Source organism: Ptychodera flava, chromosome 4 (assembly GCF_041260155.1).
Source record: "Ptychodera flava strain L36383 chromosome 4, AS_Pfla_20210202, whole genome shotgun sequence".
Taxonomy (NCBI): Eukaryota; Metazoa; Hemichordata; class Enteropneusta; family Ptychoderidae; genus Ptychodera; species Ptychodera flava.
Genome location: NC_091931.1, coordinates 33,409,432 through 33,553,610, shown reverse-complemented (window position 1 = coordinate 33,553,610; position 144,179 = coordinate 33,409,432). Strand labels below are relative to the sequence as shown.

Sequence of the window (144,179 nt, the reverse complement as noted above, 5' to 3'; positions counted from 1 at the left end):
ACTGCTGTAGTATCCTTCCAGTCTTATATCCCTAATTCAGAAAGTTACTTCTATATGAAAATTAGTAACTAGCTGGTGTAAAAATGCCGAGTGACTTTCAGTAATATATTTTCACAGTACTTTCGATGTATATAGCATGTTTTGACAGCTTTGATCAAGTCTTTTCAGATATATCCCTAAGTATGAAAGTTCATGAGATATGTCAGTTATTTTATCTAAAATGCTAACATAACTTTTATGAATGTTATGTAATAGTATCTCAAATGTAATTAGCATGTTTCATCACTTTTGATCATCAATGCAGATATATAGCCCTCATTAGAAAAAGTTCATTAAATATGCAAATTAATAATAGCTAAAATAAAAATGCTTCATAACTTTCAATAATGTTATATCCTGGTATCTTCATTGTACGTAGCATGTTTTGTAAACTTTGATTAAGTCTATTCAGTTGTATATCCCTGATTAGGAAAGTTTGTTAAATATGCAAATTAGTAATTACCTTATCTCAACATGTTGAACAACTTTATTATTGTTATATCATAGTATCTTCATAGCAAGTTTTGTCAACATTGAGTCATATATCCCTAATTATGAAATTTTGTTAAATATGCAAATAAGTAATAAGTTGATCTCAACATACTGACAAACGTTAATGAATGCTATGTCATAAAGTATATTTTATGTACATAGCAAGTTATGTGAACTTTGATTGTGTCATTTCTGATATATCCCTAATTAACATAGTCAGTCGAATATGCAAATTAGTAATAGGCTGAAGTCAAAATGCTAAATGAATTTAAATAATATTATATTATAGTATCTTAAATGTACACAGCAAGTTTTATCAACTTTTGTAAAGTCAATCCAGATAAATATCTCTAATTAGGAAAGTTCATTAAATTTGCCAATTAGTAATTAACTTTTATAAAATGTCTTTAAAGTGTGTTATATCACAGTATCTCTAATGTACATAGCACATTTCATCAATTCAATGAATTCAGATACATATCGATAATTAGGAAAATTCATCAAATATGCAGTTAACAATTAACTTACTTGTGACCCCTTCCTTAGTATCTTTCACCACTTGTATAGCAAAGTGTGATCAACATTTGTAGTGATTCTCATTATAGTGTGAAGCCATTGTCAATGTATACCCATTTTTCTTTAATTGGGCATTATGGAAATAAGCATAAATTATGTAAGGCATACCCTCAAAATACTAATCAGTTCTTGCCCATATGCAAACTGCATCTATGTACCAGATTTGATTCTGATCCGATAAACCATTCTTGAGATATCATGCCAACAGACAGACAGACAGACACACAGACACACACACACACACACACACACAACACAAATATCACTGTGACATTAGCTCACGTGTGTGAACATGTGAGCTAAAAAAGCATACAGAAATGTCTGCCAGACTTACTTGAGTTATGGCATTTGTAAGACTTACAATAAGACATTTTTACTTTACCTACTGTACTTTATTCAAATTTCACCACCTATTTGAAAAAGTTTTATTGAAAGAAAAAAGCACTCACAATTTGAACTCTGTCCAGTGTCAGCAAGATTACAATAACACATTTATAAAAAGGTAACAATAGGCAAGAAATAACTATGAACATTACACAAAAGCTACTGATATATCTAAAATTTTGATGTTTTGTCTTTTGTCACAAATACTAGTCAGTGCTAAATAAATCATTTCTATTATACAATAACATTCTATATATTGGAAAGGAATACAACATTTTTGATATGCAAATGTCCTTTTGTAAAAATGTCAAGACAAACAAATTAAAAAAAATTAAAAGAAACTTTGTAATGTCTGAAAATGAAAGTAGCAAAAACTGGTATTTTGAGTCCTCATTTTAAGGGAAGAGTGAAATAGCCATGTGATCAACCAATAAAACAATAGATTTTTAGTCGTCATGACTCATCGTTCTAAATCAACCTGTAACAAATATAATTCTACAGAAAATGGTTCAATACTTATTTTGATTGGCCTTCCCTGCACGAAAAAGTTTAGAACATTAAGTATGTAACCATGCTCATCTCATTGAAGTTAAAAAATATTGTTCACAGCCACATGTTTTCTCGTAACACTTGACTTGGTAAAGCTTTTAGCATCTTCCTGGGATTGTAATGGTCTTTGAGCCATATTGATTAATGTGTGTTATAAATTGTACCTAAATCTGATACCGATTCTAAAGGAGAATCTTAAGGTAGTATGTGCCGTGAAAGTGAAAGGGCTAATCGTTTGCTCAAACTTTCATCAAGGAATCTTTCAACGATTCTCTTTCAAAATCATGAACACAAATCAGGGATCATCATGCAAATTTTGGAACTACAGAAACAAATAACCATGGATTTACCGATATTTGGAATTCAAAATGGCTGCCATCTCTGTGTTAACTCTACTGGGTAAATACCGAATGTGAACTTAAAATTAAATTTTGGATTTTCGAAAAACTATGACGGTGAAAGTTTTTCTTTCTCCAACAGCTCTAAAATGAGCACCCACAAGTGGTAGATCAGAAACTTTTTTTAGAAATTTGAGTCCCAATATCTGTCCCCGAGGTGCATTCTACCTTAAGATATGTCTAACACCTCCTTTGCATTAAAGCAGTATTTGATAGTAACCAATTCTCATCACTGTTCTGATTGACAAATATGGATTAGAAACAAAATGTTAATGTTGGATTCAAATGGTCTTTAACCCAAATGGATTCTTTTGTGATTCCCCAAGTGTGACTTGATGACTCAATGTTGTACCAAATTCTTTGCGTCGAAATGGTTTTCCCACAGTTATCCCTTTTCAACAAGGTTTGATTCTTTAATGTTAAAGACCCATGCTGCTAATGGTGTCAGATTGTCTGGCACTGAAAGCTACTTATTAGATTACATTTTCAATGGCTCTGACACTCCAAAATCCTCTTGTAGACTAAAACACACTTGATCTCAGGGATCAAGTCCCTGGCCTTTAACCACTTTCTTTGCATACATAATTTCGTCACCTGTGTGGATACTTTTGTTACACTTCAGCTTGGTGTGACCGCTACAAGTTTCATAATTCTTTGAATTGAAATGGTTTTTCAGAAGTGGATTGAGATTTGGCTATTACAAAGGCTTTTCTGTACAAAAACTTGGTCACGTTATTTAACTTCAAACGACCTTTCACATGTGTAAATTCCCAATTTTGTTAATTTTTACCTACACATTTAACCACTCTCTTTGCAGTGAAATGCTTTTAGATCAGTGTGGATTACAAAGAGGCCATGAATGGCTTTTCAGTTCAAATGTTTTACAACATCCTCTGCAATGGCCTTTCATCAGTGTGGATTCTTGTGTGAGTATTTAGTGTTGATTTGTACATACCACTCTCTTTGCAGTGAAATGTTTTTTTCATCTGTGGATATTCAAATGGCTTTTCAGTGCATTGATATTCAAATGGCCTCATACATGTGTAGATTCTTCTGTGAGTATTTAGTGTTGATTATTGCGTAAACGTTTTACCATATTTTTTGCAGGTTTTTCACCAGTATGGATTAGAATATGGCCATTCAAATGGCCTTTCCGTACAAATGTTTTACCACATTCTTTGCATTCAAATGGCTTTTCTCTGGTATGAAATATTTTGTGTGTATTCAATGCACTTTGATATTTGAAGCTTTTACCACATTCTTTGCATTCAAGTAATTTTTCACTTTTGTGGATAAGAGAGTGTCTGTTCAAATTGCTTTTCCATGCAAACGTTTTACCACATTCTTTGCATTCAAATAATTTTTCATTTTGTGGATAAGAGAGTGTCTGTTCAAATTGCTTTTCCATGCAAACGTTTTACCACATTCTTTGCATTCATATGGCCTTTCACCAGTATGGACTATTATGTGTGTATTGAGTGTGCTTTGATCTCTAAACTTTTCGCCACATTCTTTGCATTCAAATGGTTTTTCACCTGTGTGGATTTGAAAGTGTCTTTTCAAATCCCTTTTCAGTACATATGTTTTATCACATTCTTTGCATTCATATGGCCTTTCACCAGTATGATGTCTTTTGTGCACATTCAGAGTTTGGTGATGTCGAAATTTTTTACCACATTCTTTGCATTGAAAGGGCTTTTCACCTGTGTGGAATCTTTTGTGTATATCTAGTTCTGATTTTCGTTTGAACATTTTACCACATTCTTTGCAGTGAAATGGTTTTTCACCTGTGTGGCTAAGAAAGTGCACATTCAAATCGATTTTCTGTAAAAATGTTTTACCACATTCTTTGCATTCAAATGGTCTTTCACATCTGTGGATTCTTGTGTGCATATGTAGTGATGATTTTTGTTTGAACATTTTACCACATTGTTTGCAGGGAAATGATTTTTCACCTGTGTGAATATTAGAGTGCAAGCTCAAATGGCTTTTCTGTCAAATGTTTTACCACATCGTTTGCATTCAAATGGCTTTTCTCTGGTATGAACTATTTTGTGTGTATTCAATACACTTTGATATTTGAAGCTTTTACCACATTCTTTGCATTCAAATAATTTTTCACTTTTGTGGATAAGAGAGTGCCTGTTCAAATTGCTTTTCCATGCAAACGTTTTACCACATTCTTTGCATTCATATGGCCTTTCACCAGTATGGACTATTTTGTGTCTATTGAGTGTGCTTTGATCTCTAAACTTTTCGCCACATTCTTTGCATTCAAATGGTTTTTCACCTGTGTGGATTTGAAAGTGTCTTTTCAAATCCCTTTTCAGTACATATGTTTTATCACATTCTTTGCATTCATATGGCCTTTCACCAGTATGATGTCTTTTGTGCACATTCAGTGTTTGGTGATGTCGAAATTTTTTACCACATTCTTTGCATTGAAAGGGCTTTTCACCTGTGTGGAATCTTTTGTGTATATCTAGTTCTGATTTTCGTTTGAACATTTTACCACATTGTTTGCAGTGAAATGGTTTTTCACCTGTGTGGCTAAGAAAGTGCACATTCAAATCGATTTTCTGTATAAATGTTTTACCACATTCTTTGCATTCAAATGGTCTTTCACATCTGTGGATTCTTGTGTGCATATGTAGTGATGATTTTTGTTTGAACATTTTACCACATTGTTTGCAGGGAAATGATTTTTCACCTGTAAGGATATTAGAGTGCAAGCTCAAATGGCTTTTCTGTTCAAATGTTTTACCACATTGTTTGCATTCAAACGGTCTTTCATCTGTATTGATTCTTTTGTGCCTATCTGCTGATGATTTTTGCCTAAACATTTTCGCACACTGTTTGCAGTGAAATGATTTTTCACCTGTGTGGTGTGGAATATGGCCATTCAAATAGCTTTTGCGTACAAATGTTTTACCACATTCTTTGCATTCAAATGGCTTTTCTCTGGTATGAACTATTTTGTGTGTATTCAATACACTTTGATATTTGAAGCTTTTACCACATTCTTTGCATTCAAATAATTTTTCACTTTTGTGGATAAGAGAGTGCCTGTTCAAATTGCTTTTCCATGCAAACGTTTTACCACATTCTTTGCATTCAAATAATTTTTCACTTTTGTGGATAAGAGAGTGTCTGTTCAAATTGCTTTTCCATGCAAATGTTTTACCACATTCTTTGCATTCATATGGCCTTTCACCAGTATGGACTATTTTGTGTCTATTGAGTGTGCTTTGATCTCTAAACTTTTCGCCACATTCTTTGCATTCAAATGGTTTTTCACCTGTGTGGATTTGAAAGTGTCTTTTCAAATCCCTTTTCAGTACATATGTTTTATCACATTCTTTGCATTCATATGGCCTTTCATCAGTATGATGTCTTTTGTGCGCATTCAGAGTTTGGTGATGTCGAAATTTTTTACCACATTCTTTGCATTGAAAGGGCTTTTCACCTGTGTGGAATCTTTTGTGTGTATCTAGTTCTGATTTTCGTTTGAACATTTTACCACATTGTTTGCAGTGAAATGGTTTTTCACCTGTGTGGCTAAGAAAGTGCACATTCAAATCGATTTTCTGTATAAATGTTTTACCACATTCTTTGCATTCAAATGGTTTTTCACCTGTGTGGATTTGAAAGTGTCTTTTCAAATCCCTTTTCAGTACATATGTTTTATCACATTCTTTGCATTCATATGGCCTTTCATCAGTATGATGTCTTTTGTGCGCATTCAGAGTTTGGTGATGTCGAAATTTTTTACCACATTCTTTGCATTGAAAGGGCTTTTCACCTGTGTGGAATCTTTTGTGTGTATCTAGTTCTGATTTTCGTTTGAACATTTTACCACATTGTTTGCAGTGAAATGGTTTTTCACCTGTGTGGCTAAGAAAGTGCACATTCAAATCGATTTTCTGTATAAATGTTTTACCACATTCTTTGCATTCAAATGGTCTTTCACATCTGTGGATTCTTGTGTGCATATGTAGTGATGATTTTTGTTTGAACATTTTACCACATTGTTTGCAGGGAAATGATTTTTCACCTGTGTGAATATTAGAGTGCAAGCTCAAATAGCTTTTCTGTCTAAATGTTTTACCACATTGTTTGCATTCAAACGGTCTTTTATCCGTATGGATTCTTTTGTGCCTATCTAATGATGATTTTTGCCTAAACATTTTCCCACACTGTTTGCAGTGAAATGATTTTTCACCTGTGTGGGTAAGAAAGTGGCGATTCAAAGTGTCGTTCTGCAGAAATGTTTTACCACATTCTTTGCATTCAAATGGCCTTTCACCAGTATGAATTCTTTTGTGTTTATTCAGTGTGAATTGATCTCTGAACTTTCCTCCGCATTCTTTGCATTCAAAATTTTCCCCTTTGTTGACTAGAAAGTGGAAACTCACATCCCTTTTGCTGTACAAATGTTTTTTACCACATTCTTTGCATTCATATGGCGTTTCACCAGTATGCATTGTGTATCCACTGTGCTCTGACATCTGAATGTTTCACAATTAACTCTTTGCATCCAAAAGTTTTTTAATCCATGTGGCTCTCCAAATTGCTGTGCTTTACAAAAGTTTTGCCACAATCTATGCATCCAGAGGATCTTTCACCTGTGTGAATTCTGATGTGATTTTCAATACTGCCTTGACTTGTTATTGTTAAAGTTCCAGAACATTCTTTGCATCCACTCTGATGTAATTCCTCAGATCTTAATCTTGCAATGTTTTTCCCATATTCTCAGCATAAATGTCTTGCCTTTGGATATAGTTGTATTCTCAATTAGTCACGTCCAATGTCATCACAAGGGTTGTTTTTATACAATGATCACTGAAGTCTAATATAGCCCTCTTGAATCTGGGTGTGAGAGGGATAAGGGACACATCTGAAGATATAAAAAACAGTAATGTACATTAAAATATGAAAATATCTTGTATCCCATTCAATGAACTAGAGATAAATAACAAAGTTCATAACTCCTGAAGAAGTCATACAATTTGCATATGACAGTTTTCAGTTAGTTAACAAAATAGTTTGTGCCTACAAAGAAATGCAGTTTAGCTACAAAATATTTCGTACCTATTAACATCAACGTATTACATAAATGACCACTGTGCAATAATGAATCTTTAAAACATGGTTTAGAATAAAAAATAACCAAAATATAGGTGTTTATATTAATTTGTTTCTGCTTACATATGGTTGATACTTCTTGTTATGATAATTCATACTTATGTTTGATGTAAACACAGGACATTTAAAGCTGTTTGTAAATACGCAAATAAGTGTTCATGTTACCGTTCACCACACAGCAAAATGGCGAAATGATTCACTCACTGGCAACTCAGACAGTCAAAATAATCGCAACACTAGCAACTTGATATTTGTAACATTCATTCACTTTGTTCTACAATGTTCTGTTGCACTGCGGTAAATTGTTTTACTTCTGGGGAGTGTGTTGCCAAAGTACTACCGTACTCATCCAAGTATAACCTCTCCCCCCCCCCACTGATTTTAGAGTATATTGTGTCTTTACAGTTGGTAAAATTACTTCTCAGATCAAAGAAACTATTGAAAGATGTTCAAATAATGGGGCATTAAAGTTCCTGTGACAGCATCATTCAAAGGAAAATATCATATTTTCCAATACTTTTATGATTCTGTCCCTCCAGCCCCCTTTACCTAAATAGAATAGTCGAACTCCACAGTCATGTCAGCCACTTGTTCATTTACATTCACACTGTAGGTTGTCATCTTCTAAACATGCAATTCAGATGTTTCAGCGATTATCCTTTCATTTGTGAAGAGTTTTTTACAGATGACTATTACAATTTTCACTGCTATGTTGTTGTTTTCACAAGATATGGACCATTTGATCTTGGAAAGTTAAGTTGCTTTTACATGCAGCCAATGCACATGCCAGTTCACTGTTGAGTCTTTCCACAGTAAAGCGCAACATTTGACATTCCCAATTTTGGAGCTCTAGCTTTTTCAATGATAACAGCATTCACACAGAATGATATTATTTTTAGTAAGTACTACATATGAGCATATATAAAAAATAATATTAAAGCTGTATGTCCAGCTCAACAAAAATTATAGATTTTTATCTTTGTAAATATGGCCTCTATTTGCTCACCATTTTGTGACATTTTGTACCCCTGTTACATTAGGAAGGGATATTTACAATATTGATACTATTTGAATTGATTTCAAATGCAAAGTAGTAATGTATTATAAGCAATTACGAACTAAATTTATTCTTGGAAAAAAAAACACTAGGGAAAGGGCCAAATATTATGCCAAAAAATATTGGCAACGTACGTAACTATGTCTGTCCAACTCTATGCGAATTGATAATATGACAACAATAAATATAGTGAAGGCTGTAAGCTGCAATAAACCACTCATACATTTGACTCAGACTAACAATGAAATCTTCCACTATGTATCATTCTTTATTCTGTCTTTATTGAAGCTTGGGTTCTCTTGCAGTTAAAAATATTTCTGGAAGGCGTCTGTCCACATGTTACGCGCGTTACCTCATTTCCAAAATCAAGATTTAAAAAAAATTCTTTTGGTATACATTGCTGAAATGTTGTCATTTGAGGGTGCCCTAAGTTTCATGTATTATGGCGCAATTGAATATAAACCAATGGCCACCATTACTGAGAGCACCTGAATGGCAGGATGTCTGTCCTCCTTGTTACACGCGTTACCGGTGTTACGCGCGTGGAAGTAATTGTAGTTTAATTAAATACTGGATAGAATAATGTTAATTTGTTTTTAGTGTGACAATTCTATCTGTATCAGAAAGTTACTGAAAGCTTTCTTTACAACTATTGATGCACCTCAGATGCCCATATCGTTTATGAAAATATTGGACAGAACTGATGATGTCTGTCCAATGTTACATACGTTATCCCATAGACAATACAGGGGTCTTCCCTCTGTTGTCTATATGATTATCCACAGAGCCAATTTATGACAATTCACTTCATAATTCTGAGGTATTTCACTTTGTCATGACATATACAGATACAAATCAATCAAGTACATTCATTCAGATTGGAAAACACACAATTTGTGTATAAAGCCAATCCAGTGTCTGTCCATGTTACGTACGTTGATAGTTGCCATAACACTGCATCAGATATCCTCCTCTTCTGATAATATTTCAGATTGAAATATCTTCTGAAGTGTGTTTCTAGTTCTTGTAGACTACTGTGTTTCTTTCAAACTTGGCACAGGGATCATAATGGCATACATGTGATCAAATACAATACAATGTCATGTCTGTCCATGTTACACGCGTTACTGTTGCCGCGACAATTTGCTCTCTTCCTTAAACAAAGAAATTATTTATCTTAAAAAAAATATTTTTAGATGACACACCTGTAGTACTGTCCACCCACTCAACTTTTAGATTCAGATTAATGAATTTAATTTTTGACCTTATTGTCACAAAGTGGTTGCACTTTACTGTGGAATGACCCTGTTCACACCATCCAAAAAGGGATCAAAATTGTCCTACCAAGCATGTTAGTCGTTGCCATTCTGGCCTGGCAGATTATCCTTGCTGTCAACACTGAAAATGATGCCATGGCATGTACAGTCCGGGTTATGTCCATAGAGAGGATATTACGATTGACCAATCAGCGAACCTGCCGCCACCAACGTCACGAATAATTAACCATGCAAACCTGGGCTCGTACATTGCAACGATTTTGGAACTTTTCGGCTTGATTTCGCCCTTTACTTTTAGCACTTGGTAGTTTTTAGATGTAGACGTTACTCACAATGTTTAGTACGGTCGAGATGGTGACCGATACAAGTGATTAGTACATTGAAAATTACTTATTTGGATGAATTTCCTGGCGGGTACGACTCCTAGAAATCAGTATTTGACCCTTGTAAATCTACAGTAAGTTATTTGTCGCCAAATATCGCCTATTTTTGGTCAAATTTCAATTTAACCTTGTAATCTGCAGTATGGAGAATGTTTCAAGCTTTGCAAAGATGGGTCAACTGTTTTAGTCGGTCATCGGAGCACGATGGAGCACGATTTTTTCGATCACCATGCATTTCCCGGTACGATTGACCCTTTGCTCAGAAAAACGCGCGCCGGAACAATCGCCGAGAAGTTAACCAAAAGCTGGAAAAGAGAACGAAAAACGTCCAATAACTCTTTGTCGAATATGGTCAAGGGTAAAGAAACTTAGAAAACTATTCCTGAAGAAATCTTACAATTTTTAACACGGTAGAACGTCGCCAATCGACTGGAGCTAAGATACTTCCGGGTAGCCAACAGTCTCACTCGATCGGTGGATCTGTCCGGTCACATCGCTATCTGAACAAAGTGAACCAACGTAACCTTTGACCCTTATTACATATACAGTACGTGATTGGTTCTTGCCTTAATTTCATTACATATACGGTACGCCATTGGCTCTTCCCTACTATCCTCTATATGGACATAACCCGGACTGATGTATTGAGATTCGTGTGACTAGGTTGCAGCAAATCAGATACTTTCTTGCTATTGTGAAAACTTTCAGCTGAGAGTCATGGAAAACATGTATAGTACAACGCTTGAGATTCAAGCTTTTAAAAAGTGCACAACCATGGTATTAAACATGGATTGTTCATATGGCACTGACCTGGGTGAATCTATCTGTAGCTATTTCATGTATCATAAACACAAGTTAGCTCAGAACAGGAACGTTTTTCCATTCTGTGATAGTGTGCTGTGTTGTTGACTGTCAAAATGGTTCAGAGCAAAGAAAAGAGTCGGTAGGTTTAATCATAGACCCTCGAGGGTCTATGGTTTAATGTAAAATATATGCAAATTAGCCATCTGCTTATTTTTGTCATCCATAGAGAAAGCTGTATTATCTAACAACTTACTTTTAACACAATATGCAACCATAAAAATCTCTGGCCAACAAAATTCAAACATGAAAGAAGCTAACTGCTTTTATGAACTGTGGCCCTAACGCTGTTTTGTTCAACTTGCCATTCATCAATCACTTTAACAGTCGCGTCGCATTCGTGTGGTATCAGGCTAATTAAGGTCTATGCATGACAAACATGACCAAAAATAAAGATAAAGCAAACACGTACAACTTACAAATGATTACATCGTATTACTTACCAACTCTACACCAGCAGTCTGCTCAAAATCAACCATTATAACTTCCACAAAACTGCGCATGTATACATAAAAGATGGTGGACAAGCTGGCAAAGAACTATAAGGAACTTCAGATATGTCGCTGACGCAATGGTTCTTGGGTAAACCCTATAAGGTAGATTTCAATAGGTTTAGCTGTATAGGGGGTGTCAATAAATTTAAAGTGTCAGAAACATTGTCTCAGTGTTTACATTCCTAACTATTAAAAAATGAAATTTTTAGGAAGTTCTGTCCATTATGAGACTCATTTAGTTTCAAATACACAATCATAGAGACAAAATAAACATGCATTTATATCTCAAGAACACTCTTAAAAGTTAAGTGAGCAAGGTTAAAAACAAAGATACAATTTTTTTTTTCACTGATGTACTGCAAAATCGTTGTTATGCTGTATGAAGACAACTATCGTCTTACTTGTTACTTGTATGCAATGGCATCAGATTCTCTACTTGACATAACAACCATTCCAGGTCATCTTTATTGTACTGAACACGGACCCCTAAAAACAGCAAAAAAAAGACTGAAAGTACAGTATAAATGCAGATTTAGCCCAGAATAGAGCACATTTGACCAAAGTCGATCTAGTGGACCTGCGTACCAATTTCAAAACAATTGCACAAGCTGATTCTCAAAGAAATCATTGAAAGTTTCTTGACCAAAATATGGCAAAATTGCTGAAAGAAAACACTATTGCAGATTTCATCACAATTTAAACAACTCTGACTCAGATCAACCCTGAGGACCTGCATACCAAATTGCAAAGCAATCAAATGATGATGATATTTTGACCCCCCCCCAAAAAAAAAACAAACAACAAACCTTAATATAATATTGCTGATTTTGTTACAATTTGAATAAATCTAAGGGACGATTCAGAATTTACTTCCAGGGGGGGGTGGAGGATTTTCAGGGGGGGGCCACCCATTTTTCCCACGAAAATTTAGGGGGGCCAGACAAAAATACCACAATCTTTTAGGGGGGGCCAAGGAAAAAAAACATCAATATTTGCCCAGAATTTCTGATCTCTACAAAAGAGAACCATAGGCGCTACCTGGGTGACAGATAAACTCAACATGTTTAGTTAAACTCCTTTAGCTGCCAAATTCGGTAATATTCACAGTGGTTTTGTTTTATGCATCTACTGCAGTATCTTGTTCTCCTCCCTGAAGCGTCATGAAATGTCCAGTATTTAGCATGTCAACACAAACCATACAGTGAACAGTCAGGGTTGTTTTTGTTGAAAAGAGATCTCGGATCAAGTCCAGACTAGAATTCATTTATCAACAATAACAATGGTCATTTATGTTCACACTGGTATGTTGCTAAATACAGCATTGGGTGTTCTATGTAGTGATAGAATAACAAACAAATGCTTATACACAGAGATGAACATTGAACAAATGCTAAAAATTACAGCAAATGTCTTTTTAAGGTTGGGTTTACCTTGTAGCTTGTAAAGCAGTTGAAAGTTGTATGATAAAGAAGTGTTAATTTATGCAAATGTATGCAAATCACCCGATTTCTTGGCTTCTTTTGCCTCCCAATTTCAAAATTTCCAAAGAATTTAACTCCACTCCGGCTGGGTCAAATTTTCTGAAATTTCACATTATGTTTTTTACATGCTATATAACACAACGACTATCAATTGGTTTTGTTTGGCAATAAAGCTCTTACATTTTTAATAAGAGGCATTTTAATTTTGCTGATCATGATTTTAATCAATTATTAGTGTGTCAGTCTTTAACCCCTACAATTTTAAAATGAGGATGGATAATGCCAAATAAAATAGTTGTTTTTTTCTACATATACTCTCCTTTCAAGTGAAATATTACATTTCAGAAAATACTGTCTAGTTTTTGATTTAAATTAATTTTTATCATTAATACCAAAATTGAGGTTTTTTACCCCAAATATACACCCACTTCATCCTTTGAGTAAACTACTGCTACCATACTTAACTTTAGAGTCTCTGCTTTTTGAAAATATATGGTATGAGGGGGTTTCCTTGTCATCTTTGATGAGAAATATTGCTTTGAAAAAAACTGTGTTGGCAACATACAGCTCCACCTTAATTCAAAACAAAACGACTTGCTACTCTGCCACTTCTTAAAGTAACATGGTCACGTTGGTTCTCTGGGATTTCGTCAGTTCAGTGTCTGTGTCACTATCATATTCAGAACCAACACCATCATCATCACTCTCAATGACTCCATTGACAGAGGTTTCCAATTCAGAGTCACTGCTATCTGACTCTGACTCATCTGTGACATAAGTTGTTACAATATCTTTCCCTGACAGCTTTCTTAAATTGAATGAAGGTTGTGCATGTATATGTGCGGTTATAATTTGAACTTTTCAGCTTTCAATTTTGTTTTGTTTTGGTAATTTATGTTTATCAAGGTATTTTTTTAATTCTTTTACGTTTAAATTTTGAAGGTTCCCACTCAAGAGCAACTTTAACCAGTCATAGTCCTCGTATTTTTTATCCTCTCTTCTTTTCTGCTCCTTTTTTCTATGTTTCATTCTCATCAATTTCTTTCTAAATTTTTTAAATGTTCTACATAACTTTTTACAGTGCTTACATCTACTGTAAACTTTTTTGAAAATAAATTTATGGCCGTCTCATCTTCAAGTTGCTTTTCGCGAATAGTTTTTTAATGTTTAAAATAAAAATATTATGTATTACTGTCAAAAAAATATGGTGATAAATTTACAAAAGGTTGATTTTCCAATTATCCTGTATGGGCATCCAGAAGATCATGTGGCACTGCATCAATGCTATGGTGTCGGATTGTTGAAATATTGTGTACACAAGAAATTTGCTGTAGTCCAAGAAGTGATCTCAGTGTGTATGAGGCTAGGAGAAATGTGGATAGGCTTACACATTGTGTATTGATGCTAATACTTTTGTGTCCCATTCATTCTGATATGTATAATCAAAGATTTCACAGTGGCGGCTGGCAGAAAAGGCAAAAAAACAAATTAACATGTATTGTTTCGTGTCATCTGAAAACATGTGCATCATGACTATTTTAAATTAAAGATTGTTAAAAAAATTTGAAATATGAATGCTCTGTCAATTTTGAAAAATACTGCTGACAAAATGTGAACTTTGACTTACACAGGGTAATCTGCATTTTAATATGAACATTGGATTGTGAATGGAATGAGCAGAATAACATGTGAATTCATGTTTTGGATAAGTGTTTTTGTTCAAGAAATGTTCTAAAATATTCCTCAGCAATTGTTGCTTTCAGTGGCAGCTACTTGGTCTTATGACAACCAAATTAGAAAAAAAGAGAAAATATAAAATAAGTTGGCTTTCACCAATTTTAATTCCTAATGTTTAAAACTTTCACCGTGAGTCTGCAAATATTCAGCATCATCAAATGAAAATGTATGCTGAACGTGTGCATGTACATGTACATCTCACTTTCCAGAAATATCTGGATATCTGCAAATGATGTACCATTAAACTTCAAGATATATATCACTCTGCCAATTATCTGCTCCTCTGATTTTCTGTTCACTATCTCTAACTGACATCTTTGCTTGTCTTTGTGTGCATCATATTTATCAGTGAGACATAATGAAAAAAGTATTCATATTTAGTAATTAACTTTTCTTCAGAAATTTACAACCAGATATGTTTATTGCTACCCTTTCCAAAAGTGTGCCACTTGCAGTCCCTGCAAATCATTCTTTTTATAGTCACATAACCCTGAAATGATTTGTTATATCATCGATTATATGTCCACTGCAGTTCCTGCAACTTGTTAGATTGGATATGTCTATAATGTATAAGCATGCATGTATATATTAGGGGGGGCCATGGAAAAAAAACATGAAAGATGAGGGGGGGGGCCATAGATTTTTCTATAATTTACTAGGGGGGGGCCATGGAAAAAAATCACCCAGAAAATAGAAAATCCTCCACCCTCCCCCTGGAAGTAAATTCTGAATTGTCCCTAACTATCATCGTCACTGGCTAGGCTACGGACCCGCAGCAAAAAACCCTAACTCTAGGGCCACAGGCATTTGACTCAATGCAGGCGAACCGCTAGCCGTCAATGCACAGTCACTCGTGAGCTATACTCAGCTCTGGGACTATTCGTCCCAAAGCGAGAAAAAAACCTTTATGTACACACGTCTATGGGGCGAATAGTCCCAGAGCTGAATAGCTCACGAGTGACTGTGGTCACTGATGCAATAAAGGCCTGTGTGTCTAGGGCCTAACCGCACCACGCGTGTAACCGTACGTTACTAATAATTCAAAACAAAATTTCTTTGACGCTAAGTTTGTGTCAACACATCTTCAGTCTTGCCGAATCAACTCACTATGAGTTCAAGTGTGTCGAACGCAGGGGGGTCCAGACACTTCGCACCAAAACCAGTTCGCCCCACACAACTTCGTCCCAAAACCATTTCGTACCAAAACCACCTCGTCCCAAGCACAGGCGTGCTGTTTTCTGGGTAGTTTCTATAAGTGTAGTTTATTCTACGTTTCGACGTTCTCTTCCGTAGCCTAATCACCAAGGTAAGAAACAGAATTATCCGGCCTGCCAAGAAAACTGCACGTTCTAGTCGAAAAATAAACACAAATCCTTCATTGAGTTACCTAGTTAGATGCGGAAGGATCTCGGCTGTCCAAAAAACACACTCATGTCACGATAAAATGAAAACTTTCGAAGAAATCTGCCGCGTTTTGACAACATCGGCGTTTCTGATAGCCACCGTTGTAATAACGCAACTCATTAACATAATGGACGGTGTCTGCACATAGAAAGTGGTGCATCTCAGTCTGATGCCGTTGATGGCGTTGCTCACGGACCAATCAGCGATGCGGACGGCGTACAATTATGATAATGAGTTGCGTTATTACAACGTTGGACGCCAGAAATGCCTAGTTTGTCAAAACACGGCAGATTTCTCCTGAAGTTGTCATTTTATCGTGACATGAGTGTGTTTTTTGGACAGCCGAGATCCTTCCGCATCTAACTAGGTAACTCAATGAAGGATTTGTGCTTATTTTTCGACTAGAACGTGCAGTTTTCTTGGCAGGCCGGATAATTCTGTTTCTTACCTTGGTGATTAGGCTACGGAAGAGAACGTCGAAACGTAGAATAAACTACACTTATAGAAACTACCCAGAAAACAGCACGCCTGTGAGAACGTCGAAACGTAGAATAAACTACACTTATAGAAACTACCCAGAAAACAGCACGCCTGTGGTCCCAAGTACTACTTCGCCCACCCCCACTTCGCCCCAAGTACCACATCGCACTAAAACCACTTCGACCAAAGTATAGTACCGTCAACTCGTCCTGAAACAACGATGTTACGACGTATAATAAGGTTGTTTTTACCTACAACTTGGAAGCATTAATGTGTTAGGACATTTTGGCTACCACAAACCATTTATTGTTGCATCAAGCATGGAGGTCCATGCATCAAGGTTGCATGAAACCATAAGCGATAGAATAAGAAACTTAGAAACACGCAAATGCTACAACTCCAGGTGCCTTGCGCGGAATTGCACGATGTCAATTTCGCGAAATGCGTACACTTTCAAGATTTCAGTCCCAGGATGACAGAAGGTGGTTATTTTCAGCTTTACCAGTTAGCGATAAGTTTTGGGCAAAGTGGTTTGGGGACATGACTTTTGGGGCGAAGTGGTTTTGGTACGAGGTTGTTTTGGTGCGAAGTGGTTTTGGTGCGAAATGGTATGGGACGAGATGGTATGGTGCGAAGTGGTTTTGGTGCGAAGTGTCTGGGAACCGAACGCAGGCAGGCGAACTCGTACTCGCAACAACACACAGCACCAGGCGACCTATCGAAGACGGTGTGGCAAATGACCCAATGACCCAACCATTTGTTAGACTTAGCGTCAGAAGCAGACTGTGGCTCAGATCCAGAAATACATCGCTTCTTAACTCGTCTCCTCGGTATAGTTTAAACACATATGTCTAATTTCTTTGTGAAGACATCAAATTTATAATTTCTTACTCAATTAGCCAGGTAAATAGATTGTGGCAGCAATAGATATCAACCTTTGAGTTGATTTATCTCGACCGGTTTTTTATCAAATAGTCTATCAAGTAGTCAGATTCTGAATACGTTTTCAATGTGGTGGGGATGAGATGTCCTGATCGACACGCTATATGTTTTAAAATCGCGCGGTTTTGTGATTAGAGATGTCATTTTCATTTGGAACTGCGTCATTCGGGACACCAGCGACCGGAACAGCTTCTGCAACTCCAGCATTTGGCTTTGGGGCAACAACTACAACTACAGGTAAAGTTTGCGCACTTATCTTCATACTACTGTACTATTCAGAACAGCCCTGTCACAGTATCGGTTTACAATCACAGGCATTCGACTCCATGCAAGCAAACCGTAACTGATTACAGTGATAATATTATTACTGGTTGCATCAGTGACGGTTTGCTTGCATTGTGTCGAATGTCTGTGTGTCAGTAGCCTAATCCTTAGACGAAGTATATTTTTGCCCAAGGAGATTTTTGGAGACTCTTTTCATGGCGAAGGCCGAAAGCGAAGTGTACAGTCTTGGCTTGTGTGTCAGTATTTCCATGGTTATAGCTACTTCAACATGTATGTGCTATCCCTTAAAGGGAGCCGTCATTATTTACGGCCTGGGGGTCGTCCATCGGAAACTCTGAAATTTCGATTAAGTCCCCCATCTGAGAGGTGTTTCAATCGAAACTGAAATTTAAAATAACTCCACCCCATCTTAGAGGTGTTTCAATTTATTTTGCACCAAAAATTGAGTAATTCCCCCTTCTTTCTCTCCACATTTTGAGCACACCCTTGTAGCTTTTTTGAGTGATTCCCCCCTCAGATTCCTCCCACCCCTCAGGCCGTAAATAATGACGGCTCCATAAGGAAGGATGCGAGTAAACAAGCCTTTGTCCCAAAGATGCCATTGTATTAGCATCCCTCTCCAGTTTCCTTGTACACGGTACATATGTTGAAAGGGGTGTACCCCACGGTGTACTGAACTACAGACAAGGTTCTCCTTGTCCGTGACCGAACCATGGAGGTACCACAACCTCCATGACCGAACTTAAATCTCCTTTTGGCTACTGTTGAACTTGCAGTCTACTATTCGTAAAGTTTTTCTCTAAAGGGTCTTTAGTGGAGGTCCATTTGATTTCAGGGGGTGCTGTAGAGGAAATAGGTATGGCAGCAATTTTTCCCCTGCCACTATGGCAACATTTCTTTTTCTATTGTCTCACTCTTTTTTTTTCTAAATGTGGAAGCAATGGAATTTTTTTTTTTTTTTTTTTTTTTTTTGTGATTACCAGTATTTTAATGCATCAACATTGTATACATCTGTTTATATGCTTTATACCAACCAAGCTATTAGTTGTAAAGTCCAAAGCTTAAAACAGCCCAAATGTTAAAATAAATATGTTGTTTCTTTCATACACACAGGGACCACTGGCTTTGGTGGTTTTGGTGCCACCAAGACAACTGCTCCATCATTGTTTGGTGGTTTAGGCACTTCAACTACCACTACTTCAGCAGCATTTCCATTTGGTGGCACTGCAAGTACAGCTCCAACCACCTCAACGTTCACATTCCCTTCATCTAGTACTGGTAGGTATCGTCAGGATTGACAGTGTCCTCTAGGAAGGGTAGTTGTTTTTTATCTCATATTTGATTTGTATATAAATACCAAAAAGAGCTCATATGGTGAGTCGGTGGTGTCTGTCTGTATGTATGTATGTATGTGCGGATGTATGTCCATCACGCGCAAAAACTCCCAAACCGCCACACCTACCATCTTAGTATTTGTTGTACAGGTAGACCCAGGGGTTGAGATGTGATGTTGTTCAAATGAACATATCAGTGTCAAAAATATGCAAATGAGGTAAGAAAAAGGGGAAATCCTGCAAATGTGCAGGAGTGGTGGTATGCCAGTGACTGAAACAGGCAACTCCTCTGACCTTGAGTCTTTTTCTGTGTTGTTTATGAACTGATACATATTGGCAGACCTGCTAAAACCATGAAGGACTGTGTTGAATCATTCCTCTGCAAATCCTGTTCCCAAAGATGACGTACAGTACCTAAAGTTTCAGACCTTATTTACTTTTGTTATTCTTGTTTTTCTGGTTTAAATATTTCTTGATGGACCAATTCAAACCAAATATGAGCACAATGTCCTTGAAGGTATTTTTTTTTTAAGGAGAAGAAAAGGGAGAGGGAAGCAAAGAGGAAATGAGGGTGGGGTGGGGATGCGTTTGTGAATTACCTTTGGTTTGAGCTGAGTGTGAAAGAATATCAATAAATAACCCCATAACTGTCTCATGGGTGTGTGAGACGCTGTTTTAGATACCTCAGCCAAGCCACAGTCATTTCACATCGTGTGCAAATGTACACTAACTTAGATGTTAACATCAATATGTCTTTTGGAAGTGAAATTCTTGTCAGTAATGTCTCAATTGTTTGCAATCATATGAAGAAAACAGTCCCTACTTCTGTACAATTAATATCTGATAATTTTGCAATAATCTCAATAATGATTCATTCAAAATTTTTATCCTGTGTAGGATTTGGCACTGGCCTGGGAGGTGGTTTAACAGGTGGCTTAGGGGGCCTTGGCACTGGAGGCTTGACTGGTACTGGTGGACTAGGAACCACTGGCCTTGGTACTGGCTTAGGTACAGCTGGCACTGGTCTTGGTACAGGTTTAGGCGCTGCTACTGGCCTCGGCACTGGTTTAGGCGTCGGCGGCACTGGTTTCGGTACAGGCTTCGGCACTGGACTTGCAGGTGACTGAGTAGTTTCTACATTTTAACAGGTAGATATCTTTGCTTAGCAAGTGTGAACATTGCTGATTCAGAATCTGCTGGTCGGAAGACCATTGTCAAAGTAAAATCCAGTGATCCTGCAGTCTGCTGTGCTGGTCTTGTGTCTTTGTTTTACAAATCCATTGATATTCATTGACCATTTGAGCCATTAGGATGAAAAAATCACCATTCCAAGTCTGAAAATTGGTAGTTCTAGACCATACATAACCAAGTATGCTCACCTTTGCTCAGCGATATTTACCAAACCATCGACAGTCTAGCCTCCCGCTGTGCTGTCTTGAATTGAATAATGTATGCAAAGTATGAACATTGGATGTGGAATATTAGTTTTCCTAGCCTAGCCAGCTCAACAACCCAATGTCTCTAATACCTCATGAGAATATAAGATAGTTGCCATAGATACCATTTCATGTCAGTCCTAATTAGTGCCTTTGTCAGCAAACATTCTTTTACGTATTCAAAATCAAGAACATTAACTTTGTGTAACATCACCAATGTTTATGTTCAGTTGTAACCCAAATTTTGCATTCTATCTGTCCATTATATGTTCCTGAGGTCAATTTCCATATTTCAATTTGCCACAAATGTTTTCTGTATTTTTCTATATTCTCGAGAATTTCTGAAACACAGTTTCTTTCATATGTTGTGGAATGCTTAAATTCCACAGACGAAAACACACATACTCACTTTTACTTCCCGTTCATGCTTCAGGAAACAACCAAGCCAATGTACTGGTGAATACAGCCAGCGCTCTCCACCTACCTGTGATTTACGGAGATGAGAGAGACGTACTCATTGCCAAATGGAATCAAATACAGGCTTTCTGGGGAACTGGTAAAGGATATTACACCCAGAATGCATCAGTAAACTTCACACCCGATAATCCATTCTGCAGGTTCAAGGTACATGCAGACCTAATTATCCAGTGCATCATTTTTTGCAGAAATTCACTTTTTTAAATGTCTCATGTACACATACATGTATCTCTACTGGCTTTGAACTTTGGCTGTATGAGGAGAAACTAAACCTGTAGTTGTCTAAAAATTACATACTTATCTAATCTAACCTGGTGACTTGTTCTCTCTATATTTTAGACTGTGGGTTACAGCTGTAAACCAACATCGAAGAATGAAGACGGCCTGGTGGCGCTAGTGATCAAAAGGAAAGCAAGTGAAATCAAACAGCAACAGCAGCAGCTGGTGGATAGCCTGTTCAGAATACTGGGCAGCAAACCCACTCTGTCTGTTTGTGTTGAAGGTGTGAGGGCACTGCCTGATGACAAGTAAGAAAAGACCAGATCATCATTGACAGTCATTGTAAAGCCATGTATACAATGTGACTTCTGATGTTGATTACTAGCTGTCTGTGATCAGTAATTCTTTTTGTACGTGGATTTTATTTGGGAAGAAAACGTTTGCATGGTTGACATGCGTGATAAAAGTCATGCTGATGTGTGATTATGGTGAGGGGCCAGAGGGACCGTGGACCAGTATTTTAGAACAGTTGAGCCTGCTATGATTTCAGTATTTATGTACTTACTCATTTATGTACTTATTTGTTCATTTACTTATTCGACTATCAAGTATGAACATGCTAATATTTATTGAAGGTCAATTGGTCATTCTTGTACCTAATCAAGAAAAAAAATCAGGGGTCACTTCGCAAAGTTTTGAACTAGAGAAACAAATTACTTAACATTTACAGATATTTAAAATTCAAAATGGCTGCTGTCCCTGTGTTATCTCTGTGGGGAAAAATAACATTTTTTTTGACAGTCAAAAAAACTAAGATTGAAATATTTACTTACTCCAAGAGCTTCAAAATGAGCCCAACAAGCAGTAGACTAGAAAAGTATGGAAAAAATTTTAATCTGAATGATCGGCTTGCTTATGTTATACAAAATTTCTTGCCATATTGTACCAATACCTACTTTACCTTCTTAGGTACCTTTCATACACACTGTTCTGTAAAAGCCTTGTGCTGTTTGCCATTACCAAGCTAGTTTTGTTGATTATTTCCATCAAAATAGGACTGAGGTACTCATCTATGTACAAGAGAGATTGCCGACAGGAGCAACCAAACGAGTCACTGCCACAGACTTGAATAACTTTCTGAATCAGGCCACAAGCAAAACTCAACTCACATCCCTGGGAGTGGAGAACACGGTTGCCAAGACAGAGCTAACAGATGCACAGCTGAAACAGTATCTAGACAATCCACCCTCCGGTGAGTGGTCTCTTCCAATCTACTTTGATTTGTTACAAAGTGTTATTTCAGGGAGATTTACATATGCTGTGTTGGGGAAGAAGTTACCCCTCTCTCAATGTGTGATACAGACAAGTGAACCCTGTCGACAATCCATGGTATCACGACAAGAAGAGTTCTTACTTGACAGAACTGAAATAAAACTTATGAGAGTATGAGAGTAGGGCAGAATAAACAGAATACATGTTTACCGGGAGATATTATAGCCACAATGTTGTTTTCTTTTTTGTTTGACGCTTGCACAAGTGGTAAAAATATTTATGGATACAAATAACATGTTCGCCGACCAGTTGGGGAAAGTATACAGAATGCTATGGAATGTGATTTACATCATTGAGTGATCAATTCAGAAGACTTTCATGATGTCATCTGATTTCTTCAACAGGTTATGATCCAAGGCTATGGAGACAAGCCAAACTTGACAATCCAAATCCTGAAAGGTGAGAGTCCTGCTCCACACACTTTGTTATAAAACATTTTCCCAGTTAAATATATGCTCATGAATTTAAAAATATATTGCCTACTGCGGTATATATACATGAAGGTTTTTTGAGGTGCATCACCTCAAAAATGGATATTTTTTCCACATGCTCTCACTGTAAAAAAATTCTTTGAGCAATCTTATCAGATAATCATTGCTAGGTACATGATGGCCTTTGACCCTTTGTTGCCATGGTTGCACTTCCTTTCATTTTCACTGCAAAATATCTTTGTGGTTCATTTCTACAAGCATCTGTCTTCCAATGTTTTGTTTGACTTCCATAGCCAGAGTGGGATATTAGCCTGCAATACATCTACTGGATGTACAGTTGATTCTTGTATGTTCATTTCAGCATGATACCAGTTCCAATGGTTGGCTTCAGTGAATTGAACAGCAGATTCAAACACCAGGAACACCAAAACAAGCAACATCAAGGCAGACTCAATGTAAGTCTCTCTTCAGATATCTTCATGTATACTGCCTGATGAGGTGGTCAACACCGACAGTGATGTACTATGTGCCCTTCTTTTGGACTTGATCAAGGATATTGACTTAACAGTAATCTGTTATCATTATTTTGTTGTTGAGTATTTGTCACTGGCTGAAGGTCACAGTTCTAGCATCATCAATTTCCCATGATTGTTGTACCTACAGCTGTAAATCTTTCATCTACTAAGCCATGTGAATGTGTGGACTTTTAGATCTTAAACAATTTTGACACTGTGATTGATATATGAAAAACGAATGCAAGTCCACAATACAGATAATATACTGCTGTGTACTAAGGTAGCATAAGGACTGTGTGTTTTGTGTCAAGTTTGTAAGATTCAATAATATTGAGACTAGCCAGGTTTATTTCAATTCATCAATGGAAAATGTGTTTTCCCAGATAATTTCAGATGACATCGCCACCCTGCAGAGGAACCAGGCAACCATCCAAGCCAAGCTTACTGAGTACAAGAGGAAGCATGCTGAATTATCACATAAAATCTTACAGGTAAGGTTAACTTTGTTAGAACACCAATCGGGTTTTGTCACAAGTTTGTTCAGAAACCACAATAAAGAGATCACCCTGGCTCCCTTATAACTTCCCAACTCGCTTACAGTTCCTGGTTCACTATGTATCTTCTGATCTCTTACCTACACCCATGTGCCCACAATGGTCTGGCTAAGCCAGTCCCAACGCCAAGGCATAGCTACACCAGCTCACTAGGCAAGGCCACCTAAACTTAAAATCAGAGCTGGCGAGGGTCATATGGAGCAGCCAACAAGGGTCTGTGATAGTCTGCTGTATCACACTCATACATACAGCAGCAACTGCCCTACTTTTCATACTTGCAAATCCATGAACTGTATACCCTCCCCCCACCCCGGAACAATACATGCAAATGTACGACCACTGATGTCTTAGGTATTGATTTCACACTGCATCTTAGAATGTGTTCCTAATCCGTTGACCAATGGTTTTCACACAGATCATGCTGGCACAGGAAGTATACAGGAAGAGTGGCCTGGCCATTCAAGTTGAAGAGGAACAGTTGAGAGTACAGCTTGAATCCATCCAGGCAGAACTCAATGCTCCAACACAGTTCAAGGTAAGCAGAGATGTATCATTCATGGTGCTTGTACTGTAGAGTGTGGGTGAATCATGTTTTAATCCTTTCACGTACAGGTCCCTACATATATGTTCTATTTAATAATAGTGCTTCCATTTTATCATTGTTGGAAAATTCATCAGTAATTACATGTCAACATTTTTCATGTTCTTCATGAATCAAAGACCAAGCCTCAGCAGTGTGCGCTCTAAGAAACATGTCTTTCTGAAAATTTTGTGTCAATTTTTGGATTTTGTGGAAAATTCTTTGCATCACCCCTATATCTTTACATGTAAACCAACACATTTGTTTGCGTCACCAGCAATTTGTTTGCATCCTGGCATGTCATATTGGCTTGGAGGGTACACTGAGCCTCAGTGTACTGACCGTAATAGAGCAGATTCACAGTGTGGCCAAGACATCAAGAATGTACAATCCATGAATCTTTATCATAATTAATGTATTTCAAATGTGGCTTTAACCATATTTGTTATTATATTATAGCTTTGTCAATGCAGTTAATTTTGTGACATTTCCCAGATGATTACTGATAATGTATCTTATCCAGCATTGTGGCCCCATATGTTTCTTACATCTGTAAATTCACCATATTGGCATCACCAAAATTATAAAATGATATCAATAATTTACCCCTCCTGGCCCATAATGTACGAAACGAAACTTTGCATAACATAATGTACGAGGCAAAAACCAAGTACATTATGGAGTGCAAAGTTTGCTTTCATCCATTATGGGCCAGGAGGGGGTACATTATTGCTGAAATACAGTATGCACAAACGTTGTAATACTTTTCCTTCCTTATTTTTCCAAGGGACGTCTCAATGAGATGATGTCACAGATTAGAATGCAAAGTCAGGCGTCTGCTGCCAGGAATGAAGCACGGTATTCAATAGATCTGGCACTTCAAGAGGAAATTAAACAGGTAGACTGTCGGATTCACTTTGAGCACCATCCCAGCAAGTACTGTATGTAAATCATTAAAGGGACAATCACTGTAACATCAGATGTCTTATTAATATTTTTTATGGAAAACAAGCTCATTTTACCTATCCTTTTCCCTAAATTATGTTGAAATATTTATAAGCCTTGCAAACACTGTTCCTAAGTCTCTTGTTATATTTGGCACAGGATCAGAAAATCTGAAAGTCCATGTTTAAAAATTAACATGCACTTTTTATCTCTCAATTTCAGCATCTGAAACAGCAGCAAGAAGGTATTCGACATCTTATAAATGTAATCAAGGATGATGTGGAGGATCTTCAACTTGTTGAAAATGGACTGTCTGATATTATTCATCAAAGGAGATGATTAGAAGTGTACATTACTGCTTCAAACTTCATCATTTGTTTCCTTTCTGTGTAGAGTGTAAAGAATCGTCTTGCTTACCAGAATGTAAATACCTACATGAAACTGACAGAATATTCGGCAAATAAAATTTTGACAGCATTGATGATTCCTGGATGAAATACGCTGAAAACATCCATAAAAACCTCTTGCTGGAGCATTGCCTGTGTTTTTGTACAAGTTTTCATTCTACAGAAAATGTTTTCTTAGTCTGTCATTTTAAGTATGCACACAGTCTTAGTTGACCCAAAATATAGGTCCATCTGTATATCCAAACATGTGTCTATTTAATAACCTTTGAGCAGCCATATTTATCACATTTGAACCACAAATCTTTCAAATCAGGTAGACAGAACTTGTCTGCTATTAAACTTCACTTCAGTTTTGTTGTGATACAAAATGGCTCAGAGTATGTGGTTTTGCAACACAAGCCAATATGGCTGCATGTCAGTACCGGTAATAAGCATCATGTGGGCAATTCAACCATTCAGGATAGTTTGCTTTCAGAGTTCATGCCTGAATAGAACATTTGAATTTCATCCACTATCATGTACATTCTCTCTTTCTACATCAAACCATAAACCCTGATAGGCACTTACCGCACCACGGATGTGTTACAATGCGTATCATAGTGTATTACATCAGCCACTGCCAACAGTAGAGTAACAGAGGATTTTTGTCTGTTTCACACCTGTGATTGGTCGCTGCAGCTTGTCATTTGAGCTCTTGACATGTTATCTTATGGGTTCCTTCATAACATTGATCATAACTACTTCCAAGAACCATGTTTGTTATATTTGGTGTACTCATAATTTTCAGACATAATGTATTTTTACATATTAATGACAGAACTCTTCAATCACTTGAAATCAGCCATATTACCAAGAGGGGCTGCTTCATCAGCAGTAACTTTGTGTGTGCGGTGTGTGTTTGTGAGAGAGAGAGAGAGCGCAAACATTCAAGTTTTTAGCTCCGCTGTCAGCGACGCGGAGCTTATCAAATAGGTTGATTTTCCGTCGTCGTCCGTCGTCCGTCAACAATTGCCTTCTCCTCTGAAACCGCAAGTCCAATTGCTTTGAAATTTTATATGCAGTTCACTTGGGGTGACCTCACTTAAGTTTGTTCAAATTGTGGTGATATTTGCATATTTGTATTTTTGGGGCATTTTCTGCTGTTTTTGGTAAAAAAATCTTCTTCTCTGAAACCGCTAGTCCGATTGCTTTTAAATTTAATATGCAGTTTACTTAGGGTGACTACAGTCAGATTTGTTCAAATCGTGGTGAAATTTGCATATTTGTATTTTTAAGGCAATTTTTGTCATTTTTGGTAAAAAAATCTTTAAAAATCTTCTTCAAAACTGCAAGTCAGATAGCTTTGATATTTGGTACATATGTCCCTAGGGATGATCTATTTCAGATTTGTTCAAATTGTGCAGAAATATGCAAATTTGCATTTTTAAGACAATTTTTGCCATTTTTGGTCAAAAATGTTTTTTTTCAAAAAGTACTGGTCTGATAGTTTTGAAATTTGGTATACAGGTTTCTATAGATGAACTTAGTAATATATATTGAATTTCTGATGAAATCTGTAATTTGTATTTTTGGGGCAATTTTTGCCATTTTTGGTCAAAAAATGTGTATTTCCAAAACTGCTCATCTGATAGATTTGAAATTTGATGTATTTATTGAAATAATGACGAAATCTGCAATTTTGTAATTTTGGGTTAATTTTTTCCATTTTTGGTCAAAAAATGTGTATTTCCAAAACTACTCATCTGATAGCTTTGCAATTTGGTATACAGGTTTCTACAGATCACCTTAATGATATTTAGTGAAATTATGATGAAATCAGTAATTTTGTAATTTTGGGGCAATTTTTGCCATTTTTGGTCAAAAAGTGTGTTTCTCAAAAAGTACTGTTCTGATAGCTTTGAAATTTGGTATACAGGTTTCTACAGATGAGCTAAGTAATATATATTGAATTTCTGATGAAATCTGTAATTTTGTATTTTTGGGGCAATGTTGCCATTTTTGGTCAGAAAATTTCATTCTCAAAAAACTACTCATCGGATAGCTTTGGTTGACATGTTCTTAGGGATGATCCGATGTGATATATTCAAAGTATGATGAAATTGTGTATTTTTGCAGCTTATTTTAGCCACTTTTTTCTGGCCATTGCATTGAGCTATCAAAGATTTCCACCTTCTTCATCAACATGTGCCAAAAATAGTTACTCTCTACATAAACACAGCAGAGCTATATCAGCCGCTAGGTCTCTTTTCTTTTATATCCTGTTTTACATCTACTGTCAATGAAGAAGTGTGGAATGCTGTGAGGATTTGTCTTGCAAGTGGAGAGTAATTCCATACAGATATCAGTTTGGTATATTGGACATATGAATAAAATTTACTGACTTATCATCCTAGTTTCTGAATTTCTGTTTTTATTGAATTCTGATTTGGAACTTCCCTTCAGTCTCACATTTACATATTGCCAAATAATGAGTTCTCCGGTTTGTGTTCATTATCCTGACGTGCCTAGAGACCAGTCCATTTGTGTCTGGGTCCCTCTGTTTTTAAAAAGTGTATGGCAGTTTGGGCACACAAAGTCCGCTTCTTTGACTGATGTTGGAGATACCCGTACTTCACAACAGTTCTCATTCTCCATGCTGCAAATGAAAAGAGAAATTCCATTTTAACACAAAATTAGTAAAATCGGCACTCAACACAAAATTAATGAAATCATAAACACTTTAATTGGTTAATATCATTAAATGTTATCACTTGAAAATTCCAAACAAATAAAGGCACTGACAATTTGTCATTCAAGATAAAAAAACTGCGAAGACATACTGTGTATCACAATGAGGACTATCGTACCTACAAAGCCATTTTAACCTTTTGATACATCCTTGCCCTACGATATGGACAAATAGACCAAAGCAATATAGATATTGTTCTGAAGAGCACAAACCTATCTACGTCCTGTCCGACTCCATGCTCTATTGTACACTTCCTTCTGAACAACAGACTGATCAGTACGGACACACTTATTACAAGACCTATCATGGTGAGACGAATCTGAAGGATTATGAGGATCCGAGAGTTTCACGAAAACACGTGATATAGAGCGTACTTCTAAACGTGGGTCGTTCCAGTCACTTTTTTGCTTTTAACATAAACTGTACGTTTTCAATTACTTTTTTTCCATCGCAATGATGTTCATATTCATCGGTCATTCTTGACTTTGAGTTCTTTCGTTCCGTGACGCCAATTGGTCGAAAGTCTCACCACAGTTGTGGAACGATGTGAAACAGACAGACATGCGCCCTCTATCGGCAAGTGTATAGGGTATTTTCGCAGCCGCGAAATTTTCAAACCATAGGCGACAGGATATTTTAAATCAAGATTTAGGAAACACGTTTTACCCAACCGTAAAAGTTGCTCTTTGCAAACGGCTGTGTGTGCTCTTTATAGGTCGGCAGAAATGATCTGCCGTGGAAATGGTGCTCAACATATACATAGAACTACCGTACCCTCGATTCCGCAATGATACTCTGTAGCCAAAGTCTGCCTATCAGTCCATGTCCTCGCTTGCTTTGTTGGGCTAAGTTTTTCTATCTATGAAGGTCGTTTCGAATAACTTTAAACTGAAATCCAAATACCCAAACTTCGGTGTTTGGAAAAATGACATAGCAACCGCATCCATGGATGACTCGAATTACAGTTGATCACGGTCCCCGTACAAATACAGCCTACTATTAATTTATTTATTTATTAATTATATACCATTTGTTCGTTTGTTTGTTTACTTATTAATTCTTTCTTTAGTTGTTGTTTTTGTTTGACTAACATTTAACTGAAATCATAAAATGTCGAACTGCCGGCAGTTATGGTCGCTGCAATCGCCATCTTCAAAAGTGCACTACTCTACATCAAGGGCGACAGATACAACCCCTCACGTTAAAGTATTCTTTGGTTTTCTTTTCGAGCGGAAGTTGGGGATTTGTCGAAGAAGGGTAACGGGAAACATATGAAGTGGGAGAGGGTGGTTAGGGGCTTTGTGGTGTAAAGAGGGCCCGCAGGTGTCTTTCTTGGTTGGAAGTTTGGCAAGAGTAACATCAAGGGACGAGCAGTTACGAAGCCTTCACCCCCTTCCAAATTTTGATATCGTTTAAAATGCTTCATGAAGGTATAAACGACGAGTTTTTCAATTTATCTAAATCAGCTGGTCAACTGATTACTTTAATATCAGGCCCAACATGAGCCATAAAATCTCAAACAATCATACACAAAGCAGACTGAACACCGTGCACTATATAGATAACGTTTCAAATAGTCGAAAATAATACATAAAACTTGAGGATGTTTTCAACACGGCTGAACACTATAACACAGTCACTGTGTTATAGTGTTCAGTCATGTTGAAACATCTGTGTCACATTCTTGTCTCCTTCCAAACTAGGAATGAGACTAGTATCCTATCAGACATCAGGATCAAAATGAGTATGGACTTCCGTCAGACAGCGTCCAATCACGAACCAGGTTGAAGAACACGCATCTCCTTCTGAGACTGCAGATTGAACGCTGGTCCTACTGGACAACAAATATTTTTCGGCCTGTTCAAAGAAATTTCGTAAAGCTGACAAATCTGGTATGGCTTTGAAATGCGTTCCTATAAACAAGGGTATAAAATAGTAAATATTCTGCAACAGCACTGTCCTATAAAAGCTACAATTACAAGGTTATGTCTATTGATTTCACATAATTACTCGAAAAAGTAACGTGCAAATACTGTACCTTTAATTATAATGTTCATCGACGGCAAGTTTTGATTTTCTTTTTCTGAGATTCTTATGGTAAGGGATCCAACGTTCCGATAGGACAACGTTATAAACGAAAACTCACCTATCACCTTGGCAAACGTCTCCTTGTTGAGTAGTTATTGCGAATTCGAGTTGTTTTCACATGCCTGACTTGGCTCGGTCGAATTCGAAGATGAGGATTCGATGATTCTTGCAGCTCCAATGAAGACCAGTCTGCTGGTGTCTGGGTCCCTGCATCCTTTGGTAAAGGTTGGAAGCAGTTAGTTGGGACCCGCGAAGACCTGTTCTTGAGCTGATGTTGGAGACGCTTCACGACTGTTCACATACTCCATCATTCTGAACATAAAAGTAATTCCATCAGGCAGGAGATAATAAGAGTAAGCATTTTGACGGGTTTATATCCTTAAGTAATGTGAGTCTATTAGGGACTTGTCAGTTTCTCGGCCTGGGGGGGGGGGGGGGGGGGGGGGGGCCGGTGGATTATTTTTAGCCCACGTCAAAAAGTGGCTGATCCCCCCTATTCCAAATTTTGAAAACAGGGTGACCCCTATTCCAAATTTCGGAAACAGGGTGACCCCCCCTGCACGCTACTACTGTAAAACAAAAGGTGGACATTTTATATATATATATATATATATATATATATATATATATATATATATATATATATATATATATATATATATAATATATATATATATATATATATATATATTTTAAACAGTCATTCTTTGTTTTAATGAAATTGTCAGTTGTAAAGATAGGAATTTCAATGTGTCAATCTTAAAGTTTGAATACAGTTCATTTTGAATGAGCTGTGAATGTATTTCATACGTTCTATGGTTAATCAGATGTCCTGAACTGTTGTACAGAAATGGATTGAGGAAAAAGAGTAAATCAAAAACTTTGATGGGTGTTAAGACTTGCCAGCCATCCAATTAAATCTCCTGAGGAGCCATCGAGAGGCATTTTAGCAAATCTGATGTGTGCAGTGTCTGAGATGACCTTTTCTTGTAACATTGAAACCATAAAAGCACAGCTAATAATGACAAAAACTGCCTTTTTTAACTGTTATTTTGGTCATAAAAAAGCATCATTCTACAGAAAACCTGAGACACAAAGGAAAACAGTTGCATCAATGAGAACGAAAGATATCTTGTTATTTTTCTATCTCTAAAATAAGTCACTGTATCAAATATATATTGTGAAATATTTGTGCATGTTGCTTTCTCGTACTGAATTCTCATAGAGAGAACAGAAAAGTATCAGGACTTTGTCATGCTTTTCATATGAAATGCAGATTCATAACGGTACACTTTCACTTAGCAAACATCAAGACATCTCTGGCATATATCTCTGATTCATTCAAGTATGGCGCCTGAAGGGCACGGAGAAAAGTATGAAACATCCTGATATCTCTGATATATATGTCTTGTATATTAAAGTCATGCACTGGAAGGGCGTGCTGAAAAATGTCTGATATATTAAAGTAATGCGCTCGAAGAGCACGCTGAAAAATATTGAACAATACAGATATCTCTGATATATGTTTGCCTGATATGTTAAAGTTGGACGTGCTGAAAAATATCTTATTAAAGTTACGCGCCCGAAGGGCGCGCCAAAAAATGCAACTGAATGATGAAATTTGTGGCTGACACAATGCATTTTAGGCAATGATGAGCCTTTGTCGAAATTCAAAAACACACTGACCCCCCTATTGGGCATTTCAAAAACATGGTGACCCCCCCTATCACCAAAGTCAAAACAGGGTGACCCCCTTCCCCATGAATCCACCGCCCCCCTTAGGCTGAAGAAACTGACCAGTCCCTTACTTTTGACAAAAATCAGGATCATCAAATATTCAAAATTGGTGAGGAATTCTATCACACAGGAATATTAGAATTACATAAAGCGCAGGCTTCTCTAACGCTATTGACTTGCGAGCTTAAAGGATATGTATTCATACCCATCTCAGTCCTGTCGGAGTTCATACTCCTCTACTTTACTTTTCTTTCTGAACAAAATATGTAGAGGAAAGAAGAGCAGCCTGGGTCAGCGAATTGGCTTTGCTTAGCCAGATTGTTGCAGGATTGACATTTCTGATAGACGCCGGAGTGTATAACTACAGTTTTGGGGTAATAAAGACAGACACACACACACACACACACACACACACACACACACAAACACTCACACATCGAACTCGCAAACCCTAATATACTCCAGTAGAAATGTCACATTAAAAGAAATATTTATTAAGAACAAGGAACTTTAAATAATGGTTATAACTTATACAATATATCAATTAAAATCAAACTCAATACTTTTCTCTATGAAAGTCATTTCGGCAACCGAAAACGCAAACAGACAAAAGCTTGTCTCTCTGAACTTCATTTCAACTTGAACGTGAAGCCAACAGTTTCGTCCGTTTTGGGTACTAGTCTGGCATTAGACTGTTTTCAGTTTTCTCGATCGGCAACAGTAGTGTTCAGGTATACGAAACAGTCTGCGTCGTACGGAAGTCATCATTTGGACCGATTTTGACGTTACGTCTTAGTTTCCTAAGAAACCATCTCTTGATGCTGGAAAGGTGAGAACCAAGAAGGAGAGGCCACAATAAACACCCATTCTCTGTCTTTCCATCACTGCCTTCTTCATCGGTGGACTTCGTCTTCCTTCTTTCCTCTTCCTCAGTGACTTTACCGATCGCCGACTTCTTAACTTTACACTTCCCTTTACATTTTCCTTTGCTCTTCCCCTTGCCCCTGCCCTTGCACTTGACCCTTTTCCTCTTCTCGACGTCCACTGAAACGCCCGAGTCCGTGGTTGTTGGAGTCTCGCAAACCGCGCCGTCCTCTGAATCCGAGTCACTGTGGTTGTGCCGTGCGGCCATTCTTTCATGATGTACAGCATATAAACCGTGCGTACCGCGGATTCCTGTACTGGTACACGGTTGCTCTACCGGACACTCAACACGCCTATCTTCGCCAGCCTTTTCGGGAACCATTTGCGCAAATATCAGATATTGCAAAGCCATGATGCTAAAATTCGAACGGTGATCACAGAAGCAAGCAGCAAAATGATGCTATGGCAAATATTCTAATTCTTTTCGATCCGACACGGAACGCGTTTGTCACGTCTTGGAATTCGAAGACGTCCTTGTTCGCGTTTGAAACTTCCATGGAACGAATGTTATTGCAGAAATTTCACTTTATACTTTTAAATTTTGTTATTCAATGCAATAGTGGGTCTCGTTTTCCTCTGAAATGTCACAATGATAACTTTTAAAAATAAAGGAGACTTACTATGCTAGGAGTCTATTTTTTCAGCATGGTGTTAGGACAATATTCTAGCCAGAGCGCGTTGTTACTAGGGACAATCAGGTGCTCGGAGGAAACACAACACGAAGAATTGTATTTGCAACCCCTTTTTACCCCACCCAACCCGCCAAACACGGAAAATTTTGAATATTACAAAGTATTAGGGGAGTAATTTGGTGGTCATTTCGGAATGTTTTAAACGTGCAGTTTTCATGAAGACCGAGAATTACATTAGAAACAATTACTTCTCAGCATTACCTTGTTGCATTTGGACATTGTTATGTGGAGTTTAGTATCCCTCTGTTGATGCAAAGAAATGTAAATGCAGCTTCTGTTGTACATGCTACAGATCTACCAAAAGATCCGTCGCACGAGGGCGCTGTCTACGCTCCCCTCTTACAGAAGTGCTTGAGTTTTCTCTCGTTCAAAAATATCAGCGATACATCAGCTCAGATTTAGGGTATAGCTATTCATTTGGAATGCAGAAACTAACGGGTGTATCCTGCTAGCTGTGACATGCTTTCAAAGACAAAAATCAGCATATCACATTTAAGTGGGTCTATTTGCAGGAAAATGCTTCTGCCCTTGTTTAACCCTTGTGTAATGCCATTGCAAACGTAAAATTTTATTTTGAAATTGAAAAAGAGGAGTTTGGGAAACATATTCAACTTCTTAGGCTGGTGCAGGGACCCCATAATGCAAAACAAAAACGTTTGTAGACACAAAGGTCATGTTAAGCCTGACACTTAATTGTATAAAGAACAACAATGGACTGGAGCGCAGGCTATGTCGAATAGAATTTCCGACATGTTGTAGGCCTAAAGAGTAAGAAGAGAAACAGTAGCAGAATCATAACAAACAAATAATACTACTGAAAATGACAAATTAAAAAACTAGGTACATGTTAAACAACAGTTGAAGTAAGCTTATGGGCTGAATATATGTGTGTTAAGATCTAGTGCAGAGTTGCAATGTTCTGAAAAAGGGGTGTCCGGATGGCGCACCGAAATGAAAAGTAACAACAGAAAGTACCTGTCGCAGCAATATTGTTTTCTATTTCTGTCTCTTGCATTTTTTTCTGCCATCCTTGGCTGGATATTTAAAGGCAACCTTTTGAAATGTACCGACCCTCCCAAAAACTTAAAAACAACCAAAACGCCCGGATGAACCCTCTCAGATCTCAACTTGATCCACCCCAACTAGAATCCCACACCCAAATTAGCTTTATGAAACTGAAATATTGATGAATTTCTCTCCCACACGAACCGGGTTGCGCGTAAGACAGAAATTCACCAAGGAGTGTGAGGCATATGTATCTCAGTCCATTGGAATAGGGGATTGTTTTTCTGAAGTCTCATCAATATTTGCAGGAATGGCAGTTATTGAATGTCAGTGGACACTATTGCAAGCGATAATTTTTTTGTTTATAGCATCATCCTCTGGAAAATGAACACCACATTAAAAAAATGTTGTATGTAACTTGTTTACACCAAAGAAGTTTCCTTCTCATCAGGCCTACGTACCGCTAAGGGAGCCGTTATTATTTACGGTCGGGGGTCGGTCCGAGGAATCAAAGGGGCCACTCAAAGCATTTGAAAGCTACAAGGGGATTGCTCAAGATGTGGAGAGCAAGAAAGGAGCTTCTCAGGGGTTTTTTTTTTGAAATGTACTGAAGCATTTAGTGCAGTTATGAAATGATATAAAAATAATAGAAAAGGATAAAAAAACACTAAAGATTAAAAAATGGTACAAATTTATAAAAACATGGCACAATTTGATTATCATTACTGAGTAATTTTTCAATATTTCCTGATAACAAATTGTTATACTTGCCTTATCAAGCTTGAGAAACATCTACTCTCTATTCTCTTATTTGAAAAATATGAAGATCCAATTACTAATTTCAAATTAGTTCCAATCGTGTCGCAAGAAAATAATTTGTCATCGTCCAAAAACCCTGAGCGATAAAGATACCTAGCATCTTTCAACCAAATGTCAATTTAAAGTCTACTTTAATTTTTTGTTTTCTTTGTCTTGTTCGTTTTCTCTGCTATTTTTACAAAATTTTTGGCAATCTCTGGATAAACCAATATCTGAATATAAGCTTAGTAGGCCTAGAAACAAAGTTTTGACCACATCCATCCATTATTTGGTTCGATACTGGTTATAGGGTGAGCTTTATTTCCATATCTTGTAGTTATTTTGTATTTAATGTTGTTTACTTCACATTTTTCAACCATCTTGGGGCAACTGATGATAAGGGACTGGTCAGTTTCTTCAGCCTTGGGGGCGGTGGATTCATGGGGGAGGGGGTCATCCATGTTTTTGAAATGCCCAATAAGGGGGGGGGGGGTCAGTGTGTTTTTGAATTTTGACACAGGCTCATCATTGCCTAAAATGCTAGTGTCGACGTCAGCCACAAATTTCATCATTCAGTTGTATTTTTCGGCTCGCAACTTTAATAATCAGTCATATTTTTCAGCACGCCCAACTTTAACATATCAAGCATCATACATACATCAGAGATATCTGTATGTTCAATATTTTTCAGCGTGCTCTTCAAGCTTATTACTTTAATATATCAGGCATTTTTCAGCATGCCCTTCAGGTGCATGACTTTAATATACAAGCTTAAGGCAATCAGAGATATAAGGATGTTTCATATTTTTCGGCGCGCCCTTCGGGCGCCATACTTTAATAAATCAGAGATATCTAGATGTTTGCTAAGTGAAAGTGTACCATTATGAAATCTGCATTTCATATGAAAAGCATGACAAATTCCTGATATTTTCTGTTCTCTCTATGAGAATTCAGTATGAGAAAGCAACATGCACAAATATTTCACAATATATACAGTGACTTATTTTAGAAAGAGAAAAATGACAAGATATCTTTCCTTCTCATTGATGCAACTATTTTCCTTTGTGTCTCAGGTTTTCTGTAGAAAGATGCTTTTTTATGACCAAAATAACAGTTAAAAAGGCAGTTTTTGTCATCATTAGCTGTGCCTTTATGGTTTCAATGTTACAAGAAAAGGTCCTCTCAGACACTGTACACATCAGATTTGGCTAAAAAAAGCTCTCGATGGCTCCTCAGGCGATTTAATTGGATGGCTGGCAAGTCTTAACACCCATCAAAGTTTTTGATTCACTGCTTTTTCCTCTCTGATATTAATGATTGACATCCATTTCTGTACAACAGTTCAGGACATCTGGTTAAGCATTGAAAGTATGAAATACATTCACAGCTCATTCAAAATACAGCTCATTCAATGTACTGTATTCAAACTTTAAGATTGACACTTTGAAATTCCTATCTTACAACTGACATGTCAACAATTTCATTAAAACATAGAATGACTATTCAAAATACAAATATATGTAAAATGTAAAATATAATATATATAGGCCTATACGTATATATATAACGTATATATATATATATATATATATATATATATATATATATATATATATATATATATATATATATATATATATATATATATTATGTCCACCTTTTGTTTTACCTATGTCGCGCGCCGGGGGGTACCCTGTTTTCGAAATTTGGAATAGGGGGTCACCCTTTTCAAAATTTGAAATAGGGGGGTTAGCCACTTCTTGACGTCGGCAAAAAATAATCCACCCCCCACCCCCCCCCAGGCCGAATAAACTGACCAGTCCCTAAAAAACTTGCAGGGTATGCCAGGATTTGAAAGGTCTTTACCATCACATGTATATTATACAAATAGGCCTATATGTATTGATATTTACGTTTTGCTAGTTTTGGGTTCAGTCAAAATTTCCGTGTTGGAGAGGGAGTTACTCAAATTCATCATTGTTGGCTGGGGTTACTCGAAATTTCGGAGTTTCTAACACCCCAGGACCATAAATAAAGACGGCGCCCTAACCACACCAGCCACACATAACATACAGCACACATTCTTTTGGCAAGTCTCTCCATACTGATTTTAATATGTTGACAAATAATAATAGGAACAGTACACCACTCGCTACAATAACTAAAACATAAACAGTAAAATTAATCAATTGAAACTTGACAATTATCCCTGACGATTATACAGCCAAAATACCCAGTACAGCAAAGCTATACAGCACGTTGACTGTACAAGGTCATCAGGTCGGTCCCATGAGTTGACCTTTCCTCGCGCATGACACGATTGTTCGTTGTGACATTTCTCTGATGACTTTCAAAATGGCGGCCGTCGTAGCCGGGTCATCTCACATCTGGAAAGTTGGTATCCCGGTTTGACTCAACTCATATCTCGACACAATGCTACAATAGAAGGCTAGAAGTTTAGCTGGTGTCAATTTGAGCTTCACATGTATCACAGTCTATACTATACGCCAGTTTACGTGGATCCCTATCTTTGGTGGAGGGCAGTGACCGTACGTACAGTGCCACAAGCACCACCGGTTTCGCTCATCAACTCGTGACTACACTGCAGCGCAGCCACAGTCTATATGTCCATTTACATCACGCCCCGGAAAGTTGAAGCTGATATTAAACAACTCGTCCGTCCATCTGTTTGTTTCGTGATCTTATGAAAAAATGAAGTGTTCCTGGAGTTACTGGCCTCTCCTGAAGTACCTAGTGCCGCTTGCGTTGACCATTGTCATACAAGACTCAGCCGAACAGGTACGGACCAAAGGTGGATTACGCAATACAGTAACCCCTCCCGAACCATAATGGAATGGAAACTTTGCACAATATAATGTACGACAACGAGGTCAAGCAAGGTTTGCCTGAGTCCATTATGGGCCTGGAGGGTTACACTCTTGCTATTGCTATTTTTTAGCTCATATTTTTTTATATATATAAATACCAGAAAGAGCTTATATGATGAGTCGTTGGTGTCTGTATGTATGTATGTGGGTATGTATGTGCGGATGTATGTCCGTCACACACAAAGGCTCCCATACCGCCAAAGGTACCGTCTCAGTATTTAGTGTAAAGGTAGATGCAGGGGTTGAGATGTGAATTTGTTCAAATAAACATGTCGGTGTCAAAAATGTGCAAATGAGGTAAGAAAAAGGGAAATCCTGCAAATGTGCAGGAGTGGTGGCAGTAACTGAATCAGCCCACACATCTGAATAAGAGGATTTTGACCTTTAACCTATATGTATGCTGGGTACCTATTATGTTTGGGAGTGGTAGCAGTAACTGAAACAGCTAATGGTCATTTCCTGTCATTGTTTATGAACTGTGACATATTAACACACCTGCTGAAACCATGGATGTCTATTTTTGTACATCCATGGTTGAAAGATTCTCTGCTATGCATGTTGCTAAAGTTGACCTTACCTAAAGTTTCAGACCTTATTTACTTTTGTCATTCTTGGTTTTCTGGTTGAAATATTTCTTGTTGTTTTTCTGGTTGTACTGTGCAGAAATTGTCATAACATCAACGTATAATTTTCCTGCACTGAACAGATAGAAACAACACTTATTGTTGATCTTTGGCATGTACTAATTCTGATCAAATTTGAGCGACACCGTATAATTGCGGTATTTTTATAGCTTATGCAATGCCAGGAAATATGTAGATGTATAAAGCATCTGGGGTCACAATGTTTGATTGTCGGATACAGTAATTATTAGTAAGAACTAGGGCGGGCGGGGGAGGAGGAGGTTACAAAATTTACTGGTATTGACAAAGTTGTAATATATATCTGAGAAGGGGTCAAGCTGATCTGCTACCATTGACAGTATAGTCTGTTTTATGACAGAGCTTATTTCTAGGGTGTTCTGGTGAATTTTTGCAGTTGAATCTCATTTTTTTATGACACATTGAAAAATAGAATAAATTCTAAGCTCTCCAGTCTTTACCCTGTCAAAAAAGAGTGATCCGTTCTTGAGTTATGTGTATTTGAATATTAAAATTATTACGTAATTTTAGGACAAGCTATACGTAGGTGTTATGTATCAACCCTATGTAAACAATAGAAAGCACAATGGCACCGATTCAGAGGATATGGAAATATATCTTGAAAACTTTTCATTCATTGGTGATCAAATTTTCACATATTTCACACTATGTTTATGTTTACAGAAGTTAAGGTAATGGGAGAGCCCAAAAGACATTTGCATAGTATTAGTAAGATGCTATCAAGTTGACCATTGATGATTGAATGTACAAGCGAGACTTGTACCTGCTTGAGTGAACCATGGAGCTACCTCCATGAGTGAACTGATCTCCAAGTTAGACTTTTGGCGAGCCAATAGTACATCTTTGGCTAAGAAACCACAAGGCACAAGTATACGAATGAAGCGAAAAGATATTCTGAGCTACCGGCACATGGTGACTGTTATGTTGTTTAACTGTTGCACTTGTCTGTGGTTGCAGCTTCTGGCTGGGCAGCAACAACGCAAAGACCTGCACAGAGATAATTGTAAAAATATCATCCAATTGTGATTTATCTCAAGTAGTATCTCTGTAAAAATATATTAATGAATATTTCTAATTGTCATTGAATATGCAATTAGCAGGGAGTTCTATCTACATCAAATATAAAATACAAAGCATATATATTTTGAGATAAAATGCGACATTTATTTCATAGTATAGAGGGAAGCCCTACATTCGTTGATAGAAAAATAACAAAATTAAATAACAAAGCTGGAATGTTTCAGTTAATACTTTTCATATACCTTTTCATATACCATCGCAATCTGAATGTTTTTCTGTAATCAATTTTTGGTTGTTTACTCACAGGCATTAAATCGAGGGCTCACATCGGCACAAAATTCCACTCGAGTCCTAGCAAGTTTTGGCATAGGCTACAATTTGATAAAATTTTCCACTGGGCCTTTAATGGAAATAAAGCATGTGGGCCTGGTTCAAGTTCACAGTATACCAGACAGCATTAAAGGCTTGATCTGTGTTGCAGGTGTTGCTGGTACTGTAGTACTGGTGGCATTGCTCATTGGTAAGTTTATGTTGTTCAATTAATGTCAGGTTTACTTTCTCTGCAATGTTTGTAATATTTTTTTTGCAGTATAGTGTTATTAGTACCAGTTTTACTTCATAGTTCCTGTACTGAGTATTGTAAGTTTTTATGGGCCATATTTTAATGTTGGCAGTTGTTTTTCATCTCCCCAGCCCTCATCCCTTCCAAATCACATCTACACTGTATGGTACAATATAAATATTTTGCCATGATTTGACGGAAACCTAAAGAAAAGTACTCCAGATCCACCAAGATACAACAACATCGGTCTGTACACCTAAATTGTATTCCTGAACATGGTCATGTCATGTTTACGTCAGGAGTGGCTGTGTATCTTCAAGAACTGAATCATCACAAAGACTATGATAGCAAGCTCTACATTTTCTGCTCTCGTTTACTCTTTTCCCATCCAGGTTTTACCAAATTAGGGTATTACGTCATTGACAAGGTATATAATGTCCAACCTGACGTTGGATTGTTAACCAGACAGTGTATATTATACCTCTGCGTATTTCCACTGATGGATGGCACTGTAAGTACCAGTAGATATTTCCTGATCAGTACAAAAAATCTGCAACTCAACAGAGAACTAATTTACATCACAATCTATAAAAAAACTATTTCAATGGTTGAACGTTTTGTTTTAAAAAATCCCGTGCAAAGGATAACATTCTGATATTTTTCCATAAAAAATTAACATCAGCATGCTTAGTAACTTACTGTTATTTACGTTTTATTGTTGTAGGAAATGTTATAATTTAAAATACATTTATAGGAAATGTTATAATTTAAAATAGATTTATATAAAAAGACTATAATCCTTGGTAAAGCTCAAAATAGGATTGAAATTGTCCATTCTCATTTCATCAATTGAAATTATCTATGTGCATGGCCTGCTCTCGACAGATTTCTACTCAATACACAAAACCAAAAATATCATTTTCCATAAAGTTGTAAATATTCTTTATCTGATGAATGTACTGAAATCATTTGATGATGCTTACACTCTGTTTTTTTCACAGGCATGGCTGTATGCCGGTGTGTTATTGCAGCACAAGCACAGCATGATCGTTGGAACTGCATCAGTTGTTGATATTTTTACACAGGTAAAATCCAACCAATTGAAAGCAAAAAGAAATTTTTTTTTTCTTATCTCTCACGAGTCAATCTAGATCAGCTGCATCAGCCTCACTTTGATGCTTCCGTAAAGCAAAATAATATAAAAAGTGTCAGTGCGCTATGCATTGCGCAAAAGTATTGATATATTGAGAGTCACATACACACTGACCTATTGTTGATACTGTACATTTCTGAACACTGATTGTATCATGATTATCTTGCTGTATGTTGGAAATACCACTGAATGTAATCAGTCTTTTTTCTTATTTTCACGTTGATGATTAGATCTTTTATGCCCAAACACTGCATCAATTTGTGAGATACCCAGGAGGAGAGGGAGGAACAAACAAAATTTTTGCCCAATGTTTGCATTTGTGGATCGATTGTAATTTTCTGTGGATAATTTCAGGTTTCTCCCAAGTCATTGGATGGTAGAGTTTGATCTGGCTCAGATGAGATACTGAATTTGAAAAAATCAAATTTAAGTGTTCTCTAATTAATGAATAAATGTCCATTTACTTCAAGTATCTGCAAAGACAGAAACAGACAAAAAATTCACACTTTTGATGGGCGTCTTCTTCACTCCATGTCTTGTTCAGTGATCCTGTCTTTAGTGCCTTCTAGTACTTGTTGTTGTTGTATTTTATTTATTTAAGTACTACTGGCAAAACAAAACACAGTGAGCTTTTTTGAATGTTCTGTAGGTTTTGAACCTTCCATCAGAAATCTTAGAAGTAAAATTTCCATGACAACTTCAGGAACAACAAAGGGAGAAATACTTTATGTCTTACCGGGCACATGAAATCATGATATGAAATATTCATATTTTAATTTTTATCTAGTTTTAAAGGTAAAAGTTATTTTTTTCAATTGTTTTTTTACAGATTGGTGTAGTTGCCATTTTACTTCAAACACCGCTCAATTATGACAACCCAATGCTTATACCTGTCCTAGCTTTGTATTCCGGCTGTTTGATCAGACTATGTATCGTCATGGGTGGTTATTTTAAGTTTGTACATAGGAAATATAAAATAGCATCTCCTCCAAACCCTCAGGTAAGTCCGTCTTTTGTGTGCATTCATACATGTATGTGCAGTAGCCTAGAGGCACCAATTTTTGCTATGCTTCTCGTAACAAAGGATTTCAACCATCATATTTAGGACTAATCAGTACATATCTGAAATCATGGCTGAAATTTTTTATTTTTTAACCCATTTAAAAAAAAACTTGCTCAAAATCTTATCCTGTTGTTTGATTATGTATTATTTGCATGTCCTTTTTCAGGCCAAGCTGACAGTGGGTAAGGTTCTGTGGTTCTGGTGGCCGTTGGCATTGGTTCAGGCTATCCAGAGAATCAGCAGACCCATCGTCAATTTATTTGTTGCAAGAGACTTGAAGGGAACAGATGAGGCTGTAGAGGTAAGTGGAGCCACAACAATGATTGAAAAAACATCTATCCCTACAATGGGCACCTCTCGCCGATATAAGGTCTACTGGTGTCTTTTTTTGTCAAACCTTGCCTAAAATATGTCCATGGGTGATTTTCTCAAGTTATATTTAGAGATTTGAATCTGTTTGCATATAGGACACAATCCAAGGTACCGGTAGATGGATACTCACTGTAGATTATATCATCATATTTTATTACCTAAATACTCATAAGTGCACTTTGTATTGGTCAATGAAAACCAACATATCACACTTACCATATGTCCATCATCAGATGTAATTTTAGGCAGTTTAAAGGTGGTTTTCTGAGCTGGAAGGGTGCCAGACAATCACAGTTTCACATGACCCATTTTTATTGGCGGTACGGGACATGCAACTCTGTACCATAGAGCGTACTACCAGCAAGTGTCAGGGATGCCATGATATCAGGTCACCATGACAACATCATGGCTCACATCGAGACTATTAGCAGCTATAAAATGTCAAACGTATAATCAGTGCAGGTTTTGAAACGTGAATTTTAGTGTTGGAATCACTTTCAGGCTGTTTTAGAGTCATACTAAGGTACAGTAGAATAGAAATAGGAATTGCCAGTTGAGAACAGCAATAATTGAAAATGCAGGTGACATTTATACAGCAGCAAACCCCCCCCCCCCACCCCCCATTTTATATCATCTTGTTGTTCGTCTCTTTGAAACAACATGGATAGAGGATGACACATGTATGGACAGTGCTTTTAAAGATTAACCCTTGGAGTTAACCCTTTGAGCGCCGAAATCAACTTTTGTCACCTATATAAAATGTACCTCCATCAAATTTTTTCAGATTTTTGCCAAAATTTTGATGAAATCTGTAGCCAATGACATGTGATGTCTGTTTGGTTCAAAACAATCAAAAAAATTACAGAAAATATCATCAAAATTGTTAAAATGGTGCACTAAAATTTTGGCGGGAAAAATTACAGTACTCAAAGGGTTAATATCTTTTCAACAGACTACAAAATCACCAAGGAGAACTGCCACTTTATACACGCAAATACACACACCGACACCAAACCTGTAACAACTTGTTGCACTATGACATCAGTCACATTTCTTTATGTACAATGCTACACTTTACATGACCAAGGTTATGCTAATAATGAAAAGAGACCTTATGTTTTGTGTATTCTGATTTCTGTGACAGGCTTTGGCTGTATTGACAGTGTCATACCCTGTTGGTAGGGTACCTTGGGGATGGTTAAATGAAATAAAAACTATAGCACCAGCATTTAAAAAGGTAAGTCAGTTTTGAAAAGTCTGTTAAGGTAGAATGCACCTTGGGAATAGATATTCAGACTCTCAAACGTCCACAACAGTATTTTTGGTCAACTACTTGTGGGGGTTCATTTTGAAGCTTTGGGAGTAAGAAAAGTTCTTGCTGGCTTATTTTTTGAAATTCAAAAAACTTATTTCATTTTCCTCATTAACACAGGGATAGCATCCAGTTTGGATTTCATGTATCTGTAAAAAATGGATAATGTGAATGTCTAGGATCAAATTTTGTATTGTGGACCCCTGATTTTTATTTTTGATTTCAAATGGGGATTGTTAAAAGTTTGAGAAAATGTCTAAGTCTTTCAGTTTGGAGGCGTTTACTACCTTAACTTGACTTCTCAATCCACTCAAGCTGGATCACTCAGGATCATCCTAGGCCAGTTAATTTAAGATGTAAATCCCAGTACTAACAGACAGGATGAATTTTGCAATCTCGATTACCACAGACAACTTATGTAAATATTGCGAATAGATTTGCCGAATTCTTTCTTGACAGCAGTAGTGTACTGCACAGATCAGTGGTGGTGGGATGAATATAAAGTTACTAAGTCATTCATTATGCTGTGAAAACAGTGTACTGTAGAATCAGTGAATCGTCATCTATGGTTTAGAGATTTCTGTGTGTCACTGTTGACATCTACCACTGATGTTTCACCATTGTCTCTTTTTAATCAGGAAGCACTTCTTCTTGATGGACCGAGAAATCGCATCACACCTTTGAAAATACGCATATTTAATGCCTGCTGCTTGGCCTTCTCCCTTGCAGTAAGTACCTATCTGTATAACTGTACACCCTGACTGTAAAAGATGGCAAGACTCTTTCAATCTTTAACTTGAAAGAACTTAGACACATAGTTATGTTCACAATGTTTAGGTTCATAGAGGGTAATAATTATGATAAAAGGTGCATATATAATTGTTTTGGAACATGTTTCAAACATTTTGTCGAAACATCTTCTATAAAACTGCATGTACCATACCTTTTAAATCTGGATCAAAGACTCACAACAATGGCCTTATTTTCAAACGATGATATTATGACTAAATTTACCTATTTCAATTTAAACAGCGGATTTTGCCATTTGTTGTCAAACTTCTGCTAGTAGCATTTCCCATATGATTGCTTTGATGTTCTGTTGGTACATTCCTAACAGTGTATTCATTCAAACATTTTCATTTTGCTTGTCATTCATGTTTGTTTAACACTCTGTCTTTGTGTGAATTATTGTTAAAACACTCATGATGATAACCTTTTAAGTTGCCTTTATCGGTGACTTTAATGTTTTCAAAAATTCACCTTGGTCTTTTTTGGCCATCAGGTATTTTGTCTTCCGTAAATTTCAAATACAAATTGTAAATCTAATGCATGTGGGCAATATTTCCTTTCAGATCATGTTTGTGGTATTCTGGATTCCTGGAATAGCGACCTCATTTTTGGTGAATGTACTTCACGTTGAACCTGAACTTGCAGAGCTGTGTGTCACACCGCTCAGAATATTTACATTCTTTGCAATACCAGGTAACGTTGGCAGAACCAGTGATGCTTTTTCACTAGTTTATTTCAGTATGACCACCATCACATTGTGCGATTAGGAAACTTGACCCATTTTGTTGTCCTGAGTGAATAGTCCCACTTTGTAACTGGCATTGTAGCAATATATTAACCCTACGACGACCTTGAATAAGGGCACTTTCTGGCACCTTGTTTATTGCTACATACCTGGAGTGCTTGAAGTTGATGAAGATTGTTTATGTGTTCACACTATCTTTTGGTTTATGAGTTAACATTAGCAATGGTAGTCAAGGGATTAAATGTTAAAATTAAAAAAATAAAACCAGGTGCTCTTGATAGTTTATGTAAATTTTCTATTATGATTCCGTTTGTACATATGGAATTGTGTTCAAAGTGATATTAAATTGCTATTTATTTTCACTGTGAAACATACTAAGAAATATAATTTAGCAACAAAATATGTTTCTCATGTTCTGAGAAGCCTTGAAATCTTGTTGTGAATTTTCTATTTTTTTTATCATGCGTATATTTTTCTTCACGTTTATGATAGTTGCCACCAGAGCTCACTTGACGTCATGGTTACTGGTTTACAAACAAACCAAATTTGTTGCCCCAAGTGCAATAGTACGTCTCGTTACGTTGATCGTGACACTGATAGTTTTACCACTGTGTGGGTAAGTACACTTTTATAATACAATAAACAAAAACTTACACTTACAACTTTTCATAAAAGAAAAATGATAGAGTAAGGTTTTTTGCTGGTCGCCAGCAAGTATATCAGGGATAATTGAGCAAAGTTTCAGATGAATGAACAAAAAGAGTGACAAATTACCAAGATTTCTTTTGATGCATCGTCGAATGCCAGTCCCAACACCAAGCTGACTGCTATGGTTACACTTATATCTGGGAGAGTGAAAATGAAAGACGGGGAGAGAAAAGGGCTGTAATCTTTTTTTCAGCATTTTTACAGTGAGGTTATTGGGATTGTACCGGTAGCTCTTCCATTTCTGCAGGTTGAGATCAAAGAATACGCAAAGCTCTCAGTAGCAATATAATGTAAAAACTGGGTTTAAACTCCATGATAGTTTTGCATGGCTATCACCTTACTGGTTGATATTTTGTACCAGCCTATCTTCTACCGAGTCTTCAATCGTTAAATGACTGCATCCATTGAACAAATATCAACATTATTTAGTGATGTATCCATACGAACTGTTTATGATAGAAAAGAGATGCAGAGTGGAAAAGTACTTCAAAATTCTGAAATCAGATATGCCACAATTTTAAAGATTAACAGTTATGCTGTCCGCAGACTTCGAGCTTGGAATGTGCTTTCAAAATACCAGAAAGACACTTTACTTTTCCAAATAACGAAATCTTTTGGATATATGCAGCTGTACAGGCTGATAGTCTGGTAATAATAGATCCTGTTTGTATAGTTTAGCTATTATTGGAAAATTTTGGGAGTGATTGAAAACAGAACTTCTGAAGATTCAACATGAATGATCTATGCAGGAACTGAATTACAAATACAGTGTATGTTGGCAAAGACAGGGTAAAGTTTAAAAATTATTTCTCATTCCATGAAATAATAGGGATAAAATTCATGTCTGATATCTATTTTGTAACAACAGGGTGCATGGTGCATCGCATGGCGTCGGTGCTTTGTTGGCTGGATTTTGTGGAGAGGCTCTCACAGTTATTGCGGCATCAGCATATGCCGACTATAAACGAGTAAGTCATGTCAATGATCAACATTTTCATCCCCAATTCTACAATCATGGATCTTGCCCATCCTGCTTAAAGCGATGGGACCGTACCAAACTGTGCTGGTAAATTGGGTTAAATCATGTATCACAATCATGTGATTGATCGACATACCATGCGGCGAGTCAATGATACAGTTTTCTTGAATCTTATCAATTTAGTAGCGTTGCAAATGTACCAGTGCTCTCGCTGAGGCTTATTTGCACGCTATTTGCACAGTGTCTCCGACTGCCCTCGCAGTGGAATTTCATGTTTTGCACAAGTTTAGTTTCAGTCATTTTGATCGGTATTAGTTTTGGTAACGATAAACATAAAAACTCAGGGTGAAATGTATGATCTCAGTGCCAATTTTACTTCCTTGTTTTGAGTTTTAGCGCTCGTTGCTCGTTGATGGGGCAGTTGCTACCAACATATGGTACCTGTACACTTTCAGGGTACATTGTGACTACATGACCAGATTTATATAACTCGATAAATTAGCATAGATACAGAAGATGCATAGCAACATGGCTGCCTCTGTGATCGCCGTACCCTTCAGACACCAAAGCCTAAGTTGTGCACCCACTCAAAATTTAACTCAAAATTCACTTTAAAAAACCATCACATATCTTACATGTCCGTTATTTCAAACCAAGATTTGTAAGGACTCATCTTATCCCATTTCAGGGAAAGAAGAAGAAAAACGAAGAAGAAAGAAGTCCAGACGATGATGATCACGAAGATGAGAATAATCAGGGAGTTAAGAAATTACCAGTGTCTGAAGAATCACAGTCTTTCCTCCAGGAGGAGAGCAATGTGTAGAGACAAACTCATCAGGGTTGTGAGTGGCATTTGCATTTCTGAAAGATACAAACTTTCTAGATTTGTTATCAGTTCCATACTGATAGGCATCGCTGACAAGGAAGACCATCTCAACAAGACATTAAGTGTAAATTTCATTGCCCCTTGGGACATGTGCGAAAAGGAGGCTTGTGTCAACAGGGTAACAGGTCTGAAGGCCTTTGAGAAATATTTATGTACAATGTGTGAATGTACGGTGTGTGATGGTGAATGTCATTTTATGTATAAACTTTGGTACTGCTCCTCCTGTTGTTATATGTTTGGAAAGTGGGCCTTTGTAATGGAAAATGGGGGTAGTAGGGTTGAAAAAAGGTGATGACAAACTGTCGTTTTCTTCTGTAAAATAATTGATTTGTACTGTGGCATCTTAAACTGGGACTTCAAAAAACAAGGGGCCCTCTATCAAAGAAACATCAAATGCTGTGAAATAAAAAAGCAAAGCAAAGCACTTCGAAAACTATGCATCTGATGGACCATCAGAGACTGAAAAAATTATATGATAAAAATTTTCCACAGAACTACCAAGTGAGCTGCCAGAATCAATTATTTTAAGTTGATAGTGACCCTGAATACTACTAAATGAAAAATTTGAATTTGCTAATATAGAAATCTTACATAACCAGGTAATCACCAACTGAAAGCAACAGGTCTGCATTTATGTCACCCATGGGAAGTACCACACGCCTTTTTGTATCCTTCAAATCGGTGTATATTTTCCACTTTCTGATTGGTGGATAAATTATAGACTAGTTGGTCACAGTAGATTCTGGAAGTTGTTAGATTATTTGTTTCGGTTTTACGTCATTTTAATTTATTTGCAATTTCTTTTCATTATTTTGTTCGCAAAAGGCTTCATCAGGGGTCCTGACCATTGTTTTATCGAAATTTACAATGTTATTTTTCTTGAGCTTGCCATCTGAATAAGCAGTACCAGCTTTGTTTTCCTGCACTCGGTGTTTTTGATTCCTTGATTAATGGATACTGGACACCAGAAGTTTAACCAGATTTTAATGTTTTTCACAATGTATAACAAAAATAAAAATGAAATACCTTGGTGCTGTTTTGAGACTGGCGTAAAAAATGCCATGGTTTGAATATTTGACGGGTTTTGATGAAGTTCTATTTTGCTTTATAGTGTTTGCCATAGTGGAGAATTTGTGTAGTCACTTTGTCACTCTGCATGCAGGTCTTAAAGCTCTGTTTAGCTTCATTCTCCAGGTTTTGAAACTTGAGGAGATTCTGCTTCAAGTAATATCTGCCTCAACACTGAAAGTCTTATACTTTTACTCAAACTTTCCCCAAGGAAACCTTCAAGCATTCACTTTCAAAATGTAAAAATGAAAATCAGGGGTCGCCAAGCAAATTTTGGTGCAAGAAAAACAAATTCCGTAATATTCACTGACACTTGAAATTTGAAATGGCTACTATAACCTGCACTAGCTCTGTCAGGGAATAATCAATTTTTCATTTTCACAAAAATATGACCATGTAAATTTTATTTATTGCAACAGCTTTGAAATGAGCTCAATCACGCAATAGACCAGAAAAGTCTTGTGAAAATTTGATGAGTCCGTATATCTGTCCCAGAAACACATTCTACCCTGAGGAGAACTCCAACAGTGATACCGTGGAAGTAATAGATGAGGCAATGTATCTTACAGGAAATCAACCATACGTCAAGTTCAGTGATTGGTTGTGAAAAAAAATGTATCGGTAGAACTTTGGTGATGTGTATTGTATGAATTGATTGTGGCACAATTTCGTTACCCTATCAACTGCAACACAAAACATCCCTGTGTGGAGTTCTTGCTCAGATAAATTTCATTAGTGTCTGGTCAAAATTCAAATTTCAAGAGTTCACAGCTAGACAGTGTATTCTCTGGTTTGCAGAGACTAAAGTTCACCATCAAGACTCTAGGCCATGTTCACCATTAATGTGATGACTGTTATTTTTGCTCAAAATAGCTGAAGCTTGAAGAATTTGTTTAGTTCATTTTAAAAAAATTAACTTTGAAGAATCAGGAATTTCTTATTCTGTGTCTTTATCATCTTTTACATTTATTAAAACTTTCAGTTACTTTTAATACTTTGCCTCAAAATATCTTGTGGCATGTCACAGTTGTGAAAGATGAGGTGTGCTACTCCCAAATAATTCTAATAATAATTTCAGTGACAGCCAATAGGATCATTTGTAGCTTTTTGAATAGACAGCAATATTTGCATACATGTGTCGGCTAGTAAGATTGCATGTGACTTCTCTACACATGGATCAGTATATGCATATTTGTAATTTTACGTTATTAGAATTGTCAACTTTCAGTTTATGTTTTGAGAGCATTTTGCTCATGTGTGCGTCGCAGGAGCAGCTGGTAAAATGAGTGTGGTCAAAAGTCATGGCCAGTTTAGATGAATATTTTATCATGTACTTGGGGGGTCAAAGTAGCCTGAAATTTATAGTGATAATGTAACAGTGTTATATTTTGAACATCTCAATGCTGCCTGCCACAACCAAGCTAGTACTGTGTTGTATTTGTTAAAGGCATGGTTCAGGTGTCAGGTTGTCTTGCCAGGAAGTTTACTTTAATACTAGATTATAATTTCAATGGAAAACAAAAGGCTATGACACCTTCACACACCTTCACCTCTCACAGACTAGAACAAACTCGATCCCTGGGATGGATTCCACTACCTCTAACTTGCATCAGTCACTGCTACAGAATGTTTGAAATTGAATCACCAAATAACCTGACAGTGCTGTTTGGCCATTCCACTGTTTAAGTTGTCCTGATCTGTTCAATAGATAAACATATTCTTACCTTTAGATGACAGGCACATTGTTGCTTATGAGAGTGATTTCTATCCTTACCATAGATGAAAATGTACATTTTTTGTATCAGAAATTTAAAACAAAACAGGAGTACCCTGTTCAGTGAAGTGACAACTTCAACACGTACTCTAATGCAGATACGGGTAAATTTATACTTGGAATGTTTTACAATGTACACTGGTCAGATTTTCCATCATCAAATCTGTCCAAAAAATTAATCACAAAAACTCTATTGTATTTTGTAATATTTTAATGAAGTGCATTTCACAAAGATAACATGAACTAAATATTTTGTGTAAAAAAAGTTTAATTGATGTATGAGTATCTTTCAATCTTACCAATATTTTATGAAATAAACCCTTGTGTAAATATGTGCATTGCTGCTGATGGTTGCTTTAATAACAAAGTATTCTGTTCTGATTCTTTTAAAGTATTCCTACATGTGTTACACAGTTTGGCAGTATTACATTTTTTCTGTTTTCGTACACACTTTACAAAAGAGTCAACAGCTCTCTATAAGGTTATGAAGCAACACATCTCTTTGACTTTGACTTGTCCACATAATATCGGTACAATCTCTTTTTCCCCAGGGTGACAGTCTGTCCCAGTGCACTGGTAAACGATGGATGAAGGAGGTGACTTCAGCTACATTGAATTTTCATTGGATGGTCAGTCTATCAGAAACTCTTTTTGAAGCCCTGCTGTGATGAACCGATTTGCAAGATTTGAATATTTGTGATATAAAATTAGACTGATAAGCCTTGAAATGAGCTATTGCATCTGTCATGTACAACTTGTTTTCATGAAATTCAAGTGTCCTGGTGATGTGACAAAACCACAGAGTGCAGCAGGTGTTCGTTGTTGAAGTCCATCTATTTGGTCTTGGTTCCCCATCTCCCCATTCTTAATTCTCTCCATGTAACAGACTTGTCCTTTCTGTGCAGCTTTCTGGTACAGATGATGATTCTAATGACTGAAAGACAAAACAGATATGATTTTCCAGTGTAGGAGTATGGTGTGCAATTGCTGCGGATCCGTAGCCCTACCACTCCCTTTGCTTGTCGTGTTGGGGGAGTGGGGCACTCCCCCAACGCAACAAGCAAAGGGAGTGGTAGGGCTACGGATCCGCAGCAAGGTGTGCAAATAATGCAAAAAAATGAAACTCACTGACTCCTCCAAGGTCGTAAGTTGTGAGGATCCATAGATTTGTTGTGAAGATCTGAAGATAGGTTGATGCAATCCAAAGTTAGATTGTTTGAATCCAAAGTTGGGTTGCCAGAACCCAAAGATTAGTTGATCTTAAGTGAACGGATTTGAGGATTCCAAGACAGGTCCATACAGTAATGCCAGACAAAGGTAAACTCTGGCAAAGGTGTTATATTCTGTGCCTTTTATGCAGAATTCTGTTGGGTTCGGGGGAGTATTTCTATGGTGTCCATACAACTTGAATTGCCGGAGTCAAATGCACAACATGGACGCCCCACCCTCTTGGTGATCGTGACGTGGATGATCATTGTCAACAGTGATGAAATCACCATCTGATCTCATACTTCTACGTCTATGCTTTGTCACAAGAACAAAAATATCGAAATATCAAAATATGAAAATTCTCTCTCACAATGCTGTACATGCGTGTTACGAAATTTTTACCAACCTTCAAAGGGGTGATACCTTTTTTTGAGTGGGTAGGAAGGGGAACTAATTTTGACGGAGGTGCGAGAGGGATTTGTCGGTTTACCCCCGGTGATTAATAACTGAACGCTTCCTAGCTTTCGGAACTTCCACTTCCCGCTAACTAATTTCCAATCTTAGCGACTTCAACTCTTGGCAACCTAACTTCGGATTCACATCACCTAACTTAGGATCACGTCCTCGAATCCTCACAACATAACTTGGGATTTTATCAACCTATCTTCCTTTCTTTCCACCTATCGTCGAATCTTCACAACCTAACTTTCGTTTCAAACAATCCAACTTGGAATCTTGTCGATTTACTTAAATTTGACGGACTTAATCAACATACGTTCAAATCCTGGTAAACCAAATTAGGATCTCATTAAGTTGACGTGATCGGAAAGTGTGGTCCTATGGTATCATCCGCGAGCATGGATTTAGCGTTTGTTATGTGCAAGTCAAGCCAAATCAAGGATTTATAAATTTTGATAATATGTGGTTAGAGTTAAAAAACCCACAGATCACGAATAAAAAAACTATCACCTCACTTGACAATCAAAATCTAGTCTACCGTATCCCTCGATCGGATCAGATGATCGTCCAAAATTAATGTGACAGAAATATAGACAAGCCAGAAACCAGAATTATTTTTTTTCGACTTGCAAAACAAGAAAATCGTATCTGCAAAGTACTGGTATCTTACCCGACTCGCTCGTTTCTTCCTGTAACGCCTGATGGCGAATATTAGAGTTACAACAAGGATGATAAAACCGATTCCTGCAACAATGTAAGGGGCTATGTCCATTATCTGAATTGGTGTTTGGACGGATTCTTTGTATTCGTGTACACTTGCATCACCCAACTCAGAACTCTGCAGAGACAGACAGACAGAGACAGACAGACAGACAACACATGGGGGTTAAGGAGGGGAAACCAGCGTACCATATTTAGCCCTTACACAAACAAAGAATAAATTTCGCCAGTAGTACCGATTTTCTCCAATGATGTGAAATCTATTATTTAATTGGTTTATAGCGTCTGCAGTTAGGTGTGCGATGAAACTTTTTTACAACGTGGATACGACTGTGTTGACCGCCGTCGCACGGCTCACGTTCCTTTTAAGTCGGGACCACACACCGTACGACCTCTGTCACCAAACCCTATCAAGACCTAGTAATTACAGCAGCTTTTGTATACAGATATTGCAATGACAAAAATTGTGAATGTTTGATCACTAACTTTTGAATGAGTGTACGAATATGATGATTTTTGCAAGGAATTTAAAACTTTAAATTTCTTTATATTGCAAAGCGTATATTACTGTAACAGTGACAAATGATCGCCCTCAGAATCTAAGTCAAGCGTAATTTTGAAAGAACTTTTTTGAAAGAACTTTTTTGAAACTTCAGCTTTGCAATGTTCTTGTCATTTGTTATAAAGGAGAGTAAATTTTACACATATGTGACTGTCAACAAACTACCGTTATATGGCCATCAGCATAGTATTAACAATACTGACATTCTATAAAAAAATAAATAAAAAGTTCGATACTACATCACGTGATAAAATTAAATTACCTCGTTTAGCCACATGACAGGGAAGAACATCTCCTGAACTCCTGAAGTTTGTCTGCAAAAGTTAAAAGTGTAATCGATATATCTACCACGTATACGCGTGTTTTCTAATGTACCAACTGCAGGCAAGAAAATTGAAATGAAGTGATTGATGGAATTTTACCGAGAGCTGAACCCTGAAATTTCCGTTGTATCATGTTGTATTACACAGTGGTTTTATATTCTATTGAAACTATGGACGCCCGTATATGGGAACCCTGGAGTTTTCCATCGGCCTACAACTATCAACAGGAGTCAAATGATCCAGGTATATCATTTATAAATGACAAAGAGCTCAATTAGACATGTGACTCACCTTGCATATTTTGATGGTTTGAGATGGATATTTGTTTGAAGTCGTTTTGCCACTCTCATAGTTATACCTGTGATCTGAGAAGGAAGAGGGTTCAACTTGTCAGTTTCAAGCCACTGTTGTATATTTCAGCAGTACTTTACGAGGCAAGAAACGAAGTTTACATGCAATAGGATGCTTCAAAGTAGAAGTATGGGCACCAAATACGTAAATAAAGAATCGAGTTCATTTGTAAAGTGGTCAATGATATCAGAACAAACCAAACTATCGCGCAGACGTCGATGAGTGCGCTTGAAATTCTTGCTCAATATCACCACATGTCAATTAATACCCGCTATTGAATCTAGTATGAAGAAACCAACGTTAAGGTCATCAATCAGTGCATATGTATGTTGACAAGGTCACGGGAAATACATTTGGAAACAAGAAAGTTAAGGCTATACATATTTACAGGATCTGCATCCACGAAAGTCTCGTGTTCCTCCTTGTTGGGTGACATTGTAGGCAGCAGTACCCTGGGATCTGCGTACAGGAAGTGTGGCAAAGAAAACACCACAGGAGCGCCTACGAACGAAACAGACAGAGTGTTTAGTGATTTAATGCACGAAGATGTAGATCTTACAATTTCGATTTATTGTCATCTCCAAAGTCTGCACGTACATTCTTCTACAATTTATATTTCACTCAATATTTTATTCGTGCACACATTAAAATTAGTATGAAGTCACAGCTGTGACAGAAAATAAAGACAAAAGAGTGATATTATCGATCCTTTGAATTTTACTTTAAGGTAGAATGCGGTTCGGAGACAGATATTCAGTCTTTAAATATCTTACATGCTTTTCTGGTTTACCGCTTTTGGGGGCTCATTTGCATGCTCTTGAAGTAAGTTTACATCGTCTTTGATTTGTGAAAATCAAACATTTCATTTTTCTCCATAGAGTTAACCCAAGTACGGCGGCCACGTTGGTGTTGAGGTGCGTACTGCCTTAATGTCGTAGAGCTTGGCAATTGAAATACAACATGTCTATTAACTTCTTCCTGCTATAATCTGCATTAAGGTTGAACGCGCCTTTGGGATGGATAGTCGGACTCTCAATTTTTTACAATTTATTTCTGATCAACCACATGTGGGGGATCATTTTAAAGCACACGGAGAAAGAGAAACATTTACCTTCTCAGTTCGTCGAAAATCCAAAATAAATTTAATTTAGTTTAATCCCCCCCCCAGTAGAGTTAACACAGGGATGGTGGCCATTTTGAATTTCAAATATCGCAAAATGTTCGGTAATTTGTTTCGCTAGTTCCAAACTTTGCACGGTGACCCCCGATTTTTATTGTTGATTTCGTATGAGAATGGTTAATGGTTAAAAGTTTCATTTAGGACAGTTTGAGCGAAAGTTTAAATATTTCACTTTCGAGGCGCAATACTACCGTAAGTCCACGAATTAACAAATTCGCTAACTCTGCTCTACATCACATTACGCCTTTGTGTGACCTGAGTGGACGCCACCAGCGACAGGACAGAGAAACGACAGCCTCTACGGCATATCCTTTGTAAAGTTTTGCGTGAAACTTTCCTTCATCAGTTAATTTTTTCTCATTCCCACTATTTTTATGTTACACACATATTTACTCCTGTTATGTATATCATAATTATTATATCATTTAATACAATTTAAATCTGAAAATGATATATGTGATTTGTGATATAATCCATCCATCCATCCATCCATCCATCCCATCCCATCCCATCCCATCCCATCCCCTTCCTCCCTCCCTCCCTCCATCCATCCAACCATCCATACATACATATAAATGGCAACTCATACATGCATGTTCCTATGCACACAGAGAAGGAAAGATGAAAGTCGCATATGTACCTTGTTGACAAACACTGACATTCAACAAACCACCGGGTAAGCAGTGATCGATGTCGGGAGTACAGAAACCAGCATTTGGCGGGTATTCCGTGCCGTTGGCAAAGATGTAACTGGGACCAGTAAAGCGCACCAACCGTATTCCTTCGTAGTGCACGTCCTTTTCGTATTCACCAAATATTGATCTAATCAGAAAACAATATATAACTACTTAATATCGGAACAAAAAGTCGGAAAAAAGTCTACAAGTTGCATAAAGTAGCTATGGGATGCGTAGTACTATAAAGTGGTTCCCTAACATACCTGCAAATGTCAGAGGAAAAGAGATATTGCTTCTCCGATAGGTCTGCGAATGGCCTGTTCATTGTCCCATCTATGAATGAATACATTACAAAAATATATTATTATCACCATGATAGCGGAATGGCCTAGTAGCTAGGTGCATTTATTCCCGATGGAAAGTGACAACATACAATTGATCTTGAAGTTTAGAAAGACAGTTCTGAACTGAGAAGTATAAAATTTCGAAGGCGAAATTTTGAATTATAAGAAGTACAAGGTTCTGCTTTCCGTTCTCTGTCATTTCGCCCACAGATCCCAGAGAAACACAGTCAAAAATTGCACATGCGCAATGATTCTACCGATTCCATGTCCGTCTGTCCTTTCTCTGGCAATTTGTGATATCTATGTATCCATGATTGCAACAGAATGTAGACAAGCCCACCGCAATACTGCCAACGCACTCTCAACACCTGTAGGACAAATGTATACACTCTTAAACGAACACTGGGATGTTTGAGTCACAACTGATGTTTACCTGTCCCATTGATCATGTTAGCTTCATCAGTTGTCCACCACGTCAGGTTGGGTCTACCGTTCCAGTTTTCAATGCTGTTAAGTTTGTCGATGTCATGTTCCCCGGTGTAAACCGTGTACACACCATCATCGGAATTATTTTTCTGTAATCATATCGGGCAGATATTGGACACAGTCACATCAGACAGATTGTTGGATACAGTCAGAGTAGTCCAGTGATGTTGATGTAGGCCTAAAGCTATTTACGTTCAATAATACCAATACACATGATAAGAATAAGCATAACTTCATGGGGGACTTGCGGACGTTTACTTTTAGAGAAGGAATATGCGAATAGAAACAGACGTATACACCGACACGTGTATAGATAAGACAGCATAGACTTGTATATACTGATATGAATGGATAGATAGATAGATATATATTTTGTGGGCAGACACACTATAATGTGAACAATACCCGACAGCATACTGGGTAATTTGGCCGACCCGTGTATTCAGTAAATACTTCCGTTCAGAACCGATACTTTGTCTTTGTTTTCTTACGAAAAGATCAACACAACGATATGTCTTGTCCGTGTAGCTTTACTCATAATTAAACACAGAGTACCCTTGTTTACCGCTCACGTCAGTCAGAACATTGTGAGCAAGGTAAAACTTGGATATGTTCCAGATCGAGCAATGTGCAAAGAACGTTTTATAAAAATGCTAGTACTTTACATTGCCTCACTTCCATTCGAGTACACTGCAAACAACCCGATTACCCAATGGTGGCAAAATAGTGGAAGCTATTTCAAGGTTAAGCTGTTTTACAGGTGCAGTAGAAAGACTAAGGCCAAATGAAAAATTATGGGTTTGTCGGGTAACCCTACCTAGTCTATTCACAGACAAGAGGAGAACCACCGACACTAGTTTTTTTTGCGCGATATTAAAAACCACGCGTAATTTTGCAAAATTGTGTTCTTTGTGTTTTGGTATTTTTTATGTGTCGCATCCCATTGAATATAACAGCTACTGGACATATCTGTTTCCTGGAGAAGTGTTAACGGAAACATTTTTGCGATTGATAAAGATCACATCTCAAATCACGCAAAAATACCTTCAGACAGCTTTTACTTCTCATTTTAACTCCTACGCCTTTTACGGAAATGTCACTGGTTCTTACATGCCCGTGTTTGGATGGCCTATTGGTTTGACACCAGAATATTATCAGTGTTTGCCTTAGGTATTCAACAAGGCAGCTTCGGGAACTTTTCTTATCTTACTTGTTATTTTTTAATGGACTGTGCACTCAGAAAGTTTGTTATCCCGTGCGTTCACTGCAAGTAAAAACTGAAATGTCTATAGCGAAGCTAGACTGTATTATACATACATACATACATACATACATACATACATACATACATACATACATACATACATACATACATACATACATACATACATACATACATACAGACATACAGACATACATACACACACACACACACACATACACACATACACACATACATACATAGTTTGGACAGGGACATATAAACACACATTCCAATGCACATATCGGGTAAAATTATACCACTTACATCCATGAATAGTCCAAAGTCCCCACTTGGAAGAAACGCGTCTCCCGTAATAGCGTGTATAAAACTAAAGATTGGATCTTCATAACCCCACAGCAATTCCTTCACCGATCGCTCAATGAATAGATCTTCTCCAACTATTCGACTTAAAAGGTCGGCCAGCCACTTCACAATGTTTGGTGAATATTCAAGAAATGTGGTTATTGTCTGCATAATAGATAAGAATAAGGACTATTATAATTTACAGAGGGAAAAATGAATTACTAGACAGTCTCATTTTTCAGATCCAATAGTAGATGTCATCCTTTACTGTGTACAGTAATCTCTTGACGACGGAAAACGAGTGCTCGATCCATTTGAATCTAGCGAAATAGGTTAAACAAAATATCCCAGATAACGAATCGGATGTTGTCATGAATTCATTTAGGGGGAAATTAGATGAAAAATCGTTATGCTGTGACACCATTTCAACAAATACTGAAATTCGTAAACCCAACTGCCTGTAAATTTATCTTAGCCTGAAAGTGTAGTTTATGAATTTCTGGTGATAACCAGTCATGAAGTTCAAGTGCACGGAATAAACAATTCTCTTACCAGCAATGGAATATTAATCGTGGTGAACACGTCATCCTCAGTGCCGACTGACATCGAAGGATCGAATATGTAAGTCATTTTATTTCTATAAGACACTGTGCCGTTATTGTTCCAGGTTATGTTTTGCTTCTCTCTGTGTTCTCTATACGAGCAAAACATGAGAGTTGTAGTAAATGTGCGCCTGTCGTGGTGATAATGGGTTGCATGGAAGAGGGATGTTAAAGCTTGTCATAATATTACTGCACCGAAACCTCTGCGATTTTGTGTGATGTTGAAGGTAGCTACAGTGATGTAGCTCGAGGTTTTACTGTGGTATATGGTTTGGACGGCATCGCCATCCCGGGGATCACCAACCATGAGGCTTATCGCCCCGACAATGTAACTCTTTACCAGCTCATGAGGTCCGTCTATACCTATGAGCTGCTGAAGAGTTACTTGGTCAGGGCTGAGCGTTAAGCCCCCCCCCCCTTCATGGATGATTAGTAGAACATACTAATGAAGGGTCTGAGGGAGGGTAATCAACTTATATATGAACCATTTTCTTTGAAATGCTATTTTGAATTACTATACAGAGATGGCGAGGGTAAAGTAATAACATGGTTTTGGGGTTGCGTAATGGACGCACACACGACACAGGTAAGGCTTGTACAATAAATGTTTAATATATGACATTTATTGATCATAACTTCTAGATGAATATTGCTTGTAATAACTAGTGCATATATACATAGACTTTTGATCTACAACTTACCGATATGTGTACGGTCCCCTTTCTGCAAAATACGGGAGGTGGCCACTCATGACCTCCACGGGGTTTACCAAATCAAAGAACCAGAACTGCATGTATATCGTTGCACCCGGGGACACCCAGTCGTCGTAAGTCATCGATGACTCATCGATCACAAGTTGCTGGGGGAACGAAAAAGCAGATTAAAGTGATAAATTCGCTGTCTTTATCACTTGCTTGTGTGACAAATTATAACAGACGGTTCTCTGACTGTGATAAAATGTTCGCATACTGTCAAGTTACTATTTTGTCCCTGTCAACGCCCACAATACGCTCTTTGACGTCACTTTTTGCGAACCAGTAGGAACAAGTAAGCATCTACTTTCTCGTCACGTGACGTGTTCTGGCGAATCACGAAGGGGAATAAGCATGTAGCGTGTTATGATAAATAATATTGGTGCTCGACTTCTCGATATCGAGCACCTGTGCTAGTAGCCATCTTGTAAAGCTAGGTCAAACATATTTGGCAGTAATTTTGACGAAGCGATGATAAATCTGATTCGCTGATTATGATGTTCAACAGTTATAAAAGAACGTTTGTATCATCACCTGTACCATGTGTTGTCCGTATGATAATTCGACTACAGTTCGTAATATTGAGATTATTTTTAGAAAACTTTATATTCACTGTCACCTTTTCTAATATTTTAAATTAATTTTTCATTAATTTTCAGTTAATACCTGAACATATATAAAATATAACCATCAATAAATTTACTGAGCGTTTGTTGGGATATTTCTTTTCGATTTCAATTCAAATGTACTGCATTTGCAAGATATTGCATTTTTTTGCATAATTTGCCTTTGCAAATGATATCATCCTTTGACTTCTGTTGCGGGCAAATCATGCTTTCGATGAGTGGCAAACTTTCATAAACAAAACCCGTGGGTACAACGTTCGGTATACGGGTCACGACGCGCAAGAACAGAAATTACGAACACGTCATCGAAATATCTATGTCGCACATCCATGCATGCTGAGGCCATTGATGACGACCGATGGTTACATGTATTCTATCCAGCACAATAAAAACTGATTTTTCTAATAATAATAATAATAATAATAATAATAATAATAATAATAACACAGAAAAACAATCTTAATGATTGCACTTCGCCTCTTCAAAACAAGCGCACTGTGTTTCGCCTCTGACAGGTATCTCGAGCGTGGTTTCTCTGCGACCGTTGTCGCATGATAACAAATATAGAGTAAGATAAAGATCTCAATTGTTTGTATTTGTGGTGGCACAAGGTCCAACGCAGGCAGATGGGTCAAACACCACGTCATGTAACTGTTCAAAACAAAAACAAGTGCCATTCCAACTCCGATCGAATACGATTAAGGCTGTACTGGCGGAGAGATTTCATCCGCCAGAAAGTAAGGTTTGAGAATGACCGGTTTCTATGACTAAGTTTACTTCTACTTCACATTCCACTCTTTTTTGGCCCGTTCTGTAACTTTGCAAGCTTTGTACATGTGAAACAAAAGTGGTTTTAGTTTTATCATTATTTTTTCTTTGGGGGAATACGTTACCCTGTTCAAATATTGTTTGTTCTCTTATGATTTGCTGTCGTGTTTGTTTCCCATGGAAAATCTATTCGTCAATTCTGCCACTCTCAGGGAAGTAACTGGTGCAACTATGATTCAGCCCACGTGTATTAGTTCACAACAAACCGAAACTTCGGGGTTAGATTTTAATCACGACCATCAACGTTTCCGTTTTCGGGTACATGCCCTTTAAGTCTGAACGTATGGGGGAAACGTTTGTTTGCGTTATTACCACGCAAGAAAGACTGCCATCCAACGGCTGATACAAATTATTCTATTACAATCACGATTGGAAATAATTTTGGATAATTAGATGATCTTATTTTTCAAATTTCTTAAAAGGTTTAGGTATTCTATAGCTTACTGTTGCAATATTACAAGTGACTCATAAAAACAAACTAAAAAAGAAAAACATATAAGCTTACATTTGTAGATTAAACCGGCATTAATTTACAACCCAATTATCCCAAATTAGGTTAAACACTAAAATTATCCCATAACAGTTTATTAAACTCGTTATGAACAGACACCGGATGTTTGAAAAAATACATTTTTGAGTGACAGATTATTTCTGAACAAGCCCTCACCAAACAACGTCCAAACGGCATCCCGTCATTTCAACGTACATTTCTGTTCGTCTACGTGTTTACAGAGCTACATACCCGAGAGAACATTGTTTGCCTTGCAGAGATATCTACACGGGTGTGTGTACCAGTGAAAACAGAAAAGCTGTAACACTAGATATCATTTTTATTACATTCGTTCTATAAAACAAATTCTCAGTCTGTACGTCAATTCATTATACGCAATTATACGCGATGCTGTTGTTGACAAATTATTTGTAGTCCGGACTTGTCAACAATAACCAATAGAAATTGGTCATTGCAGACATGCATACTATATTGACGAATTGACAGTTGGCGATATGCTGCAGGTATTGGAACAAAAACTGTATTTCACAATGTACACATCAAATGTACTTGAAAATACATCAACGGTTAAAGTTAACGGGGCTTTAAATTCACTTGTGATCAGTCACGTGTTCATTGCGTCATGTACAGAATGTCGTCGGGTTTTGACGAGCGTGTTTCAAAATACTTTTGGGAAGACTATAGGTAAACGCGCCTTGACGTAAGAAGACCGACGACATAAATAATGCAAAATGAAACACCTGTGTCTTTAGTACAAAACTTGTAACCTTGCTGATGATTGGCCAGAGTACTTGTGGGACGAGTACACATCAGAATGCATCATTTGGCGGCCACCAAATTCTTTTCTGTCGAACTGTTCGTTCCCACTCTCTCCTCACGTGTATTCGTCATTTTATGATCCATAAATTCATTGAAAGACGATCTCAATCGTTATCCTGAAGTTAATAATGTACTCAGTGTACAAGATTCCGATTTGAGAAATAATTGCTTTGTTTGTGGTGTCACGGTGCAGGTTCTGGCCCCTGGCTCATAGCAACTTACACCGTGCACAGGTGGAATCCGGGTGTTGATGAATTTGAAGCTGTACGTTTCTATCAAATGCGTGAATCTGAAGCACGAATTTTATACTTGCAAACATATTTTTCAAGCAAATACGCTTTTTACAAACCAACTTTTCGAAGTACACCATTATAAGTACAATTTAAACTTCACACGCTGTAGTTCGCAGTTCTTTCCTATGGGATTTGTCGTTGCAGGACTGAGACACACATTGGCAGAACTTACCTCAACGACCATATCGTGGACAATCTTGTGAAAAAGCGGTATGAGTCCGATTCCTCCACCGAACAACAACACTCCAATAACACTTGACACGATACAATACGCAAATGCCCCTGCCATTTTCGCTCAGACCAGTCTACACGAAAACAAACTAAGATATTCTCTCCTTATGCAGAGGAGGGAATATTTACGTATTGCGGGGTACACTGTGTGATCGTTTTCTTTGTTTTAACCCCTGGTACTGTTGTAACAAGACCGAAGTGCGCATACCCTGAAGTGATTCATTAATTAAACTGACCAATGTCCGAATTTCTGGACTTTTGTTGAGCTATTTTTGCCATTACGTTGTCATCAAGTGACAGCGTGAAATTTTGATGTGATGCCTCGTTTCGGGTATTTCTGTTCGTGAAATGATAAGTCCTTCTTCGAGCGGAGTTTCACTTCTCCATCCTACTTGAACTGTGCGTCGAGAGTTGTTTTTATTCAGTGTTTGATTTAAGTTTCCTATCCAGCGATGTTCAAAATTGTTGAGGTACTATTCTGGGTCAAGTGGAGGTCATGAAGTGACCGCTGGAACGGTGAGCTGATCTCGACCACTCGATGGCAACTCTTGGTGGCCGGAGGCGCGAGCCAGAGATTTTTCTGCTCGATCAACAAACCTACGCAAAAATCAACAACAACCGAGCAGCTGCATGGCAGGTGGCGAGGGCATATGGACGGGGTGTGTCATCCTGCTGGCCCAGAGACAGCCAGGCACGTATACGTACGCAAGGTAAACTCGTCAACATTGAAATGAGTTCACTAAACAAAAAGTTTGTTGTTCTAATAATTCGCCATGTATACGGTATAATCAAGAGTACTGGAATGTTCAGTGAGGCCTTTATAGTATGGTAGTAACTGAGATCCGTAAAATCTCCATGTTACAGATTTGAACACGGTCTCTGCTGCTGTAGAGATGTACACGGGGCGTTAGATATTGAGGAGGCATACAGTGATTTTTTTAAGCTAAATTACAATCAAAATCCGAATGTTTGGTGTATTGGCTACAGACTCGTGTTGTGAAGCTTAGGCCTAAGGTGTTATAATGTTTAATAGTTTACAAAAATGAAGTCATAGGCCAAGATTAAAGTTTATAGGTAAACTGATCGTACTGATATAAGTGTCCGTTAAATACGAATATTTATTGTCATGGTGATCGTACTCTGGTCGCACAAGGAGAAAACATTGGGCCCAATATTTCCTAACATTAATTTCGGGCTTTGTTTGTACGAGTGTGGAAAATACGACGCTGCCATTACCACATTGCTTCATAGTGCAAAAACATCCCAAAACATCCGAACGGTTGTTTTACAAATAAGTAATTCTACTTTTTAAAAGTACTGTCTCTCTCATATGACAGGCGGCGGTAATAAAAGTCAGGTGTATGATCTAACTATACATGTGTGTTGCAAATTCAATACAGCCTAATGTTGGGCTGTATTGAATTTGCAACGCACATGTAAAGTTAGGCTGCAACGCACATAGTTAGGCTGTATTGAATTTGCAACGCATATAGTACAGGCTGCAACGCACATATATAGTTAGGCTGTATTGAATTTTGCAGCGCATAGTATAGTAAGGCTGTATTGAATTTCGCAGCGCATACTTTGTTCTTTTCTGCAAATACTATCAACAATAACAACAACAACAACAATAATAATAAAAACAACAACAACAACAAATTTACAGAGTCCAATATATTTTTATTTTTCTCCATCTTTAATATTTAATCATCATCATCATTATCAATATCGCTGTATTGAATTTTGCAGCGCATGTGTATAGCATGGAGGTAGCTTACTCCATGTGTACAGTGAGGCTGTATTGAATTTTGCAGCGCATAGGCCTAATTTGTCCTTTTCTGCAAATACTATCAACTACAACAACAACAACAACAATAACGACAACAACAACAACAACTTTACTGAGTCCAAATATATTTTTATTTTTATTCATTTTTCAATGTCTAATCGTCATCATCATCGGAGTTCGAGGACCCTTTGCTCCATCCCGGTGTCAGCCCCGGCCGGACTGGATGTGTTTAATCACGGCAATTTGACAGCAATACTTGAAAAGAAATACACTACATCCCTACTCATTGTAAAACTTTATCTTTCTGTAATTATTATCCAAACATCCTTTTACAAACTCTTCACTTTGCGCGATATGCACATAAATATACGTTTTCCCAGGCCGGGAGATACGGCGCGCCTTTCATCGGCTTGCAAAATACGTATGAGTTCGTTGACCTCATTGTACGTCTGGGCGACCGACTGGGCGACGCGCGCGAAATCGAAATATCGTTTAAAAATTGGAAGTTTTGAATAGTTCATGTTTTTTAAAGGTTATAATTTTTAAAAGTTCATGGCTCCTAACATATTCCTATCTATTGATCTAAATATACGCCTCTTTTACGAGCGTATACCGTTTCGGTCACACGTTCATCTGCACAGGCGAAACATCGTCGGGGGTGCGACTCCGCGGCTTGTCCGGAGTGTTCGTTTGATGCCGCTAATTCACATTAAATCAAACCCATTCACAATTTTAAAGACGGGACGAGTAAACCAAGGTATGGCTGGAGTAAATTAACATGTTTCGGGACATTATACGCGTAAAGATACTTGAAATTAGCGGTTTTCGTTTGTGCTGAAATTGTTCCCTTAAGAACATAGGGTAAGCGACGGGGGTCACGTATAGCGGTCGGGCGCACTTACAAACAAAAAAGTCGGTCGCGAGCCCGGCCCCCCCCACCGGAGACGGGATATTATAATTATTAGGCCTAATCGCAAACACGGAGATGAATGTCAGAATAATCCGCAAGAAACATACCAAAATGTACCTCATTAAATGCGATTGTGTTTGTCTATATTTGCCTTTATTATAATTTCTCGCGCGGGGGCACTGTCAATTGTTAGGGTAAGCGAGAGTACACGAGATTTTGCGAGAGATTTTGAAAAATCGCATTTTTTATCAAAATTATGAATTTTTATCAACATATTTCTATACCACCGTGTTCCTGAATTAGAAGAGAACGTGTCGCCACAAAATAGATTCTCTTTACGATCTGTGCTTGGAGAACGGGGTGAAAAAAAGATCCGGGCGTAAATAGGTCAACCTGAATTCTTTTTACTATTAAGGAGGTACGCTACCATTCCAAAAAATTTCTGGACATTCTTGAAGTTGACTTTTCTGCAATAATCCTTATGTGTACATTGCAAAGTTATGAAAAAATATGGGGCACCCATGCAAAATTTTTGAAAAAAACACATGCCAAAATTGACAGAACACCACTAAATCTCCCATTTTGCGAAATTTGCTCTCACCAGCAGAATCTTTATTTTAACGCAAACAATTAACAGATCCCAGTGTGCATACCACATTTTTGCATCGCCAGGACAGCTGAATTAGGACAATCAACTAAAATTTGTGATGTCTTGTCTTAAAAATTAAATATTAGACCTAATTTATCATTTAACTGTAAAAGTAGTCTTCTTTAAAAATATCAACTTCATATAAATGCACAAAATAATTTTCAAATGTTAAAAAGTAAAGCAATATCTATCACACAGAAGGTGTTCTTTGATTTAGAAGCAAAAAAGTTGGGGTCACTACGCAAATTTTCTTACTAAATAGCAAAACGTGACGAAAAAAGGTGAATTTTGTTAGACCTGAGATTTGACCCTCTAGCCTACTGATATTATGTCAGAGCTACAATTGTTAATTATTCTCTACTGATCTTTCAAATAAAAATAACTGTCGATTTTTCAGTGCAAAAACATAATTTCGATTCTTTTGATTCTTAAAAACTTCTGAAAGAAATATTATAAGGTCAATAGCATGATTTTTTGCCATTTTGTCCTGTTATTCACACTCACCAGGTTAGGTAGTCTAAAAGGAACGTGTACATCTTCTGGACAAAAGAGGGCGCTCTCCTATATAGAATGGTAGCGTACTACCTTAAAGCCGCACTTTTCAATCCCTGAGTTCTCGCATTAGGGACAGTTCAGAATTTACTTCCGGGGGCAGGGGGGGGGAAGATTTTCAGGGGGGGCACCAATTTTTCCCAAGAAAATTTAGGGGGGGGGGCCAGACAAAAATACCACAATCTTTCAGGGGGGCCAAGGAAAAAAAACATCAATTCAATATTTGCCCAGAATTTTTGATCTCTACAAAAGACAACCATAGACGCTACCTGGCTGACAGATAAACTCAACATGTTTAGTTAAACTCCTTTATCTGCCAAAGTCGGTAATATTCACAGTGGTTTGTTTTTTGAGTTTCCAGTATTTAGCATGTCAACACAAACCATACAGTGAACAGTCAGAGTTGTTTTTGTTGAAAAGAGATCTCGGATCAAGTCCAGACTAGAATTCATTTATCAACAATAACAATGGTCATTTATGTTCACACTGGTAGTTTGCTAAATACAGCATTGGGTGTTCTATGTAGTGATACAATAACAAACAAATGCTGATACGCAGCGCTGAACATTGAACAAATGCTAAAAATTACAGCAAATGTCTTTTTAAGGTTGGGTTTACCTTGTACATGTAGCTTGTAAAGCAGTTGAAAGTTGCATGATAAAGGAGTGTTAATTTATGCAAATGTATGCAAATCACCCGATTTCTTGGCTTCTTTTTCCTCCCAATTACAAAATTTCCAAAGAATTTAACTCCACTCCGGCTGGGTCAAATTTTCTGAAATTTCACATTATGTTTTTTAAATGCTATATAACAAAACGACTATCAATGGTTTGTTTGGCAATAAAGCTCTTACATTTTTAATAAGAGACATTTTGAATAAGAGGCATTTCAATTTTGCTGATCATGATTTTAATCAATTATTAGAGTGTCAGTCTTTAAACCCCTACAATTTTAAAATGAGGATGGATAATGCTAAATAAAATAGTTGCTTTTTTCTACATATACTCTCCTTTCAAGTGAAATATTACATTTCAGAAAATACTGTCTAGTTTTTGACTTAAATTAATTTTTATCATTAATACCAAAATTGAGGGTTTTTACCCCAAATATACACCCACTTCATCCTTTGAGTAAACTACTGCTACCATACTTAACTTTAGAGTCTCTGCTTTTTGAAAATATATGGTATGAAGGGGTTTCCTTGTCATCTTTGATGATAAATATTGCTTTGAAAAAAACTGTGTTGTCAACATGCAGCTCCACCTTAATTTAAAACAAAACGACCTGCTACTCTGCCTTCTTAAAGTAACATGCAACTTCATTGAAAGTATTATGATCAACGTAATGAACAATGATCACTGCCGATTAGGTCATGAAGTATACAAATATGTAACCTGACAGTGCTGTTTGGCCATTCCACTGTTTAAGTTGTCCTGATCTTTTCAATAGATAAACACATTCTTACCTTTAGATGACAGGCACATTGTTGCTTATCAGTGACCTTGTGAACAATAGCAGTGTTGCTAACAACCTTGATACTCTGCCAGTGTGAACTGATAGCTTGAAAGTTATGCCTGTGAACTGTAAATGTCATTGTGTTGAATCAATTAACATAGGTAAAGACCTTCAGATGATGCATGAGGTAGATACTCTATTATTTTCTGTTCCACTAGATTACATGTAGCTGTAAGCTTTGCTGTGAGGTTGATTTCATGAATTCAGTGTACGTTAAAGCCCCAATAGCTGCTAATTTTATGCATTATTTTCATGATTTTATTTTTAAACCAAAGTTGGTTCATGTGAATGTGCTAACTGAAGGACGTGTATAGAAGTATTACTGCTCGCTGATTTGGGCCATGCGTACACATTTTGGCAGGCTGAATAATAAATGGGTGCCGCACTCATAAAATGGCGCCCCCATGGAAAACTACAAAAAACAGTATTTCGTGCACACCTATCCTGATCATACCAGAAACAAGCATGATGCCATTTTCTTGAATGCACAACACACAATGGCCAACATTTTGTTGTTATAATCTTTATTTTCTCTATCATGTGATTAGTTTTTGAAAATGGCGGGAAATCTAAAATGATGGTAAAATGTTTGAATTTACATGCCATTTTCAACACTCATAACAACGTTATACACATCTTCAGTCTCTAAGGATCTTACTTAATGAAAGCTCTTTGAAAACTTGGGGTATTTTCAGATAGATTTATTGGGGATTTAAGCATTTGTCACCTGTAGGCTCCAAGTCCACATCTCCAAGTCCACTTGTACACCAGTACCATGCACTGCATGAGCACTATGTGTAGCAAAAACCATATGTAATGGTAATTGACACATAGACTAGAAACCCATGAGAGTGATTTCTATCCTTACCATAGATGAAAATGTACATTTTTTGTATCAGAAATTTAAAACAAAACAGGAGTACCCTGTTCAGTGAAGTGACAACTTCAACACGTACTCTAATGCAGATACGGGTAAATTTATACTTGGAATGTTTTACAATGTACACTGGTCAGATTTTCCATCATCAAATCTGTCCAAAAAAATTACTCACAAAAACTCTATTGTATTTTGTAATATTTTAATGAAGTGCATTTCACAAAGATAACATGAACTTAATATTTTGTGTAAAAAAAGTTTAATTGATGTATGAGTATATTTCAATCTTACCAATATTTTATGAAATAAACCCTTGTGTAAATATGTGCATTGCTACTGATGGTTGCTTTAATAACAAAGTATTCTGTTCTGATTCTTTTAAAGTATTCCTACATGTGTTACACAGTTTGGCAGTATTACATTTTTAGCTCATATTTGGTTTTATATATAAATACCAAAAAGAGCTTACATGATGAGTCTGAGTGGCGTCTGTATGTCTGTATATTTGTGGGTATGTATGTGCGGATGATGTCCGTCACACACAAAGGCTCCCATACCGCCAAAGCTACCGTCTCAGTATTTGGTGTACAGGTATATGTAGGGGTTGAGATGTGAATTTGTTCAAATGAGGTAAGAAAAAGGGAAATACTGCAAGTGTGCAGGAGTTGTGGCAGTGAACTGAATCAGCCCACAAATCTGAATAAGAGGATTTTGACCTTTAACCTATTTGTATGCAGGGTACCTATTATGTTTGGGAGTGGTAGCAGTAACTGAAACAGCTAATTGGTCATTTCCTGTCATTGTTTATGAACTGTGACGTATGAACAGATCTGCTGAAACCAAGGATGTCTATTTTTGTACATCCATGGTTGAAAGATTCTCTGCTATGCATGTTGCTAAAGTTGACCTTCAGTACCTAAAGTTTCAGACCTTAGTTACTTTTGTCATTCTTAATTTTCTGGTTTAAAATTTCTTGGTTTTTTTGGTTGTACTGTGCAGAAATTGTCATAACATCAACGTATAATTTTCCTGCACTGAACAGATAGAGATAACACTTATTGTTGATCTTTGGTATGTACCAATTCTGATCAAATTTGAGCGACACCGTATAATTGCAGTATTTTTTCTGTTTTCATACACACTTTACAAAAGAGTCAACAGCTCTCTATAAGGTTATGAAGCAACACATCTCTTTGACTCGGACTTGTCCACATAATATCGGTACAATCTCTTTTTCCCCAGGATGACAGTCTGTCCCAGTGCACTGGTAAACGATGGGTGAAGGAGGTGACTTCAGCTGTATTGAATTTTCATTGGATGGGCAGTCTGTCAAAACTCTTTTTGAAGCCCTGCTGTGACGAACCGATTTGCAGGATCTGAATATTTGTGGATATAAAATTAGACTGATAAGCCTTGAAATGAGCTGTTGAATCTGTCATTTACAACTTGCTTTCGTGAAATTCAAGTTTCCTGGTGATGTGACAAAACCATCTATTTGGTCTTGGTTCCCCATTTCCCCGTTCTTTAAATTCCTCTTCATGTAACAGACTTGTCCTTTCCGTGCAACTTTCTAATGACTGAAAGACAAAACAGATATGATTTTCCAGTGTTGGAGTATGGCGTGCAAATAATGCAAAAAAATGAAACTCACTGACTCCTCCAAGGTTGTAAGTTGTGAGGATCCGTAGATTTGTTGTGAAGACCTGAAGATCGGTTGATGCAATCCAAAGTTGGATTGTTTGAATCCAAAGTTGGGTTGCGAGAACCCAAAGATAAGTTGATCTTAAGTTAGCGGATTTGAGGATTCCAAGACAGGTCCATACAGTAAGTCCATACAAATAAGTCCATACAAAGGTAAACTATGGCAAAGGTGTTATATTCTGTGCCTTTTATGCAGAATTCTGTTGGGTTTCGGGGGAGTATTTCTATGGTGTCCATACTACGTGAATCGCCGGAGTCAAATGCACAACATGGACGCCCCACCCTCTTGGTGATCGTGACATGGATGATCATTGTCAACAGTGATGAAATCACCATCTGATCTCATACTTCTACGTCTATGCTTTGTCACAAGAACAAAAATATCGAAATATCAAAATATGAAAATTCTCTCTCACAATGCTGTACATGCGTGTTACGAAATTTTTACCAACCTTCAAAGGGGTGATACCTTTTTTTGAGTGGGTAGGAAGGGGAACTAATTTTGACGGAGGCGCGAGAGGTATTTGTCGGTTTACCCCCGGTGATTAATAACTGAACGCTCCCTAGCTTTCGGAACTTCCACTTCCTGCTAACTTATTTCCAATCTTAGCGACTTCAACTCTTGGCAACCTAACTGCGGATTCACATCACCTAACTCAGGATCACGTCCTCGAATCCTCACAACCTAACTTGGGATTTTATCAATCTATCTTCCTTTCTTTCCACCTATCGTGGAAACTTCACAACCTAACTTTCGTTTCAAACAATCCAACTTGGAATCTTATCGATCTACTTAAATTTGACGGACTTTATCAACATACGTTCAAATCCTGGTAAACCAACTTATGATCTCATTAAGGGAGCTTTCAGTAATTACAGGGGGGTAAGCCGTGGGAATTTGTAAACACCTGTACCGTAAAATGTGACCCTCCCCCTATCCTCCTGTCTAAAATGTGACCCTCCCTCTTGTCTGACATTCTAAAACTTGACCCCCCCCCCCCAACCACTGCGATATTCTCCCCGGGAATAACTAAACAGTATCAGCTAATTTACATAACAATTGGTTCAATTGTTATGTTAGGGACAAATTACATTTTCGGGAGGGTCACCATATTTTGTGCAACTATAAGAAGGCAAGATGTGGCTGATTTAGTGCTTCATCCAAAAATATCAAATCATAATGCATGGAGTCTATCAGGCAAATTATTGACAATTTACCCCCACAAAACATGCTATATCTGTATTTTATATATGTTTGATAATGTATTAAATGTACTTTGCTTGAATAGGGAAGTAAAATGAACATTTGTGTACAAGAAATTGATTTCTGAATTTCATCTAAAAAGTTGGTTCACTATCCATGGTGTCTATGATGAAATTATGAATGTTTTTTTTGCAATACAAAAATAGGTAAATCTTTGCATTTGTGTACTATTGATTATTGATATTAATTTTCTTGATTAGACTAGAGTGGTTACAAGTTTATGGTTGTGCAAGAAATATGTTTTTGGAATTTCACCAAAATGTCCATACACTATGCATTGGGGTCTATGATGAAACTATGAATAATTTTTTTTCAGCAGCTCAGGTCGCAATTTGACAAACACGCGGGACGCATGTCGCAGTTTTGAAGTCGCATGTCGTGACCGGATTTCCACTCAACAGAGTTTACGCGCGGAAATGTATAAATTTGTAGACAAACACAGCGGGAAGTTTACACGCGCCAAACATCACAAATTTACTGACCCGGTGACCTGCTGAGGTCAGGTGTTCAGCGTGACAGCGGAGCTAGGGCCGCGGCCGCGGTGGGGCGGGGATACACATACGCTGTTCTACCGTCGTCGCGTGTCGGCTCTCATACGATTACTGAAGTTTTAAAATTCTGACAAAAAATGTATTATTATCCAATGACGATTATATCTCTGCATTTGTCACAAAGATATTTTCTAACTCTTGACTGGTCATGTTCAGTACTCGTGCAATTACCGTGTACGGTGTCTCTGCTACCTCCATGGTGTACTGTATGATGTGCGTGTTTCTAGTAGTGAAGTGAACTGATATCGATCACAGGTGCAGGTGGTGCGTACAGCGCGCTAGCGTCATGGTTGCTTGGATGGTCGATCGAAAGTGTGAGGCCGAAGGCCGAACCTCGGGACTGCACGCCCGTAAAAGGCAGGAATCCCGTCTGAAAACACCACAGCTATGGACCCACAGCTACATCCATATATGCCAAACCGCTTTCGAACGATGACGGGTGGTGGTAATTGCATGTTTTCCATTCAAAAATGTTCCAAAATAGTTGAGATACAACACATACTGACACTTTGATCTCAATAGTAGAAACATGCGTCTATTTTTTATAACAGAACGCTTATGAGTTTTAGGCTATCAAGTTCGATAAAATCCATTCATTGGTTTACTGCCTCTACTTTCAGCTGACTTTATGTATATCAGGATATCTCAGGAAACTAAAATATACAGTTTTACTTTTTAATGCATAAATCTCGTAAATACGGTAAGTTTTATGTAGAATCAAAACCTGTAAAACGAGTGAAGTTTCAGGATAAGGAGTTTGGAAAATGGGTGGGTCGGATCACCCACTGAGTACGAGTATGTAGATTTTACCATCAGTTTTTATGACAGGACACGTCGACAAATAACTTACATATTACAGAAAGTCATTAACTTAGGTTTTAATGAATTGATCCTTTTTTCAACTGATTAAAGGTTGTGTAAATTACAACTCACAAAAGACAACATGATGATGAAGCAAAGATTGTATGGGGGAAAGTTCTGAAATATATCCAGGATAGACCTTTGTACTAATATGGTGAGTTTTATGCGGAATTTCATGCAAAACATAAAATGAATGAAAGTTTCATGATAGGTTTGGAAAATTAGCAGGTTGGATTACCTACTGAGTGTACATATAGATTTTGTTACCATTAATTTTTATGACAGGACATGCCAACAAAAATGTAATGACAGAAAGTCATTGTCATAAAATTACATTGAATTAGGTTTTAATGAATTGATCAGTTGTAAACTGATCAAGTATTAGGCCTATAAGCTTAAGCCTTACATGTATAAATATAACTCACAAAATGAAATAAAGACGATGATGAAGCAAATATTGAATGAGGGAAAGTTCTGACACATTTCTACGAAGCTATCCATGGCTAGACCTTTGTACTGTGGTTTGTTGACAGTTATAATTTTCAACACTTCTGTGTCATTTCAGGTAATAAATTCAACACTTGACTCTCTCCTTTATCAATGACTCGCATCATCCTCTGCATAATTCATTCTTCAACACAAGTCACTTTTCTTCAGCTGTGGCACCTCCACTCTCTCAAAACAATTTATGGCACCTTCAAGAACCAGAAAACGGTGTAGCAAAGAGTGTTGTTTGTTATGATAAAATTTCAAATACTACATTCGTGAATAAATACAACTGAATGCAGGTAAAAATAAGTAGATATCATTAATCATTGATACCAGAAATAAACCAGTGTATCCAGAAATACCAGGTGTACAAATATAATGTGAAATAAGTTTGGCATCATGTTGAATTTTTAGGGGTGCCTAGAGATAAATATTGAATAAACATCGATCATTTATTGTTTGGTATGCTTTTCACAATACAGAATGAATGAATGGAAGTAAGGTGACATTTTAGACATTTTAGTATGATTTAGTGTAGCTGTAAATATCGTGTTGTGGTTTCGGGCCACATTTGAAATTGATGACCCAGGTGAAAATCAGCAAGACTCAGATCTATAAATGACCCTATTAGAAACGTTGTCCCTCAGGTACATCATGTGGTTACCTTGAGATCCCAGATTCTCTCCTAAATCTAAACCTTCTAGTCACGAGTTACCTGAGCCCCTCAAATGGCAGAGACACACTAGATATAGACACAAGATGCCGGGGAACAAGAATTTGATTTTTTTGATCATGTTTACCTACCTCCCCTGTTTTATATTTTTGTACAATTCAATAATTAAAGATCACCGTTGGAGGGATTTAGAGATCATTTTGAAATCCCCAACTCTTGCTATATATCAAAAACAAAATAACTGTAAAAAAAGAGCTTATCATGTCATTGTCTACAATAATATTCAGTAAAACATTTTACCGTATATGATTTTTTGGGAATATGCAACTTTGAAGTCAACTTGCCGTATGTTTCAGGCGAGGCAACCACTTGCAATGTGTCAATGTGGGTCAAAGATCAAGCGGACAAAATCAGGAAAACGTGAACTCTGATGTGAAATTTCAATAGAAGTGCCTTGGGGGTGTGGGTGTGCTCTGGCATATCCACTTCTCAATAATTTTGGTAGCACATCAAGCTCAAACAAACCATAATCGGGGACTGTTTCATTCAGCAGGGTTCTGCGAAGCATCATGTTGTGTAAGAAATTTGATTTTGGAATTTCACTATGCATTGGGGTCTATAAGTGTGTGCGTATTTTGTAGGTGATTTCCTTTTCAGGAAATATCACACGGACAATCAAAGTTTTGGCTATAATATCAGCTTCTGTCAAAAGTGACCCTCCCCCAAGATAGGTTTATAAAAAGTGATCCTCCCCCTTGAACTGTTTTCTAAAAAGTGACCCTGCCCCCAATTCCACCCCCTGTAATTACTGAAGGCTCCCTAAGTTGCGTGATCGGAAAGTGTGGTCCAATGGTATAATCTACAAGAATGGATTTTGCGTTGATTATGCGCAAATGAAGCCAAATCAAGGATTTATAAATTCTGATAATAGGTGGTTAGAGTTAAAAAACACACAGATCACAAATAAAAAACTATCACTTCACTTGACCATCAAAATCTATAGTCTACTGTATCCCTCGATCGGATCAGATGATCGTCCAAAAGAATGTGACAGAAATATAGACAAGCTAGAAACCTGGAATTTTTTTTCGACTTGCAAAACAAGAAAATGTTTCTGTAAAGTACTGCTGTCTTACCCGACTCGTTCGTTTCTTCCTGTAACGCCTGACGGCCAATATAAGAGTTACGATAATGATGATAAAACCTATTCCTGCAATTATGTAAGGGGCTATGTCCATTATCTGAATTGGTGTTTGGACGGATTCTTTGTATTTGTGTACACTTGCATCATCCAATTCACAACTCTGCAGAGAGAGAGAGAGAGAGAGAGAGAATAGACGAACAGACAGACACACACGGAGGTTATGGGGAAATACAGCTGATTACATTTAGCCCTTCTACAACAAAGAAGGAACTCAAACTTGGTAAGTTCACCACCAGTATCAATTTTCTCCAAAAATGAGAAATCTGTTATTTGATTAGTTTGTAGCGTCCGCAGCAAGGAGTGCGATAAAACTGTTTACAGCTTTGATATGACTGTGTTGACCGCTATCACACGGTTCACGGGCCTTTTAAGGTCGGGACCACACATCGCACGACCTCGGTCACCAAACCCCGATCAAGACCTCATAATTACAGGTCATTAACATTGTATATTGTATACAGATATTGCAATGACAAAAATGGTGAACGATTAATAACTAACTTTTGGATTAAAGTACGAATGTGATGATTTTTGCGAGGAATTTAAAAGTGTTTCCGTTGGTCAAGTTGGTCAAAATATAGTAAAAACAAAGCGCATAACGATATTACAATAGCAAATGACCGCCCTCAAAATCGAAGTCAAACGTAATTTTGTCAGAACGATTTTGAAACTTCAGTTTTGCAATGTCCTTGTCATTTGTCATTATGAAGGAGTCTGAGTTTTATGCCTGTCTAGTTATTAAACATCTAACACGATTGGAAATAATTTGGGAAAATTGGATGGTGAAGTAATGTCGATTGAATTTGCAAATGTAAGTTCATATGCTGTTCTTTTTAAGTTACACACTCGTTTTTATGAGTAATTTGTAATATCGCAACATTCAGCTGTAGGGCACCTAACACTTTTGAGAAATTTGAAAAATATAAAGATCCAATTATTCCAAATTAGTTCCAATCCTGTTATCTGTAACTGTCGACAAAATATGGTTATATAGCCATCAGCATAGTATTAATAGTATTGACTTTCTATAAAATATAAATTAAAAGCTCAATGCCATACCATGGCATCATAATCAAATTACCTCATTTAGCCACATGACCGGGAAGAACATCTCCTGAACTCCTGAAGTTCGCCTGGAAAATTTAAAGTATAGTTTACATATCTACGATGTGTTTTCTAATGTGTCAACTGCATGCAAGGAAATTGAAATAAAGCGATTGATGGAATTTTATTGTCAGAATCTATCAATTGTAGAATTAGTGAGCTGAACTCTGAAATTTCCGTAGGATCATGTATTACACAGTCAAGTTTTAAGTATGGTCGCCCGTATATGATATGGGAACCCTGGTGTTGCCTATCTGCCTACGACTGTCAACCGGTGTAAAATGATCCGGGTATACCACTTATACATGACAAACGGCTCAATTAGACATTTAAATGCCTCACCTTGCATATTTTGATGGTTTGAGATGAATATTTGTTTGAAGTCGTTTTGCTACTCTCATAGTTATACCTGTGATCTGCGAAGGAAGAGGGTTGTCAGTTTCAAGCCACTGTTGTATATTTCAGCAGTACTTTAAGCGGCAAGAAAAGAAGTTTACATGCAATTGGATGCTCTACAGTAGAAGTATGGGCACCAAATGTGATAATTATACGTGAATTAAGAATCTAATTCATTGCGAAGTGGTCAATGATATCAGAACAAACCCAACTATTGCGCAGACGTTGATGCGCTTGAAATTCTTGCCCAATATCACCACATGTCAATTAATACTCGCTATAGAATCTTGTATGAAGAAACCAACGTCATCAACGTGTAGGTCATCAATCAGTGCATATGTATGTTGACAAGATCATAGGAAATACATTTGGAAATAAGAAAGTTAAGGCTATACATATTTACAGGATCTGCATCCACGAAAGTCTCGTGTTCCTCCTTGTTGGGTGACATTGTAGGCAGCAGTACCCTGGGATCTGCGTACAGGAAGTGTGGCAAAGAAAACACCACAGGAGCGCCTACGAATGAAACAGACAAAGTGTGTACTGATTAATGCACGAAGATGTAGCCTAACATGAAATAACATGTAGATCTTACAATTGCGATACACTGTCATCTCCAAATCAGCACGTACTTCTACAATTTATATTTTACGAAATATTTCATTCGCGCACAAATTAAAATTAGTATGAAATCATAGCTATGACAGAAAACAAACACTCTTCGACAAGAGGGTGATATTCTTGTTCCTGGGAATTTTACTTGAAGCTTTTCTGGTGAGAAAATCAAACATTTCATTTTCTCCTTAGAGTTAACACAAGTATGGCGGCCACGTTGGTGTCGAGGTGCGTACTGCCTTAATGTCGTAGAGCTTGGCAATTGAAATACAACATGTATATTCACTTCTTCCTGCTGTAAGCTGTATTAAGGTAGAAGGCGCGCCTCCGGGATGAGTAGTCGGACTCAATTTTCTACAATTCTTTTCTGATCACCATGTGGGGGGCTCATTTTAAAGCCCTTGGGAGAGAGAAAAACTTTCCCCTTCTTAGTTTTTCGAAATCCAAAATTTAATGTAATTTAATTTAATTTTCCCCAGAGTTAACACAGGGATAGCGGCCATTTTGAATTTCAAATATCGCAAAATGTTCGGTAATTTGTTTCGCCAGTTCCAAACTTTGTACGGTAACCCCGATTTTAATTGTTGATTTGGTAAGAGAATGTTTAATGGTTAAGAGTTTCATTTTGGACAATTTGAGCGAAATTTCAAATCTTTCACTTTCGAGGCGCAACACTACCGTAAGTCTACAGCGAGTCTACGAATTAACAAATTCGCTAACTCTGCTCTACATCACATATCATCATGCGTTTGTGTGACCTGAGTGGACGCCGCCAGCGACGGGACAGAGAAACGACAGCCTCTATGGCATATTCTTTGTAAAGTTTTGCATGAAACTTTTCTTCATCAGTTAACTCTTTCTCATCCCCACTTTTATGTGTCACACATATTTACTCCTGTTACGTATATCATAATTATTATATCATTTAATACAATTTAAAGCTGAAAATAATTTGTGTGATTTGTGATATCATCCATCCATCCATCCCATCCTGTCCCATCCCATCCCCTTCCTCCCTCCCTCCCTCCCTCCCTCCATCCATCCAACCATCCATACATACATACTTATAAATGGCAGCTCATACATGCATGTTCCTATATGCACACAGAGAAGGAAAAATGAAAGTCGCATATGTACCTTGTTTACAAACACTGACATTCAACAAACCACCGGGTAAGCAGTGATCGATGTCGGGAGTACAGAAACCAGCATTTGGCGGGTATTCCGTGCCGTTGGCAAAGATGTAACTGGGACCAGTAAAGCGCACCAACCGTATTCCTTCGTAGTGCACGTCCTTTTCGTATTCACCAAATATTGACCTAATCAGAAAACAATATATGACTACTTAATATCGGAACAAAAAGTCGAAAAAAACAAAGTCTACAAGTTGCATAAAGTAGCTATGGGATGTGTACTACTGTACAGTGGATACCTAACATACCTGCAAATGTCAGACGAAAAGAGATAAGGCTTCTCCGATAAGTCTGCAAATGGCCTGTTCATTGTCCCATCTATGAATGAATATATTACAAAAGATATTATTATCATCATGATAGCGCAATGACCTGGTGCATTTGTTCCAAATGGAAAGTGACAACATACCGATTGATCTTGAAATTTAGAAAGACAGCTTTGAACTGAGAAGTATAAAATTTCGAAAGTGGAATTTTGAATTAATGGAAGTACAAGGTTCTCCTTTCCGTTCTCTGTCATTTCGCCACAGGCGCTCTTTAGCTGGGTAGTCTGCTAAGTAGATCGATTTTCGGATCGATCTATTGATCCCGTAGTCGATATGCCCGCCACTATGCAACCTAAATACTCACTAGGTTGCAGTGGCGGGCATATCGACTACGGGATCAATAGATCGATCCGAAAATCGATCTACTTAGCAGACTACCCAGCTAAGGAGCGCCTGTGCATTTCGCCCACAGATCCCAGAGAAACACAGTCAATGTACAGTATAATTGCACCAAAAACTGCACATGCGCAATGATTCTACAGATTCCGTGTCCGTCTGTCCTTTCTCTGGCAATTTGCGATATCTATGTATCCATGATTGCGAGAAAATGTAGACAAGCTCAACGCTATGCTGCCGACGCACTCTCAACAGCTGTAGGATAGATGTATATATTCTTAAACGAACACTGGGATGTTTGAATCAAAACTGTTGTTTACCCGTCCCATTGATCATGTTAGCTTCATCAGTTGTCCACCACGTCACGTTGGGTCTACCGTTCCAGTTTTCAATGCTGTTAAGTTTGTCGATGTCATGTTCCCCGGTGTAAACCGTGTACACACCATCATCGGAATTGTTTTTCTGTAATCACAGATATTGGACACAGTCACATCAGACAGATTATTGGATACAGTCAGGGTAGTCCAGTGATGTTAATGTAAAGCTATTTACAGCGCTCACAGGCAAGCCTTGCCACTTTGATGCGCGGTATGCTTTTTTTTTTACACACACTAAACGTTTTCATATCATTAACAGGAAGGAACCTAATGACTGGATTGTTTGTACAGGATAAATAACAGAAAACTGACACCGAAATATATCTGACATGAAAGCCTTGAGACAGATTACTATCACCAGTCTGGGGTGCAAATTAATGTCTTTACGACCAGATAGCTATTGACTCACACACATCCAATTAAAGTCAGGTACACTATTACAAACAATCCAGTCATTAGGTTCCTTCCTATTAATGATATGAAAACGTTTAGTGTACGTAAAAAATGTGCATACAAGGCATCGAAGTGGCAAGGCTTGCCTGTAAGCACTGTACGTTCAATAATATCAATACGTGTGACAAGAATAAGCATAACTTCATGGGGACTTGCGGACGTTTACTTTTAGAAAAGGAATATGTGAATAGAAACAGACGCATACACCGAAACGTGTAGATAGGACAGCATAGACTTGTATATACTGATATGAATGGGTGGATAGATAGATAGATATTTTGTGGGCAGACACACTATAATATGAACCAATACCCGACAGCATACTGGGTAATTTGGGGGACCAGTGTGTTCAGTAAATACCTCCGTACAGAACCGATACTTTGTCTTTTTTTTCTTACGAAAAAATCGACACAACGATATGTCTTGTCTGTGTAGCTTTACTCATAATTAAACACAGAGTACCCTCGATTACCGCTCACGTCAGTCAGAACATTGTGAGCAAGGCAAAACTTGGATGTTCTAGATCGAGCAATGTGCAAAGAACGTTTTATAAAAATGCTAGTACTTTACATTGCCTCACTTCTATTCGAGTACACTGCAAACAACCCGATTACCCAATGGTGGCAAAATAGTGGAAGCTATTTCAAGGTTAAGCTGTTTTACAGGTGCAGTAGAAAGACTAAGGCCAAATGAAAAATTATGGGTTTGTCGGGTAACCCTACCTAGTCTATTCACAGACAAGAGGAGAACCTCCGACCCTAGTTTTTTTGCGCGATATTAAAAACCACGCGTAATTTTGCAAAGTTGTGTTCTTTGTTTTTTGGTTTCTTTATATGTGTCACATCCCATTAAATATAGCAGCAACTGGACATACCTAACCAACTGTTTCCTGGAGAAGTGTTAGCGGAAACATTTTTGCGATTGATAAAGATCACATCTCGCAAATCACGCAAAAATACCATCAGACAGCTTTTACTTCTCATTTTAACTCCTACGTTTTTACGGAAATGTCACTGGTTCTTACATGCCCGTGTTTGGCCTTTGGTTTGACACCAGAATATCATCAATGTTTGCCTTAGGTATTCAACAAGGCAGCTTCGGGAACTTTTCTTATCTTACTTGATATTTTTAATGGGCTGTACACTCAGAAAGTTTGTTATCCTATGCGTTCACTGCACGTAAAAACTGAAATGTTTATAACGAAGCTAGACTGTATTATACATTCATACATACTGTCATACATACACATACACACACACACACACGCATACATACATACATACATACATACATACATACATACATACATACATACATACATACACACACACACACACATACACACATACATACATACATACATACATACATACATACATACATGCATGCATGCATGCATGCATGCATGCATACATACATACATACATACATACATACATACATACATACATACATACATACATACATACATGCATGCATGCATGCATGCATGCATGCATACATACATACATACATACATACATACATACATACATACATACATACATACATACATACATACATACATACATACATACATACATACATACATACATACATACATACATGCATGCATGCATGCATGCATGCATGCATGCATGCATGCATGCATACATACATACATACATACATACATACATACATACATACATACATACATACATACATACATACATACATACATACATACATACATACATACATACATACATACATACATACATACATACATACACGTACAGTTTGGACAGGTACATATAAACACACATTCCAATGCACATATCGGGTAAAATTATATCACTTACATCCATAAATAGTCCAAAGTCCCCACTTGGCAGAAACGTGTCGCCCGTAAAAGTGTGTATAAAACTAAAGATTGGATCTTCGTAACCCCACAGCAATTCCTTCACTGATCGCTCAATGAATAGATCTTCTCCAACTATTCGACTGAAAAGGTCGGCCAGCCACTTCACAATGTTTGGTGAATATTCAAGAAATGTGGTGATTGTCTGCATAATAGATAAGAATAACTATTATTGTAGTTTACAGGGGGCAAAATTGAATTGGACAATCTCATTGTGCAGATCCAATAGTGGGTGTCGTCCTTTTATTGACTCATATAATAATTTCTTGACGATGGTAAACGAGTGCTCGGTCCATTTGAATCCAGCGAAATAGGTTGAACAAAAAATCGCAGTTGTCGAAGCTGATGTTGTCATGAATACATTTAAGATTCTAGGGGAAATTAGATGAAAAGTCGTTGTGCTCTTACACCATTTCAACAAATATTGAAATTCGTAAACCCAACTGCCTGTTAATTTATCTTAGCTTGAAAGTGTACTTTATGAATTTCTAGTGATCACCAGTCATGAAGTTCAAGTGCACGGAAACAATTCTCTTACCAGCAGTGGAATATTAATCGTGGTGAACACGTCATCCTCAGTGCCGACTGACATCGAAGGATCGAATATGTAAGTCATTTTATTTCTGTAAGACACTGTGCCGTTATTGTTCCAGGTTATGTTTTGCTTCTCTCTGTGTTCTCTATACGAGCAAAACATGAGAGTTGTAGTAAATGTGCGCCTGTCGTGGTGATAATGGGTTGCATGGAAGAGGGATGTTACAGTTGTTGAAGGTTGAAGGTACCTGCAGTGATGTAGTTCGAGGTTTTACCTCGGTATATGGTTTGGACGGCATCGCCATCCCGGGGATCACTAACCATGGGGCTTATTGCTCCGACAATGTAACTCGTTAGCAGCTCATGAGGTCCGTCTATACCTATGAGCTGCCCCTCTTTCCCCCACCCCCTTCATGGATGATTAGTAGAACATACTAATGAAGGGTCTGAGGAGGGGGGTAATCAATATATATGAACCATTTTCTTTGAAATGCTATTTTGAAATACTATACAGAGATGGCGAGGGTAAAGTAATAACATGGTTTTTGGGTTGCGTAATGGACGCACACACGACACAGGTAAGGCTTGTATAATAAATGTCTAATATATCACATTCATTGATCATAACTTCTGGACGAATATTGCTTGCAATAACTAGTGCATATATACATAGACTTTTGAACTACAACTTACCGGTATGTGTATGGTCCCCTTTCTGCAAAATACGGGAGGTGGCCACTCATGACCTCCGTGGGGTTTACCAAATCAAAGAACCAGAACTGCATGTATATCGTTGCACCGGGGGACACCCAGCCGTCGTAAGTCATCGATGACTTATCGATCACAAGTTGCTGGGGGAACGAGAAACCAGATTAAAGTGGTGAATTCGCTGTCTTTATCACTTGCTTGTGTGACAAATTATAACGGACGTTTCTCTGACTGTGATAAAATGTCCGCATACAGTCAAGTTACTATTTTGTCCCTGCCAACGCCCAGAAATACGCCCGTGACGTCACTTTTTACGAACCAGTAGGAACAAGTGAGCATCTACTTTCTCGTCAGGTGACGTGTTCTGGCGAATCACGAAGGGGAATAAGCATGTGGCGTGTTATGATAAATACTATTGGTGCTCGACTCGACTTTTCGATACCAAGCCCCTGTGCTAGTAGCAATCTTGTAAAGCTAGGTCAAACATATTTGGCAGTAATTTTGACGAAGCGATGATAAATCTGATTCGCTGATTATGATGTTCAAGAGTTATAAAAGAACGTTTGTATCATCACGCGTACCATGTGTTGTCCGGATGATAATTCGACTACAGTTCGTAATATTGAGATTATTTTTAGAAAACTTTATATTCACTGTCACCTTTTCTAATATTTTAAGTTCATTTTTCAGTAATTTTCAGTTAATACCTGAACATAAAATATAACCATCAATAAATTTACTGAGCGTTTGTTGGGATATTTCTTTTCGATTTCAATTCAAATGTCCTGCATTTGCAAGATATTGTATATTTTTTACATAATTTGCCTTTGCAAATGATATCACCCTTTGACTTCTGTTGCGGGCAAATCATGCTTTCGATGAGCGACAAACTTTCATAAAAAACCCGTGGGTACAACGTTCGGTATACGGGTCACGACGCGCGAGAACAGAAATTACGAACACGTCATTGAAATATCTATGTCGCACATCCCTACATGCTGAGGCCATTGATGACGACCGATGGCTAAATGTACTCTATCCAGCACAATAAAAAATGATTTTTATAATAATAATAATAATAATAATAATAATAATAATAACAACACAGAAAAACAATCTTAATGGTTGCACTTAGCCTCTTCAAAACAAGCGCACTGTGTTTCGCCTCTGACAGGTATCTCGAGCGTGGTTTCTCTGCGACCGTTGTCGCATGATAATAAATATAGAGCAAGATAAAAATCTCAATTGTCTGTGTTTGTGGTGGCACAAGGTCCAACGCAGGCAGATGGGTCAAACACCGCGCAATGTAACTGTTCAAAACAAAAACAAGTGCCATTCCAACTCCGATCGAATACGATTAAGGTTGTAGCTGGCAGAGAGATTTCATCTGCCAGAAAGCAAGGTTTGAGAATGACCGATTTCTATGACTAATTTTACTTCTACTTCACATTCCTCTCTTGGCTCTTTCTGTAATTTTTCAAGCTTTGTACATGTGAAACAAAAGTAATTTTGGTTTTATTATTATTTTTTTCCTTGAGGAAATACGTTACCCTGTTCAAATATTGTTTGTTCTCTTATGATTTGCTGTCGTGGTTGTTCCTCATGGAAAATCGATTCGTCAATTCTTTCACTCTCAGGGAAGTAACTGGCGCAGCATGATTTAGCCCACGTGTATTAGTTCACAACAAACCGAAACTTCGGGGTTAGATTTTAATCATGCACGGCCATCAACGTTTCCGTTTTCGGGCACATGCATTTTAAGTCTGAACGTATAAGGGAAATGTTTGTTGGCGTTATTAGGGGCCGTCGATAATAAAAGCTGACACACAAGAAACGTAATTCCTTCGTTTTACTTGAAACCCCCTCCCTCCCCCCTCAAAACGAAAGTTCTTATGCGAAATCAATTTCATATTATGATGCCGTTTCTGACAAACCCACACGCACCTCTCCGATCCGCACGCCCATGAAAAAATACCGGAAGGGCACATTAATTAATAAACATCCACTTTACGCGTTTCACTTTTTAAGACAGAACATTTTAATGTATTTCGCACGTAGGAAAATGTTTCACGTACATGTTTCACGTTGAAAAAGCATACGTTTTTTTCACATTCATGTCTTTTCGTTGTGTTCTCGATGAACGCGAAGGTAGTTTTGCGTCCTCGCTGCAAAGTCGCACTTCGAAAACAATAGAAAATCCTTATGCGATTTTGACGCACACAAAACGAAATGAGCTTTTACCCCCTCCCCCCAAACGAAGGAATTACGTTTGCTGTGCGTCAGCTTTTATTATCGACGGCCCCTTACCAGGCAAGAAAGACTTCGATCCAACGGGATGATATAAATTATAAACACGATTGGAAATAATTTGGGATAATTGGATTGCTCATTTTACTAAATTTCTCAAAAGGTTTCGGTATTCTATGGCTTACTGTTGCAATATTACAAGTTGCTCATAAAAACAATGTATAACTGAAACAGAAAAACATATAAGCTTACATTTGCTGATTAAACCGGCATTAATTTACAATCCAATTATCCCAAATTAGTTCCAGTCGTGTTTACAGGTTAAACACTACTATAAATTATTCCATAACAGTTTATTAAACTCGTTATGAACCGGCACCGGATGGGATATTTGAAAAAATACATTTTGGAGTGACAGATTATTTCTGCATCTGAACGAGTCCTCACCAAACAACGTCCAAACGGCATCCCGTCATCTGAACATAGTCTGTTCGCTTACGTGTTTACAAAGCTACGTACCCGAGAGAACATTGTTGGCCTCGCAAAGATATCTACACGGGTGTGTACCAGTGAAAACAGAAAAGCTGTAACTCTAGATATCATTTTTATTACATTCGTTCTATAAAACAAATACACAACTTCTCAGTCTGAGACTTGCCAGCTCCATGCATTATACACAATTATACGCGATGCTGTTGTTGACAAATTATTTGGAGTCCGGATTCATCAACAATAACCAACAGAAACTGGACATTGCAAACGTGCATACTATATTGACAAATTGACAGTTGGCGACGTGCTGTAGGTATTGGAACAAAAACTGCATTTCACAATGTACACATCAAATGTACTTGAAAATACGACCTCCATGAAAAGAGTTTTCGTAACCTATGGAGTTATCGAGATTAATAAATAAAGTTTAAATACAATAAAATGTACTTGAAAATACATCAACGGTTAAAATTAACGGCGCTTTCAATTCACTTGTGATCAGTCACGTGATCATTGCGTCATGTACAGAATGTCGTCGGGTTTTGACGAGCGTGTTTCAAAATGCTTTCAGGGAGACCTAATAGGTAAACGCGTCTTGACCATATGCGAAGTAAGAAGGCCGACGACATAAAAGATGCAAAATAAAACACCGGTGTCTTTCGTACAAAACTTTTAACCTTGCCGATGACCGATTGGCCAATTGAAAGTACTTGTGGGACGAGTGCACATCAGAATGCATCATTTGGCGGCTACCAAATTCTTTTTTGTCGAGCTGTTCGCTCGTTCCTACTCTCTCCTCACGTGTACTCATCATTTTGTTATCCATAAACTCATTGAAAGACGATCTCAATCAAAAGTTATATACGTTAATAATGTACTCAGCGTACAGGATTCCGATTTGAGAAATAATTGCTTTGTTGTGGTGTCAAGGTGCAGGTTCTGGCTCAACTTACACCGTGCACAGGTGGAATCCGGGTGTCGATGAATTTGAAGTTGTACGTTCCTGTCAAATGTGTGAATCTGAAGCACGAATTTTGTGCTTGCAAACATTTTTACAAGCAAACACGCTTATTAAAAACCAATTTTTCGAAGTACACTATTATAAGTATAATTTAAATTCCACATGCCATGGCTAGCAGTTCTTTCCTACGGGCTTTGTCGTTGCAGGAATGAGACACTCATCGGCAGAACTTACCTCAACGACCATATCGTGGACAATCTTGTGAAAAAGCGGTATGAGTCCGATTCCTCCACCGAACAACAACACTCCAATAACACTTGACACGATACAATACGCAAATGCCCCTGCCATTTTCGCTCAGACCAGTCCACACGAAAATTAACTAAGATATTCACTCCTTATGCAGAGGAGGGAATATTTACGTTTTGCTGGTACACTGTGAGATCGTTTTCTTTGTTTTAACCCATGGTACTGTTGTATCAAGACAGAAGTGCGCATACCCTGAAGTGACTCATTAATTCAACTGACCAATGTCCGAATTTCTGGACTTTTGTTTAGCTATTTCTGTCGTTACGTTGTCATCAAGTGACAGCGTGAAATTTTGATGCCATGCCCCGTTTCGGGTATTTCTGTTCGTGAAATGATAAGTCCTCCTTCGAGTGAAGTTTCACTTCTCCATCGTACTTGAACTGTGCATCGAGAGTTGTTTTTATTCATTGTTTGATTTAAGTTTCCTATCCAGCGATGTTCAAAATTGTTGAGGTACTATTCTGGGTCAAGTGGAGGTCATGAAGTGACCGCTGGAACGGTGAGCTGATCACGACCACTCGATGGCAACTTCAGATGGCCGGAGGTGCGAACCAGAGATTTTTTTCCGCTCGATCCACAAACCTACGTAAAATTCAACAACAACCTAGCAGCTGGCATGGCAGGTGGCGAGGATATGTGGACGGGGTGTGTCGCCACAATCCTGCTGACCCAGAAACAACCAGACACGTACGCAGGGTAAACTCGTCAACGTTGAAATGAAGTCACTTTGTTGGTCTGATAAATCGCCATGTAATGTGAAGCTTTTGTAGTATGGTAGGAACTGAGATCCGTAAAATCTCCACGTTGCAGATTTGAACACGGTCTCTGCTGCTGTAGAGATGTACACGGGGCTTTAGATATTGAGGAGGCATGCTGTGATTTTTTAAGCTAAATTACAATCAAAATCCGAATGTTTGGTACGTACATTGGCTACAGACTCGTGTTGTGAAGCTTAAGGTGTCATAATGTTTAATAGTTTACAAAAATGAAGCCATAGGCCAAGATTAAAGTTTATAGGTAAACTGATCGTACTGATATAAGTGCCCGTTAAATACGAATAGTTATTGTCATGGTGATCGTACCCTGGTCGCACAAGGAGAAAACATTGGGCCCAGTATTTCCTAACATTAATTTCGGGCTTTGTTTGTACGAGTGTGGAAAATACGACGCTATCATCACCACATTGCTTCATAGTGCAAATACTTTGCATTGCATCCAAACGATAGTTTTGCAAATAAGTAATTCTACTTTTTATAGTAAAAGTCAAGGCCTATTGGCATTGTCGTTATCCCATCCATACTCAATGCAATTTTGTGTGATACTTGTTTACTGGAATCTCGATTTAATCCTAGAATTTGCAAGTTTTTTCCAATATTAAAGGGACAAAGTCGGCCATTTTTCATGAATTTTGTTTGATACAAGATACTACTTGACATATATTGTTTGACATGTTGAAAGACACTGAATAAATGGGTGACCATGCATATATTTGACCCCGGTTTTAGACAAATTAAATGAAACCATTGCGAAAGGAATTAATGGTCATGACCATTAATTCATTCTCGCGATGGTTTCATGTATCGTGTCTAAAATCGGGGTCAAATATATGCATGGTCACCCATTTATTCAGTATCTTTCAACATGAGTACAAGTAGTATCTTGTATCAAACAAAATTCATGAAAAATGGCCGGCTTTGTCCCTTTAAGCATCATCTCTCTCTACCTCTCCCCCTCTGTCTGTCTGTCTGTCTGTCTGTCTCTCACTCTCACGTCTCTCTCTCTCTCTCTCTCTCTCTCTCTCTCTCTCTCTCTCTCTCTCTCTCTCTCTCTCTCTCTCTCTCTCTCTCTCTCTCTCTCTCTCTCATATGACAGGCGTCACGGTAATAAAAGTCAGGTGTATGATCTCTGATAAGTCACACCGAGAAGCGATCACCCAGTGACTACTGATAATGTGCACTCTTAGGTATTTGTCATTTTTATTTTTCTATTTTCATGATTTTTATTTTATCTTATTTTAATTTATTTATTTATATTATTTTTTCCTGCGAAAGGCCTTCAGTGGTGTCAACAAAATGTAATTTCATGCCATCGAAATGATAATTGTACCCATAATCGATAGGCAATGACTGTTGGCACGTTTATATGAATCGTGTCAATAGATTTGTAATTTTACACTTTAGGGACACGATGATCGTGTCAATTAGTCTCTACACAGGTCGGAAACAGTGGTTGGTCACCCGCACCGAATAAACTCAGAATTCCAAAAGGAAACCACTGAGGGCGTTGTCAGTCACTGTGCACATCGATGTTGGTGACAGTCATGGACGAGTCTTGTTTCAACAGAAGTGCTATCTGCCCTTCTCTCTGGTGCCAGTCTATCCATTTTTATTTACACTTTGACATTCACGGGAAAGTTGACACTGCCAAATTTCCATAACGCGTTTTTCTTCCATTAATTTGATCTTTGTGATCAAGGTAAAAATAGCAAGTTCAACTCAGTGTTGTTTTTGTTTTTTTATCGTGTTCTAAATCGCCATTGCAAACAGACGCACATAGCCCAAACTACCGAAAATCGTATGCATTGTGTTCATATCTATAAATTAAGTGTATTCTGTTGCAAACCCAGACACATTTTTTCAATCCGATTGTCAGATCTGTCCAAGAAAAGGTTGCCTTTTAGGGAGCCGTCATTATTTACGGCCTGGGGTCGGACTCCGAGGAATGTTAGGGGAGTCACTCAAAAAAACGAAAGCTACAAGGGTGTTACTCAAAATGTAGAGAGAAAGAAGGGGTACATAATTTTTGGTGCAAAATAAATTGAAAAACCTCTCAGATTGCACCATTTCACACATCAATTTCTCAAAATTTTCGATGCGAGAAGGGGGACACCCACTTCTCGCACTCTCCCCTTTGGGTGTTCTAACAATTTTACTCAGTAAAAGTACAAATTCAAAACACCTCTCATATTGCACCAGACTGTGCCATTGCACATATAAACCTCCCCTGACAGTTTCCCTCTCAGCGTCCCGCGTGTTCCCCCCCCCCCTGTACTTTCAAATTCAGCCCTGTAAGATATCAGTGAAAACCCTGTCGTGATACCCATCCAATGTCAACAATAATATATAGATTTACGATGGATACTGGTTATAAGCGTTATATCTACATTTTATTGAATTTCATTATGTTGGTTTCACCTTTTTCAACCGTCATAAGATAACCCATGATAATCTAGCAGGGTACAGCAGGATATGAACGGTCTTTACTATTGCTGTATTTTTGTAAATTTTACAAACACGTCTCTTGATTTTTACTTTTCTCAGTGGGTTGGGGGTGGGGGTTCAGGGAAAGTTTCTGCGTTAGAGAGGGAGTTATTCAAATTCATCAGGGTTGACAGGGGGGTTAGTCGAAATTTCAAAGTTTCCGATGAAATTCCTCCGACCCCCCCCCCCCCGGCCGTAAATAATGACGGCTCTCTTATGAAAACAGACAGATAAAATGTATTTTTGTTCCGTGGACTAGAATGATACCCGTTCATCTTGGGAGATGCAGCCTCTTGGGTAGTGTGCGTCGTATGACCCCTATCACCCCCTTTCAACTCCGGGCACACAACCGCAGCACACAAACCCTCCCGAACGTGACCTAACGTGACCGAAGATCGTAAATACATGTCACATGACTGAGTCAGGTGACACTGTGGTTGCACAGTGTGTAATCGCACGCCGGTCTGTCCCAGTCTTCTCCACACCCGTTGCGCTTTTCCAGTGCCTGTTGTGCAACGTAGGATCGTACCGGACTACTACGTGTACGAAGGTCAAGTCTTTTAGTCACATGCACCCGTGCTTTGGTCCGCCGCTTCGCTCGTCGGATTGTATCTACATTTGAAATGGTTCACGCTGCGATCAAATTTGGCATTCCGCTCGTACTGGGTACGGTACTGGTTGGCCTTGGTATCGGGCTGTACTGGATTTTAGATAATGTCATACACAAGATTGTTAAACAGGTATGTTTTTCATAAAATTGAAAGTGCTTCCTTGAAAATGAAAGTACGCTCAAATGCCTGTACTAAAAAATTACAGATGCCGCCTCTCAGTGGATGGAGGAAGATAGACTACACAGTGTAAATGACTTTCTCCTGTGAATTTGTATAGTGAGGAAAGGTGTCCTTCCCAACCACACAAAATTGCGAGGAAAGTTATGGGCTACGGAACTGCAGCAACACTATAATGTTAATCGTTTTCCACTTTCCTCGAGACCTGTGAAGTTTGGAAGCCTAATACCAGTCTTTTTCACCACACACCACTTGTCTAATGCGACTTTATACAACTACAAGTATGTTCTGCCGCCCACCGGCCGTGCGCGGGTTAGATCCATGCGTTGGGACTGTAATTCTGCCATAGACCATTGACTCTAATATTTCCATGCAGGGAAGTTGTTCATTCCAGGGCCAGTTTCAGTTCATTCAGGTTCAATCTCAGACCACGGTCCCTTCACACCTGCATGAAGTCGCCACAGTGGTATACGCAGAAAAACATGGAAGGCGTGACATGGTTTCGCCCTCCAGACTGTGAATCTCATAAAGTACCGTATGATATTTACGGTTGAATAAAGGGTCTACGTCTGTATCTATATACCTCTTTTTTTCAATGCCTAAGTTTGAAATGTGCTTCCCAGGATTAAGTCACAATATTGGATCAAAACTGTCTCCTCACAGCTGTTGGATATGTACATTTATATTGTGTGTAAGAAGGGAGTTTTCAGTCAGAAAAATGGAAATACAGTCAACGTGTATCACATTGGGACACTAGGAATTTATCTGTCAATTGATGGATGGTAGTTATTATATTAAGCCATAAGCAATGAAATACGTAAAAATTTAAAGCCGCACTTTTCAATCCCAGGTTCTCGCATTAGTGGAGTTCTCCTCCCAGTCAAACACTTGGCCAGTACGATGTTTGATTTCTATAACATTAATTACACAAACTGTTCTCAACCTTTTGTCACCTTTTTGCTAATCCTGCAAACAGAGTTTATACAAGCGTTCGATTGACGGTCAGTTCAAATCGCTAACGGTCATTGATTCCCCACCACAAACGCTCGAATTTCCCAAAAATTTGTCTTCCAGTCGCGTTAGACTTTGAATATAACCACAGAGTTTGATCGGCAGCAACTTCGTGCTGACCGCTTGGCAGTCTGTCTGTGTTTTTGCGGCCAGGGTGGGGGGGTAGTAAGAAGTAGACAGATGAGTGTATGAGTCGGCCATTGCATCCAGCAAAGTGTGAGTTGAATGCAGACTGAACTCCTGGACAACTTGTCACATTACAATAATTATCATCATGAGCTTCCTAAATGCATATAGTGATCACATTTGTGGTTTTTCCCAAATCATATATTTTTAGTGCAGTATTTCCTATGGTACGTCCATGACAGAAACAACACAATGAAATATAAAGCATGCCACATTGATTTCAATTACCCTGATTTCTGTTTTGTTTATTTGGTAAATGTTATCTTAGCTCGTGCAAAGTTCCTGAACATCTAAGTTTAGAAATGTTAGACATCCTCAACTGTATTATACTCCTCACTTCAGATGAAAATTTCACAGAAATCTGTCACATAGTCCTCTGTAACTTGACTTTTGCAAGATAGAAGCTGTTCAGAATGATTTCATGTACTTGAAATGTCCAAACACTTCCCATCAAAGGCTGTTTCCACTTTTCTGCACAGGATTATCAAGTATATTCACCGCAGCCCACTATGGCAGCCTGCTTTGGGAATCAAATTTGAATACAAACCATTGATACGGGAAACACAATGCAAAAATGGTGTTTCATTTCATTCCTGTATGAGTGACATCATGATACTGCCCCATCCGCCCCCACACCAAGTGTTTGGCTGAACGTCACTATTTACTAGGGTGTGGTTTCAACATAAGGACCTAAGAATGAATGAGAGAGATTTCATAGGGGCTTCTTTTAGTCTAAAACAGTATTTTGAAAAAAAAAGGGTACCGTAGTATCAAAGGCCTTGTGGTCACCCTACAGACTGTAATTAAAGTTGCAACAAAATTTCTGATTTAATACTGTAATATCTCTAGCATGGTATTTTACTAGCAAATGGTGCATTGATAGAAACTTAAAAAAGGCATGGCATATTGTAATTTATCTGTGGAAATATGTGCAATGGGCAATAACCTGTTCATTTTTGAAATACAATACCATGCAGTATTGTCAATTTATTTACTCTCTTTACAGTCTTTGAGAAGTAATGATTCAGTCACTTATGGCTCTCCAGTGAAACCTGTCCCTGTGGACACCTCTCACAGTGGAACATCACTCTGAAGAGGGCATCATTCTTATGCCAAATCTTACAAGTTGAATAGAATTTCACATTCTTGTAAAGGAGGCCAGTCTATTGAGGATATTATATGGCTGAAAGTTATGAGTTTAATGAAGATGTATCTTGTATTTAAGGTAGAACGCGCCTCGGGGACAGATATTCGGACTCTCAAACTTTTAAAATTCTTTTCTGATATACCTCTTGTGGGGGTTCATTTTAAAGCTCTTGATGTAAGAAATTTTATCTAAGGCTTAGGTTTTCCAAATTTGGAAATTTTATTTTCCTCTATAGAGTTAACACAGGGATGGCGGCCATTTTGAATTTTAAATATCGGTAAATCTTGGGTTATTTGTCTCTTTTGTACCAAAATTTGCACAGTGACCCCCGATTTTATTCTTGATTTTGAAAGAGAATGGTTGAAAGTTTCATTTAGGAAGTTTGAGCAAAAGTTTAAGACTTTCACTTTCGAGGTGCATACTACCTTAAGAAAGGATACCATTCTTATCAGGAACAAATTTTTTACAGCTGAAAGTTACAATTCGAAGAGATCTTCATCAGTGTGTAAAGAACACCTTTCTACTAAACTGGCTCACCCCATTTTCCTATATAAAGGTCCAAAATTGCCAGAGGAAACGATGGGATTGGGTTAAACCATTGTTGGAAATGGTTAGGAAGACTTGCATTCTCAAAGGCATCTTTAACAGACAGGTATTGCTGTGTATGTCAGATGTATTGCAAAAATAACTATCAGGATCGCACAGTGTAATGACATATGTGTGCATGAATGTCTTTTTTTTCTTTGTTAAATTTCGCTGTCTTTCAATTTCAGCAAATGACACTGTCCGAAGATTCCAAAACATATGACACGTGGAGAGCCCCTGACATTCCTGTCTACATGCAGTTTTTCGTGTTTGATCTGGTCAACCCGGCAGAAGTGATGAGTGGACAAAAATTACCATGGGTGGTGCAGAGAGGTCCCTACACATACAGGTACAATAGAAGATTACACTCAAATCTAAATGTATATTGACACACTATGAGTCTTGTTGCTGTGGGTTAGATGTCAGAGTCAAACAAATTGCTTTTATATTGGAAGTCAAATTTTTCTGCAGTGCATTATGCAAAAGTTTACAGTCGGCTGTCTCTTTAATAAAATAGTATCCATCAGTCAACAAAGCGTTCAATTAAATGAAAATTATGTGGTGCAAACAAACCATATGCATAAATGCATATACAAATGTATTTCAAAGCATGGCTTGTCTGTTTTAATTCGTGGTTTCACATTCTTGGCTGGTATTCCGTTGATTCTTAAGATATTCTTGTAGGGACACCCATTGCTTTTGTCATGACTTTCAATGCTGTTAAAGATTAATACATATTTTTTGGCACCAATGGGGCTTACTTTTCATGCTCTGTCAGAACATAAGCATTCTTGAGCCCCTATACCGGTACATTATAAGGGTCCTCTAAAGTCATTGCTTCATGGCTGCCTGATTCTGAATTCAGTTGTTCGTGTTTTTTATTTGTCTGCAGAGAAACTCGCGTGAAAGAGAATATCACATGGAACGAAGATGGCACAGTGTCGTACCGCCAACCAGTGACATATGTGTTTGACAGGGAGATGTCAGTTGGTTGGGACAGCGACACCGTCACAACAATCAACCTCCCTCTTTTGGTGAGTCAGATACAGCGATAGAACAAGTCTATGCAAAAATAAACTTCATCAGCAGATTTGTTTTGATCTTTCAGAAGAATGTTTTTTCCTCAATTCGATTGAATTTGTAAGTCACTTTACAGTAGAGTTGTCACACCAACAGTATTCCCCCTAAGCCAATTGGATACCCTTTCTGACTTAACGTTTTTCTTTCTGACTCAAAAAAAGTGACACATTACATGTGTTACTATATGCCTGACGCAAGGAAATTTTGAGAAATTTTCAAAATTTAATCTAAGGGTTTTAAAAAATCTTACATGTCAAGAGGCTGTACTCAGACACTGGTCAATTCATAGACCCTCATTTTTCTCAAGGGTCAATGGTCAAACAAAGTCATTGCTGTTGACTGTTCATGAGTTGTTTTTTGAAACGCAAATGTAAAGCAGTGTATTCTATTGTCACCATGAAATGAAGAGCCTTTGTAAACTGTTACAAAAGTCTGTACATTTTTTGCGGATACATGGCAAGGTATGTATTGGCAGTAGGCTATACATCTTTTTATTTTGTTCCTGAGTAAAATTGAAAGTGATGTAGTCTAGATTTCACGGGAGACACACCCTGTGATCCAGTACACAGTCATTTGTTTGATAGCATCTGTAACTATGACACCATTTTATTCGCCTTGTGATCCAGTTCATTGTCCCTGACAGGGTATAAAGGTCACACTTTGACCTCAATTCCTTGTTGACTAATAACAAACAAGGAGAGATATACTGAGGTCAAATTATCAGCCAGATATGAGAAATTCTAATGGTATGCAAAATGAAAAGTGTAAACAGTGTAAAGGAAACATTTCTATGTCAACCAACCTTACTGGTATATTTATGTATATTTAACTAGGAAATAAGTTGTTGGCACAATTCAGGCAAGGTTATAATCCTAGGACTTTCACACAGATGGTGCTTTGAAAACTTTTATTGACAGTGTTTGTTCCTTGTAGCTTCAAGTTCAGGTGGATAACTCTGAAAACTTGCAAAATCTATGCATGGTTGGCCGCAGTCTCCATCATCATGACTTGTTACAAAAGAATATCATTGAATATGCACTGTACATTAACCTTCAATTGATACTGTTTGCAGTTGATGTGCTGAAATTAAAGGACGGCAAAATGATGTTTATTCTCCCTGAAATTTCTTGTGTCTTGGTAGACATTCATTAACATAAAATTCAAATGTTTTTGATTACTGAGCCCTTTTTTCAGTGCAAAAAAGGACTTTGTGACAGGTAACAGTAGAAATGGCCAAAAGTCATAACTCACAAGTTATCATTTGAGAGTCATTTTCTGCATCTCACCTTCCCCACCCACAGCCAATTGTGACATATACTATTATGGCAACATCACTGATGATAATAGGATGGCACTGACGGGAAGCGGTGATTGGATAATCAGTTCTACACATGTGTATTTGAAATACAAATGTTCGTTGAAGTGCTTATCAGTTTGGTTTAGTGTAAATAATATACAGCTATGCTTCAAAGACTCTGTATCAAATGTATCAAATCTTTATTTTGATTTCCTAAGCACAAAAGTATGTCAACTTTCTTTGTCTGTTTTTCTGTAACATAAATTCCAGTCAGTCTAGGTAAAAAAACATACCAGTAAATGTTAAAATTGTAAAGAACATGAAGACACAGCACAAAACCACAAACAGGGACAATTATTTTGGCTTTGATGGATGGCTTCCTTTGTGTATCAATTGATTTACTGTGTGACATGATCTGACAAGATCATAATATTGCGTGGTTTCTGCTCTTCAATTCTAGACGGTTGCCAATCTGGTGAAGTATGAGCCAGACTGGCTGCAGTATTTGGTAGAAGCCCTTGAGAAAGTCTCCGACGCCTCACTGTTCATGGAAATACCTGTGAAGGGATTGATGTGGGGCTATGAAGATCCTATGCTGGAGTTCATTCAGGATGCGTTAAAGGACTTTGGTGTACATATACCGACAGAGTTTGGTATATTCATGGGGGTAAGTACCTAGTTCATTATTTCTCACTTTTGATGCATATTCATACAATCTTGAAAGTTTTAGTTTTGTTTTTGATGAAAATTGAAGCACTAATTTTCTCAGAAAGTTTTATATATATATATAATACTTGGCTCATCCATCCTTGGGGAGTTTTCGGGGGGGTGGGGGGCTCACAGCATCTTTGAACAACTGTACCCCCTAGGATCATATCGATTTGTAAAATTGTTCAGTGTAGGTGTAGCTTGCTATTAATTTTAGTTTGATATCAGTTAAGGTAGCCTGCACCATGGGGACAGATATTTGAACTGGCAAATTTGTAAAATTCTTTTCTGATCTACCACTTGCTGGGGCTGATTTTAAAGCTCTTTGAGTAAGAAAAATTTTGATCATGTTGGTTTTTCGAAAATCCAAAATGTTCTTTTTTCCCATAGAGTTAACACAGGGGTGGCTTCCATTTTGAATTTCAAATATCCATAACTCTTGGGTAATTTGTTTCTCTAATGCCAAAATTTGCACAGTGACCCCCAATTTTTAGCTGCTATAGACTACAGTCTATAGAAGCTATTGGGATGGGTATCTGTCCAGCATTAGTCTGTATGTATATGTATGTATGTATGTCCATTTGTGAGGTGTCCGTCTACTCAAATATCTTGAGAACCGCCGTACTTACTGATTTGATATTTGTTGTGCAGATGAAAAATATGATTATGAGAAAGAAAAGTTTGAGCAAAAGTTTAAGTCTTTCACTTTCAGGGCTCATACTACCTTAATTGGATCTATAAACTCAACTGATGCAAAATCACAGTCTTCTAACACAACCTCTGAAAACGCGGATTGTGTTTCTTTTAATGATGAAATTGTACTGTCAACATATTTTGTATCAGGAAGTACAGTTGGCCATGATGAAAAAATCATACTAGATTAAATTTAACGTGAATCAGTTCCTTATGTTGTGAAACCAACAAGACAGAAATAAACCCAGTCTGTGAAATTTATATGTGATGTGTAAAGTGTTGCAAATATCTACAATTTGTCTCGGTCTTTCGACAGATGGTGTGAAATACATATGATGCAATGTAAATGTCTAAATCTGGTGTAACAATGCCTGAACTCTTTCTTTTTCAGAGGAACGGTTCTGATGATGGAGAGTACACTGTTTACACTGATGCAGAAAGGTTAAACATCATCAAAGACTGGCAAAACGCATCCAGTCTGTCATGGTGGCCTGACAAATATGCAAATATGATTAATGGCACAGGTATGGCAACGCCTCTCAGTGGTGCTCACATTGTAGTATTTGACCTTTGACATACCAGACTTGGTCTACAAGATGGCATTTGAATGGTGTGGTCTTGGTACTCATGTGACATTTTCACTCAATTTGCGTGTGTCTGACAGGTTGTACTGATGTATGAGTTGTGAACATGGTGTGAAGTGGGTTTCCCGCATGCCAGAATTTTGAAGCGGGACCTGATAATAACACTCGACTGGTCAAAGAGGTCATAACAATAAGCTGCAGCGTGAACTGTCATGGGATTCCATTTTGATTGGTTACAAAACTACATGGAAGTAAATCAACGTTTGTTTGTACATTAAGACCACTTCCTATTTGATTTACAGATTGATATGTGGCGGGTGCCATGTGTGCGGAATGTGCTCACAATTTTTTAAGTTTTAATAAAATGAAATTTCATTGCAGGAGGATAAAATATTTAACATGTAGGACAGTTAAATGTCCTTCAGGTCAACCATTGTATTACTATCATCTCTAGATGGAATGGAAACATCTGTGCTTTCAAATTTCCAAATCCAGTCATTGTATATCAAATGTATTTGCAAAAAATATAAAGATCTCTGAATACAGGTCATGGATTAGGATTAATCATGTTTGAAGCTGGAAAAAAAAAACTGAGAATTGTCCTGTTGCTTCTATTCTGATTTCACAATATTTTCATCGTATTCTAGACGGATCTCTTGCCCCGCCGTTTTTTGATCCAAGTCAACCAGCTTATATCTACTCATCAGACATTTGCAGGTTTGTAAATTTTTATATTTGATTCTCAGTGTCAATCGATATGGTGAGCTACATCGTGTATCAGTGAAATATCAACTCTTTGAGATACAGAAATTTCCATCTTTTAGCATGCCATATAGTTGGTAATGACTGAAAAAGTTCTAGAATTCAGTGAACTGAAGATATTGGAACAACATGATAGTATTCATGGCAATTTACACACCCAAGTATACGGCAGTACCCTTCTTCTCACAACACTTGAATAGTGGTCTCTGATGTGATCCAGTTTACTTCATACAGTAGATAGGATTCTACAGCAAGACAACATTGTGTACTGAATAATCAGTTTCCTGTTCTTTCAAATTACCATTGAATAGTTTGAAAAGTATCACAGTTTATTGGTGAGGGTACTTCTGAGATCGTAAAAAATCATGAACATGAAACCTGCGCCTTTTGCGCAGCTAATGGCGTGTATAGGATATTTTTAAACTATTCATTCATTCTTCAGTAATGTTGTGAAAAGTTTCGATTTCCTGGGCGTGTAGTCTTCTATCTTAATAGAAATCAGTTACTTTCACCAAAGTGACATGGCATATTAAATCTATTTTCAAGCTAATTTCAAGCCCAGTGTATCAGAGAATTGAATGTGTTAGAGTTTACATGTTGATGAATTTTTGTGAAATTTGATTCAGACATTGCTGAACTCTTTTTTGCAGGTCAGTTTACGGTCTCTATGAAAAAGACGTTGATATCAAAGGTATCAGCGTCAAGCGATACACATCTCCAAAGAAGCTCCTTGCGGATAACATCACAAATCCAGACAACGCTGGCTTCTGCACACCAAATCATGATTATTGTCTGCCTGGGGGCCTTCTCAATGCTAGCAACTGTCAGAAAGGTTTGTTTATCTGATATTATTGTTAAAATAACATAACAAGAGATAGATGATCATCTCCAGGTTTTGTACATATCAAACAGCATTTTTTCGGTCAGCAGTATATCAAAACCCCACGGGGCCAATAAAATCGCCTTTCTACCATTTATATATGTATTGGAATAACATTATGGACATATGATGGTATTTTGACCAAAAGTCTGCGTAGCCATCAAAATCTGCACTTTAAGGATAAAACTCAGATTGACAGTTTTTGCAGCCAGGCCTGGCATTGGGGCCATTAACGGACAACTCTGTCTTTGAGGATGTTTCATCTCGTGCAGTCTACAATGTAGCTAAACCTAAAAACTTCAATTTAAATAGGAACTTTCCCTACAAAAGCCGGATTATCGTAAATCTATGCAAATGTAAAAAAGCCACTCTACTAAACGGACGTGCCATGTTTGGTCCCAGAATCCTTTAACTTTGCCATGTTTCAGGCGATCATTGTCATTGAATCTTGCATATGATGTCTGTGAATATGTAGCAACTAAACTTGAGTTGAAAATAAACTAAAAATGGTCTGTTTTTTGTCACAGGAAGAAATATGTTTGAAAATGTGTTTCCTGTATGGCCATTTGACCCCTATTTGCATATGTCACGAAAGTGCCCATCACGATTATTCAAATTTAACATACTGTCAAAGCAATGTTACATGAAAATTCATAAACTCCCAACCAGTGTATGCAAAGGATGCGCCATCAGTAATCCCCCATTGTGCACCCACGATCCTCTATATTCCCGTTTAAAAACATACAAGCACAATACTGTTTATTGTATGTAAGCTAGAGAATAACAGACTAGATTCAAGCAGGAACATCTACCGATGCTTAGCATCTGTAAAGTTGATGCTATGAAAGTGTCACAAGTCAAATGGCAAGAGTTAATATTTAGACGAGTGGTGTGTGGATTGATTGTTTATGCACCTTCCTAGTGCCTTTCAACCAGTTTTGATCAACAGGCATAACGAAATTTTGTGGGTTTCCCTGATTTTGAATAGCTTTCATACCATGAGTTTTCTCACATGTCATTTATGCATGCTATGCACTAGCTGATATCTGTGTGCAGTGCACAGTTCTGCAGCTGACTTTTATAATAAACAACAGCATGTCAGGATACCAGAGATAATCTTTATTTATTACCCAGAAATCCCATTATTCAAACCAGATCACCATGTCAGAAATGTTACGTGTGCCTGGGCTTTTGTATTGCACAAATGAATCCATCACTCGTCGACTTTTCACAGTGTTTTGTCTGTTCGATTGTTGTATTCCCCTGCTTATTGCCAATTTGTTTGTTTGTTGTGTAGGAGCACCAGTTGTTTACTCCCTTCCGCATTTCCTGTACGCTGATGAACACGTCCAGCTTCCTTGCTTGAACCCAAATAAGGAAGAACATCAAACACTCATAGACACTGATTATGTAAGTTCACCTTGTGCTTCTGCCAAACACCGAATGTGTCATTGTTTGTGATTGGCTGTTAGTTACCAGGGCAATGGGGATGCTTGTAAGTTACTGTGCTACAAAATGCCAATAGAGATGACCTCAATATTGCTATATACTACACTTACTACTAACTTGTTGAAGAATCTTGTTTTCTCGCAAGCAACAAATTTCAACGTTAAGAAAACAGTGGTGATCAAATCCATTTTGAAAATGATGGGCCGATAATCAATATAGAAACAAATCGAGTGATCCTGCAGCTTTGTCTAATTGTCCTACTTTCATTCTCAACCAGATTTTTATCAATTATCCTCATTATTGACTGGCCGATCAGACTAAACAGCAAAACAATTTAGGTCCTGAGTAAATAATTGGCGGTCCCAGACCCCGGACCACTGGATTTGCTCACTCCTGGAACAGATTTCAGAAATTCAACATTGCAATATTAAGAAATCATGTATATGAATACTCTGAAAAGCAAACATTAACCCTTTGAGTGCTGTATTTTTTCCCACCAAAATTTCAGTCCAACATTTTACAAATTTTTATGAACTTTTCTGTAATTTTTCTGATAATTTTGAACCAAATGAACACAACATTTCATTGGCCCCAGTTTTTTATCAAAATTTTGGCAAAAATATGACAAAAATTGACTGAGGCATAATTTATAAGGGTGACAAAAATTGACTTTGGCGCTCAAAGGGTTAATACTTACACCATATCCCTTCGTCTGTCAGATCACTGGCGTATCAATGAGAGTGGCAAAACGACTTCAAATCAACGCACATTTGCAAAGGCATCAAGATATTGAGTAAGTATTGACAAATCATTTTAGCATCAAGTTAACTGCAATTCTCCATACCTTCAGTGTCCATCAGTAGAGATGATGCAACTATAGATCTAATAAATCTAAAACACTTTCTTGACATAAATTTACTTTCTGTGGTCATGCGTTTTCATTTCTTTGGGTCGAAAAGCAAATCTGAAATTGATTGTTATCAGCATTGTATTAATAAATCGTCAGTATTCACGGCATTTATGTTCATATCTGTTGTACAATAGTTTACCCAACACTGATATTCATAACTGTTGAATTGTGCCTATCCACTGGGCAGTGAACATTTCAATTCTAATGGAATGGGCAAGTGTCAATGGACTTGAATCACTGAAATTGGTAATATTTCAAAGAGCTCAAGGGGGACATGTGTTCATACTGTAGTGCTACTACACCTGATTTCAGTGTACGGTTCATAACACAACATTGATTTTATTCCATGTAGTGTGCTCGGCTGTAAATCAATTAGTTGTCAGACTACACAGGATCTGTCGTCATTCCAAACACAATCATCTCCCATCAAATAAAGTCTCATTAATCTTTTATGGATTTTATATCTGGCCATAACACTAACACATATGGAGTTTTTTGCATTCGGCAAACAAACAATCCTACAAGATCAAACATAATCAGTTGATAACAAAGGTTTCTTTAATCTTTCTTTCTTTTTCAGTGATCTTTCTAAAGTAAATGATCAGTTTTATCCTGTCGTGTGGATTAATGAGGTAATTTAACAATTTTTTGCATAGAGAATGAAATGCAGCTGGCCAGTTCACAAGATAATGCATGTTAAGCTTTAGGGACAACTGAATTATGAGACCTTTCTATCAAAAGTAACCAGCTGTTGCTAAAATCTCTGATAGTTTCTTCCACTTGAGTATATTTTGGTCCTTTGCAACAGTGTTTCAAACACTGTTCTGAATTGGCTTCATGAGTATTGCCAAATTACGTCTCAAGACGGCTGCACTGTAGATTGTTAGCACTTACAGTGAAGGCTTTTGTCCAAAACTGAAAGCGATGTTGCGATATTATTCAAATTAGTATAGTGAGCATGCTCAGTGTAACCTATATGTATGAATATTCATGAGAGGACTGTACTTCCCATTCAATGGCATTCTGAAAATTCTCGGATGAGTCGTTCATCTGCTGCCATTTTTTTTCTCTCCAGACTTACACGATAGATGATGCGAGTGTAGCTAAGTATAAATCTCAAGTTGCTCTGCCAGTCAAACTATGTAAATACATCCCATGGGTTGTAGTCGGAATTGGATGTCTTATAATTCTCATCACGGTTCTTGCATTGGTACTAAGAAAGCAAAAAGAACAGGTAAGGTGTGCTGCTGTCCAAGCACCTTGTTGAACAGATAGTCATTGCAGGGGTGTTCACAGGGTAGTCTGTGAATTTTACCTTCTCTGTGGGATGAAAACAGACCTGAACTGTTTATAATGGCATCGAGGATTGGCAGTCTTTAACCTGCTCACCCCTAATTCCCTGTAGACTGGTCCATAATCACCATTGATAAACAGTGGGTTTGAACCAAACTGTGACGGTGAAAAGGTTGACTAGAATAGAAATCTCACAGGCAACACAGTGTCAGAATCTCAACTCTTGCACGCACTATTGCACATAAATGCATCTGTATCACACTCTGTGATGCGCACAATGTACTCTATGATGTTGATGACAGCATGTGAAGAAAATACCATGATCAAAACTCTTGATACTCTCAGACAATCCACACTGGGGACAATACATTCTGTCCTGCAGACAATATTAGACATGCTTAAATGTCACCGAAACAAAGTTGTGGTGCAGATAGCATGCTCTGTGATACAGAAAATGTTCTAATAGTTGTACACATACAACGCATTCTGTGATGCAAATTACATTCTGTGATGCAGGTAATATTCTAGTATTGTGTCCAGTCAGACTTTTATACAGTGTATATAATCTGTTTTCCTTTTGTTGTGAGATATTATCATCATTTAATTCTTTCATCATTTCAGTCAAGCGGTGGCAAATCAGGTTATGGCTCCATACAGAACTCAGAAGACAGAGAACCGTTGCTAGGAGGGTCAGGAAATAGGCGTGTCTGATATGTGAAACATTTTGTGTGTTTTGTGTTTCCTTTTTTAAAGAGTGATATTCAATATCTGTCTGTATTGTCTATTCTTTATTGTAAACATGTGAACTTGACAGTGACTCTGCAGTTTTCATCCTTGTGGGATTTTTGTAAAGACTTTATATAATCTACATGGTATGCAGTCAACTTCGCCCAAAAAAGCAATCCAGTCCAAACAAATTGGTCCACACTAACTAGGTCTTAGCCCAACTTTGAACAAATTCTATTTCAGTCCGAAAGCAGTTTTGTATCCCATATTCCAAGTAAGCCTGAAGCCACGTGTATTCCAATTCATGGAATGAGATTTGGACATGGAATTTTCCGAAACTTTTGCAGAACGCACACTGACTGCTATGTTACTGGTGTTCTCTGAGATACTGTGCAGTCAGTACAAGCACAGTCGTAGAGGGGCTGTGGTAAAATGAATCGGGTGAGACAGTGGACATGTCAAACTCTACTCCTTCACATCTTTTGCTGCAACCATGTCCGTCATCTCAACCTCACATCATCCTATGCAAAAATAAATGATCAGTCAAAGATGTACCTTATGGAATTTGGCCTATCTTTTTGTCCAGTTGATTTCCAAGAAAAGTTACTTTTAGGCCAGATTGCCTTGTTTTTTTCTGTGTGATCTATACCTACGCAATATTTTATCCTTCACACAGTTCAACCCCCCCCCCCCCCCCAGTGATTGGAGGGACTGTGTCATTGAGTGAAAACGTCTTTGGGACTTAGTCTGTAGTGAATATCATTACAACATATACAATTAATGTAGAAATTCTTTATAGTATCAATATTATGAACAATAATGCACTGAAATTTATAGATTGTTGTAAATTTTAAAACCATACAGTGGATGCAAGATGTGTTCTACATCAGATACATAGTTCTATGTACATACTACTCAATTTTTGATAACTTAAGTTATTTTATATTATCCGTGTGAAGGAACTGCAAGATCATGTTCATTCACAACAATACAAATAGAATCATGAAGTAAGAATCAGAGAAATTCATGTTTTGGAAAAAGCTATTTTCTTTCACATTTTATAATGAAAGTATTCATCATTACCTACGTAAGACTGAACAAAAAAACAATATCTCCATTAACGTGTCTTCAGGAAATCGGGTAGGTCGGTTATAATAAAAGCTTTTTGTGACTGTATTTTTAATGGGTTGTGACATATAAAACAACTAGCAATATTTGACAAAATCATGCGTGAGTTTTGTAAAAAAGCAAAAAAAATGTTGAGGGCCAGTTCTAAGTCGCAGTTGTCAGTTACTGGAGACACGTGTTTCTGAATTTTGGTCAAAATACACACAAGTCACAGCAGATTACTTAAAAGTGATGTCAGGTATATTGAAAAGTGTGAGCACATCCTTCATTGCTAGCATCATCATCTCCTACCTGAATCTGTAAGTCATGCTGGGGAAACTGTTCATGTTCCAGATACAAATAATTGTCAGTTGATGCTGTGTGAAATCATTTGTCCAAGAATCAGAGTAAAATTGTTACTTCACAACAAGTGCAATCTATTTGATTCTTTGCTTTTAAACCTATTGCCATTCCACTGTGCAGTTCAAAGTTATTTCTTTGCATTAATCTGCATATAGAAAGAAATCTATGCAGATGTGGAACAGAATAAAGTGAGAACACCCATATTATCAAATGCTATGTCGTGTAAATCTCTCATTAGTGTCTTGAGGTTGTATGGTTTCTTTTACAAAAATTAAAGGATCTTACAATAAAAACGATGCAACTTTCTCTGGTAACTTTGTTGTTTTAAGTCCTTTGGACCAACGGTCCAATGGACTAATGTGATGGCTTGGCGTGTCCCGTATGCAGTGTGCGGTATGCTGAGGACAAAGATATCTCAGACCCGTTGGATGATGGACAAATTAAACAAAAATAAAATAAAATAAAATAAAAAAAATGTTAAACGGTCTCTTTGCTTTTTAGATTGAATCATTTTAAAGTCACTTTTTGCCATTTTCAGTCACAAAATCAGTATTTGTAATTTGTCCTAAAAACCACTGATTTTGATCATTTTGATAATTTTGATAATTGGCATGGGTTTTTGTTTATTTAAAATGTTGTCAGAAATATTGTGGTGATGCATTGCCTTGTATTATTTTTTAATACTTTTATCCATTAAAAATGATTTGTGTTTATTTTTTCACTGGAATGGGCAGTTTTATTAGCAGCCCGGACAAGTCCGCTTCATACCCTTGTTGATAGTCTACATATCTGAACATCGGAACATGGCCTAACTCAACACTAAAACTACCTGGTCCATCACGGTCCCTCGGGACCGTGGGTCCATATAACTCCTATAGACTGGACAGCATGCATCTGCAGCAGAGGTACTTCGATCATAGCATTGTATCATGGGGACTTCATGAAGCGAGGATCGAAGCGCCTGTGGTCTGCTGAAGGTTACGTTTCAGTTCAGTTGAGGAGCGCAAAGACTTCAAGAGTTAACTCTGGGACTTGATCACAGTCCCTCCTGTGACATGATATTATTAACACAAGATAGTGGAACAACGAAATCATGTAATTTATCACAGTCACTTGTGATCGGTCTATTCCGCTCGGTGTCTATGCCCCCATATTTCTCAGGCATATGTACACACGTCCATGGGGGCATAGACGCCGAGCGGAATAGACCGATCACAAGTGACCGTGAATTTATGGATGAAGAGTGTCCTCGATATTCAACGTATTTCCAGTGTATTTCTAAAATCCATACCGCATTCCTTAGGTACCGTTCAGTTTTTACGGCCGGGGGGGCCGGCAAAATCCAGGGGGGGGGGTCATCATAATTTTGGAATCCGCAAAGGGGGGGTCATCGCTTTTTCACTGGTAGGAAGGGGGGGTCACCACATTTTCAAAACATAATACCAACAATAAGTTCACTTTATGCCATGGCCATGATCGACCCTCTTTACCGGCGGGCCGCCTTCGGCGGCCCACTACAATAAATATACATTATGTATTACCCATGACCCTCTTAACGGGCAGACGCCTTGGTGGCCCACTCCAATTAGGTTTACTTCATGCAATGGCCATGATCGACCCTCTTTACCGGCGGGCCGCCTTCGGCGGCCCACTACAATAAATATACATTATGTATTACCCATGACCCTCTTAACGGGCAGACGCCTTTGGTGGCCCACTCCAATTAGGTTTACTTCATGCAATGGCCATGATTGACCCTCTTTACCGGCGGGCCGCCTGCGGCAGCCCACTACAATAAATTGACTTTATGTAATACCCCACGGCAATCTTACTGTAAAATTCCCAATTGAAGCCGCGGCTTGTATTAGAAACATTTTTGAGGGACCCTGGAATCACGCACTAAATAATGGTAATGGCCGCGCGCCTTCAGCGGCCCTGTCCAGTAAAGTCTACTTTATGCAATAGCCATGATCGACCCTCTTTACCGGCGTGCCACCTTTGGTGGCCCACTAGAATAAAGTTGACTTTACGTAATGGCCCATGACCCTCTTAACCGGAGGGCTGCCTTTGGCCAACCACTCCGATAAAGTTTACTTTATACAATGTCCATGGACATGAGTTGTCTATGGAAATGAAGTTAAAAATTGCCTTACAGTCGTCCTAATTAACAGACGTTTCAATGGATGTGGCTGAGAAGTTTGTGCACTGGCATCGAATAAAGTGCGCTGCGTACCAGAGTTCAAATCCAAACCATGCGGGTAAATTTGACATATGGGTTTTGGTTATTTTTCAAGGGGGGGGGGGGTCATCAATTTTTTTCGTCTGACGAAGGGGGGGTCATCATTTTTTAACAAAAAATGCAGGGGGGGGGTCTATATTTTTTGAACACCGGCGACAAGATTTTGCCGGCCCCCCCCCCAGGCTGTAAAAACTGAACGCTCCCTTAACGTGCTCGCTTGTATCGATGACATTTGTGTAACGAATAGGTGTGTTTAAATCTTGAATGCCTCTTCTGCTGTTCTCATAATTGGAAAAGAAATATGAGGGACAGGACGTACGTACAAGTTGAGGCCCGAGCAGCTTTGTGCAGGTCTGTTAACGGCCTAAAACTTGGGAGTCTGTTTGTGAACAGCGCCACCACTGTTTAATTATTGTTGATCCTGTCGTTTTTAAAATTTTACGGTCGTCATGCATCAGAGCACCCGCGCACGCGCACCTAGGTGAGTTGGGGCGCCCTCATGTGATGGTTCTTATATTTTCACCACGTTTAGCCCACACGAAAGAAAACGTTGTTCCAAACATTGGGGGCGCCAACGGCGGTAAGGGACAAATTACTTAAGAATGCATCCTGAATGCATTCATATGATGATCTTGTAATCAAACAGCTAATTATTTGTTTTTTCACACAAGACGCATTGTAATTTTAACGCATTCACAGTTATGTAGATTTGTTTTATTTGTGACTATGTTGAAATAAATTTATCTTTTTCAAAAAAAAAAAAAAAAATTACTTATTTTCCTTATTTTCTCGAAGAAATTGTTCATTAAGAGACAATATTTTTGACATTTTTCGTTCGGGGATGCCAATCGCATAATGTTTTTTCGTCAGTAGGCGAGAAAATCTGCTAAAATCATGATGAAAATGTCATCCCATCGTTTACCAAGATCAACTAACCAAGTTTCCTAACCAAGATCAACTTCGGGCAGCATTTCACTCTGTTGGCAGACCACGATGTGAGTTTGACTACAAGCAAGCACTCATTTGTTTATCAAGGCAATTTGATTATAACAATTTAAACAGCAGGGGAGTTGCTCACACTATGGCCACGGTCCTTCCATGCACTATTGGGGCTGTGATTGTTTTAAAAAGAGTAACTATTTACAAGCCTTCATATAGGGTGAACAGGAGCCTATTATTTTAAATACAATCCCTGGTGTGTACTTTGCAGGACCTTCAGTCGTTAAACCCTAAACATCTTCACAAACTCCGATTATAAATTGAGATTTTTCAGTGACTGTCAAAAATAAAACAGTAAATCTGCACCCCGCTGACAACATTTCCCTGTACAACATCTTAAAACTTCACAATAACGAACGACTGAATTTAAAATTCGTTCAGATACGATAGTTCTGACACAATCTTAAATAATGGATCCGATGTCAGACCTTTGATTCTCTTTAAGGTGAATTCATGAATTGGTTTTGTATCACGGGGAAGATTTGAAATGGGGACGTTTAACTCAACCATTGCCGTGCATGGAAATTAGTTACGATTTTTGCCGAAATGACCCAAGAAACAAATACAGTTGCGGAGAGAGCAGGGATTTTTAATGCGTAACAAATTATTTTAACAACCATTTTGAACTACATCATTACAAATAGTAAAGTACGCGGCAATGGTAACTACGAGCCAGAGAAATGGTGCCGTTGTGAACTGGTTGACGGAGGTAACACCGTCAGAGACGGTCCCAAGCCTTTCGGTTGCTGCGGCTGTTGTTTCAGGAGCTGACGTTGGTGGCGCTGATGGTATGAAATCTTCCCAATTTGTGATGTTATACTTCACTAACACATCGTCGAGAAAAACTTCCCATCGCGAGTTCCACATATCCATGTACCTTCCCTCTTCTTTTTCGGAAAGTGCGCTGTACCTGTGGAGCAGCCAAGGAAAATACAAATTGGTTTGTAAACTTTAAAAGAAACCGGTTGTCAAAATGGGAAGAATATCTGCAGGACGGAAGGAAAATATTTTTCAACCTTGTAATATATTCAATGTACAAGTGAATGAAAAAAGTTCATCCACATCTTTACTCCAAAAGATAAACTGCCTGTTGTGAAATACATTTCTGATACTTTACTTTCTCCTCCAGCAGCAGCGCATACAACTTTGTCAAAGTAAACTTGGAGCTTTGTAATTTTTGCCTTGACGCACTCCGTGAGTGTGTTGTTTAGCAGTAAAGTATCGTACTGTATTAAGATGACCAGAACATGAAAGGACAATATGAAATGTAGAGTAGAGACGTATGCGTACTCTGTCATCTTTAATAGTTGTTCAAATCTCGAGGTTCGTCGTCCAAATTTTAGTTCTAGAGAAACACATTACCTAATATTTACCGATATTTGAATGAAATTGCAAATGGCCGATATCCCTGTATTATCCGGGGAAAACAAATTCAAAACTGAGCCGGCGAAAGCTTTACTTTACCCCAAGAGTTTCAAAATGGAACCCCGCAAGCGTTATACCAAAATATATTGTAAAAGTTTGAGAGTCCGGATATCTGTCCCTGAGGAGCATTCTACCTTAATTTACAGGGCCTATATCATTTATTTTCAAATATGACTAATCTGTTACTCAGATGATGAAACAGTATTCCTGGCTTTGACTTACAACAGTAATTTGGCAGCTAGCTGAATTACCGTACAGTGACTTTGTACATATTACCCATTCCGGACACTTGGTAGCACCACTTAACTAGTGGTTCGAAATTGCACTATTGATTTTGTCGGTGGTCTTTTCTTCTTTTTTATAGTATTTTTCTTGGACCTGGTGATTTACTTGCCTTTAATGATAACGATTGCTGGAATTGATTTAAAGGGATACAGTCGTCGGAACTGCGCTCAAAGACCCATACGACCAATGTAAACACTGTACCCAAGGTACTATGGTGATTGATGAAAGTAAAAACATGTCTGTCATAATCTACATCGTATAATTTAAATGTTGCAGCTATGATGATGAGGTGCATCAAGACATCGTGCACGAAATACATTGTTTGTAAACAAGAAAGTCGCACAGGCGCAGTTCTGACGACAGTTTCCCTTTTATTTACGAGGTGCTTTCTTTCTGTCGAGGGTGTTTGTAATAGCAGCTTACAGTCTGTAAGTAAAACGTAAAGGATCGCGATTTACGCCTTAGAAGAAAAATCTCTGGCAATATCACGAGGACATTTTTACAGGACACAGATCAAAGCCGTGTTTTCTTTCATCAGCATGTCACTAAATTGCTATTTGTTCACATCGGTAGTGACAATAAATGAAAGTGTAATTATTTCAGCTCCAACAGCCGTTTTCTCATTATGAAAGCTTGATCTCATCGCAATCCACAGACCTTATAGAATTGACAATCAGACGTTTCAGCAGTCTCAGATCGGCCTTGGCGCTCGCCATTCCGACAAACGCTTCGTAGTAGTCGTGAGAGAGAGGCAGCGATCCGAAGACCACGTTACCATCCGAGCTGATGACGATCGGGTAGTCCTCAGACAAGAAGAACGACGCTGGGTGGTTTCGCAGATCGTGAATGTGCATGAGTACCTGTCAAACAAATCGTAAATAGTAATCAGGAATATCATTCGTATGAGTGAGAATTGGGGACAATTTCGTTAATATCAAAGAAAGCACAGATTAGGTGTTATGTCAGGGGTGTTATGGCTTTGTTTCATACATGGCAAAGTAAAAAATAGTTGCCCCAACATTTGCAACAGGAGCACAGGGGTTAAGGCTTCTTGTTTGTTTGTTTTTCGTTTGTTTATGCTTTTTTGTTTATTTGTTACGTATGATTATTTTCATATACAATAAAGAACCAATAAAGAGTTGTATTTGTGTTCTTATTTGTTCATAAAGAATGGTGTTTGTTTGGTTGTTTAAAATTACAGTCAATAAACTTTTTAAAGTATCATTTATTGACTATATTTTTAAACAACCAAACAAAAAAACACCGTTCTTTATTGACAAATATGAACACAAATACATCTCTTTATTGGTCTTTATTGTATATGGAAATAATCAATAACAAATAAACAAACATGCATAAACAAACAAACACGAAGCCTGAGCTCCCTGTGACAGGAGACGCGCTGGTGAACCACGACACTCTTCTCAGACTCACGCTGGAAGCATAGGAAAAAGTGTGTCCACGGGAGAACATCTAACATACCTGGTTTGATACCGGATTCACTTCGATTGGAATGTCCCTCTCTTTGATTTGTTGCAAGACCCAGGGATGTTTGATGCCCGCTATGCCATGACCGATCCTGGTCGTGTTCAACAGCAACGCATCGATCAAGTTCTCGTCGACATCCGTGCCGTACCAGTCTGAAATTGAATAAAACAAGTCGATCTCCTACATGTCTTTGGTTTTTGTTTGTTGTTTGTTTGTTTGTTTGTTTGTTTGTTTGTTTGTTTATTGTTTTGGAGGTGTAGACGTCACCATAGATCTAGACACTGAAAACAATATGCGCGACACTTTGGAAGTAAAAAATAGTGACATCATGATAATTTTTTCTTAGAAAAGATTATTGTTATATCAACGAAAACATTTCCAGATACGATCCTTACGCAACGACACGGAGCACTAAAACCCCTCTCTCTCTCTCTCTCTCTCTCTCTCTCTCTCTGGACATAAATTCATTTTGAGCTATGTCAAAGAGAGGTGGGGGTTACGGTACGCTATCAAACATTTTAACAGTTGATTAGGGCCGACCTAGCCAAGATGTGCGTATCGGAAACTGCCAATTCGCTGTTGTTCATGACCTTTAGGTCCTATAAGCACTAAGGTGTAGCTTTATTTTGTGTGGTTATATAACAGAATATTATCGGCGAAGTGACCATCAGTATACTGTCATTTACAGACAATTACGGGAACGCTAAACGTATCCTGAATGTTTAATGTATACGTGATGGATGGGTTAGATTCTATTTGAACCTAACTTGTCCTGAATGGAAAGATGTCGTAAGTTGTATCCATAGAGACGGGTTCATCACATTACACACAGCATGATGTATCTTTACGTAAGGTCAAATATTCACAAAATAAAACTAACTTGTTTCTCCGGCGTGGAAGAAATAAGGCAAGTCTTCTCCACGCTGTGATGGTAACAGAAGTTCATCGATGAGCTCCAAATGGGTTTTCGTTTGGTCCTCCTGATTGACAAGGTCAAAGCCAACCATGAAATCCGGGTACTTCTTCCGGAGGTCAATGGCTGTGTCGATGTGGGCCGCAACGGACGCTTTGTCAAATACTCTGAAAGTTGTAGGTGTGTGATGAATGGCATGATAAGATGCACCCAATGACGTCCAAATAAGTCTTTGATAGGCTTACTCGACAGTTTAGATAAAAGCCATGCATTATCTTTTGATGAAAGTTACGTGTGGAGTTGCCACAGAACAAGAACAACACGTCACAGAAATTGTTATACATTCTCGGAGCATCGAGGAGAGGTGACTCGTGATAGTAAGGCAACTTTTTGATGCTATGTTGTTCAGGGGATAATTAGTGTAACTTTTAATGACATTTTAAATATTTTTGATCTGGAAAACAATTACATCACCATCTCATTCCTTGAGTTCGTTACAATACAAAGTTTGTCAACTGACAAAGGACAATTTAGCTGTCAACATTAACACGGGATATTATCAGTGATATTTTCTACCAAACACAAAGAACGTGCAATTGTGACGATGTTCTACCCTGTACGGATTTACGGTACGCGTACACCCATGCGTGTGTTTCCGTACTCACCTGAATGAAGCATGAATAATTTTGGAGCCAAAATATTCTGGATTCTCCTTAAGAAATTCATCATTCGCTTCCATGTATTGAAGCAATGTGTTTTCGGCGGAGTCGTTTTGCGATCCGTCGAGTTCATAGATCTGAAATTAAATTGAGTAAAAAATTACAGAAACTTGTAAATCAATCACACAGATTCACTCGTTGACAAGGATTGCAGTCTTTTCAGCTTCCGGTTCACAGGCATTAGCTATTACGTCAAGGTGTTGTCTGTCTGTCTGTCTGCCTGTCTGTCTGTCTGTCGGGTTCGTAAGGAGCATAGTGTCGTTGTTTCGAGGGAAGATCTCTGCCCAAAGAAACGGAAAGAAACAATCTTGGCTAGCGAACTGTTGGTCTGTTTGTCTATGTGTCTGTGTTTTTGTCTGTCTGTTTGTCTGTTGTTTATGCAACAGTGAAAGGCAGAAAAGAACTGACATTTTTGTAACTGATTTCAGACATTTGTTAATATTTCAATATTGGCAGCACAGAATTTGTTGGAATTTGGTGAAAATGCTCTCCATTCCAAATTGCAGTACGGCAAACTGTCGACTGAAATGAACGGTGAGTAATTCAGTTAATACACTCAGTGTGACAGTTTTCGGACGACCTCAGTTTTCGGACATTTAATGACATGCTGTTCGTTGTACTCACTTCGCTCCGTATTGATAGCGTTTTACAAGTCATGCTACAGCATATTAAGTCAGGTGACGCTGCTGTCCCGTTTTGGATAGTTTTTTTTGGTAGAAGCTATTTCGGGCGCTACAAACTTTGCGAAGTTAGCCACACCGTACGATACAAGGTGTCGAACGCAACACATAGAGACAGCCCATGTCCGATATGTAAGCGCCATACACGTCGAAATATAGTTGCGTCGTCCATGGATTAAACGTAACTAATTTATCACGAAATATTTACATACAGTTTTCTAAACACATCGAAATTGAAAATCAGGGTTTGAAGTTTCAAAATATCAATATTTAGCCCCTATAATCATATTCCAAATACGACGTCCGATTACTGCGATAGCAGTCCGATTACTACGCCCTCAACATGGGGTCAAAAAATTTTGCAACTTTGACCCCTAATACCACTTCCGTCGTGTTTACAGTTCGAGGATAAGCACAATAAAGTTGTGAAGGGTATGGTAATAAGATTTCGTACTGCTCGTCATTTATGAAACGGCTTTGAGCGTAATTCACTACCTGTCCGAAAACTGTAACACTGAGTGAACTGATACTAAACGACACGAGATCGTTTTAGAGTTCAATGTTCAGAGTCTGTGTCTTATATGCACGATTGTCAAGAGGACAGTTCTACGTGATCAGATTTATGTGTTGCCATCAGTGTGCCATGAAGGTGAAATCATTATGTGGCATGTCACATTGATTTTCCAAATATCACTGGAATTTATAGATATCTTCCCTAACCCTTTCACAGCGAAATTTCACCGAGGTAATTTCTACTCTCATTGTTCTTAGAGATTGGCAGTTTTAAAGTGCACAGCGGACTACAAATAACTCTCTATTAAAGCTCCAGGTGTAAAAGTAAGGTACTTGATAATGTAATCGTTATGCGCACGATGGAGAGGGCTAGGGTTCTACATACGGGTGATAGTGCGGCTCGTGTTTCTATATACAATCCGCCGTCTTCGAGTGACTCTTTAAGGCCCTGTTTGTAGTAGTCCTTGAAAACACCTGCATAGTACACCAATCCATCCGCGGCGGTAAAATAGTCCTCGAAGTACGTCCATACTTCATTCTGGTTTCCGTACTTCGTGATTGGGTCGTCGACAACAAATGATATCCGGTCATACAACCTGACGTAGAGTTAAAAAAATGTTATGTATACGTGAGAAGGGAGAGTTTGTAATAGTGAGAACATTGTCAGTTTCCTTAAAAGTTAATTGCATAGGTTTTAAGAAGCAGTGAGTAGCAACAACAATTTAGAGAATTTTTTTGTGTTCTTGTCTTGCTTTTAAAATAATCTCACGGAAATATGTTTTGTAATTGCGCATGAATTTCGTATTGCCTGTGTAACAAATTTCAATCTTCAGCTATGCTGGGAACTAGGATCGCAACGCTGTCTGAGCAAATCAGAGCAAATATGCCTCACTGTCAACGTTCTAACGATGCACAATTATATTTTTTTCAACAATTGTAAAACTGGGATGGGGTGAGGTCTTGCTGAGTTTACCTGGATATCAAGCATGAAGCCATTAAAAGGCAAGAAGCTGTAACTTTGGATGATTTTTTTCACTATTTTTGGTGGCAAGTACAGTTTCTTGTACTACTCCGTAAAGCAAGCTGAGATACACAGTGTTCACTTTGTCGACTGAATGATGTTGGTCCGGACTAGAATTCAAAACGTGAACAGTAACAGTGGATTTTAATATTTATGGATGCTATGTTGACAAGCTATGGTTGGTGTTGCAACATGCTTTGGGGAGTAGAACGAGAAACTGTAAATGACATACAAAACAAAAATTGGGAAAAAACCATCAAAGTTACTGCTGACCACTTAGTGAAAACGTTTTTCAACATGGGCTATTAGCCTTTTATGAGATAAAACAGTATCCATTTCTACATCCAAGTTTACATCCAAATCAATGGGATGAGCATCGCCGCTTTTGGTTTCGAAACTGTTGACACCTAACTTGGGCATTTTGGATTGGCAGAGTTATAAGCAAAAATCGTTAGTTGCGGGAATCACGTGTCAGTATCTCATAGAAATCCAAAGTTTTGCATGATATTTAAATATTTACCAAATAATATTATGTACCCCCGTGTTTGCCGAATCTTTTGTGCAGATATAGTGGAAATTTGCGGCAATGAAAAGTGAATATTACGCTTCATGTCAATTGCTCTAAAAACCCTCAATTATACTTTTTTTTCTGAAATGGTCGGCTATGCAGATGAAGCATACTGGTGGAGATGACAAAAACAACACCTGTGCATTGGCTTGATAGATAGAAACGTGTATTCCGCTAAAGACCATTTTAATGCTCTTTCAAACAGAAACGTATCTTTTGCGTTCTTCACAGACAGTCCGCGGATTGTGTAGCAAAACATCATAATGCTTCTTGCGTAGGAATTTGACACCCCCCCCTTCCAACGTATGTTTTTGGCGAGATGATGCCCATTCGCTTCTTGACCATAAAACTCGGGCATCGAATAATTCAAGAGATTTCAAAATATCGAACAAAATGAGGATGATTTCTGTAACAAACTTGCACAGAGTGAAAGCTACCCATTAATATTGTATCTATAAGTTATGTTTCACTGATAGCAACGCGAACTGAGGTATTTTACAATTAACATAATTTCACCCATGGGGGCGCCATAACCTGTGCCTGCTACAGCTATATTAAATAGAGGATAGGTATCTTCCTTACCAATTGTCGAGTAAAATGTTCTGAAAATTAGTGAAAATATTCAATGTAAAATTGTTTTGTTCGATATAGTGCTCAGTTTAGTCATAGAGAAACATTGATAGAGTGGCAACGGGTATTGTTTAAGGCGTGAAGCGGTTACGTAACCCATCCATGTTCGCCTCGCCTCAGGTTGCTCTCGCCTCTCTTTTCCGAAGAGTGCCGACCATGAATCCTTCGGTAATTTTCGGATTTTCGCCAATGGTTAAGCGAAAGTATGTTCGGCAAAGTTTGTGTTGTTGTTGTTGTGTGGTGCTGAGCGGATTTGACGTGCTGGCGAAAACGGGAGTGTTTTGAGCTTCAGGAAAGTGAGTTTTACCGTTTTAAAAATTCCTCTCATATTTTTATGAATATATAATGAGTATGATTGAACCAAATTTGAAAGTCTTTTATCGATACTCTCTGGTTTTACTCAATGGTTTACGGTCAGTCATGCCGTCTTTTACACATGCGTCAAGGAAGGACATGTTTATGAAACTGCTGGCGTGTTATGTTTTGATTGGCGTGAAGCAGTGTTTCTGGCCTGAGAGCTCACAAAGTAACTATGGTTGCTACGCGACTGGCGGTACGATGCCATCTCGTCGTATTTTTCGCATAATCTCGTGTAATTATCAACCACAAACAAAGCCTCCAAAAAGTTTAACACCTTTGAAGCTCATTTTAATATGAAAAGCAATAGTCTACCGAGACACCCATGGAACAAAGGCATGCAAGTGTTGCCACTCTGTCTATGTTCCTCTGTGGTTTAGTGTAAGGTCTTTTCTTTGAATTTATTGTTTTACCCCTGGTAAGCGTATCTACGATACACATGTCTGGAGATACTTGCATTTGATCGAATTCTTCAACGTCGTCGGAATTCTCTCTTTCAGTCTCCACCAATTTCCACTCACACTCACTAGTGTCGTTCAGTGGACTTTCGGAAAACCGAAAGTGAATGGTATCACGAAGGTCGACGAGGCACATGTAGCAGTGCGGCCGGTAGGTGGCGTTTTTGACCAACCAGTCGATGTCTGCCAGAGCCGTGTCGTGTCCGTGGAGATTGCTGCCTGCAAGAACAATTTTGAGAATGTTCAGAATGTTTTTCCTACGTTAATCTGTTCTTCAGATTATTTGAGAAAAAGAAACTCACTGCGAGAATTTACAAATACTGGAGAGGGGCTGGAGGAATTCAGGGGGATTTGTAAAATCTGGCGGTAGAAAAGGGGAACATAAGGCTTATGCTCTGCGTATAAAGGTGGATGTGGTTGGTTGCCTATTTGTTATTACATTTTCAGATTCCATAGTTTGGTAGGTAATTCAATAAGAAATTTGTCATATTTTTATGTCAGCAAGCAGGTCTAATGTGAATGATATTTAAACAAAATCTGGAAGCATTTTATCGCACTTTATGACTTTTAGTTCGAAAAAATCTAAAATAGGATAATACTGCCATTGAGTTTTCATAAGAAAAACGACAAGTAGACCTTGTAACGGGACAGAAGCTGCAACTGTCGTAATTTTTTCAATATTTCTATGCAATGTATCAAATACAGTTTCTTGCTGCCTCTCCCACAGTATGCTGAAACACACAATATTCAGTCTGTCAACAAAGCCTGTATATGTGATCGCTGTTGTTGATAATTGAATTAGAGTCCAAACCCTAAAGTCATTTGTCAATGATACAGAAATGCACAGTTTAGTTGACATACACAGGCTGTAGTAGAGCCTTGCGCGGAATTGCTGAATGCCATTTCTCAAAATGTGTACACTTTCAAGACTAAGTAAGTCGTGGGATGATAGATAGATGATGAAAACTTCGAGGGCAGTGGTTGGTTATTTTATTTTTCAGCTTTGCCAATTGGCGATTGTTTAAGGCGAATTGGCGGGTTTTTTTTCGAGGGGGGGGGGCTGAAACGTTTTGTGGTGACGTAACTCTTGGAGGTTTTGGTACGAGGTTGTTCTGGTGCGAAATGGTACGCGATGAGATGATGTGGTGCAACGTGGTTTTGGTGCCACGTGTGAAACCATGTGATCAGACTAATACTATACTACATTGATACACCATGCAGCGACAAGACATTGGCCTTATAAGATAGCACCGTCCGTTTATCACGGCAAATTAATGCACGAAAGTATAGGTTCAAAGTACGTTGCATTGAATGCCTACAATGAAACAGAAGTGCGTGTAATACAACTATACATCAACATCCAACTATCCTATCGTTAAAACTCTACATAATCTGTGAATCAAAATGACAAGCAGAGATGTCGCTATATAGAGTACATTTGTTTTTGTTCTCTCTTTCAAGTAAATAACATGGCCATTCCCAAACAGTAAATCATATCTGTAGTAGTATCGCTGAAGAGGGTGTGGGGACAATCATCCCTTTGAGTGTTGTCAAATATTAACAAAGACACCACGCCAATTTGACCCAGCTTCTGTCACCTCGATGTGGCATCTAGCAAGTACTTCGCGGTTTGCGAAAAAATCATTACTTCAACGTGGCTGTGGAACTCCGTTGTCCATGAAACACGAAAGGTGTCGCAGGAAGCATCCCCCATGCATATTGGGCTGAGAACGAGGGGGGCGGAAAATAAAATGGGGGGGGTGGTACATAAAACAGAGTGTTCAAGGGAGGCCTTGAAAATTCTAGAGTACCATAAGGGGTGCCTCCAACTTTTCAGTCAATGCAAATCATACCGAAAACAAATCTTTCATAAATCGGTTATCACCGGTTATCCAATGAAATAGCTTTGTTTCAATGACTGATGATCATTTACAGTTTGTGCTTCTGATCATTGTAATGCTGAGTATCAAGGTGTATGTGGTAATGATAAATTCCAAAATCACATTTCTTGTGAGTACATTTATATCAGTTTTCAAATACATTGCCAGTTTTGTGTCGGACAAACATTGTCCAAAGTTTACGCCATATACAAATGTGTATAGTGAAACTTGTTCACATATACACTTCTTATCACCATATCCTTCAGATCCTTGTGTGAAGTACATTCATATCAATTATCAAATATATAAATGTATAGCTATATCTAGTTTTGTTTGGGGACAACATTGTACATACTTTGCACAATAGACCACCACATACAGTGAAATGATATTTTGGGTGAATTTCAGTGATCACATTTTCTTGTAACACAATTGGAACTAATTTGGGATAATTGTATTAATATATTTTGCAAATTTCTCAAAAGTGTTAGGTGCCGTATACCTGAATGTTGCAATATTGCAAATTACTCTTAAAAATAAGTGTGCAATATGAAAAACAAAGCAGATGAGATTACATTTGTAGATTAAATCGATATTACATCACCATCCAATTATCCCAAATTAGTTCCAATCGTGTTTTGTATACAAATGCACTTTACAAGTCACCATACTCATGTAAGTGGATTTATGTTTGAATAAAATATAGAGCGGGTAATTCCATACACGTGTGTATAGCTTTTAAGCTCAAATTTTGGCTAACGTCGTGGGGGTGTGAAAAATAAAGCCAGTACAACATTTTCTCTTCCGCCCCCCCCCTCCATTAATAATGGCCATTTCCTTACCTTTTGGCATCATTTTGATGATTTTGAACACCTCGCTCTTCTCGATATCCTCTTTTGCGAGAAAGAAATGGGTAGCCGGTGGGAAGACACTAGTATTCCGTCCCTTGGCGATATCCTCGCCCTTAAACCTCATCAGGACATCGTTGACAGCCCACTCTTTGCCTTCCAACGTTTGGTCCCATCCGGTCGCGGAGGACGCGTCTTTCGCCAGGACCTGCTCTCGTACAGTGAGGTAGGCCTCCTTGGAGGTGCAGGTGGCAACGTCTATGAACAGAGCGGCCAACAGCAGAAATTTGGCGAGAAAGGCCATAGTATTCTGAGAGGGTTCCTGTTAGCTACACTGTACGGAGCGGGATTCGTGGCCGTATGGTCCCAGCGTTGAGGAGAACGTGATAACCTGTATTTAATGTGGCCACTCAGCATTAGGGTGCAATCAAGTGAAGAACAGTGTTATCAAACCGAGTTGATTTATGTATCGCGTCCAATATAATAGGTCACTGTTTGCTTACGATTCAAGCGCAAGCATGATGGAGTGGTAGTCTACTGGGTCGCTACTAGTGACGAAATTTTCACGGATATTGTGCAACCTACAAGCCCTAATCTATAACCTATAACTGCCATTTTTCTTTGACAAATGAACCTTTCTTCTAACCTTCAGACTCAACAAGATCGAGGAAATATGTTTCAAAAACACATAAAAGAAGCGTTAGATAGCTTTTTCTCCTTAAAATGACCACTCATACCGGTATTTAAATCCTAGATGTTATTTTAAATAAGGATGTGTTTACCGGACCGGACTCGGATTAATTTTACGAAGGAAAGTTCAATGGTCCTGACATTGTACTCTTCTATGATTCTGTGGTGCCGCCGCTCTTGACACTGCCATGTCAGCTGTCCCCGTGTACCAACAGAACACAGAAATCATTCTGTTGACATTTTAACTGTAAATTAATATGGCGTAATTACACAATAATGAGTCTACACCATTCTATACCTTTTTTGAATGAGTTAAATAATTAAGCCGCCGATTCGTTTCTTTTCTTCCCTCTATGTATAAGGGCAAATAAAATATGTATGTCACAGTAACCCGACGTACCCAAGACAAGCACACCGACCCTTGACATTTTTTTCTCATTTTCAAAAACAAATTGAGTTAATTCTCAACATTTTATCGTATATATCGGGTCCCAGCCAACAAAAAGAGAAATAAAAAAAGTTTTCCAACCTACCTACCTGCCATAATTTTCGCAGGCGTATTACTGGAAACACACTTTTTCTATTTGGTCTAACATCAAGGATCACTTGAAGTAAACGATATATCACTCGGCCTTTTAAGCACTTAAAAAATCATTTGATTTCTATTGACAATTGTCTTTCACTTCGATTTTTCCAAAAGGGTATCAATTACTTCTATAATTCATTCATATTCTTTGCATGCATTGGTATGTCCCTAGCTCTTCTTGTTGAATTTAAAAATATGCAATATCCACTGTATATAGGATTCTGATGGGTATATTTTTGATATTCTCTTCACGCATCAGGAGTGATAAAGTTTAATATCCTCATTTTTTATAAATATGTTATCGTTGATAAACATGCGAGTACACTTTTCTTCTTCTCCCTAAAATTTTGCACTATTCCCGCCTTACAAACACAGTGCGTTCAAGTTGTGTACAGCCTCTGACTTGTCATTGTTTCAAAATGAATTCTAATCTGGACTAAAATTCATCTGTAAACAACAACATCAGGACCCTCCACGTGTACAGAGGCTGCATTGACAAGGTGAATACACGGTATTCCGATATGACCTAAGGAGTGGAACAACAAACTATAATTTACAAACAGGAACACGAATACTCAAAGGCAAATGGATATTTGAACATAAGCAAGGCTAAATTTAGAGATGCAATAATACTGACAGGCGAGACAACCTTCACACCTGGCGTGTTTCTCATTTCTATGTGTCCGTTGACTGATACGTGTCTGCCAGCTTACACAAACTTCAGAACGTATGTAATTATGTTTACGTGTACCCTTAGTCTAGCAGAGTTGACATTTGATGGATGGATTTCATTTTATTCCTATAACTCTGTCAACAAATATTTTAAAATGTTTTGACAAGGCTTTTAGCAAGATCCTAAAGATAGATTGTTGTGTTGGAGTCAGTTTTTTCTGCAGGGTAAATACTATTTTACAGTGCCATCGGTTACCGCGCAACCAGTTTGTTCGTGCGTACGCGTAGTTGCTGACGCAGGACCTCGTAAAATAGGTCCTTTCTGCATTCTGTGTAAATTGAAATAATGAAACACGAGATTTCGACGACAATTTAGGGGATGAGTAATACGAAGTGCTTATCAAGTAATACGGGGTAATCATGATGCACATTTAGCTAGCTTGACCGTAAAGCCGATTTATCACACAGGCTCTCCTTAAATGAGACTGATGTACTCCATAGAGACCATTATTCCAATCAGAGATCCCTGGAAGTCACGCTGACACCACTCCTGTCTCTCGCCATGGCATTATTGTTGTGCCTCACCACTACTGTGCGACGCCATATTGTCTACATTGATAAAGTAGTTATCTTTAGGGTGCGTTCAGTTATTACGGTAGTAGGTGGGCCGGCAAAATCCCCCGGAGGGTCACCTTAAATTTGAAAACTGCATGCAACGGGGGTTATGTATTTTCAAACAGAACAGAAGAGGGGGTCACTTAATTTTCATAAGTATCCATTTTTTCCGTCAAAAAGCAGTTTCAATGTTCAAAAATGTTCTGGGAAACAAAAATGAAGCTCTGCATGATTTCATTCTCTGAAGTCTTTTCACAGTAAATCTGAATAAAAGTATATCTATTATCTGTCATGTGAACATCTTGCCTTGGCAACTCTATACAGGCTTGTCTTCTTGTACATTGAGGTCGCTGCGGCCAAATGAACAATTCCCATCAGCCTTTGCTGAGGTAAGGCAATGATTAGGTGTTAAACTGAAACCTGGCATACATTGAAAGGTCCCCTTGTGCTGTTGCATAGCACTACTATCGATATCTGACCAGTTTTCAGGAAAGAGATGTAAAAAATAAACTTATCTGGATAAATAAACACAAAGGTTGGAATATACAACGCTTACAGGCAAGCCTTGCCACTTCGATGCCTGGTATGCACATTTTTTTACACACACTAAACGTTTTCATATCATTAATTGGAAGGAACCTAATGACTGGATTGTTTTTACAGGATAAACAACAGAAAAGCGACACCGAAATATATCTTACATGTAAGCCTTGAGAAACATTACTATCACCAGTGTGGGGTGCAAATTAATGTCTTTACAACCAGATAACTATTGACTCACATATCCAAATTAAAGTCAGACACACTATTACGTTTAGTGTGTGTAAAAAAACATGCATACCAGGCATCGAAGTGGCAAGGCTTGCCTGTAAGCGTTGTTTTAACATGTCAATTAGCCGCAAAAGGAGAAATTCATAAATGTACTTTTTGTATTATACTTAGTAACTCTTCAAATAAATATAAAATATGTGTATATACTATGGGCCTATAGTAAAATATCCTCAGCCCTCAGGTAGCATTATGATATTCAGTTGTGGCCAGGGTATTCCACCAGGGAGCATGTCCTTGATCGAGCACTTTTACCGTTGTTGCGCACTTGGCTTCCCCAAGAGGAGCGGTGGGTACCCAAGGCCTATAAGTTGGCTATTTGACCTCTTTATGACCTTATATCTTGGCATTTTTGGCGATGTTAGGGAAATCCAAATGCAACATTTTGGTAAAGTTAAATTCTTTTAACTGATTTTAAATGCAGGGCAGCTGGATTCAATGTCAGAGATCATGGTACCGGTATGCCACAGATGTGATATGCTCTGACTACTAACCAGCCGAATATTGTGTATTACTACGTACGGTTCCTGTTTCGCGAACTGTACAGAGTGCACGGAAACCTGTCGTTGAGGGTGAGTCATATACCTCGGACATTGGCAGTTTTGACTCTTTTTCTCCCCTGTTTAACCAGCATTTTTTCTACGTGGAAAGCCATGAACACGCCAAAAAGTTTAGGGACTCCTTCAGCGTTATTTCTTACAACTCCGGCTGCGCCAATTTCAAAGAGCGGACCAAATGACGATAGTCTTACGTGTATGGTTGACGCAGAGCTGCAACAATTGGCAACGAAGAATTATGTATCATCTTCTACTGTGACTTTACTTGCGAATTCTGGTTTTACTTGCTTACCAGCAGTAGAACTTATATAAGACTGCGACATTGCCCAAATGAAGGTTGAACCTCTGGCCCAACGCCGTATATATATACAAACTCGCAATAATAGTAAAGGTGAGAAATACATGAACATTGTAGATTTTTTACCGAAAACCATTAATTCTTATGTTAGAGAAAAGCAGATTAGTAGTACCAGTGAGAACGGGGAGCTAATTTTAGAATCAGCATCAAGAAAACCTCGCATTGAAAATGTAACGCCCACACAGTGGATTGATGCTAATGCACGTATCATGTACGAGTTAATACGTCAGGGTTCTCTGAATTGAAATTCTCTGCTTAATTACTTGTCTTATACGGATAAAATTTCTCAACTTGCAATCAGGTATACATGAGTGTCAGTAGTCTTGTATGACCAGCAATACAGGCTATATGGATATATGTTCTCGTCAACATGTTTTGTGTCGTAAGTTTCTGTTATAAAGTTGTATATTTCTCTGTTAGTTGTTCTGAGTCATCTGTCATAAACTTTGTGTGGTATCACTGGTTGAAGAGTTATTTTGACGCTTCCTTAATATGTAATTATCAGTGTCTAGAGGTGCTGTTCCACTTCCGTTTGATCGGTACCTCGCCGTTTTCAAACAGTGTTCTCAAAGTATTCTATTCTTTGTTTCGGAAAGGAAACCTAATTTCAGGAAAGTATGCGATAACATTACACTGTTCTTATTAAAGTTATTATTTACTCAGGGCATTGATAAACAAATGATCACATATGCAAGTTCAAGTTTATTACATTTATGGTTGAGTTTTATTACATTTATGGTTAATTTGTTTATTACATTTGTGATTGCAGGTTGTTACATTAATGGTTGACTGTTTTATTACATTTGTGGTTGATTTTATTACAATTGTGGTTGATATTACATTTGTTGAGATTATTACATTTATGGAGGTTACAAGGGCGACTGTAAATGGGGAACAAGATGTACTTATGCGCACGTCTGCATGGAAAACAATAGTCGTAAGCCTCACCCAAAGTTTGAGCATTCAAAAAACTAAGGCAGCCAGAACCATGTTTAAATACAACCCCCTTTTTCAATCCTTACTCGTCGGGTTTAAATTATCATATCTGGGCCACTGAACTTCAAAATGATTGTGACAAAGATTTCCTCTTGGCAGGCATCAAAGAGGGTTTTAATATTACTAACAAGGGTACTAGTTATCGCCCGGCTTATATGAAAAATTATAAATCGGCCACTGTCCACTCTAGAGCCCAAGTTGAAAAACAGATTTTGGCTGAAATTGCTGAATGTCATTATGGTCATTATGTTATCACAGAGATTAAGCCAACTATTGTTAGTGCCCTTGGCGCTATCCCAAAACCTGATTCTAGTGAAGTTCGTTTAATTCATGACTGTAGTCAATTCGAGGGAAGTGCCAGGAGCAGCACACTAAAATATTTTGTAAAAACTCCCCACAAGAAACTTCTGTTCCCATATATTATGCAAAATGCAGCGTGACCAAACAGCATATCACATCTGTGGCATACCCATGATCTCTGACATTGAATCCAGCTGCCCTGCATTTAAAATCAGTTAAAATAATTTAACTTTACCATTATATGTACAAGAACTGAACAAATACTAGACTTGCTCCAAGTCTGTGGGTATTTTTACAGAACAGCAGACTGTCACGTTAGGAGTTAGGCTGTTGCATAGATTGTGGGGTGAAGGTGATGCCCCACTCCAGCCTGCCGAGAAAAGCCAAGCGACTGGGGGCCAGTCTAAACAACTGTCAACCAAAGGGAAAAAAGAAGACAAAATAAAGCAGTTACCTCTGATGTACTTAGAAGGTAACAGAAAAAAACATGGAAATTCAGAGAAAATTATAAATTATTTGGAAACTGTCCAAAATACAGATAGTGACAGTAACATATCAGACACTCAGCTTTTTGCCAAGGAAGAGGATGATGATGATATAATCCATGAAATTTGCAGCAGCACAAGTGATGATTCAGAAGAACTTCTTGAACCTTCCGAGACACGGTATACAGTAAATAGTGTTTACAAGTTCTGGAAGAAGAGCAGGATCTTGGATAATCTCTTTTCCACTGATGGTATATTGTATCTGTGCACCGGTAATGGCCAGTGTTATCATTCAAAATTTGGTCAATACTTACTCAAGCAATGGAGGGAGGGGGTTCATGAAATTCTTGTTATCCTAAAAGGGGCCGGGTCATCAATTTTTTTTTTTTTTTTTTTGGGGGGGGGCAATTTGTTCACTTATTTTGACTGATGCACACAAAGAATTTGCCGGCCCACCCCAGCCATAATAACTGAACGCTCCCTTAGTAATAGGCGACTCCAGACTACCGCTCCTGCGTGTTAGGGATGGACCATTAGACCTTGGGAGGGGGTGGTCACAATGAAATTGTGAAAAAAATTTTTTTTAATATTGTAAATTTCTGAAATTTTTTTTTTCCAATTGAGATTAGCTGTGCAATTTTTTTTTTCAGAGTAAATTTTCAGATTTATAATTTTTTTTTAGTTCGTCGCTGTCTGAAGATAACGAGGGCAGAGATGTGGTGCCAAGCACCACAAGCGGCCACGCAAGCGGTCACGGGGGGGGAGGTCAGGAGAGGGGTGTCTCCCTGCTGCTGTTGGAGCTTTTGAAAAATAGAGATTAGGCCAAAAAAAAAAAAAAAGCTGTTCAACGGGCGGGATGACTTCAAAGTTGGGTAGGTAGGTCGGATTTTTTTTTTTTTTTTTGATTTTTTTTTTGGTTTTTCTTAAACAGAACATATAATATAAACACTTTTTGTGTGTTTCATGCTTTTTCTTAGTCACATAACATATACTGGATATGTTGTTTAGTACGATCATGATTTTTTCAATTTTTTGTTGACATGGATTGGTTGTCTCAGAACAGCTTCTTTGCCTTCACTTCTACAGGTCAATCTACAGGTGCTGCCAACTGGTAAATTTCATGAATTTCTCAAAATCATCACAAAACCTGTTTTGAAGGCTGATATACCGATTTTTCTTATTTTTGACCCTGACCTAAAACTTGGAGGGGAAAGTGAGAGCTGTTCGTAACTGCCCTCCCACTGGTATACAGTGAAAATGTGCCTTCCCACTGAATTTTGATGCCCACTGCCCTCCGGTATCTACAGTCTGCCCGCTCCCCACTCACCACAACAATTCAAGCTCCCCGCTGCCCTCTCCCTACTACTGAAATTCCCCATTGCCAATTAGATGCCCACTATGCAACCCAGATCAACACAAAACCATGCAAGCAGTTAGCAGTAGGCCTATACCTTGGAACATTGCTCCCTTCTAAGTTAGGTTCTATGCTTTCCCCTCCCTCTACGTATTTTCCAGTGCCCACTGTCAAAAATTTTCTCCCCGCCCGTTGAAAGTAATGAAATTTCTTCCCCGCCCACAGTAAATATCGATATTTTCTCTCCGCCCGCTGATTAGTTTTGAAATCTGCCTGCCCGCTGAAAAACTTAGCATGAACACCCTTTTTGCTTCATTGGCGGCACCTGAATCTAACGGAGCTAATTTCTGTGTTGGTGTCACCAGCCATATGAGCACGGTGCATTCAAACCAAAACTCACGACTCAGAAACTGACGGGTCAGCCCCGGGGATGTACGGGGTGACGTCGTCGAACGAGGAAGCGAAATTAGACCATTCGTCCTGTGTCCAAGTCAAACAAATGTCACAAGGTTGACTCCTTGTGCATTCTCGACAACGGAAACACAAATCATGCATGTCCGTCCTGCAGTGAGAACTGCTGCTTACAATCACACATTCGATAGGAGAAAGCCATGACGAAAATCGGAACGAGTGACGACTTAAAGAACAATAAAGAATTTTCAAGGAACACTGAAAATAGGAACACTAGAAAATATAGACTGTACAACCACTCGGACATGAAATAAACGCCGGTGAAACAATACAGTACAGAGTGTCTAAGCTATACGGAACACGTGGCGTAATAGTTTATTTTCCACGGCGTATTAACCCTGCCATTCACCTTGACCAAATGTTTGTGATGCGCTTTCACCTTTACTCTTCAAATCATAGCCTGTATCAATCTCACTCAAGTCAATGTCATCGAAAATGTGAAGGTCATTCATCTTACAGACAGATGTTCACTGAATAACATCTCCCCGTTTCTTCAGATTCGTAAAGATTTTGGAAAAAAAAAAAAGAAAAATGTGGAGTGGTCCAAATATGGGTCGGTCGGGCCCGTTGAACAGAAATTTTTTTTTCCTCGCCCGTTGAACAGATAATTTTTTTTTCCTCGCCTTACAATGGTGTTATTTGGTGGCACTTGGGGAGTATTTTTGAAGGGGGAGGTCAGGAGGGGGTGTCCCCCTCCTGCCGTTGGAGCTTTTGAAAAATAGAGATTAAAATGGTGTTATTTGGTGGCACTTGGGGAGTATTTTTGCTGGGGGTGGTCAGGAGGGGGTGTCCCCCTCCTGCCGTTGGAGCTTTTGAAAAATAGAGATTAAAATGGTGTTATTTGGTGGCACTTGGGGAGTATTTTTGCGGGGGGAGGTCAGGAGGATGGTGTCCCCCCTCCTGCTGTTGGAGCTTTTGAAAAATATAGATAAAAATGGTGTTATTTGGTGGCACTTTGGGAGCATTTTTTTCGGATTACACATCTTCCTCTGAAACATGGTCTTCTTGCTCCTCAGTAGCTTCCTATAGTTTTGAAAATTGACTATTTTGGTTTCCTGGCTTCCCTTTCTACTGCGTGGTGAAATGGCTACATTCACCCCACCAAACATCATGCATATCTCATGATTTACAATTGATTTTGACAAGCTGAGAAGCTAAAATAAGCTAAATAATATAGTTAAATTTGCATATTTGTGTTTTTAGAGCAATTGTTGCCCTTTTTGATCAAAACATCTATTTCTCTGTAGCAGCATGTCCAAATTGATTGGATGTGTATAGATGTGTTGAAATTTCAATATTTGTCTTTTTAGGGCAATTTATGCCATTCAGGGTCAAAAATCTGTATTCTCTAAAAGGGCTTGTCCAATTTCTTTGAAATTTGCTACATAAAAACGATTATTCATGCAGATTTATTCAGTATTTGCTATCGAGAAACTTTCAAAGTTCAACCCCTTTTGTGTGTTTTTGTGTTGGGATTTGTTGGATAGATGGCATTCTATGTAGTGTATTGTTGAATGTTAAAACATGTGTTGCTGTTGTTTTTTGAGGCTGTTTTTTGATAAAAAAGAATTGAAAATGCCTTTTTAAAAGCAAAATAATACATATTGACTTGATATGTTGTTTTATCATTATTGACATGTTTCTACTTGTTCACCCATTCTTGCATTCATCATTGCAATAAAATGCTGTGAAAAAAATGAAACTGATGTGGCCTGCATCTGTTTACCTTGATCTTAAAAGGCAAATACAACTTTCTGTCTTGACAACCATACCATAGTTTCAATGTTTTACCTAGTGTACCTGCTTGGTTTGTACGCAGGAAACAAGTAGAAAACAGGTTCTATAATTTCATAATTTTCAAGTGATCAGAATACAAAAGTCCTGAAAAGATAAGATAATCACAACTTCCAGTATAAGGGATACAGTCACTCTAAATGTATAAATTAAAATTAAAAATGTGCCGGGAGGATGTACTAAAAAATACAGAAAATTGCTTTCTGTCGGTAAAATCTAAAAAAAATTCAAAATTTTAAAGACTTTTGCAGATTTTTTTTTACGCCTTTGTCTTCTTATTTATTTTTTATTTTGCAAACTAGTTTGAAGATTTTTTTTTCCTAATAACTTTCTGCTCTGAAATTTTTTTTTCTGTTTTTGACCACCCCCCTCCCAAGATCTAATGGTCCGTCCCTTAGATATCATGTATCGTACCACAGTCGTTTGGTGGGCTATTCAGCTCTGGGACTATTCCACCCATAGACGAGTGTACAGAAGCGAGGTGTTTCTCGCTTCTGTACACTCGTCTATGGGGCGAATAGTCCCAGAGCTGAACAGCCCACCAAACGACTGTGATCGTACACTACAACTCACCCATGGGGTATCTTGTATCATATAGTCTTTTCCACAAGCGTGTTGAGCATAGATGAAACAGCGTAGTTTGGAACTTTATAGACATTTTGATAGTGAGTAGCCATTTAACTTTTTCGACATAGTGGAGTATTGTTAGGGGTAGACTAGAGGAACAGCAAAGTGAGTCCGTCTTACAGCTCCGTCGTTTATTTTTTTAGGTTCGCTCGATGCAACTCAACTGAAGCATGATCATGGTCGATTCAAACTTAAAATTTCAGTAAAATAGGAAGGCGAAACTTCGTGTTACCATTAACTTTTGGATAGAGAGTCGGTAAGCACTGGTACAGAAGTAAAATTAATTATTTAAGGGCCAAAACTCATCGCTTCTGTTGACGTAAGAAATGCGAGCCTGAATAATAACTTTTTTTACATTCCACGTCTGCCTTTCAAGTACTCCCGTAAGAGTCCATTTTTTGCCGTTGTTACTCAGGCACACACGATAACAGTCAGCTAGGTTGTTGTCAAAATGATAATACTCATCCATATTGACATTATGTGTGACATACATTCCCTTGTTGCATAACTATGATTGTCGGCCACTGAAATAAATCATTTTCATAAAACAACTGATAAAAGGCAGATTTATGAAATAATTGTTTCCTGACCCATTCAGTGTGATTTATTAATAATTTGCTTGGGGTAAACAATGGAACTCCTCCCCTCCTAGTTCTCTGGAACTTTCAAAACCTGTAAATACAGTTTCTTTCGTGCCTCGCCCCCATTTACTTTTATAGCCCCCCCCCCCCCCGTTCCTCGTATTTATTCTCTGATACTTTGGATGACGAACCTCTAAATCACATTTCTTGACTTCCTGCACTTTCCCACCAATCATTGTATCTTGTGTTGATCCACGCCAACTCGTAGCAGCATGCTTCCGAAAGAAAATCACTATACCCAAGTTTGATTATTTCACTCAAGGGGTTTTGATGCCAGTGCCACATTCGAAATCCCTGCTCTTCTAACCATTTCAGAATGCTGTATTTTTCCCGAAAGCCTGCCTTCTCGTTCCCTGGTATCGGTTTCCAAAGATGAACTTCAAAGACCAGTTGTTTCACATACTGCAGGGTCCCCCGTTCCAGCATTTGATACAGAGACTGCCACTCAGCGCCCTCTATGTCAATTTTCAGAACATCGATCTTGCGCTGGAACACAATCATATGTCAGTATATTTGGTAAACAGATTATGAATATCAATGCAAAAGCAAGTTTTTCTCCAACCAATTCAACCAATATACACGCCGGAATTTTCCATTGAGACAAAAGAATGTCCTTCCATCATACTTTACAAGGTGCAGAACAACATCGATAAATATAGCACCCCACGCCAAGACCAAAGCAAAATAAAATGGTAGAATATTGCCGAGAAACATGATGAGCATACAAAACAATTATCATGCGACATGGAGCAAAAGTTTACGTTCGTTGACTACATATACGTACAGAGAAACAGCTATTGTTAATTTCCTGCGTTAAAAGAATTTCATTCATCTGTGAAGCCAACTTCATACTTGAAAAGCAAAAAAAAAAAAAAAACATTCAATGATAATCTATGATTTTGTCAGAGAAGAATATGTACTAGTAACCTCGACTCGTAACATTGTAGGCACAACTTACATTGTGGTGGTCCATCTCAGCCATGAGGCCCTCTAGAGTCCGAACCTTCCATTTTTGAGTACTCCGGCCAGGGTGTTTATCTGAATTCTTGTCCAGCAGACCAAAGTCGTGAAACCAGACCCTTTCGGAGTGTTTGTGGCTCGGTTGGTTAATGCTGAAAGCCAAGTTAGTGAGGCACTTGTTATTTCACGACAGCGCCAAGCATTAGAAAGCTGGAATGAATTTTGCTGACTTTTCAACAGCGTGGCGGAGGAGCCCTAAAGGAACCAGACTTGCTATTTATTTGTTCAGCAAGCCCGCTCTCGGACTTCATAAGGGATCTTCACCTTTTGAGAACTTGAAAATTACAACAACATGAGAGGATCTGTTAAAAAATACTCAATATTTTAATGGTATCCGAAACGATATAAAATATGGAAACCCCATGGGGAAAATGCCAAATTTACTTCGCATTTCCCCTCTTCAACCATCCAACTTTCGTGCCTTTGTACTATTCTTCCTTCAGAGCTAAAACTTTTCGTAGTATTTAGATATATTTCTGCCTTTTCGGAAACATTCTGTCGATATATGCAACATACGCCACGCTGGCGTGGTAATGTTACCATCTGTATTTGATATTCGAAGTATATTTTCAGGACTCTCAATGTCTATTTAACCTGGAGATCCATGATCGGAAGCGTTAGGTGATATACATGTGCGTTGGATTTTGTAATATTACACCGCGACTCCACTTCCAAATTGATGTAGTGATTGTGGTGAATTGTCATAAAGGGCAAAATGCAAAGTGATCTCTATTATATTCCCAACATGCAACAAACAAAACGATTTGGTAGAGTTGACTTATTGGTAAAACATTGCCAAATTAATGGTGTTTATTTGTGCCAATCCTATGACAAATATTTCAAGGATCTACTAAAAAAATCAATACAATGGACAAATTAAGTCAGTTGGTATTCGCGTTGTTCAGTCGTACGGAGTTGTAATCGTTTCAGGGCGGAAGTCTTTTAGGCAACGGAATAAACGCCAGATACTTTGATGATACTACAGATTTACAACTTTTGAAGTTAGTGCCGAAGAACTTGTTTTCAATTTGTGCATACCAACCTAAGGGACCGTTCAGTTTTTACGGCCGGGGGGGCCGGCAAAATCCAGGGGGGGGTCATCGTAATTTTGGAATCCGCAAAGGGGGGGGTCATCGCTTTTTCACTGGTAGGAAAGGGGGGGTCACCACATTTTCAAAAACATAATACCAACAATAAAGTTCACTTTATGCCATGGCATTGATCGACCCTCTTTACCGGCGGGCCGCCTTCGGCGGCCCACTACAATAAATATACATTATGTATTACCCATGACCCTCTTAACGGGCAGACGCCTTTGGCGGCCCACTCCAATTAGGTTTACTTCATGCAATGGACATGATCGACCCTCTTTACCGGCGGGCCGCCTGTGGCGGCCAACTACAATAAATTGACTTTATGTAATACCCCACGGCAATCTTAATGGCCTCGCGCCTTCAGCGGCCCTGTCCAGTAAAGTCTACTTTATGCAATAGCCATGATCGACCCTCTTTACCGGCGGGCCACCTTTGGTGGCCAACTAGAATAAAGTTGACTTTACGTAATGGCCCATGACCCTCTTAACTGGAGGGCTGCCTTTGGCGAACCACTCCAATAAAGTTTACTTTATACAATGTCCATGGACATAAGTTGTCTATGGAAATGAAGTTAAAATTGCCTTACAGTCGTCCTAATTAACAGACGTTTCAATGGATGTGACTGAGAAATTTGTGAACTGGCATCTCTGCTACACGAATAAAGTGCGCCGCGTACCGGAGTTCAAATCCAAACCATGCGGGTAAATTTGACATATGGGTTTTGGTTATTTTTCAGCGGGGGGGGGGGGGGGGGGTCATCAATTTTTTTCGTCTGACAAAGGGGGGGTCATCTTTTTTTCACAAAAAATGCAGGGGAGTCTATATTTTTTTGCACTTCGGCGACAAGATTTTGCCGCAACCCCCCCCCCCCAGGCCGTAAAAACTGAACGCTCCCTAACTTGTGCAAGAGACAGCTATCAGGACTATTGATTTATGAAGCGATGGCAAAACTGAATGTAAGTATAAAGAACTTCTTTCCAATTTCATTAACATTTGGGTGTATCTTTACGAAAAAACATTTTAAAAAAATTGTGAAAGTGAAAAGGTGTTTTGGATATATGATTATGATGTCAACGTTTAGAGATAATGATGCTGATATTCTGAGGCAACTAACGCATGTATATGCCAAGGCGAATTTTGCAATTCGTAATTTTAGCCATTATTCTCATGACGTTTAATGTATTCTTTTTAAATGTTTCTTTTAAAGTGTGTATTGCCCAAAATCTTTTAAGTCATTTAAGTGCAGGGCAGATGAATGCCTTGAATATGGCCCACAATGCACTTCTTACGTACGTGCAGTGTTCTTCGTTTTAAGAGCAAGAACGTACCGATTTGTAGTATTACATTTTAGTAATATGGGTCTGTGGAAAAAATAAGTAAATAAATATGCAAATCGTCCATTTAAGAAACACACCTTGGATCGAACGAAAATACGTCACAGCCATATGCTGCCATAGCCTCATCAAAGGACCAATCATCACCGATTCTACAGAGTGAGTGAGAGAGAGAGAGAGAGAGAGAGAGAGAGAGAGAGAGAGAGAGAGAGAGGGGGGGGAGAGAGAGGGGAGAGGGAGAGAGAGGGAGGGAGAAAGAGGAGGGAGGGAGGGAGGGAGGGAGGAGAGCGATGCATGTTGTCAATAATTGAAATGTCCAAGGCTTCAAGTATATGAAGAAATGTACATATCATACAAATTTTATTTTTTTCTCAAAAATTGGAGAAGTGTTACGGTGTGATACGTATAGTAATATTCTGTAATGACTTCTCTAGCTGCACTATTGTTTAAAAGCTTACCCTATGGAATAAACAAGACATTTTGTTGAATTTAATCCTTTGTGGGGTTCAAAACAGACGTCCCATCCTCCATCAGCATTTACATCATGTCCCATGTGACGACTTTGCTTACAAGACATCTGGTTGGTACGGAGATGTTTCAGTAAGCGTTTTACTTCACCGTCCCAGTCATCTGGTTTCCCCTCCTCCGGAATGACAGCCGATGGTTGCAACACAAATGGTGTCTGGAATGTCTGTGGAATTAGACAAGAGTGGTATGAGTAAGACTGACATTATTAAATCAACCATACATTTTTCACTTTCATATTAGAAGTATTCATGAGCTACCACGAAAGATATCTCGTGAAAATTCTGAAAAGTCACGCTGTATTTATAAGTTGACACATATGTCCAAGTAAACATTGTTCTGTGGAAGTAAGAAGTGCCAACACTTGACACTGATTGCAGCCTGTCGTTCGGAAAATATAAGAATGCTTGCTATAAAAACGACTCAAAGAAAATGAGTGTTTCTGTTTTCTTACAGCGTTGGTTCCACCAGCCGAGAACGTACTCCTGGTTGCGAATTCAACACTTTTGTATTTTTATCTGTTATAGATGTTGTTTCCGTTTTGCCCGGCTGAAAGAACGGGCAAATAAGATGTTACTAAATCGCAATGACGATTTTTTTATTGTTCATGCAAAACTAAACCGATGATGCCATCACCCGGGCTGTACAACTTCACTTTTGAGAGTGTTATGTGAAGGGCACATGAACTGTACGTATAATGTACTTCAACTTTACATGAAATGTACCACAATACAGTGTACATTTTATTATTAGCTTTGATTTCACGAGAAATCATGAAAAATACCAGGATTACAAATATGGTTATTCTTAAATTTTCGCGTTGTACTGAGAAATAATACAGATAGACAAAGAGACAAGTACACAGACACTGCCGTGGATGCCTACTGTATTAACCCTTTGCGTCCGTCCCGTCTATCAGTAAATCTAGTCGTGACATTATAGAATACAGGGGGCTAGGGTTCAAAGGGTTGAAGCTCTTCATTGTCAATACATGGTACATATCGCAAATGAGATCTAATGATGAACTTAATTTAGAGCACTGACTGTGAAATGGTTTCATGGTACATAATAAGTTAATGCACGTACCTGCAACCACGTTCCATAGTAACAACATAGTGCTTTTCCGACTCCATTTTTTTCTGATGGAATGTAATTTGAGGATATCAAAGTGAAGCCCGACTTTTCAAGTTTTTCAAGGAGCTGATTTTTCTGAAAGACAGAGTCACATACCATTTGAATTGACAATGGCTGCACTGACTGCAACTTATGCATCTTTGAAGGAATAATCGCATACTGTATACTTAGTTCTGATTCTCCTTGTCAGCTTGCTTGCTTAAGGTTGAGGTAGAACGCGCCTCGGGGATAGAAATTCGGGCTTTCAAATTTTGTCAATTCTCTTCTGAGCAACCACTTGTGGGGGCTCATTTTAAAGGTCTTGATGAAAGAAAAGTTTTCCCAGTCTTAATTTTTTAGAAAATCGGAAATTTTATTTTTCCCATAGTTACCGAAGGGATGGCGGCCATTTTCAATTTCAAATACTTGGAAATTTTAGTAATCTGTCTCTCTAGAGCCAAATTTTGCACGGTAACCCCTGATTTTTGTTCTTGCTTTGGTAAGAGAAGCAGTCAAAGGTATCATCAAGGAAAGTTTGAGCAAAAGTTTAAGTCATTCACTGTCGAGGCGCATATTAGTATTATTACCTAAAGTTGGACATAAGTATATTCCGACAGCATCATGCTCATTTCCAGTCAAACATCATTTCACTCGTTAAAACTTCATAATAGTTTTATAAAAGGCAAAAAAATAGCGTATGAAAGATCACCAAAACTAAAGCTAATTTAATCCATGCGTAGGCAAACTGCCGTAAAAAGAGTTCAACAGAAAATGGAATTCTGGGTAATTTTATCGGGGAAAAAATAATTTACATCATTGGCGCAATAGTGCTGCCTAAAAGAAGTTGAGATAGATACGCTTTATGTCGTAATGTTCTGTAATAATAAGAGGTACTGTCAATTCTTTTTGAATATTTAAAATGTATTTTAAATGTGTCTTTGGAGATATGTTCAAGTGCATTGCTACCCTATAGAAACTTGTCAAAATTTCAATTGATGGGTTGTCCACACTTTCGTCTTCGATGTCGTCCATGTCTATTCTCAACAACAACTGCTTCACATTGTCTAAGACGCCTGATTCAAGGATGTCTTCAAATGAGGACCAAAGAAATTTACTGATATCGATCTTTAACAATTGAACCTGGAAAACAGAGAAAAATTGTCTCTTTGAGGGATGTTTTAACGCAGTGCGCCCTCTCTACAAAACACAACAATATACTACCAGATGACGGAGGCAGACTGATCCAAAGAGCTATTGTTGTTTTATGTGTGCTTTCTGACTTTCGACATTTCAGAATACTGTGTCATTTTTCCATTTATGGAAATATTTAGAGCTCAAATTTGGTTATTTTGGGCTGTTTTTCCATTCTGTTGAAAAATCAGCAAAATTCATGCTAACTTCCCACTTTAATGCTTGGCGCAGTCAGACAATAACCAAAGTCTCACTTACGGCAGTTGACTTTCAGCATCAAGTAACCAAGCCATAAATACTCGGAAAGAGCCCAAGAAGTATAAAATGAGGGACATCCTTCAGTCCTTGTGGAAATGCCGATTTATGTATTGATTGGAGAGAAATGTGTATCTGCACTGATATCCCGAATCTGATTACAAAATATACTGGAACACAACCACATGACAGTATATTTTGTAATCAGATTCGGAATGTCTGTGCAGGTACACATGGAACATGCAATTATGCAGATTCAAAGACGAGTGCTCACATTCCCTTGTCCTAAGTTATCTCTAAGATATTTCACTAAGTTATGTTTTCCTTCTTCAACATCCAGCTGGACGATTTCACAATTGCCAAACGACGCCATTAAATTATCGATTAATTTCTTGTCAGTCATGTTTTCTGGAGACCTGTAAAACATCACAAACCAAGTCGTTCAATCACTTTACCTTTAGAGGTTCCTGCTTATTGTATTGAACAAAATACAAATATATCAAAGCCGGCGAGGTAATTCAAATTGTGAGCCGTAGACGACTGCACAGTCACCAAGTCAATAATAAAAGAAAGGAGGGGACGATTTCTCATCCCTTTCGGAGGAAGATTTTGTATGCTCGGATTAACTGATATGTAATAATTGAAAACATAAAAACAGCTTTCAAACTACACATTTTTTCTTAGAAGGACCAAGCCGTAAAGTGTCGTTGATCAGGGTTGAATAATGGATGTCTGGATCCTGGACTAAAATAGGATGCTTCAATTCAACATCCGAGATTCCTGAGATTGTGCGAAATATCTCAACTCCAATGTCTGGTTAAAAACAAGTACACAGGAGCCTCAGACTGGGGATAGGTGCAGGATTACATGAATTTACATTTGCCTTGGTACAACTGTATAGTACACATGGGCAAAACAGAATAACTTAATCCCACAGGCACTGGAGTGTCACTTCTTTCTGCGTGTATCCAATCACCTGTGACTTATCCAGTGTATAATTAACACTACAATACATCTCTGACCTGTAATTACTTACATAATTGATACAAAGATTCGACAGTCAGGACTTCTTGAAGTATCCAGGATAATTCCTTGGTCAGTGTCCCGGCAGACTTCCCACATGGTCGTACCAGACTGCTCGACCAGCAATCGGTCATGGCAACGGTATTTTATATTTGTGAAGGTTCTGATAAGGGAGGACAGTAATGCGCCGAAGTGTGGTCCACTCATCTTTTGGAAACCTTTACTATCTGACCCTGAAGTGATAAAGTAAAACGCTAAAGTAAAGAATGATCATCGGACACTGTTTCGGACACTCAAATATCTTGATGTCAGTTACTGGCTTAGGCTTAGCTCGGAGTTTGTGGAGTAAATGAATTCTCGAAATTTTGTCCTTGTGAAAATTGTAACTGTCATTTTCCCAATAGAGTTAACGCTGGGAAAAAGAGGCCATATAAATATGGTAAACTTAGGGTAATTCGTCTCTCTAATCCGCATTTTCTGAGTCCTACTGTGCAAAAACTTGAAATACTCATGAAGGAGTTATATAAAAAATGAGCAATATTAGATCCGTGTTAAAATGGTTGCCCTGTCTTGCAAATGCTTCGACTTTATAATCATAAAGGATCCTTGTTAAGGCAGTATGCGCCTCGAAAGTGAAAGACTTGAACTTTTGTTCAAACTTTCCTCAAAGAATGTTTAAATTGTTCTCTTTCAAAACCAAGAATAAAAATCGGGAGTCACCGTGCAAATTTTGGTACTAGAGAGACAAATAACTCAAGATTTACCGATATTTGAAATTCAAAATGGTCGCTATCCCTGCAGCTGCGTTAACTCTATGGAGCAAAAATCATATATTCGATTTTCGAAAAACTAATCCGGTGAAACGTTTTCTTACACAAAGAGCTTTAAAATTAGCCTCCGCAAGTGGTAGATCAGAAAAGAAATGAAAAAGTTTGAGAGTCCGACAACTGTCCCTAAGGCGCGTTCTACTTTAAAAGATGACATGGGAAGATCGCTTTATATCTACACATTTTACACTGCCCTAATAAAACAACACTGCAACCTATGCTATAACTTTTCTATCATAAAGTGAACATGTAATGACTGACACACATACCTGACCTATTATGAAGTAACAAAAGTACCATTGAAGTACCAGTGAAGCAAACTAGAGCCCTCTTCAGCATTTTCATCGTGGTCGTAGAGACGATCAACGTGTACTGGCTGTTACAAAATACCCTTTCAATTCACTCTCTACTATTGTTACAGCTGTTTACATGTTGTAATACTTTATTTTGTTATCCCCGATAGTTTTTTAAGTCTTTGCTAGCTGCACAGACATATTAACCATCTTCAGTTGAATCTATAGAATGGAAGGAAGATGCCTTTCACAAAAGTCTGGGTTTTACAACCGTTAAAATATAGGATAATATAGGATCACAGTCCTCGACACGAGCATTTCGTAATGTCCCGGAAACACCACAGTTTTGCCATCAGCAATTGTCCCGGGGTCATAGTGCATCTAAATTGCTCCAAAAGCGTCAATATGTGATTTGAAATCAGTCGCTCGAAAAGAATCATATATATGAATACACAACACACTAAATATATATATATATATATATATATATATATATATATATATATATATATATATATATATATATATATATATATATATATATATTTAAAAACTATCTACTGTTGATTGACCAATCAGAGTGCTCAATTCAGGGTGTTTTATTTACTCGTAAAGCCTTGGTCACCAAATTCCAGAAACGAATGACAGCGCCGTAGTAAAGTACTGTCCAATCAAAAGTGAATATGTCATATTCTGTAGACATCTGGTACGTTTTAATATTCAAATTTGGTAACACAGCGGAAACCAGCTGCAACACAAAATCTGGTGTGCCCTAGGGCATTTATAGGATGTTCCATTACATTGGAAGGCTATTTCACAAATAAAAGTTTTAATTCATATCCTAAACACGTTACATTGACAAGGGGACGGTTGACGTAAACACATTGTAAACGAAAATATATCAGTTAGGGGCTATTTTACTCAACGGAAAAATCTTTTGATGTTGAGGCCATCGAAATATTCTGTTAATAACAGATTATAG

The 144,179-nt window shown here is 38.0% G+C and overlaps 8 protein-coding genes across 11 annotated transcripts; 3 read left to right on the top strand and 5 right to left on the bottom strand.

The window, feature by feature from the left end:
• Positions 1 to 4,270: 4,270 nt before the first annotated feature.
• On the bottom strand, positions 4,271 to 16,007 carry LOC139130356 (zinc finger protein 850-like). Of its 2 annotated transcripts, none has more exons than XM_070696141.1 (4): positions 15,981 to 16,007; positions 12,057 to 12,141; positions 11,605 to 11,750; positions 4,271 to 7,335 (listed from the first exon to the last, which is right to left on the bottom strand). In XM_070696141.1, exon 4 carries the CDS (start codon positions 6,944 to 6,946, stop codon positions 4,418 to 4,420), a length of 2,529 nt encoding a protein of 842 aa, XP_070552242.1. In that variant the 5' UTR covers positions 6,947 to 7,335; positions 11,605 to 11,750; positions 12,057 to 12,141; positions 15,981 to 16,007; the 3' UTR covers positions 4,271 to 4,417. The 2 variants fall into 2 exon arrangements, with proteins under 2 accessions (XP_070552242.1, XP_070552241.1); XM_070696140.1 differs by lacking the exon at positions 15,981 to 16,007 and adding an exon at positions 12,462 to 12,506.
• On the top strand, positions 15,859 to 28,606 carry LOC139130362 (nuclear pore complex protein Nup54-like). Of its 2 annotated transcripts, XR_011551835.1 has the most exons (14): positions 15,859 to 16,010; positions 17,434 to 17,936; positions 19,098 to 19,262; positions 20,216 to 20,437; positions 21,188 to 21,378; positions 21,571 to 21,758; positions 22,506 to 22,702; positions 23,127 to 23,181; positions 23,575 to 23,668; positions 24,112 to 24,219; positions 24,698 to 24,817; positions 25,650 to 25,760; positions 26,030 to 27,144; positions 28,454 to 28,606. XR_011551835.1 is itself a non-coding variant. In XM_070696154.1 (12 exons), the coding sequence occupies exons 1-12, from the start codon at positions 17,837 to 17,839 to the stop codon at positions 26,144 to 26,146; spliced, it is 1,668 nt and encodes a 555-aa protein (XP_070552255.1). In that variant the 5' UTR covers positions 17,447 to 17,836; the 3' UTR covers positions 26,147 to 28,606. The 2 variants fall into 2 exon arrangements, 1 of the variants encoding a protein (XP_070552255.1); XM_070696154.1 differs by lacking the exon at positions 15,859 to 16,010 and having other exon boundaries at positions 17,447 to 17,936; positions 26,030 to 28,606.
• A 9,914-nt stretch (positions 28,607 to 38,520) lies between these two features.
• Positions 38,521 to 50,367, top strand: LOC139130371 (progressive ankylosis protein homolog B-like). The gene is made up of 12 exons (XM_070696169.1): positions 38,521 to 38,985; positions 41,063 to 41,276; positions 41,711 to 41,829; positions 42,320 to 42,403; positions 43,301 to 43,471; positions 43,701 to 43,835; positions 45,051 to 45,143; positions 45,857 to 45,946; positions 46,571 to 46,700; positions 47,245 to 47,368; positions 48,329 to 48,428; positions 49,128 to 50,367. Exons 1-12 carry the CDS (start codon positions 38,899 to 38,901, stop codon positions 49,260 to 49,262), a joined length of 1,482 nt encoding a protein of 493 aa, XP_070552270.1. The 5' UTR covers positions 38,521 to 38,898; the 3' UTR covers positions 49,263 to 50,367.
• Positions 50,368 to 50,803: 436 nt separating this feature from the next.
• Positions 50,804 to 65,358, bottom strand: LOC139130369 (lysosome membrane protein 2-like). The gene is made up of 12 exons (XM_070696168.1): positions 64,649 to 65,358; positions 61,349 to 61,506; positions 60,598 to 60,739; positions 60,007 to 60,210; positions 58,426 to 58,567; positions 57,912 to 57,981; positions 57,612 to 57,793; positions 56,180 to 56,292; positions 55,732 to 55,805; positions 55,380 to 55,431; positions 54,506 to 54,673; positions 50,804 to 53,101 (listed from the first exon to the last, which is right to left on the bottom strand). Exons 1-12 carry the CDS (start codon positions 64,763 to 64,765, stop codon positions 53,033 to 53,035), a joined length of 1,491 nt encoding a protein of 496 aa, XP_070552269.1. The 5' UTR covers positions 64,766 to 65,358; the 3' UTR covers positions 50,804 to 53,032.
• Positions 65,359 to 72,438: 7,080 nt separating this feature from the next.
• On the bottom strand, positions 72,439 to 90,155 carry LOC139130365 (lysosome membrane protein 2-like). Of its 2 annotated transcripts, none has more exons than XM_070696157.1 (12): positions 89,622 to 90,155; positions 85,673 to 85,830; positions 84,984 to 85,125; positions 84,387 to 84,590; positions 82,033 to 82,174; positions 81,299 to 81,368; positions 80,995 to 81,176; positions 79,646 to 79,758; positions 79,189 to 79,262; positions 78,824 to 78,875; positions 77,675 to 77,842; positions 72,439 to 72,576 (listed from the first exon to the last, which is right to left on the bottom strand). In XM_070696157.1, the coding sequence occupies exons 1-12, from the start codon at positions 89,736 to 89,738 to the stop codon at positions 72,439 to 72,441; spliced, it is 1,560 nt and encodes a 519-aa protein (XP_070552258.1). In that variant the 5' UTR covers positions 89,739 to 90,155. The 2 variants fall into 2 exon arrangements, with proteins under 2 accessions (XP_070552258.1, XP_070552259.1); XM_070696158.1 differs by lacking the exon at positions 72,439 to 72,576 and adding an exon at positions 75,190 to 76,071.
• Positions 90,156 to 93,371: 3,216 nt separating this feature from the next.
• Positions 93,372 to 108,821, top strand: LOC139130367 (platelet glycoprotein 4-like). The gene is made up of 12 exons (XM_070696161.1): positions 93,372 to 93,696; positions 96,862 to 97,022; positions 97,566 to 97,707; positions 99,511 to 99,717; positions 100,843 to 100,975; positions 101,683 to 101,752; positions 102,448 to 102,629; positions 103,975 to 104,087; positions 104,846 to 104,919; positions 105,617 to 105,668; positions 106,112 to 106,270; positions 106,951 to 108,821. Exons 1-12 carry the CDS (start codon positions 93,580 to 93,582, stop codon positions 107,038 to 107,040), a joined length of 1,500 nt encoding a protein of 499 aa, XP_070552262.1. The 5' UTR covers positions 93,372 to 93,579; the 3' UTR covers positions 107,041 to 108,821.
• Positions 108,822 to 112,331: 3,510 nt separating this feature from the next.
• Positions 112,332 to 124,090, bottom strand: LOC139130361 (adenosine deaminase 2-like). The gene is made up of 8 exons (XM_070696153.1): positions 123,543 to 124,090; positions 120,820 to 121,039; positions 118,172 to 118,382; positions 116,540 to 116,670; positions 115,842 to 116,041; positions 114,956 to 115,113; positions 114,131 to 114,333; positions 112,332 to 112,673 (listed from the first exon to the last, which is right to left on the bottom strand). Exons 1-8 carry the CDS (start codon positions 123,850 to 123,852, stop codon positions 112,373 to 112,375), a joined length of 1,734 nt encoding a protein of 577 aa, XP_070552254.1. The 5' UTR covers positions 123,853 to 124,090; the 3' UTR covers positions 112,332 to 112,372.
• A 10,532-nt stretch (positions 124,091 to 134,622) lies between these two features.
• Positions 134,623 to 143,370, bottom strand: LOC139130366 (uncharacterized). Its single transcript, XM_070696160.1, has 9 exons — positions 143,174 to 143,370; positions 142,091 to 142,310; positions 141,329 to 141,470; positions 140,575 to 140,748; positions 139,582 to 139,704; positions 138,429 to 138,661; positions 138,051 to 138,122; positions 135,481 to 135,634; positions 134,623 to 135,008 (listed from the first exon to the last, which is right to left on the bottom strand). Exons 1-9 carry the CDS (start codon positions 143,247 to 143,249, stop codon positions 134,661 to 134,663), a joined length of 1,542 nt encoding a protein of 513 aa, XP_070552261.1. The 5' UTR covers positions 143,250 to 143,370; the 3' UTR covers positions 134,623 to 134,660.
• Positions 143,371 to 144,179: the final 809 nt, after the last annotated feature.

Bases quoted from the DNA above. Each gene is read 5' to 3' on its own strand.
- LOC139130356 (XM_070696141.1), bottom strand. From the start codon at position 6,946: ATGTCAGAGCACAGTGGATACACAATGCATACTGGTGAAACGCCATAT.
- LOC139130362 (XM_070696154.1), top strand. From the start codon at position 17,837: ATGTCATTTTCATTTGGAACTGCGTCATTCGGGACACCAGCGACCGGA. The intron at 21,759-22,505 runs GTAAGAAAAGAC...CCATCAAAATAG, and splicing joins AGGGCACTGCCTGATGACAA to GACTGAGGTACTCATCTATG. The intron at 23,669-24,111 runs GTAAGTCTCTCT...GTGTTTTCCCAG, and splicing joins AACATCAAGGCAGACTCAAT to ATAATTTCAGATGACATCGC.
- LOC139130371 (XM_070696169.1), top strand. From the start codon at position 38,899: ATGAAGTGTTCCTGGAGTTACTGGCCTCTCCTGAAGTACCTAGTGCCG. The intron at 45,144-45,856 runs GTAAGTCAGTTT...CTTTTTAATCAG, and splicing joins TAGCACCAGCATTTAAAAAG to GAAGCACTTCTTCTTGATGG. The intron at 46,701-47,244 runs GTAACGTTGGCA...CGTTTATGATAG, and splicing joins TACATTCTTTGCAATACCAG to TTGCCACCAGAGCTCACTTG.
- LOC139130369 (XM_070696168.1), bottom strand. From the start codon at position 64,765: ATGGCAGGGGCATTTGCGTATTGTATCGTGTCAAGTGTTATTGGAGTG. The intron at 58,568-60,006 runs GTAAGTGGTATA...ATATGATTACAG, and splicing joins ACTTTGGACTATTCATGGAT to AAAAATAATTCCGATGATGG. The intron at 57,982-58,425 runs GTAAACATCAGT...ATTCATTCATAG, and splicing joins TAACATGATCAATGGGACAG to ATGGGACAATGAACAGGCCA.
- LOC139130365 (XM_070696157.1), bottom strand. From the start codon at position 89,738: ATGGCAGGGGCATTTGCGTATTGTATCGTGTCAAGTGTTATTGGAGTG. The intron at 85,126-85,672 runs GTAAGTTGTAGT...TTGCTCGTATAG, and splicing joins AGGGGACCATACACATACCG to AGAACACAGAGAGAAGCAAA. The intron at 72,577-77,674 runs GTAAGACAGCAG...TTTGTCTTTCAG, and splicing joins GGAAGAAACGAACGAGTCGG to TCATTAGAAAGTTGCACGGA.
- LOC139130367 (XM_070696161.1), top strand. From the start codon at position 93,580: ATGGTTCACGCTGCGATCAAATTTGGCATTCCGCTCGTACTGGGTACG. The intron at 97,023-97,565 runs GTACAATAGAAG...ATTTGTCTGCAG, and splicing joins AGAGGTCCCTACACATACAG to AGAAACTCGCGTGAAAGAGA. The intron at 102,630-103,974 runs GTTTGTTTATCT...TTTGTTGTGTAG, and splicing joins TGCTAGCAACTGTCAGAAAG to GAGCACCAGTTGTTTACTCC.
- LOC139130361 (XM_070696153.1), bottom strand. From the start codon at position 123,852: ATGGCCTTTCTCGCCAAATTTCTGCTGTTGGCCGCTCTGTTCATAGAC. The intron at 121,040-123,542 runs GTAAGGAAATGG...TTGTTCTTGCAG, and splicing joins CATCAAAATGATGCCAAAAG to GCAGCAATCTCCACGGACAC. The intron at 118,383-120,819 runs GCAAGTATCTCC...ACTCTACGTCAG, and splicing joins GTTGAAGAATTCGATCAAAT to GTTGTATGACCGGATATCAT.
- LOC139130366 (XM_070696160.1), bottom strand. From the start codon at position 143,249: ATGAAAATGCTGAAGAGGGCTCTAGTTTGCTTCACTGGTACTTCAATG. The intron at 141,471-142,090 runs GTAAGTAATTAC...GATGTTTTACAG, and splicing joins CGAATCTTTGTATCAATTAT to GTCTCCAGAAAACATGACTG. The intron at 139,705-140,574 runs GTAGCAATGCAC...TCTGTCTTTCAG, and splicing joins TTTTGACAAGTTTCTATAGG to AAAAATCAGCTCCTTGAAAA.